We start from the raw sequence: 142,449 nt of genomic DNA on the forward strand, positions 1-142,449 counted from the left end.
CCATACATCTCTTTGCATGCCCTTCATTTGATAAGTCATTCGATAGATTGGGAACTCATATGAAGGGGTAAAGAAGTGTTTTTATCTTCACTTACAGCAGATTTGGTCAGGATAGCTTGAGCTTTTTCTGGGGTGTTGGGATGATTGAGGTTAGATAGGAGTTGTATGCATGTGTTTACACGCGGATGTGTCTGTGCATTTGTGTCCGTGCTGTAGCATGGCATGGAGGGAGGTCCTGTGATCAGGAATGCATAAGTTGTTTTGGTGGAGGAAGTCTTCAGAATCCTCACGTGGGAGCTTTGTCATGCTGAATCTGGTTCTTTCTGTTCATCGTGAAGATAGAAAGAGGGTGAGCCACCGGGGACTGATGGCTCACGCCTGTAATCTTAGCTACTCAGGAGGCTGAGATCTGAGGATCGTGGTTCAAAGCCAGCCCGGGCAGGAAAGTCCGTGAGACTCTTTATCTCCAATAAACCACTAGAAAGCCAGAAGTGGCGCTGGGGCTCAAGCGGTAGAGTGCTCACCTTGAGCTGAAGAGCGCAAGGACAGCGCCCAAGCCCAGAGTTCAAGCCCCATGACCAACAACAAAGAAAAAGAGGGTGAGCCAACCTTGCAGCAAGCAGAGACAGTGGTCCAGTAGAAATCATGGAGGACTGTGATGGGGGACTGTGATTGGAGGAGTGTGATAGAAGACTTGGATGGAGGACCACGATGGAGAACTGTGATACCTACTTGTCTCCTTTGCTGAGTGGCCTGGGTTGATTAAGTCATGCTTGTTTCTTATTGCCCGTTTTTTTTTTTTTTTTGCCTTCTTTATTTCCTGTTTCCCAACCTCTTGTAATCCTTACATCTGTATGAATATGCTCATCTTTCAATAGCTGTGGTGGATTAGCTACCAAAACTTGAAGCTGCTCAGATCCCTTTATAGAATGTTGTAGTGATTGCATTTAATGCATACACATCCTTCCATGTACTTTCGGTCAGTTCTAGATTACAAAAGCAATGCCAAATGCCATGTAAATACTGTGTAAATACTGCATTACTCAGGGAAGACCAACAGGAAAAAAGCCTATATGTGATGGTAAAGATGCTATCTATGTATACATATCTGTATATACATGTACATGTATATTCATATAGCACATATTACACACAGCCTGTATGTACATATATATATATATATATATATATATATATATATATACACACCCATATATGTATATTTTTAGAGTCCATGATTGGGATGAAGGCATGATACAGGACCCACAGTTATGGAGAGCTGGCCATATTTGTCCGTGCAGTTACATTATTTCCTTGTGGTACAGCTCTTCCTGTGTTGCTGGTACCACTGAACATGTGCTAGTAAGCATGTGACTTTTTTTTTTCTAGTCCTTATTATTTTTTTTATTATCTTTAAGTAGTTGTACAAAGGGATTTCAAGTCCTCATGTCACTTTTATGAGTGCAGCTGTGAAGGAACCATAAACGAATGGAACCATCTTGAGGTGTGGAACAGCTGCCCAGACTCCTGCCAAGCCCTGAGTACCTGAGGAGCCGACAGGGCATCCTCACAGGGACCAGGGAGGCTCCACAGTGTACCGTCTTTGAGATGAACGTCATAGTAGAGACCCTCCTGCCTCTGCCGCTTGAGTAGCTGAATTTCTCAGCATGTACTGCTGTACTTTACCAGGGCATAAGTCTTATTTGGGACAGGGGTTGCTTAGTTGTACATTCCCTATAAGGGAATAAGTTGTTGCTAATAAGTTGTTCCTTCTTTTCAGCTTAAACCCTCGGCACTGACCTTGGAAGTGTGAGAGCACGTGTCAATCTGCTAGGTGAGAAGGCCCAGAGAAGGCCAGCCCAGGCAGAAAGGAAGGGGACACCAGCTTCTGGCCATTGGCTGTTCTCCAAAACAGGTGAACTTTGTGTTCACAAAGGGACACATTTAATCTTTTGGCTCTAAGAGAAGTTATTTGTGTATATATTTTTTTGTTCCTCTATTTTCCCTCTTCTTTCTCCTTCATACCCCTCCCTCCTCCCCCCCCCCCCCCGCCCGCCTCTAAAGAATTTAATCTGCTGGACAACAAACAATACTGTTATAAAACTTGGAAAACAAGAGGGCGAGGTCTCCTGACAAGGAGAAGGGCATTCTGGGTAACGGCTCCAGGGAGCGTGCCAGGCCTGAGATGGAGCCGGGCGAGAGCCCAGTTGGCTGGATACCTGAGTGCCTGCCCCTGCACAGCCCTCTTGCTGTACTATCCCGGGTCCAGAGGGGAAAGGACCAAACTGAAACCCTTACAAAGGAGAAGTTGTGCTCTGATCTGATGGGAATACACTAGACTGTGAAGCCTCCTGCATCCCTCCCCTTCCCTTCCCTCCTCCTTGTCTCTCTTCTTCCTCCTCCTCGTCTCTCCTCCTTCCTTTTCCCTCTTAACCTCTCCCTCCTCATTTCTTCTCCCTCCTCCTTCCTTTCCTCCCTCTTCTCTCCTTCTTTCTTCTCCTTCTTCCTCCTTCTTTGTTCCCTTTCCTCCTCCCCTCCCTTCTCCTTCCTCCTTTCCTCCCTCTTCCCTCCTTCTCTTCCTTTCTTCCCCTTTCTCCTCCCTTCTCCCTCCTCCCTTTCTTCCCTCTTCCCTCCTTCCTCCTTCTCTTCCTTCTCCTTCCTCCTTTCTTCCCCTTCCTCCTATTCCCTTCTCTGCCTCCCTCCTCCCTCCTTTTTTCTCCCTCTTCTTCCCTCCCTCCTCCCTCCTCTTCCTCTTTCTCCTCCTGCTCTTCCTTCCTTCTGCTCTTCCTTCCTCCTCTTTCCTTTTCCCTCTGTCTTTTCCTCCTGCTACTCACTGCTCTTGAGACTGGCAGGCCCAGGGGTTCTGCTAGCAGTGAGACTGCAGTAGCAGTGGAGGTACAACTCCTAGCAGGCCAGCAAGAGGGAAAGCTGGCAAGACAAAGCGATTGGATTGGCTCTGGACTCAAATCTACCTCTGGCCTGCCCGTCCTCCCTCCCCCAGGTGGGGACGTGGAGTCATTTCTCGTCACAGGGTGTGCCCCAGTCCTTGTGCTCCACTAGGTGTGCACCCGACACTGGGTAGAGGCTGGAGGATCTGCTCTTGCTTCCTGGTGCTGGCCTGGGGCCATGCTTCAGTCAGGATATCTGATTGTTGAATGCCCTCTTCTGGGGGGGCGGGAGCTCTCTTCCTGGGAGAGCATGGAAGGCTCTAGAGGGAGCTCCTGGGGAGCCAGCATGCAGGCCTGTGGCATCCGGTAGGCTATTGTGTGTTATTGTTTGGCATCTTCAGGAGGGGATATCAGCTCTGCTGGGGGAAGTGGGAGAGCTGGGCGGTTGGGGCGTCTTTGCCACAGCTTACAGTGTCAGGTCTCACCTGCGGCCGAGGTTTCCCATCCCTGTCCAGGTTCACTGAGCCAAGTAGATGATGAGGGAGTGGCACTGGTGTTTTTCCTTTGGGCCACGTTGGCTTGGGTCTGGGCACTGGTGCTTTTCCTTTAGGCCACGTTGGCTTGGGTCTGTGAACTCTGTAGTAGACATTATGATTGTGTAATAGACCATAGACATGCTCACTTTCCCTCTAGTGAACAGCCATGGCTTCTGTGCCTACCCTCCCTGGGAGAGCAAAGCCCTCTGCCAGGAGAGCATGGAAACTTCTGACCTTCACTCTGTCTCTCTTTCTTGTCACCAGCTACTCCCATGTCCATCTGGCCCTGAGGGCAGAGCTGCTGTGGTGTACTCTCCCAGCTAGCTGGTGGTCCTAAACCAGGGCCTTGGTGCCTCATACTGAGTCTGGGAGCTTTTGAGTCCGGGTTTGGCTGGTAGTGTCGGGGAAGGGGCAGAAAATCGAAGATCCCCTTCCTCTAATCTGAGGGCAGCCAGGAGAGCTGATACTGGGCCTGCTTTGCTCCAGAGGACCCTTGAGGCCCATGCATCAGAAGGATACTGTCCCCCTCCTCCTCCCCCCCCAGGGTTCAGGGTCTCAGTTGTATAGTGGCCCAGAATCCTGAGCCCTCCTTTTGGGATTTTGGGGCAGCCAGCTCCACATTCCCCTCACCCATTCCCTTCATTTTGTCACCCTTTCCTTGGATTCATTAACCACAGCCTGTTGGCATGAGGCCCTGCCCTGCCAGCTAAAGACAAAATGTCCAGGATGCTGGGCCTGGACTGAGAGTGACAGGAAGCGGGCAGCTTGTTCAGTTCATAGACACAATGGTCTGGGGCTATCTTGAAGGCAGGATGTCCTTGCCCCCCACACCCTTCCCCCTCCCAATATTGTCCCTATATCCCTTTCACTAAGATGAGTACTTCCGCATTGCTAGGAACCCCAGGGCCAGCCTTTCTAGAGGAGAGAAGATGGCCGATGGGCTTGGCTTCTGGTGCCCCCCCCTCCCCCGCTCCTGGCTGGAGCTTACATCAGTCACGTAAGTAGCTGTGACTCAGCACCCAGCTCTAGGTCAGGAGGGAGCTGCTGCTGCCCAGGCAGGAACCTTCCCACGTTCTGCGTGGATGCGTGGGGGCAGCACAGGCCGGGCGAGCAGGATGGGCTTCCTGGGGAGAGCACCCCTCAGTGCAGCAGGGCTCAGAAACAAGGAAGTCCTACTCCTTCCCATTTTCTTCCTGGGTTATTTTTTGGGGCACTATTCTGGGCCACCTCGTTTGTAGAAGAAAACGGTCTTTGCGATCTTTGTTTCTAACCAGCAGTCCATGAAGCGTGTTTAACCCTTAGCTGTGTTGTCTTTGGCCTGTGTGTTTGTTTTTTTGCTATCTGGTTCTGTGTCCCTTCTGGGTTGTTGTGTCTCTGTTGAGCACTATGGCTAACTCCTGTCTCTCAGCTTTCTGCCCAAGTCCTCTGAGCATTCGTGTGGTGACTAGTCTATCCCAGCCTCAGTCTTGACAGATAAAAGACACTGGGGCCCATTCTGGGCAAGTGGCAGGGGCCTGTTCCCAGTGTTTAGGCCAAGCAGGAAGTCTGAGGAGTCTGGGAGTGACCTTGCCTCCATCTTGGGGCCCTACCTGGGCAAAGTGTCCTGACATGGGAGGGTGGGAAAGCTCCTGGATAGAATGTGGGCAGAGCAAACGGTCTGGGATGGAATGTGGTCCCCCAGACCTCTTCCTTACACAGCGGCACTTCTGGGGACTGACTTCCCCAGCCCTGGCTGGGTGGGGTTCCCTCCTAGGCAGTCCTAGCAAGTCCTTCAACATGGCCCGTTTCCTTGTGGCCAAACCAGAGGTAAAGCTGGGAGAATTCCACTGCAGAACCCTCATCACAGATCTAGGTGGCCCTCAGGCTCCAGGCCAGTGAAAACCCTAATCAAATCACCTGTCTACCCCCAGCGAGTGAAGACAGTCAGCTTGTCAGGAAAAGAGTCATTGCTCAGTTGACTCTGAGAGGAAACCCGCTTCTGTTGGGAGGGCTAACACCAGAATGACCCTTTCCTTTTACCCAGTAGCACAGGAAGGACAGAGGGTCCGGATACCAGGTTTACATTCCTCCCTCTTCTAGTGATGTTTACAGCAATGCATTGTCAATGATTCCTTACTTCTTCTTCCAGAGAACTAAGAGTAAAGGTTTTAGACCCAAGGTTGGGACCCTGGAAACAATTGCTGCCTGCTTGTTCCCTCCATGATAGTTGCTCCCTTGTGAGATACAGCCCTTCCCCTGGACATGGGCGGGGGAGTCACTTCTTGGGTAGCAGGAAAGACACATTATTAGTTCAATATCACACTGACCATACAAAATAGGTACAGTCAGCAGGAGAGCAAACCAGACTAGTCTTCGGTGTGGCAGGTACTGGGGGTGGCTGAGAGTAGATGGAGGAACAGCACAGGTCCGGCCTCGTGAGAGGAAGGGTGTCTCCTGCAGGACACCTGTGTGTGTCACAGAGGATACCAGTGATGGGAAATTGCTTAAGGAAGGGATTGGCTGAAAGGAAAATCAGAAGGATCGAATGTCTGATGCATCCCCCTTATATGGGATGTGGATCCTTGGAAATAAAGGTCATGGGTAATGCTTGCTTCAGGGACCCTAAGGTCCCTGCTGTCACCTGCTTCACAGGGCCCTGGTGTTAGTTGCAGTGCATCTTTCAGAGCCCCGGGGTGTAGATCTGCTTTTACTCTCTTGTGCCTGTTACGGAGGCCTTAGGAAGTCCTGTGGTGGGCTGCAGTCTGGTGCTGGTGTCCAAACTGGAAGAGTAGGACCACTTCTGGTATCTTCCTCATTGCCTAGGGAGGACTACACAGAGGCACCAAAGGTGCAGGAGAGGAAAAGTAGGTTTCTCCAGTCCAGCTGACCCCTTATAGAGCCCAAATCAAGCCCTGATTTCCACGCAGGTGTGCTGTGTAGTGCTCTAGTAGTATTATCACTTCATGCAAGTATCTTGACTAAGCTAAGGTCCGTGTCCCCCACCCTGTGCTCTTGATAGTTATAAGCTATAGAGCTGACAGCAGAAGGAAGAGTGGGAACATAGATTTGGGAATAAGAGACCTGGAATCTGTTCTCTGTTGGTCATGGGATACATTTGTCTGTATTGAAGGATTCATTTCTTCTGCAAAATTTGGGACAGTACCAGCTCTGTGCGACTGTGGTAAGGAATAAATCGTGAAGATCTTGATGTCCAGCTTTTATTTCCTTTTCCCCCTGTAGCTAGCAACACACAGTGTTACTGCCAGGAGCCATAAAAGAAATAAGCTCTCTCTGGGAGCCCAAAAGAATTTGTTAGGGAATTTAAACCCCACAGCCCACCACTTCCATTCCACTCTGCCTCTTCTTTCTCTGGCTTGTGACATCATAGGAAGCGCGCCCATCTCTTCTAAGCATCAAATAGCAAAAGAAAAAAATCAAAAAACAAAAAAAAAGAAGAGAGAGGAAAGGACATCTGATTTATAATCTTGCTTGTAAATTTCATTTTCAGGCTGATTTTAAAAACAAAACTCATGATGTGCTAAGAAGTGTGTCTTTGTAATGCAAGGATAGGGTGCCAGCTTTTGAAGTCATCCAAAAGGTCTGATCAGATCGCCAGTGAAGCAGGGGTCAGTTGAATGTTCTGAATGTTTTGTACAGGGTGGGGAGGAGGAGCCCATGCCCTCTCTGGAAAGGCTACCCTAGCCCACGTGAAACTCGATTGCTTTCACCAGCCTCAGACGCTGGTCTGCTGCCTGTGCCCTGAGGCAGTGAGACCGTACACCTGCAGACATGTTGCATGTTGGGAAATACTGCAAAGATGGAGGGTCTTGTAAGTGTGCATATTAACATACTTAAATGTTTTGTGTGAATGTTTATGATAAGGTAGTAACTGTTCATAAACTTTAGTAGAATTAATGGGTATTGTATTGCACACGCATGGCTGAGGCATTGGCCAGGACTTTGATGCTGCTTTGAGGAGCACTGTGTGACTCGCCTTTTAAGTCTTCAGGGATCACCCTGTCATGTCAACACAAGGAAGTTTTGCTCCTGGGAGGAATGAGTCTTCTGATCGATTACATCTCTGCGTTTTCTTCAGTGAGATCCTCTTCTTCTGGAAGCTGGTTTCACATGGTGGCTTAGATTTTTCCATCTTTGTATCTAGCACCATTTGAAATCAGTGTTTTAGGAGTAAGAATCGCAGCGTGGCCAAGATTGGATTAAGGAGGAACTGCTCACCAGACTGGCTCCTCTCCTTTCACCTTGAGCTTGGGGTGGGTGGTAGGGGGCGGGGAGGGAGAGATTTGAATAGCAACACTCACTCTTGAGTATGTTGGGATTTGGAAGGGCGAAGTGAGGGAGGGTTGTGTTGAAAATAATGGCTTGAGGAGGGGAGTAGGTGGTATTATCTGTGGATTGCTAGCAGCCATGCTGAGCATTAGCATGTCTGGAGGGCCTTGGAGCAGTTGGGTAGTGATTGCAAGAAAGGGGTGGGGGTTGAGGAGAAGGCTGTGTACCTGGAGTTCTGGCTCACCCACATCAGCACCGCCCACCTGCTTCTGGAGGAGGTTCTGAGCACGCAGCCATTGATGCAGTGCAGTTGACATCAGCCTTGCCAGCTGCGCTGAGGTGCCAACCGGAGCAATACCACGGGCCCATCTCTTACACAGGCTGACCGATTTCTCCTGGTGTTCAGAGTCTGTTTTTGTCTAGCACCATTTGAAATCGGTTATGATGTAGGGGGAAAAGCAGCAACCTCGAAGCCTCGTGCCAAGTCTTGGTCCGCTGCAGCCCGTGGTGTCCTGGAAGTGGATGAGCCAAGAGTGGGCAAGGAAGATGGCACTTGCCCTGCTAACTTTATTAAGTGCACGTGCAGTGTGTTCTTGCAGAGCTAAGCGGGGAGAGCTCAGTTGGTTTTTAGAAAGAAATTGCTGTCATTTCCCACATGTCCTCAGTGGTATTTTCTGAAACGGAAATGCTGTTGTAAATTGTATAAACCGGTTGTGTAATTGTTGGGCTACTTTCTGTTAAGATGAGTCTGCTCGTGCATCCTGACCTTAATAAATAACTATATTCAATTTATCCTGTCCGTGTTTTTTCCAGCTAGTATTTTCCATTCATAGTTCTATGGCGATGAGAAGTGGGTCCTGAAAAATTAATTTGCTGTGCAGATTCTACGTACTTCGACAAGGAATTTGAAGTAGGTTACAGCAGAGACATTGGAAAAAAAAAAAGGTTATTAAGGCAAGAATTAAGCCAAGAAATAAAGTGAGAGAAAAGATCAGGAAGGGGAGGGGAAAAAAGGTTGAAGATCTAGCCTAAGGGATGTCACTTATCAAAGGGGAAAGCAGTTCTTGGGTCCATAGGAGCAGCCCCCTGTGAAGAAACCATTCCAAACACTGTCACAGGGCCCTTAAGAGCGAGCAAGCAGCACTAATTGCAGTTGCATTATAACAGACGGAGTTCTACTTTTGGCTGGTAGTTTATTTCAACCCTCGAAGACAGGGCAAGCCAGTTTTGTCAAGCTATTCAGAGATTCACCAGATTTGACTATTTTTTATAGGAAATGGTGTTTGGAGAATCTTTAGGAAAAGAGGGCTGTTGACCTCCTGGATCATATCCCCTCACCCCGGGAGTTCCATGAAGTTATTTCAAACCAGTGGTTCTCTGTAAATGATGGCAAATCAGCCGCCTAGGAAAACTTTCCTGAGCTTATATCTCACCAGTCTTCCCCCAGATGGCTGCCCTGCCGAGTAGGCTGGGGGTGGGAGGCGGATGAAGCATTTGCTGGGAAGACTTCCCAGTGAATATGATGCAGCTTGCAGCTGCAGAGCTATTTCAGGCTCTTGGTAGAAGAATCCATGTTCTAATCCCCAGGATGTGGTGGTGGAGATAGTTAGGACTCTCGGTTGCATCGTTCTAGTCGCCTCCCCACTGAAGTAGGTTCAGACAGCATCCTCCAATATGGAAGTATTGGGTCTGTGGTATTAAGTACACGTTAAACTACCCTGCCCCATGACTTCATTTACTATTGAAAATACAGGATGCTACTGGGTGCTGGTGGCTCATGCCTGTAATCCTACCTACTCAGGAAGCTGAGATCTGAGGATCGAACTTCCCAAAGCCAGGCAGGGAAGTCAGTAGGACTCATGTCCAATGAACCACCAGAAGAGCTAGAAGTGGAGTTGTGGTTCAAGTGGTAGACCAACCTTGAACAAAAAAAAAAAAAGAAAAAAAAAGCTAAGGGCTAAGGGACATTTGCCAGACCCTGAGTTCAAGCCCTAGTACCAGCACAAAAAATAAAAATGAAGAAAAGACTTTTCTAACTTAAAATGTGGTCTGAGGACTACCAGCATTAGTGTACTAGTTCCCAAGGCTGCTGTAACAAATGACCACAAATTTGATGTCTTAAAAACACATTTATTCTTAATAGTTCTACAGGTCCATAGACTGAAACCAGTTTTCCTGGACTGAAATGAAGGTATTGGCAGGGACACAAACCCTAAACCCTTCACCCTTCAGAAGTGCTAAGAGGAAATAGACTTTTCTTGCCTTTTTTTTTTTGCATCTTGAGTAGGATGTTAGGCTTATAACTTTTCATCCATCTTTAAAGCCAGCAGTGTTACATTTTGCTGCAATGGGCACATTGTCTTCTGCCCAACCCAAATATGAGGCCCTTCTGTGAGGATCCATGTGATTAAATTTAGAGTCCTATCTGGATAGTCTCCCTATTTCAAGATCTTTAAATAGGATTTTGGAAGAAAAGCCTCTTTTACCTCCTAAAGTAATATTCACAGGCTGCAGGCATGATGAGGGCCATCATACAGCATGCCACCAACAGCAATGCCTGAGAGCTTACTAGAAATGCAGAATCTCTGTGAGGCTAGGGAGGCTGAAACAGGAGGATCAAGTACTTGAGGCCAGCCTGCACTATATGGTGAGAAAAAGATGTAGAACCTCAGGGCTTATTTGAGACCTGTTGAATTTTACTGTTTTTTTTTCTTCTTAAAAGATAACTATATGATTTACCTGAACACTAAAATTTGAGAAATGCAGTGCTATGGAATCCTAATTGAGGATTACGTCAATTACAAAAATAAGAGTGCTAATCCCTGAGTCTTTGCAAGTGAGGGTGGGTAATGGGGTGATATAGTTTTTCCAAACACTGAACCTATGTGCTCATCTAAGCAAGAAGAGTTTCCTGAATTCTCAGTGAAGTCCCAAGTCCTAAATACCAGCATGCCAGAGTGCTTGCTTATTTGCAAGAGTCTGGCACAGGGTTTGCCATTGCAACATACAATAATCTTTTATTTATTTTTTAAGCTAAAGGGCGGTGGATTTTATCAGCTTACGTGGCTTCTTGCATCCGTTTTGCGACCTCTGACACAGGTTTTCTTGGGCTTTGTATGGTAAAATCAGATTGGGGAGTGGGGTGTTTCCACCTGTGGCAAATTAGTAAGAAGTAAGGAAAATTGACCATAGGATCTAGAGCCTCCTACCCCAAAATCTCCCCCAGTATTGATCCCTTTTCCCCTAGTATCTCCCACATATTTATATAAACACAAGGGATTAAGCTTAACCCCTTAAACATTAATTTTACAGGAGCAGAAGCGATCTAGTGTTATACCAGATCCAAAGAGAATTTTTAAAATGGCTTCTGGTTACCACAGCAAGCTACAATCTAAATAACGCCAGTGAATGGATGTGGAGCAATTTCCAGTACTCTTAAGAGGCCACAAGAGGGCAGCAGTGCTGCAGTCGCAAAAACCTGCTTCTTGTCTAATCTTTTCTGTCAGCCTGGAAACTCGGACAGCAGCCTAGTTTTTAAGAAAAGCCTAGTTTTTGAAGAAAAGACTCTTGTACCGCATAGAGTAGCATTCACAGGCTGCAAGTATTATTAGGGCCATTATACATTGAAAATTCACTCAAACTGCACTATTTCTGCAAGCCAGCCTGTTAAGTTCTGCTCTTTAAACAATCTATATGCTGTTTTAACTATGCAAAACTCAATCTTGGTTTAAATGATAAGTTGGCAGACAGGACCAAGCTTCAGAATACCAGAATTACCTATTTCTTTTAAACTCTAAAACTCTTGAGGTACAAGTTCAAATTCCTTCCAAGCCCAACTCTATTTCAGAAGATTCTGTTACCTTAGAAGTTCTCCCTATTTGATGAGATTTCTTTTTAATGGCACGATGAACTAAAAATTTTTAAATGCTTCAGTCAATTCACCCAGTGTTAGGTTTTTTATCTATATTTTTGAGCCACAGCCTTTGCTTACGCAGGCAACAGAACTTGCAGGCAACAGAACTTAAGTCTTTGAAGGGTGTGTGTGCGTGTGTGTGTGCGCGTGTGTGTGTGTAGAACTTGCAGGCAACAGAACTTGTCTTTGAAGGGTGTGTGTGTGTGTGTGTGTGGGCGCGTGCGTGCAGGTCCTGGGTCTTAGACTCAGAGTCTGGGTGCTATCCTTGAGCTTTTTTGCATAAAGCTAGTGCTCTACCACTTGAGCCACAGCTCCACCTACTATTTTGTGTAAGTTCCTTGGAGATGAGAGTCTCATGCGCAGTTCTTTCAACTGCAACCCTCAGATCCCAACCTCCTCCTAGGAGGATTACAGGTCCGAGCCACCAGCGACTCAGCAGTTTTCTGGTTTCTTTAATAGGAAGAATTAAACTATGATTTTCTTTTGTGAACAATAGCTTTGACCTTCCAAGTTTACGTGGAGAAATTGACTTGGCTTGAGAATCCCCCGTGGGGAGATTCACTGTCTCAGGTGTACATTGGAAGCACCTGGGCCACAAAAACCTCTGCCCAGGCTGTGCCCTAGATCCAGTATAGAAGATGCCTCTGGGGTGGGGCCCAGGTGTCACCAAAGCTCCCCAGGCAATCCCCATGTGCAGCCAGGGGTGAGAAACACTGGTCTGATTGGAGAGTTAGCAAGTCAGATTTAATTAACATCTGCAAAGACTGCAAGCTCTTTGCATAAACAAAACCAAATCCTATTCTTATGCACAACTCAAATTTTATGTTTTATTTCCTGGGATTTTTTTCCCCCCTTAGTCCAAGGTATTAAGGTGATACAGGATCGTATCTTCTGTTTAGATACACTGTGTGTACATGCTTAACTTTAACAGCTTTCCCAAGGGGAAAAAATGCACTAGGAATGTAGAAGAAAGCAAGGACAAATGGTTGGAGTTCCAGGTGGATTTTCTAAAGAAGCTACTAGGATTTTAAACTATATTGCTAAGAAAACTAGACTCCCTCCCCCCAGTCAGGGTGTCACTGAAGCCCTCTGAGCTGAACAGGGACAAGGAGCGGGGCAGGGAGATGCTTAGGAACAGGTGGAATGGTTAGCGATAGGCTGCAATTAGAAGCAAACGCAGCTTTAATACAAACACGTGAAACTCCTGCACATCATACGTCTTTAGTTTTTGTCAGGCTTGAACCAGTTTTCAAAAACCCAATAAAAGTTCTTGAGACATTTCTGCAAATTCATTTATGTAGCTGACAAAAGTATTTTAAGTTCAAATATGCCTCTTTCCCTGGCAAACAAACTTTGAAACAAAACTTTTCCTCATATTTAAATAGCTTGACAAATTTATATATATATATATATATATATATATATATATATATATATATATATATATATATAAATCTCATTGAAAAAATAAATTTGGAGCTGAACTTCTATAAATTAAATGTATTTATTTATTTATTTATTTATTTTGGGTCCGGTCGTGGGGCCTGAACTCAGGGCCTGGGCGCTGTCCCTCAACTCTTCAGCTCAAGGCTAGTGCTCTACCACTTGAGCCACAGCACCACTTCCGGCTTTTTTTTTTCCTGCTTATGTGGTGCTGAGGAATCAAACTCAGGGCCTCAAGCATGCAAGGCAAGTGCTCTACCACTGAGCCACCTTCCCAGCCCTGAATTTATTTAAGTATAAAATATCTGGTGAAAATATATTAAGTAGGTTTAAAAAATATTATACTACTTGCTTGCTTCTAAGCAATTCCTGCTTTTTTTTTTTTTGGTGCCTCACAGGGGCTTGAACTCATGGCCTTGCACACTCACTTTTTCCTCTTATATGTTTTTCCACTTGAGCCCTGCCTCCAGTTCTGGCTTTTTGCTGGTTTAACTGGTGATAAAAGAGTCTCACAGATTTGTATGCCTAGCCTGGCTTTGAACCACAATCCTCAAATCTCAGCCTCCTCCGTAGCTAAGATTACAGGTGTGAGTCATTAGTACTTGGCTTTTAAAATATTTTTTTTCCTGCTCAAACTTTTCTTCCCAAGTATCCAAGCCAAGGGCAGATTACAGAGGGCAGTCTCCCTGTGTTAAACACATGCCTTCACAGTAAGACAGGATTCTCACCTAGCATTGTTATTAGGGGAGACAGTCTTATAGCTAAAAAGCCTCCAGAGGTTGTGATATCTTACTGTTTCTGAGACTGGTTCATTGATGTCACAGACAGAAAAGAAAAAAAAAGTCATGCATAAAATTTCCAGTTTCTTCAAATCAAACATGTCTCCAAAAAATTGAATTCTATCTTACCAACTTTTACTTTATTTTACAATAATATTCTCAGTTAAGGCAATCAAACGCCCAAATTCCCAATTTTCAATGTTGTTCTTTACAAGCAAAACCATTCCCCCCCACCCCCCCTTGGTTTGGTTGCACTGCACTGGGTGAACTCAGGGCCTTGTGTTTGCTAGGCAGGAGCTCTACCACGTGAGCCATGCCCCTCAATACCTTCTGCATTCGTTATTTTTCAAATAGGTTCTTGTATTTTTGTCTAGGCTGGCCTGGACTTTGATCCTCTTATGCTTTCTGCTTAGCTGAGATGACAATTGTACACCATTGTGCCCAGATATTGGTTGATATGGAGGTCTCACCAATTTTTTGCCCTGGCTGTTCTCAAACTTTGGTCTTCCTGATTTCTGCCTCCCAAGTAGCTAGGATTATAGGTGTGAGCCACTACACCCAACGTTTTTTTTTTTTTTTTTAGAAAGGGTTTCAGCCTCAGAACTGCTGGGATTACAGGGACCATAACGATACTGTGAACTGTATTTCTTTGATTATAAATCTCCTGCTTCAAGATGGACTCACCCTTACATAAAGTGTTATTTAAGGGAAATCAGGCTCTATTGCTTGTTTACATTAAATTTGTACACATTTCAAGGCATCCAAGTCAGGTGACTACATTCAAGCCACATTAAAATGTGAGCATTATGACTTAAGAGCTGCATTTCTCATGGTAGAAACAGTAACCTTGTAGATAAGAAGACTACAAAGATAAACAGAGCGGGGCACTGGTGGCTCACGCCTGTAATCCTAGCTACTCAGGAGGCTGAGATCTGAGGATCTCAGTTCTAAGCTAGCCCAAGCAGGAAAGTCCATGAGTCTTGTATCTCCAATAAACCACCAGAACACTGGAAGTGGTGCTGTAGCTCAAGTGGTAGAGTGGTAGCCTTGAGCTGAACAGCTGAGGGACAGCGCCTAGGCCCAGAGTTCAAACCCATGACCGACAACAACAACAACAAAAATGGAAACACATGTTTGTGGTCATCGTGCAGTTGGCTTGGCTGGAGCAGTTGACTTTCTCTGGTAGGTGGTATACTGAACTCTAAACCTGTTTTCCTACAAAGATATCATTAAAGAAAAATACTAAGTAAGCATAGAAATAAAATTCAAGAATTAAATTCCAGAAAAACAGACCTGGTCTCTTCCTCAAAGCACTGTGGATTTAAACCCCAGACCCTTATGCATGCCAGATAACTGGTCTGCCACCGAGCATAGATTTCCCCTAGCGTGAAGGGGACAATTGCAGAAAGAGACTTGATAATATTCTCAGTGTTTAAACTAGCCAACAAATGAGCCTTGAAAAATTAATTTCAAGTGTCTCAATGTGTCTCTAAAAGCCCTCTTCTCCTATATTTTTAATTTCCTCTGAAAGGATTGACTTGTTTTAGTGTTTTGTCAGTCAGTGGGAAAGACCTGAGAGAAACATGTCTTTCCCTAATATTACAAATTTGAATGTGCAGCTCTGATTTGAAATAGAAAATGCAGTGCCCCCAAGAGGAGCTCAAGTATAGGAACGTTGCACATAACGCCTCCTGGTCAGGATCAGATATTTGAAGTTCAAGTTTATGTCATACATTCTTACCGTGCATGTCTTCATAAAACCTGTTTCAGTGTAATTCTGTCCCATGAAATAAAATGCTAGTTGCATATGTAATTTGAACTTTTCTCGGGAAGAAACAGGCGTAATAATTTTATTTATTCTTCCCTTCTCCACCTGTCCCAACCCTCACCCCCTAGTATTGAACTCAAAGGCTTCATACTTCGAGCTAGGCTTGCCTGCTCAAGTCTGGTGCTATACCACTTGAGTCCCCTCCAAGTAAGGTTTTCTGCTGGTTAATTGGAGGTGAGAGTCATAGGGACTTCTCTGCCTAGAATGGCTTTAAACTGATCCTCAGATCTCAGCCTCCTGAGTAACTAGGATTACAGGCAGGAGCCACCAGTGCCTAAGCCAATCACTACCCTTGACTATAAACTTAGGTAGTTTTTTTAATCATAAAAAAGCAGGGGGCCTAGTTCCCTCTTCCCAGCCATGAAGATATATATTCTAGCACAAAGAAAGGAACTCTTAATTTGTTTCAGTTGGAAAACAGAATGATGAGGGTTTCGCTTGAGAAGATGCAAGCCTCAACTGTTCAATATTGAAAAATTATACTATGTATTATATAATTGTATAATAAAGGATAGATTACATAATTAAGTCAGAATATATTATAACTATACTAAACTAAATATATACTACACAGTATACATATAGTGTATATACTACATATTAATATAAATTATGTATGATTATATAATTACAGTAAATATACTAAAATAATATGTATTATAGTATGTTAAAAACATATAATGTATATTAGACTATACACTCTAATACAGAGAAACAACTTGTCAAGTTGGAATTGGCTATATTCACCAAATTAAAGCAGTTTTGGTTTCTCTGAAAGCATATTTTCCTTCTCTGTGTTCTTGAGATGAACTGGTTGTGCTCATTGCTCCCCTCTGGGATCAAAAGCACAGTTAGGTTTGGATTTGTAGCTGCTCTAGAAGCAGAAGCAACCAGATGCAAGGATGGAGGGAACAGAACTAGTTAAGCCTCCATCCAAGCCAATACCTGTCAGTACACGTTACATTTTTACAAAGGAATGATAGAAGAAAACATCAGTAAGTTAGCAAGGGGAACGGGAGGGATCTTTTGAGTTCCCTCTTTGATCCTCACTGCTGACATATTTTAGCTCAGGTATTGAGATCTAAAACCCACAGAATATTTTCCAGAACAAAGCCATTGTTGCAAAGAAACAAAACAGAAAGCTAATATACCTTTTCATGATAAAAGCAAATCTTTCTCTCCTCTCTTCTTCTTAGAGAGAAACAAAGTTTACTTCTCTGTAGCTCTCCTCTGTTAGGTATGTGCTGGAGGAAGAGAAAGAGCTAAATAATAAGTAGTAAATATTGCATCAAAAAGAAGCCAGACAGTTGAGTACCTGGGATAAAAATCAATGACAGGAAGGAATGGAAGGAAACATAAGCCTTAGGCTCATAAAGTACCATGTTGTGATTCTCACTGAGGGACCGGACAAATGAATTTGTACAAGAACTTAACTCTGAAGTCATATGTCATCTAGCTGATGAATAGATAATTTCTGTTCAAAGAAATTCAATTTTTGCACATAGCAAATCTTAGAAAAAATTCATTGAATAACACTGTGAAAGGAGAAATGGGTCTAGACTTTAAAGTACCTTTGATTTTTGAGGGAATATATATTAAATCAATGCCATCCTGTCTTCGGCATTTTCAGATGAATCCTGTCTTTCTGCACTGGCATCCAGTGTGGTTTTATGGCACTTTATTTCAACTTGAGGGAAGATACATTTATTTATGTGCCCTTCCAAATTCCTGGGACAGTTCTGATTTCATTATTTCATATGCTTTCTAAACTATGAACAGTATTTTTTTTCAATGTTTTAGAAAGGTTTGCTGGATGCTTACAACATTGGAGAGCCAACTAGAAAACCCTGCTCAATGTTAATTTGACTGTTTTGCTCTGTGTTCTTGAAAACTGAGCTGACTGCAAATTTCAAGCTCTCTCTGCTTGATGAAATGTTGCCTTCAGCACAGACAGCTTGAAACACTGACAAAAATCAGTCTGGCGGGCTTCTGTGATCTGAAACAAGAAATAGCATGAATGGAGAAATCCATGATAACATATTGCCTCAGATAATACAAACTATGAATGGTATCAGCAATTATCATTAATTTCTTAACTCTCACCTACCCAGGGCCGATTTATCTAGCACAAACAAAATCAGGAGAAAACCATCACAAGGAAATAAAGACATCTGTAGTTTGGGATCACATGGACTTGCAAGATGAGAGTTAAACAATTGCCAGGCTGGGCTACAAAGGATGATAGGATTGGCTAGGTAGAAGCTGATTCAGACCAATGGTCATATTTTTAGTCTTGCACTTGCCAGGCAAGTGCTCGTCCACTGAGCTAAATCCCAACCAAAAGTAAGATCTTATCCATCTGTTTTTGTGCTTTGAAAAGAAGACTAGAAAGGTAGTTGTGTTCCCAAACCATTACTATGCCAGTTTATACCAAACCCATGTGTGGGCTGGGAAGGTGGCTCAGTGGTAGAGCGCTTGCCTTGCATGCATGAGGCCCTGGGTTCAATTCCTCAGCACCACATAAGCAAAAATAAAAAAGCTCAAGTGGTAGAGCGCTAGCCTTGAGCTGAAGAGCTGAGGGACAGCGCCCAGGCCCAAAGTTCAGGCCCCATGACCGGAACAAAAAAACAAAACCAAACCCATGTGTGTACTACTAAGTTTTAACAGCACCTCAAGAATGTTCATGGCTGCTACCCTATTTTAGCTGCCCATAAGAAAGACAGAAGTAGCTCTGTACATTTTATAATCTTGTATAAATGAGTTTCCAAAGACAATCTGATTTGATGAAAAATACATTTTGTCTTCATCACCGCACCCTGGCGCATTAGCTCTTAAAATCTTTGAACTCTTCGAAGTGATGTTTCTATATATATCACTTGAGAGTGGCGAGTTTTTGACTTGACTGTTTATTGAGAATCCTGGAACTTTTAGCTTCCTGGGCAATAGTACCGCTTTTACTTTGCTTCGATCTAGAAAATGAGGAGAACATAACAGAAATCAAATAGTGCTGTTCTTAATCCCCGTTAATGGAAGTAACAAAATGAAATTAAATGGATTATCTGAGACATCTGATACATAGCTAACTGATACAGATAAATGGAAAATTTCATCATAAATACTCCAGTGACTACAACTGTCAGTGTGTCTATTTTGGCCATTGGTTCCCCTTTAGGAAGTTGTCTATCTAGGGTAGGGAGGGGCTTGTAATGGCCTGTGGTTCACCTAGGAACTTAAACTTCCACTCTCACAAGAAACCTTTTCTTACAGTTACCTGCTGAAGAAATACATAGGTTCCCTATATTGCCATGATGTTGAAAGTAGATGAAAATACTTTTAGCAAAAAAAAAAACATTTTGTATGACACATGAATGCATAATTTAAAAACAGTGACTTCTGTTGGGAGTATAGCAAGCATGAGGCCCTGGGTTCAACCCCCAGTAAGGGGGAGAAGGATGGTACAATACAGGGAACAAACATAAAGCTGGATGAAAGCATGCTGAGACTACGAAGGCCAAATAAATGAGAAGAAATGCTTTCACTTACCCTTTCTTTCTGGGGCCAAGAATCCTGTATAGGCAGAGACAAATGATAGCAATGGAAACAACTGCAAGATACCAGGAAAGAAAGAAAAAAAACTGTGAGTCTGAAACCTCCTTACCAGGACTGAATTTAAGCAGGAGAAACAAATGCTGGTGGGGAAAGGGTATTTTATTTACACACATTTATCGTCTATTTGGTTTCTTCATTATCTAACTCCTTGGCATCACACAGTCCCATGGCAAGGCAGAGAGGAATCATAGCTTAAATTAGAAAAGTATCGAAAGTACATTTAGAGACGGGTGTCAGTGGTTACTAGGAAGTTGAGATTTTAAGGTTGAAGTTTAAAGTCAGCCTCGGCAGCAAAGTCTATGAAACTCTTTTCTCCAATTAGCCACCAAAAAAGGCCGGTAAGGTAGATCTGCAGCAGAGCACCAGCACTGAGCAAAAAACAAAAGGGTAGTTCCCAGCTTGAGTTCAAGCCTCAGTACTGGCGCGCGCGCGCGCGCGCACACACACACACACACACACACACAAACACACACACACACACACACACACACACACACCACATTTGACAGAAATAGTGTACTATTATAACTTAAGAAGGCATATGTTATTTCTGTTTGTATATGTATGTGTACATATATATATATAATAGTATATGTTATATACACTAAACTGTAGTAAATATAATTGAACACATATTATATAATATAAAATTACCAATGAGAATATATCATATATAAAAGATTAGGGTTTTATTAAGATGGTTTACTTAATCTTAAGTTTCAATAAAAACTACCAAAACTGAAAAACTTCTTAAAATGAACTTTACAGTATTATTTTGACTTAAGCAATGTTAAATTGGGGATACTTACTGAAAATAAGAATAATCAGAGCAATGATCCATGCATCTAAGCAAGAATAAGAACAGAAGATGGTGAACATATCTTGGTCTCTAGATGGGGTCTCCAGATGGGGGTTAAAGTACTTAGTTGAAATTATCTAAATACTAAAGTTTCTCTAATTTTAACATGATTCCTAATATATCCCAGTCTGGTCATGAAATCCTAAGCCAGTTTCCACAGTTAAGGGTAAGATTTGTGACTTTCAGTTTTCAGGTCTTTGTTCTGTAGTTACCCTAAACTGTATAGTAAAGCTTATCATAGAACAATTAGAATTATTACTAATTTTGAGGACAGTCATTTAAAAATATATTTCTCTTATAGTTAGTTCAGTTCAGTTACCTGTTTGGATTTGTATGTGTGACAGAATGAGAACTCTTCCTTGTACTCTTGCTTAGCTTTTTACTCAAGGTGGGTGCTCTACCATTTGAGCCACACTACTACTTCCACCTTTGGCTATTTAATTGGAGATAAAAGTCTCATGAGCTTTTCTGCCTGTGCTGGCTTTGAATTGTGATCTTCAGATCTCATCTTCCTCAATAGTTGGGATTATAGGTGTGAGCCACAGACGCCCAGCTTTGGTTATTATTTATTTTTAACGATATTCTAAGAAATTAAAAATTTCTGTTTCCTTATAAGTGGATATGTGGAATAAGTCATACATGTTTTATTAACTGATCATATAGATGCTATTTATAGCCTTCACAATTAATACTTAATCTTAACATAAACCCCTTTTCTTATCTTCCTTCCATCTTTGTAGACACACCCCCAAATAGAGACATGCCCTAGCTGCCCAGGAGACACCAGGGCACAGGAATAACACACACATGCAGAGAAATCTGAATGTGCAAGTTTGGCTATCCAGAGGACACTAAATAATTCTACAGAAGCTAAACTTTTACAAGTGCATCTGTTAGTAGTATCTCTGCTTGTAAGCTACCACTATATTTACTGGATTGCTGTTAGTCCATATGGCAAGTGTTATGCTTACCTTTGCTCTCATTTCATAGACGGATGTCCAACAGTCTATGAAAGCATTGGACTTACTGGCATAATGGTAGTCTGACCACAGAATTTGAAGTTAAAACATAGACAGTCCTCAACTTGAGATGGTTTGACTTTTAAGATTTTTCTGCCTTTACAGTGGTGTGTCAGTGATGCATATTCAGTAGAAACTATTCTGAGCTCTGAGTTTGTATTTTTCCTGGGTTAGCAATAAGATAGGGTCTCAAGATGCCCAGCAGTGGCAGAGAGCCATGGTTCCCAGTGAGCCAAAACCAGGAACTCTGCCCGGTGTGGCTAAGCTATACTGCTTCATAGGGGTTAGGTGTCAAAGGGATTTCACCTTTGGAGATTATATATATATATGTGTGTGTGTGTGTGTGTGTGTGTGTGTGTGTGTGTGTGTGTGTTTGGGTGAGTGCACGTGTCTGTGTATGTGCATGCACTCCAGTACTGGGGCTTGAACTCAGGGTCAGAGCAGTTACCACTTGAGTCACACTTCCATTTCCTGGAGTTTGCTGGTTAATTAGAGATAAGGGTCTCACAGACTTTCCTACCCAGGATGGCTTTGAACTGTGACACTCAGATCTCAGCCTCTGAGTAGCTAGGATTACAGGGTGAGTCATCAGTTTGTGGTGGGTTTATCAGGATTTAAGTTTCCAGCTGTGCAGTCAGCCATCTGGATGGTTCTGAATCCATGGATTCCACCAATTGCAAATCAAAAATATTTGGGGGGTAGAAAACTTATCAGTACTAAACGTGTTTTCTTGTTAGTCCCTAAATAAATATAACAACCATGTAGACAGCATTTGCACTGTATTATATATATTAAGTGCACTCTGGAGCTGACTTAGGGAAGGCATTTCCATATTATATTAAATACTATATAGATCATTTCATAAAAGGAACTTGAGACCATCCACAGATTTTTGGATACTGGGGTGTGGGGTATGGAACAAATCTCTAATGAATACCAGAAAATACTAAGAAAAAAATAAGCTGAAGTAAGTTTTTAAAAACAGTTAACTTTTATGAAGCTAGTCTTAAGTCAATGAAAAGAAATAGGTTTATATCTTCTTTTACTCACTAGGAAATCTTTTTATTTCCCTTAAAGGGAAATATATATTTAATATATAATGTGTGAACTGTGTAAACCTACATAAAGGTACATGAAGCCAACTTTTCCCAAATGAAATATAAGTCAATTTATAGAACTTTAAGGTTCATGTACAAAAATATATAAATAGAAAACAAATTTATATGCAGATTTTCTTTTTTCTTTTTGAGTACGGTTGTGAGCCTGAACTCTGGGCCTGGGCGCTGTCCCTCAGCTCTTCAGCTCTAGGCTAGCGCTCTACCACTTGAGCCACAGCTCCACTTCCGGCTTTTTTTTTCTGCTTATGTGGTGCTGAGGAATAGAACCCAGGGCCTCTTGCATGCAAGGCAAGCACTCTACCACTGAGCCACCTTCCCAGCCCAATATATGCAGATTTTCTTAACAAAATAACACTATCCTGTGGAAAGCAAGCTGCATTTTATGTATTTTAACCTATAAATAATACCACTAGCCAGGTTCTGGTGACTCATGCTTGGCTACTCAGGATGCTAAGATCTGGAAGACCATGGTTTAAAGCCAGCCTGAGCAGAAAAGTCTATGAGACTCCATTTCCAGTTAACCAGTTATCCTTACCTAGATTTTCCTACACACACTATTTATATTTGTCCTGGTATCTGCACAAAGTAACCATAAATGTCAGTCATCACTAATGATTTATGACATGTGGTTTCTTTCTTAACTGCTGATACTTGGAAGACAAAATATTTCCATGTAAAATATAAATAAGGTCTCAAAATGCAGGGTTATAAGCAACCAAAATAAGAACCTAGTTCTTGGTCAAAGAGTCCTTGTTTTGGCTCAGGATATCCTAGAAAAAAAAGAAGAAATATTGGTTTAGTAAAAAAAAAATTCTAAAAGAAAACCAAAAAATAAAGCCTTTAAAATCCTTTAAATTCATGGTTGATTTCTGACTTTGGTATAAAACACCTTAAAGTTTCACTCTCTTTTTAAACTTGTATTAATGTTTCTCATTTAAAGTAGCATCATAAATTCAATAAACTCGTATTCAAGATTATGGGCTTCCTTCTTCCTGTCCACTAAGGTTTCCCCATGCTAGTACTGTATAAGCCTAGCGAATTTCTTTTTAGTATATTCTCAAAATCAGTCTTTGAATTCAATATGATACTAATTACAACTGAAAGATAAAAAGCAGCTAGATAAAGGCTTCAGTTGTGAATCTAGCATGGAAGAAAAACTTCTTCAACCAATAAAGGCTTCATGTAAATACCTCCAGCTGATGTTATACTCTTAAGGCATTAAACATAGTGAAGAATAAAATTCCTAGGAACAAACTTAGCTCAGGAAGCAAAAGACTAGTGCAGACACAAGGACAGAACACTGCTGATAAACACATGGAAAGACGTGGTGGTGTGCATGTGAATTCATACCCAAAAGGCCTCATGTGTTGAAGTCTTGGTCCCCACATAATAGCTCCAAACTTTGAGAGGTGATTGGATCTTGAGGGTGCTGGCTTAGTCAGTGGATTCATTCATTGATGGAGTGAGCCACAATTTTAGGAGGTTGGTCTTAGTTGAGAACCATGATTATGTCTTTGAAGTGTGTATGTATATTATTCCTGTCTGTCTATTCATACTTCTTCCCTCCCCTTTACCCTCTCCTCCTCTCCTCCTTTCCCACTTCTTTCTGGCCACCATGAGATGAACAGCCTCTTCTGTCACAAGCAACTGCCACCATGATGGTTTCCCTCCCCATTTCAGCCCCATGACAGTGGAGTCAGCTAATTATGAACTGAAACTTCTGAAACCATAGGTCAAAATAAACCTTTCTTCCTTTTTTATTTTGTCACGGCAGTGAAAAACTGATTAACATGGACAGCATGTATTCATCGGTACATACATACATATATTCTTCAGTAAGAGAAAGGAATAGACAGTTGTTTAGGAGGTGAAGTTTCAATGATACAAGACCTTAAGAACATCATGTTAAGTGAAATAAGAAAGTCACAAATATATGAATTAACTTACATGAAGTACCTAAAATAGGCAAAGTTATAGAGATAGAATAATAGTAGGCTAGAGAGAGAGAGGAAGGGATAGAGAAAGAGAAGAATAGACAGTTGTTTAGGAGGTGAAGTTTCAATCAGAGATGAAGTTCTTGAAATACAGAGTGTGATGGTCTCACCATCATGTCAGTTAACAGTGCCACTTAATTGTATTGTTAAAGTGGGAAACAAAAAGAAAACAGCTGGGTGCCAGAGAGTCATGCCTGTAATCCTAGCTACTCAGGAGGCTGAGATCGAAGGATCTCAATTCAAAGTCAGCCTAGGCAGAAAAGTCTGTGAAGTTTTTTTTTGGGGGGGGATGGTGGTGGGGTGGTCATGGGGCTTGAACTCTGGGCCTGGGCACTGTCCCTCAGCTCTTCAGCTCAAGGCTAGCACACTACCTCTTGAGCCACATCACCACTTCTGGTTTTTCTGAGTGTTTTGTTGGAGATAAGAATCTTACAGACTTTCCTGCCAGGCTGGCTTGGAACTGCGATCCTCCGATCTCAGCCTCCTGAGTAGCTAGGATTACAGGCGTGAGCCACCGGTGCCCAGCTCTGTGAAGCTTTTAACTCCAATTAACTACCAAAAAAGCTGGAAGTGGAGGTGTGGCTCATGTGGGTAGGGTGCTAGCCTTGGATGAGAAAGCTGAAGAGCAGCACTCGGATCTTAAGTTCAAGCCACAGTACTAATACATACACCAAAAATAAAAAAATAAAAATAAAAAGCCAAAGTACATGTACAACCTATGCATAATAAAAGTGTTCTAATGTACAGAAATAGAAACCTTAAGCTATTGATAGTAATTAATTTAGTTAATGGACTAGAAAGTTTTCTTTTTCCTCTATATTTTTGTAATATTTGAAATTTTACAAAAATGTTTGCATATTGCTCTTAGGAAAAGATAAAAAAGTATATCCTAGCCAGGCGCTGGTGGTTCACGCCTGTAATCCTAGCTACTCAGGAGGCTGAGATCTGAGGATCGCGGTTCAAAGCCAGCCTGGGCAGGAGAGACCGTGAACTCCTATCTCCAATAAACCACCAGAAAACCGGAAGTGGCGCTGTAGCTCAAGTGGTAGAGCACTCGCCTTGAGCTGAAGAGTTGAGGGACAGCGCCCAGGCCCAGAGTTCAAGCCCCACGGCCGACAAAAAAAAAAAAAAAAAGTATATCCTAAATAGTATAAAACACTTAAAACTGACAAGTTCATCAAAGATGCACTGTACTCATAATGGTAACCCCTTTTTACCACTGAATATAATAAAATATAATAATAAAATGACAAATGCAAAACAATGTTCATTTTATACTAGAAGAGCTTTAGTTTATGAAAGTTCTCATAAATCAATAAAAATACTTTAAAATACCTAGTAGAAAAATAGGCAACAGATATGAATATACATAATGAGTATATGATTATTCTCTAATATATTTGTTAGATATGAGTAAGTAATTGAATGTACATAGATAAATGGGTACAGTGGTATATACTTGTAGTGAAGGATGACTGTAGCCCGAATTTGAAAATAGTACCGGTAATGTTGTGAAATTGTCTCAAAAAAAGGCATTTAAAAACTGTAGATTAAAAATATCATTTAATCTTATTAAAAATTAAAGAAACCGGCTCTGGTGGCTCACGCCTGTAATCCTAGCTATTCAGGAGGCTGAGATCTGAGAATAGCAGTTCAAAGCCAACCCAGGCAGGAAAATCCATGAGCCTCTTATCTCCAATTAACCGCCAGAAAACCGGAAGTGGCACTGTGGCTCAAAGAGCTCAGGGACAGCACCCTGGCCCTGAGTTCAAGCCCTACTATCAAAAAGAAAACACCTAAAGAAATGAAGAAAATAGACTATCATTATTCATCTATCATTTATGGAGTTCTTTTATCAGTAAGATAAAGAATGACCAAACCTGGATATGCATACACGGCAGGCTTCCTGGGATGAGTAGGTCTAGGACCTGGAAAAACAAATTTGAAGTCTTATCATTTCCCTATCCCTTATCAATATAAGATTACAGAAAGGATGGCTTATCCAAGTAAAATAGCTGTACTTTCTGGTCATAGGGATTCTACGTCTGAGTATATCTGGCACACACAAGAATGGTCACTAAAACCCTATTATATTAGAAAGCCTAGAAGTTAACTACTAATAAATCCAAAAAAATAATGTGTTAGGGGTAAACATATGTTTCTTTGTAAGAAAACCAGCAGTAACACACTACACCATTAACAGCTGAATTATTTCCAGTTAGCATTTCTTGGTCATTTTTCATATTAGCACATTTAGATCAACCTTAACACAGATCTATGTTGTTCATACTTGTGATATATATTCTTTCTCACTGGATAAAAAATTATTGACAACCTTTTGTCAGGAATTTGGATGTTTTTTTCCCTCCACAATTAGTTCTCTCTATCCCTAAGCTAAATCATTGTTTTGCAAATCCTTTATGAAATACTTATTGTCAATTCTTTCAAAGAGCCTATCGACAAACTTACTATACCACATTAGGTATACCCTTCTTGGAGTATATGTGCGGATACAAATGGACCAATGTATATACATTTCAAATGCCGTCTTACTTTTGCTCACATATCAGCCCTCCAAAAATCATCTCCCTCTGCCTCACAATGCTTGGCTGAGGCAGGCAAAGAAGTTCCCTTGTAATTCCTGCCCACCCTTTAAAATATTAAGGAGTGGCCAGATATAAGGGTGCATGCCTATAATTGGAGATCTTGGTCCAAGGCCAGCTTAGGGCAAAGAGCAAAATTCTATCTGAAAAATGAGCTGAAGCTAAATAAGTAAATAAATAAATAAAAATAGGCTACAGAGTGGCTCATCTGAGAGAATGCTTGCCTAGAAAGCACAAGGCCCGGAGCTTAAACCTTACTTATATATATTAAGAGTAAATAATGTTCCCTCCCAAACCTAACAAACCAATTACTAAATGGGCAAGGGAACTAAAGAGGGACTTCTCAAATGAAGAGATAAAAATGGCAAAGAAACACATGAGGAAATGTTCATCATCCCTGGTGGTGAAGGAAATGCAAATAAAGACAACCCTGAGATACCACCTTACCCCAGTCAGAATGTCCCACATCCACAAATCAGCCAACGACAAATGCTGGAGGGGATGTGGAGAACGAGGAACCCTATTACACTGCTGGTGGGAATGTACACTTATACAACCACTTTGGAAAGCTGTCTGGAGGGTCCTTAGAAAGCTAAAGATTGACCTCCCTTACGACCCAGTCATACCACTTCTAGGCATCTACCCTGAACAACAGGAACCAATATACAAGGACACATGCACCTCCATGTTTATTGCAGCACTGTTCGCAATAGCTAGGATATGGAAACAACCTAGATGCCCCACCACAGATGAATGGATCCAAAAATTGTGGTATCTATACACAATGGAATATTATGCAGCCATTAGAAATGACAAAATAATGGCATTTGCAGGGAAATGGATAGAGCTAGAAGGAATCATGTTGAGCGAGGTAAGCCAAGAACGAAGAGACAAACAGTACATGGTCTCCCTGATAAGTGGATGCTAAATCCAAAATGTTAGGTGATATGACAAAACTAACAGGACTTAAGAAACAAAGAACTCCCACTCATCTGGTTGAACCACTACCAAATATCCCCATGCTGCTGATCACATATATGGTATATAACATGTGAGCACGTTATATATTACAGACTGTGATAGACAATTTGCTCCAGGAAAGTTAGAATGAACTTGTGACTTTAAATGAGCATCATTATTCCACAATACTGTGAATTTCTGGAAATTATGTAATCACTTAATCACAATAAAAAAAAAAAAGAACCTCGGGGAAGGGAGGGAGGGGATGGTAGGGGGAAAACAATGGAGGGGGTAACAATGTTCAAGAGGAAGTGTACTCATTACCTCACTCATGTAACTGTAACCCTCTGTATAGTATCTTTACAATAAAAAAATTAAAAAAAAAAGAGTAAATAATGTATGTGGAGGGGGGGGGAGGGATGGGAAAGGGGAACAAAGGAGGAGGCTACAATGCTTGATAAGAAATGTACTCATTATCTTGCCCATGTAATTGTAACCCCTCTGTACAGTATTTTCACAATAAAAAAATTTCATTTCAAAAAAAGAATAATGTAAGCCCTAATATTTATACAAGGAGAATAGGAAATATTTGACCAAATTAGGACCTGTAATTTGTTTTCAGCTAAAACATCCGTATTAAACCAAAGGGACACTGAAGCCCATAGGAACAATAGCTGAATTAGTGAATACCCTTTTCACTATTCCTGTCATCTCTTGCTTCTAAGAAACCAAGTAATAACAGCCCCGAATCCAGACAACAGTTCCTTTCTCTATATCAAGACGGCCTTGATGCAGTCTTGAATACAGCAGCTGATCACTGGTTCCTTGAAGAAGCCATCCTATTTCAGTAGATAAGGCTTATCTGTGCCCTTCAGTTAATACGAAATCTAGTTTCTACTGCCTAATAAAACTGCCTAGTAAAAGACAAAGAAAGAATAATTTTTTTAGGTGGGGAAGGGAAGTGAGGAAGAAGTAAAAATATAGCCACGTTTTGGCAATGGCAGAGGTCTCCCAGTTACATATAAAGAACTGGCGGGGAAGCACATGGAAGCACAGCTTTCCACTAGAAAGGCAACCAACGAGGGTGTCAACAGATCACTCACTCACACACACACACACACACACACACGTAAAAGAGCAAAGTTGGTGACACAAAACACATTTATAAACAGAAATCATGATCTTTCCTCTTCATGAATATTAAGTAATGATACACTTTAGAGAGCTTCTTATATAAGCTTCCTAACCTGCTAAGTGCTTTCAACATACCTTATACAAGTCTTATACCTAGTAAAAAAAGATACTAAGTCATTTTATATAGGTGTTAGACACATTTTAAATTTACACAGTGTTCCCAAGGAATGTGCACAGCCATGTATGTGGACTATGCAAATAAGATATCAGAATCACTATAGATAACCAATAAGATGGCTGTAAACAGTCTTCTTCCCTATAGATAACCAATAAGGTGGCTGTAAACATAGTATTCCTCCTCTTACTACCAAGAAAATGATGAATGAATTAGATTCTACATGAAATATATAGGATATCTCACAAAATCACCAGGAATTTAAAGGATTTTTGAAAAGTATGAGCAGGAAAGTACTCAACCTGAGACAGTGGTGGTGGTTAGGTTTGGTACAGGGTTGGGACTGACCCTGTAAAAAAAGTGAACAATATATATTGGGTCAAACTCTTGGAAGTTTTCTGTATTTTCACCAGAAATTTGAAATATTCTTGGGAAAATATAAGCAGGAAGTGATTAAACCTCCGTAAATCCAAGTTGGAAGTTTGGGACTGGGTGAAGGCCGCCCTGGAAAACAAGACAATGGTATTTAGATGAAGCATTTTACTTACACAAGTCATGCCTTTCATTCTGGATGTAATTAGATAGGAATATCTATTTAATTAGATATCTAATTATTAATCTAATCAGATTAGATTGATGTCTATTTCGTTAGAAATATTATGCTTTGATCAACTCTGAAAATTTCCTACCATCCATAGTCTATGCATAATAAAACTGAACAAGTAAAACTCAGAGACACACCAGTGAGCTAAACAACACAAATAAAAATTCTAAAACTCAAACTGTAACAGCAGAATTCCATGAGAATATAATGGCAGACCTAAAATTTATGTTTACAACATAAAAATAAATATAACATGGAGTTTATATTGAGATATTCAAGAAATAAAACCTAAACCATTAAGCAAGAAGGAAAAACAGAGCACATTTGTACCTTTAAGGCAGGGTGATATCGGGGGATCCCAAGCACTGTTTCCGTTACAGACAAATTTGTCAGTGCCATTTCGGTAAAAACCTTCTTTGCACTCAATTGTAATGGCTGCCTGGTAGGAAAAAATTTTTGCCAATCCTGAGGTAATTTCTCCATTTACAAGTACCGGAAACGGACATTTGACCACTGAAAAGAAGAGAAATCGAAGTATTCATTTCCAGTAGGAATGAAGAGACAAGAAATGGAATGCAAGATACTGTGTGTGTGTGTGTGTGTGTTTTACATATTCAAATACATTTTCATTCTAGGTAAGAGATTCAGAAAAACCTTATGATCCATCTTACCCTTTAAGGAACAGAATCTCATAATTTATTCCTTGTTTGAGAAAGGTCCCACTGTAAGACAAATTCAAGTTCTACCACAACTTTGGAAAACTGATGAACGATAGGGGTCTTTAAAAGCAGCAATATGCTGCTTTTTAAAAAAGGTAATGAAGACTTCTTGGAGAAGGTGACACTCAAAACTTTAAAACCTGAAAAGAAGCTAGCTAGTCACACAATGACACATAGGCGTGTTGTTTCTTGGGCAGAAACAACACACACAGACTGGGATATTCCAGGGCAGTGGAGTTAGAGTGTTCTAAATCTTGTGTCTGAATGAAACCTAGAGATGATGAAACACATTTTATGTTCCAAATGAATACACAAGCATAAAAGGTCCCAAATAAAAGTTAACCACCAATGCTTAGACCCCATACTAGTACACAAGAAATGCTCACAATGAAGGATTGGCGGGTGACAGATTACCTCAGATTTGGTTTATCTGAAAATAGTTTCCAGCTGTACAACCTTCCATTTTAGAAGATTTCTCCTTGATGCACTCCAGATAAGTGTTTTTAAGTTCTCTTTTGACTATCTTAACCCACACCAATGTCTTCTAGCTTTTTGGGGGTAATCTGGTTTTGTTGTTGTTGGACTCTTACTGGCAATTTTTTTTCTTAATTTGTTGTTAGTTTTATCAAACTAATACTACTGAACCGCTAAGGATAGAGGTAAAGTTTAATAATTTATTCACTTTGCCTCAAAGTCACTGAATTTCCTAGATCTGAAGTGATTGTTTGCAGTTTTTTTGGAATTAAATTTGGATAACTTTTGGCTAACATTTACTCAAAATAATGCTTCTGTTTTAGAACGTCCAATTATATACACCGTTGACTAGCTGACTCTCCCTCATAGGTAGGTCTGTAAGACTGTTTCTTAAAGTTTTCTTCTCAAATCATGTTGGATTTCTACAGGCCTGTCTCAGTTCATTTGCTGTGTTCAGCTATACCAATGAGGATCCTGTTTGAAGTGAGCCCAGGCAGAAATGTCTGTGAGCCTCTTACCTGCAATTAACCAGCATAAAGTCAAAAGTGGAGCTGAGGCTCAAGTGGTAGAGTACCAGCCCTGAGCAAAAAAGCCAAGCCAGGGCATAAGGCTCTGAGTTCAAGCCCCAGTGCTGGCACAAAATAAACAGACCAAAGATAACTTTTTTTTTTTTTGGGTCCGGTCGTGGGGCCTGAACTCTGGGCCTGGGCGCTGTCCCTCAGGTCTTCAGCTCAAGGCTAGCGCTCTACCACTTGAGCCACAGCGCCACTTCCGGCTTTTTTTTTTTTGCTTATGTGGTGCTGAGGAATCGAACCCAGGGCCTTGAGCATGCAAGGCAAGCGCTCTACCACTGAGCCACCTTCCCAGCCCCCAAAGATAACTTTTTAAAAATATTTTTCTTGCAAGATTTTTCTCCAGTTTTTAGTATCACGACAATGTTGTCCTTATAAAATGATTTGAGGAGAATTTCTTTTTCGTGCATTTTCTTGAAAAGCTTGTGTAGAATCATTGATTCCTTTAATGTTTGCTAGAATTACTTAATGAAACTATACACTGTCTAGGCCTATGGTTCTCTATATGGGAAGGCTATTAACTACAAATTGTAGTTTTTTCTTTTTTTTTGGGGGGGGGGTCCGGTTGTGGGGCCTGAACTCTGGGCCTGGGCGCTGTCCCTCAGCTCTTCAGCTCAAGGCTAGCGCTCTACCACTTGAGCCACAGCACCACTTCCGGCTTTTTTTTTCCTTTTTGCTCATGTGGTGCTGAGGAATCTAACCCAGGGCCTCAGGCATACAAGGCAAACGCATTACCACTGAGCCACCTTCCCAGCCCCCAAATTGTATTTCTTTAATAGATACTTTATGTCTTCCAAGAAGTAGGTAAGTTTTGTACCAGAGGCATATAGAGTACCTGTCTAGTAAATGTAGGGCTTGAGTTCAAATGCCAGTCGTAATTTGACTAGCAAATACAAGGCCCTGAGTACCCTTGTACTACTGAAAAAGAAAGAAAAAGTGTATTGTAATCATCTCATCATCTTTTAGATGTCAGAATGCTATTTAATGGTATGTTCATTTTCATTACTTTTGGGGGGGGTGATTAATGGAGATAAGAGTCTTACTGCTCAGGCTGGCTTTGAACTGTGATCCTCAGATCTCAGCCTCCTGAGTACGTAGGATTCTAGGTGAGAAACAGGTGCCTGGCTCTTGTTTTCATTCTTGATAATTTGTGTCTTTATTTTTGGTCAGTCTGGCTATGGACTTACACTTTATCCTAAGATTAAGCTGTTTGCTTCACTGATTTCTCTGTGTGTGTGTAAATTTTTTTTTTATCATTTCCTTCCATTTGCTTGTTTTAGGCTTAATTTGCTCTTCTTTAATGTTTTGAGGAGATGCATAGGTCATTTGACTGCTGACTTTTTTTTTCCTAACACAAGCATTTCACACATTTCTCTCTAAGCAATGCTTTAGCTGCTCCCACAAATTTGAATATTTTCATATGTTGTGTTTTGGTCTTTACTCAATTCTAAACACCTACTAATTCCAATTTCTTTTTTTTTTAAATCAATGGGTGATTTAGAAGCATCTTGTGAAGTTGGAGGCATGACTCAGTTGGTAAAGCACTAGCAAATGAATGAAAGCATCAGGTACTGAATTTGAGATCTGGTTTTGGATCAAAATAAGAAAAAAAGCAGAAGCATCTTGCATAATTTTCAGTTGTTTGGGCATTCCTTTGATGTTTTTGTTATTCTACTTCCTGAGAGTGTAAGATTTCAGTTTTTTGGGGTTTTTTTTGACAGCTCTTCTTGCTCAAGGCTAGTGTTCTTTGCCACTTTCAGCCAACAGTACCATTTCCAGTTTTCTGGTGGTTAATTGGAGATAAAAGTCATATGGACTTTCCTGCCTGGCCTGGCTTCAAACCCCAATCCTTAGATCTCAAGCCTCCTGAGTATCTAGGATTTTAGGTATGAGCCACTGGTACCTGGCTTGAAATTTTGATATTTATTAAAAATTACCTTCTTGCCTAGACACTCTCCTACCTTAGAGAGCTTCCATATGTCTCTGAAAATAGTGTTTATTTGTTTATTTTGCTAGGATGCAGTGGTGGCTCTTTTTCAAGGGGCAGATTGAAAGTGTCTCCGTGCTGTTCGTCATTAGTCAACCTTCAAAATCTAAAGACTTAAAAAAATTTTGTCCAGGGCTTCTTATTCTTGTCAAGTAAGAGGGTCAGTGCAATCTGCTCTACCATTAACTGTTGCAAAACCTCTGCAAGCCATTATCCTATTTTTTAAGCAGTGTGTATTGAGCTTGTTCTTTCAAATAAAAGCACCCTAACTCATGTACATCCATAGTAGTTCTAAACACATAAGGTGAAATGCCAAACCATATTATGGTAAGGGATAAGGCACATATACGTAGGTACAATTATGTTTTGCTTGAACTTGAAATTATGACTATGAAATTATGACTATGAAATTAAATCAGATAACTGTTGTACAAAAGGAGGAAGCTCAAATGCTCATTTTGTTTATGTGTAGGTAAAACTCTACAGAATGCTTCCACAGGAAGCACAGGTAAAGAAGGGAAAAGTCTCTGTTACCTTTGCACTCAGGAGGATCACTGCTCCAAACTCCATTGCCTGCACAATACAGAATTTTCTGGCCAACAAGTGAAAGCTGATCTGGTCCGGGGATCTGATCGCAGCTGTAAGTGACAGCTTCGCGGAAGTTAAATACCTCTATATCAGTAAAAGTGTGTGTTCCATTTTTAATTTTTGGAGGTGGTGTACAAAGGATCTCTTTTAAAAAAAAGTTGGGGGGGGGCGGAGACAGGAAAGGCATGAAAAAAGCAAGGTAAGAAATGAAAGATAACGTTAGCAAAGTTCTAAACTGCTATCCGGAAGTTCATCAATATAGGTTTTCTATAAGCTAGTTGTGAACTCAGTATTTATTAGGTGGTTTCTGATATCCCAAATCCATACCATTCATGTAGAAATTAGTGTTCAGAAAACAACCGTTTATTTTCTTAAGGAATAAAATGTCTATATTTATTTGCAAGGCCATGCTCTGCCTTACCCTCGTCATCATAAGAGAAGTGGAAAATTGAGGAGAAATTAATTTTTGCAACTAAAAAGAAAACTGAGTGCTAAGTGCAAATTTTTTTTATGATTTCTACCTTCTCTAAATGGGTATTTCATAATCATACTAACAGATGTCTTTTATTACCACTATCTTCACAATGCTGAAATTTTTGGTAGAGGCTACAAACCCTGATAATACAGTAGACCAACTGCAGATGTCTTTTCATTAAAAACTCATCTTAAACAAAAACTTTTCCTTCAAAATAGGATACAGATAGGCTGAGTGCTAGCAGTTTATGCCTCTAATCCTAGCTACTTGGGAAACTGAGATCTTTTTTGTTTTTGGAGGGGGAGAGGGGGTCAGGTTGTGGGCCTGAACTCTGGGCCTGGGCGCTGTCCATCAGCTCTTAAGCTCAAGGCTAGCGCTCTACCACTTGAGCCACAGGGCCACTTCTGGCTTTTTTTTTTTTCTGCTTATGTGGTGCTGAGGAATGGAACCCAGGGCCTCATGCATGCAAGGCAAGTACTCTACCACTGAGCCACCTTCCCAGACCGGAAACTGAGATCTTAAAATCCCAGTTCAGTGTCAGCATGGATAGGAAGTCTGTGAGACCATAATCTCCAATTAACCAGCAAGAAATGAAAGTGGAGAGGTGGCTCAAGTGGTAGCGTGGCAGCCCTGAGCAAAAAAGCTAAGTGAGATTGCGAGGCTCTGAGTTGAAGCCCAAATACTGGCATAATAACTAACTAACTAACTAGTTAATGTATGTTACATCCATTTGAATTCATTATCCTTAAAAATGAGTTAGTAATTACTTTAAAATTCTAGCACATGTGCACATGTATACACACACACACACACACACACACACACACACACACACACACACACACACACACACACACACAGACTTACTTTCACATTGTGGGGGAGTTCCGGTCCAAACGGCCTCAGCATCTTTATTAAGCACACAGTGTAGAATTTCTTGACCAATTAAGTAATATCTAAATGAGCCAAGAAAAAGTTACTGTTTTGTTCAGCAATGAACCGGCTGCACATAATAAGGCAGGCAATTTTTAGAGGCAGTGGTTTGAGGGAGAGGCTTCCTAAGCAGCACATATTGGAAGTGTGTTATTAAACTGTGATTTTTAATCAAATGAGCTTTTAGTCTACGTGAATAAACAGTGTTCAGGAATTACAGTATTGCTGTTGCTCATAAATCTGGACCTGTGAGCACAACTTCAATTCTATTGGTAGTAGAATGCACTTAGCATTCTTAATGCTTTAGGCTTTGCTGGGGTAGCTGTGAAACCCTTACCTATTTTTATTCAGGGTTACAATTAGTAGTGGTGCAGTTGGGTGTAGCAAGTTGGCTTGTTACTTGATATAGCAAGTACTCTTTTAACTTAGGTCTTAAAAAAACATTAAAGGAAAGTGTAACTTCTGTAGTTATACTTTCATCCTGTCTCCAAAAAGCAGCAAAGGTTGTTTAGCTAGAAGTACAACTTGTCACAGAAGAAAAAAAACAAACAAGTTTTACATGAATGTTTAAGGGAAACACAGAGAATCAGCAAGATAGTTACCTTATTTTTCCAAAGGAACAACTTACCCCTCCTGGCAAGCAAAGTGCGCCTTATTACCCCATGCCCAAGACCCAGTGGGATAGTATACCCAGCCAAATGCAGGATTTTGGAGAGTGTTACAAAGATCTCCTAACAGAAAGCAAAATGGTGGAATTTTAAACACATACATTTAAAGCAAAAAAAAAATCTGCATTGCATTTTATTACATTTTATGGTGTATTGTTTTCTTTGTATTTATGAGGACAAATGTAAGATGTACAATCACTCAGGCAAGCAATGGCCAAAAAAAAAAAATCCCTAGAAATTTCTCAAAGCCTGATTTAAAAAAACAAAACAGAACTCCACAAAAATAGGCAACAAAACAAAACCCACAGGAATCTCAAATCTCCCTGAATGTGAGAAAATCATGATTGCTCTCATAGCATATATAGCCTGAGATTCTGAGTGAAAGCATCCTAGAACAAGCAAAAGGAAGTAACAGTAATATGTTGTGTTTACTTACTACCACAAACGATATCTCTAACCGGTGTCCACGTCAGATTCTTGTCACAGGTGGTAGTCATGGATAACAGAAGCACAATCGAGTACCCTCTTTTACACTTGTATAGCACTTGTTCCCCAACGCTGTAAAAAGGTTTAAGTTTATGAACAGGCTCCATCGCTTCAAAAGGTGGTGGTGGTTCACAGGTATCTAGGGACAAGGGGACAAAAACATAAAGGATATGCCTACTACTTTCACCAACCAGGGACTATTAGGCAGCAGGTAAGTTAGACCACAAAAAAAGAAAAGAGTGAAGGCCTTTGGCAAGATTGTAAATGATTGCTCTCTATTTTCATGCAAGTGGTAATATTAGCAAAAACAAATTAAAAAACTCCTGGATTATAGTATAAATATACCGTCATGTAAAAATCACTTCTTGTTTTATTTCAGAATAAACTGAACTGCTGTTCAATAAGAAACTATCAACATTTTGGGTCTGAGAAAATATGCACTACAGGCTGGGTGAAGATGGCTTATGCCTATACTCCTATCTTCTTAGGACGCTGAGCTCTGAGGATCACCATTCAAAGCCAACCCTGACAGTTTCATTCCTCATTCCTACTCACTGCTCTGGAAGCTATTCAATAGCCTCCTCCTGTTAAATTCAGAATACCAATCTCCTTCTCTGGAGGCTCCTTTTCCTCTATAGGACACCCAGAGGTGTTCTGATGCCTATCGCCTGTATCTCCCTTTCCATGTCCTTGTCTTCCTGTTACACACCACCTTGGTCATCCGCTTGTCATCTGGTTCTCTGAGCAGATCTGAGATGTAGATCGGTTGAAGGACCTCTTCATTCTACAGGTTCCTTTTCAGTGACTTTGTTGCCAGTGACAACCAGCTGCCTTCTAAGTCCCCCTGTCTGTCCTGAGTCTCTAGTGACAGGTGACAAATCTACATACAAGGAAGTCTGCCTTTTGTGGATGTATTAACACTAAGTTTTTAATAAGTGTGGTTAAAAAATAATATTTAAAAAAATTTAAAATAATGCAGAAACAAAAATTTTAAGCCAGGCACAGTGGTTCATACCTGCAATCCCAGCTACAGGAGGGGGGCTGAGATTGGGAAGACTGTGGTTTAAGGCCAACCTAGGTAAAAAGTTGGTGGTACCTCCATCTCAATAGAATAGCTGGGTGTGGTTTCACACACCTATTATGCTAGCTGTGGTAGCAAGAGTAGATAAGAGGCTCTTAGCCCAGGCTGACCGTCAGCAAAAAGTGAGACGCTATCTCAAAAACAACCCAAGCAAAAAAGGCTCAAGCACTGGCGAGTATAAAATCCTGAGTTATCGCTACACAATTTAAAAAAATTCTCCTATATGTATTATATCACGCAGCTGCAAGGAAGAAGTATTCACAAGAGTGAGCTGCTCCAAAAATGAAATATTTTACCTACCTATTGCCTAATATATAGCACATTTTCATTTGGTTTTTCCTAGGTTTCAAAACTATGCTGATTTTTACGTTTCAATTTAGCCTTGTTTTTCTTCTTCATGTTTCATTGATTACCATCCACATTGTAGCACTCCATTCCTCTTTATTTCCCTCCACATCAAAGACCTTTCATAGCGTTTGCTCATCGTCTTAAGCTTATATTTTGACATCTACCCTAAACATTTTTCTAAATGCCTTTTGTTTGTCTTATCACAATTGCTGTCCTCTCCGTCCTCCACTCCATGCAAAATGCATCCTTGAGGAATCAGGAAGAAATCAGATGAGAGTACTAGCAGCCCTCCCTGGAGAGGTGGCCCAGTCAACTCTCCCTGCCTCAGCACCAGAGAAAGACTTTTCTAACCATGGCTCTTCAAAGAGCTTTCTCCCTGGACACAAGAAGACTGTCTTCTCCTTCTCTAAGCCCTGGCCAGATAGGATATTTAACTTTCTGCTAAAAAGTTACATGAGAGTACTGATATTGAGATTATAAACAACAACAACGTAACACTCTGACATCCTAGTTCATAGTCAGCCTGGGCAAGAAAGTCTGTGAAACTCTTTAAACAAGCCTTAAGAAGAGGTTTGACTCAAGTGGTAGAGTGCCAGCCTAGAGCAAAAAAAGCCAAGCAAAAATGTGAGGCCCTGAGTTCAAGCCTTGTACTTGTTCAGTACTGGCTCAAAACCAAACAAAACACAAAAACAAAAGACACTCTGGATATTTAGGACCGCAAGTATGTCAGTGTTGTATCTGACAGGTAGACCTCTGTGTGCTTATGGTGAAGAAGAGAAAAGATAGTTTTAGAAGGGTGAATGTGTTTCCTAGACACAGGATGATGGTCAGAGAAAGTCAGAGTTGGTAGATTAGACAGAACCAATGAGAACACAGAGTCAGAAGATGTATGTTCTAAGAGGGGTGGGGGCAGCCATATACCAGGTATGTAACAGTGTCCTAGATATAACAAAACACATGAGAAACAAAACACATGAGAAAACAAGAATGAGATATAAAAATGATTTTCTTTTGTGTGGTAGGTTTTATAACGGTGTACAGTATATGTAGTATTTGTGCCTGATAGGTTCTGGTGGCTCACTCCTATAATCCTAGCTACTCAAGGAGGCTGAGATAGGAGGTTTGTGGTTGGAAGCCAATCCAGGCAGAAAAGTCTGTGAGACTTATCTCCAATTCACCAATAAAAAGCTGGATGTAAAGCTGTGGCTTAAGTGGTAGAGTGCCAGCCTTGGGCAAAAAAAGCTAAGGGACAGTGTCCAGGCATTGAGTTCAAGTTCTAGGACTGGCACAAACAGGCACACACACACACACACACACACACACACACACACACAGCCTCATTCAGTGAAATATAACATCAATTTAGTGGGATGGGCCTCTGGTCTTATTTTCTGAGCTATAGATGATATGCCATATTGATATTTATGGTTTCTTAGGATACTAATTTCTCACTACTGGGGCTTTTAGGTTGCTCCTTTCAACTGTGACTCTACCTATTGTGTGGACTGGTCTGAAAAGGGACGATAAATCCCTGGATGGAAACAAAACAAAACTCCAACAACAACGAAAGCAATTGTTAACCAAGACCGATTCTATCTCACGCAACAAGTAGATCCCACTAAGTTGTTTGTTTTAAGGCTTACAAAGTGGCCCCTTCCCATTCCACTAAATCCAGGCCCAGAACCTACTTAGGGATAGATAACCCTAGCACAAGCCAGGCAAACCTGTCCTCCCGAACTCCTGCCCACCCAGCAGGTGTCTCTCCCCACCCCCCCACCCCCGCCAGAAATCAGTGAGTCCATTTGATCCAGGCACCCCACCTAAACTCAGGACAGTCTACAACACGATCTGAGAAGCTCCAAGCCCTGGAGGCATCCATAGATACATGGTGACGATTTCCATGTGTACCACCCCCCCCCCCCCGCTCCCCCAAGGCACCCCGCCCTTCTGCCCAGGGAACCCAAGGGAAAACACTCTCCACGGGTCCCCCCAGTACCTCCGCGCACCAAAGCGCTCCAAGCAGCGCTCGCCCGCCTGGGGCTGAGGGGCGGGCACGCCATCCGGTTGGGGGCACAATCCGGGGAAACACCCACAAGCTGTCACGGGGCCGCAGCTGGGGTGAGCGCCCTCCACACCCACCCGCTCCCCGCCCGCCCCTCCCCTGCGTCCCGTCGCGCTCCGCGAGGCGCGCGCGCTGGGAACCGCGCTCCGCACCACCCAGCCGGCGAGCCCCGGCCCGGGCGGCGCGTGTCCCTCCACCCCGGGGAAGGAAGGCCCCGCCCCGCCGCCGAACCTGGCTGCTCGCAGAGGCCTCCACCCGAGAGCAGGGACAGCAGGAGGGCCACCGCCACCCAGACCCTTCCGAGGTCGCGCCGCCGGAGAGCCCCCGGGGTGGCGCCGCAGCTGGCAGGCCCCGTGCCCCGCACCGCGGACCCCGTCATCTCTGCGGAGATGGACGGGGATAACTGAGCGCCCGCCGGGTAGGGGAGCCACTTTTGAGCCCCCGTGGGCACACGCAATAATCCTCCAAACTCACAAAGTGTGCTGGGCTGCACAGGTGGGCGTGGCCGGCGCCCGCGCCCCGGGACAGAAGTGACTGCAGGCTGAGCCAATCAGAGGGGAGCAAGGCGGGGCCTCGGCGCAGCACCCGGCGGGCCGGGGAAGGGCAGCGCCTGGCCCAGGCAGGGGCTGCGGGGGTTCCGCTGGCGGGGCACCCCCCCACCCCTCCCCTCCCACCCCCCAGGCCTGCACGCGCAGTGGCGATGCTCCCTCTACAGCCTCCTAGGCTCCGCAGTGGCTGGCGGGCATTGACAAGCAGGGCTGCCGTTCGGGCCCCGGGAAGGGTGGATTGTAAACAGCTGGTCTTTGTCATCATTTCCTGGAACTCTGGCTTGGAAAATAAAACCGGGCGAGCTAAAAATAGATAAGCCCTGAGTTTCAGCAGCGGGCCATCTTAGACTCGGGACCCCTTGGGAGCCTTCCAGGCGGCTCTGCTGGATTATCTGGGCCTTGGAATTAGGCATTAGGAAAGGTTAGTACTTTGCCTGACATTTTTCTTGCCCCAGTGTCTGCTGCTGGGCCCCCTCCTGGCGGTCTCCCTCCCCCCCCCCCCCCCCCGACAGCTGTCAGAATCTCAGGTTTCACCGCTGCACCCCAACCCCTAAGGTCTTGTGTTCCTCCTCTTCCTCCTCGAGACACCCTCAGGGAGAGAAACGATTAAGCATCACCAAACATTACATACTGGGACTCTATGGAACCCTTGCTCTTGAACTACTTGATGTTACTGAAGATGAACACACATGTATGAAAGATAAAAAAGACAAACGGGTGGCAGGATCTGGGAGGGGGTATGAATTTGTTGGGTGAAGTTGGGAGGGTGGATTCTTTTCTGGAGAAATCAAATGTTGGGAAATGAAGAATGAGCAAAACTGTTCTGCGTTGGTGGCTCAAGGCTGTAATCCTACTCAAGAGGCTGATGATCACAGTTTGAAGTGAGCATGGGCAAGAAATCCCCGACCCCCAAAACTACCAAAAAGCTGGAAGTAGAGCTGTGTCTCAAGTGGCAGAGTGCCAGCCTTGAGTGAAAAAGCATAGGGACAGGGCACTAGAAATAACTATGAAGTTCTAGCAATAGCTATGCAGTTAGAATTCCAGCTTCTGCCTTTCAGTTGTAAAAATTATAACTAGGGGTTAGTAGAATTGTTTAATAATACATTTTAAGTTGGGAAGCATAGGATTTTATTCATAGTATATATAGTATTTTCCATGGTCACTAATAGAAAAAAAACTATCATGGTTTCATAGTAATTAAAGTCACAGGTCTCAATAGTATCTATCAATTGCTCACTCAATTGCCCCTCTACATTATGGAAAAGAATACAGAGGTGTTTGTTTTGTGTGAAAAAGCCAGTTCTTGAGCATTTAATTTCTAGTTATTTAAAAGTCAACTTAAGGGCTGGGAAGGTAGCTCAGTGATAGAGTGCTCACCTTGAGCTGAAGAGCTGAGGGACAGCGCTTAGGCCCCAAATTCAGGCCCATAACCAACCCCCCCCCCAAAAAAAAAAGTCAACTTAAAAATTCCCATGACATATTATTTGCTAAATATCCAGTTTAACAAAACTCTTGTCACTGTCATATCACATCACCAGGCTTCTTAGGCTTCTTTCTAGATGATATGACAGCATTATCTAGAAAACTCTGAATAATAAGACTCACTTTGGGATTCAAGTTGTTGTTGTTTTTCTTTATGTCACTGGACTTACACTTTTTTTCCTGTTTTGCATAACTTTAAATTGAAATTTAAATCAATGCCTAGCTTACTTCTTTCTTGGTGTCAAAGTAAATGGGAAGAATAGACCAGTAAAAAAAAAGCTATTAAAATACAACTGCCAAGAGCTTGAGATCTGAGGATCCCAGTTCAGAGCCAGCCCAGGCAGGAAAATCTTATCTCCAGTTAACCACCAAAAATCTGTTAGTAGAGCTGTGGCTTAAGTGGTCGAGCACTTGGCCTTAAGCAAAAAAACCCAAAAAACAAAAAACCAAAAAACTCAGGACAGTGCCCAGGCAGAGTTCAAGTCCTAGGATTGGCAAAACAAACAAACAAACAAAAAACAAAACAAAAAACCTACCCCCACCAAAAAAATCAATTCCACAGAAATGAGCAGTAGTTGTGTATAAAGCTAACTTTTATTTAGGGAGGGAGAGGACAGAGGAATGAGTGATGGAGTGGGTGGGTCTGAACAAGGTTCACTGTATGTATATCTGAATGTCAAAATGAAACCCTGCTGTACAGCTAATCAATAGTATGGATAAAGTATTAAAAATATTAATATCGCAAAAGCGTCAGATTTTCTAGAGATCATTAGTATGTCCCAGAATACCATAATGTTTTCATTATTATTATTTTTTGTTAAGGAGTGGTACAAAGGGGTTTCAGTTTCACACGTCAGGTTGTGAGTACAATACAACTTGACCAGTTTTGCCTTTCCATCCTTCTCCCCATCTCTCCTCATCCCATCTCTAACTGCAAGTTACTGAGATCAATTTTATACAATGTATATTGCATATAACTGTATTTGTGTACTTTCTCCCTTCATTTGTGTGCATTATCAGTGTTTGACTCTAAATATTTGAATAGCTTAAGACTATACAGCCACTCATTTTAAGTGTCAATATATGATTTAGTATACCTTTTTGAAATTGATATGAAATAATATGTACAAAACATTATGTGATGTTTATGTAGATAAACATTGTATATAGATGTATAACATTCAAATCTCTTCTCTCAAATATTTATTATTTCTTTGTGTGGTAAAAACATTCTAAATATTTTCTTCAAGCTTTTTTTGTTTAATATGCAATGCATCATTATTTTTTTTTTTTTGTCGGTCGTGGGGCTTGAACTCTGGGCCTGGGCGCTGTCCCTCAGCTCTTCAGCTCAAGGCGAGCGCTCTACCACTTGAGCTACAGCGCCACTTCCGGTTTTCTGGTGGTTTATTGGAGATAGGAGTCTCACGGTCTCTCCTGCCCGGGCTGGCTTTGAACCGCGATCCTCAGATCTCAGCCTCCTGAGTAGCTAGGATTACAGGCATGAGCCACCAGCGCCCGGCTTGCATCATTATTTTTATCTACAGTTATCTTGCCAATCTGGATGTAACTTAATTCCTGTGAACTGATACATTCTTTTTTTTTTTTTTTTGGTCGTGGGGCAACTTGAACTCTGCTTGGGCGCTGTCCCTGCACTCTTCAGCTCAAGGCAAGTGCTCTACCGCTTCAGCCACAGCGCCACTTCTGGTTTTTAGTGGTTTATTGGAGATAAGTCTCCTGGACTTTTCTGCCTGGGCTGGCTTTGAACAAGATCCTCAGACCTCAGCCTTTGAGTAGCTAGGATTACAGGAGTGAGCCACTGGTTCCCAGCAACTGATACATTCTTAAAAGCAGTGCTGTTTTAGTTGATCTAGTGTATTCTGAAGCTATACCAAAGTTATCTAGGTGTTTTTACAGGAGTGAGCCACTGGTTCCCAGCAACTGATACATTCTTTATATCTTTTTTTTTTTTTTTTTTTGGGATCCGGTCGTGGGGCCTGAACTCTTGGGCCTGGGCACTGTCCCTCAGCTCTTCAGCTCCAGGCTAGCACTCTACCACTTGAGCCACAGCACCACTTCCGGCTTTTTGCTTATGTGGTGCTGAGGAATCAAACCCAGGGCCTCAGGCATGCAAGGCAAGCGCTCTACCACTGAGCCACCTTCCCAGCCCCAACTGATACATTCTTAAAAGCGGTGCTGTTTTAGTTGATCTAGTGTATTCTGAAGCTATACCAAAGTTATCTAGGTGTTTTTTTTTTAACAGTAACAATTATTCTTTTATTTCACTTTTCATGTTTTTTAAAGTATAAAACATAGTAATATTTGTAAAAATATTTGTAAAACAAAATATCCAGTGATTGACATTTTAGTCTTTACCATTCTCCCCACAATCGCTTAATATCTCTATAGTAAACAAAAATCCTCATCCATAAAGTAGAAATGGCTATAAAATATTTTTTCTACAAACTTATTTGAACGAGTGGGTTCTGCTCTATAAAATAAAGCAACTATTGAAGCAAGAAAAGTGTGTGTGTGTGTGTGTGTATAAAGACAAAAATATGAGAAGTTACTGGCAAAAAGGAAATTAAGTAATTACTGCTTATCGCTGCATAATAGAATTCTGTACATCTTATTTTCATATCTCAGTGCATGTTCCAGCTGTTCCTTTTCCAGTGTATGTTATAAACATTTTGAAATAAGGGAAATGATTGACTTATAAACCACTACTCTTAGACAACACACTTCTTTAAGTCCCTGAACTATTTTTCTCGAGCTTAATAAGGATCTGATCCTCCAACAAGAGGATGGAAGAGCCTGAGGGAGTGACCGAGGGCAGACTGAGAAGGGAGGCCTGGAAAGCTTCAGATCTTCATGAGTCCAGATCTTCTTCCGTTGCAATGAATTGGCTCCTGTCTAGTCAACATGTAATTGAGGTATGCTCCAGCTTTATAGTATGTTGTCAAGGAAGGCTGCTGAAATAACAGGATATGTTTATTTAGATGACAGCATGACGGATAACAGAAACTACCAAGACTCTATATGTTTAAATGCTAATGATTTTGAGGCTGATGTCAGGTAGAAAATACAAATTCATCAGATGTGTTTATCGCCATTGGATGTGGTTATTAACTAGGTAGGTCGCAAGAAGCTGGATGTAAAATGAGACGGAGTAGATAAGAGAGAGATTAATGAGTTATTTGACCTAGCCAAGAAAATGTGAGCAAATAAGTGAACAGAACCTCGTTCAAGAAAACATACAGGTCAGTCACAATGCAGGAAGTATTTCCTCGGGTCTTTTCAGAAGGGCTGTGGGTAGTGGCTGTTGGAAGAGGATCATCTTCAGAAAGCATGTCCTCCTACTCTTCCTACAGTTAAGAGGGAGCTCATGTAGTATACTGAGTACAAGAGAAATGCTTTTCTTGCTGTGCTAAAGCTTCTCCTCTGTTCAGGAAGGCTGTCCTTCCCCCAAGGGACCCAGCCCCTGATGAGGCTCAATAGTCACAGACTCCATTATTTCTGTCACCTGATTCCTCACCATCATCCCCTGCCCTAACTCCCCTCCAAACATTTCGTGACCTTCAACTCACAGTTGTGTCCTTAGCATCTGTCTCTTTCCCTGTGTCATCCACTCTCTCCCCGCACCTGGTTTGGGTGCACAAGTCTCATGAATAGAACAGTCTCTAACTCACCCCTTGCTTCCTGCCTCTTGCCATACATGATTAACCTGGCTCCTGTGGAACGCTGGTCCAGAGTTTAATCCTCTAAAGGAACTATGGAAGTGATTCAGGATTTCCTTTATGGTTTGACTGCGAAGTGTCTTCCCTGAGAGCTCATGTGTGTGAAGGCCTGGACCCCAGCTGCTGGACCCAGTTACTGAGAGGTGATTGTACTGTAAGGGCTCTGTGGTCACTGGTGGATTAGTCCCTGGGTGGATAAATATGATGGCATTATAGGGAAAGAGTGGAAAACGAAGGAAGTAGGACCTAGGTAGAGGTTGTGATCGCTGCAGGTGTGCCTGCCAAGATAAGCCCTGTCCCTGGCCCACTCACCACAGAATGGGCACAGCCAATCCTGGACTAACGTCTCTGAACTATGAGGTAAAACAAATCTTTGCTCTTTAAAGAAATTTTGTGTGTGTATGACAGTACTGGGCTTAAACTCAAGGCCTGGGTGTTGTCCCTGAGCTTTCTTCATGCCAGGCTGGTGCTCTATCACTTCAGTCACAACTCCACGTCTACCTTTTTAGGGGTTAATTAGACATAAGAATCTCATGGACTTTCCTGCCTGATCTGGCTTTGAACTGCCATCCTCAGATTTCAGCCTCCTGAATAGCTAGGATTTTGGGCATCAGCCACCAGCGCCCAGAAATGACGGTCACTGGTAAGAAAAGGTAGAATTAAATACTGTACCATTAATATAAAGTTGAGGTGCAGCTCTTCACATGTAAAATGTGCAAAACAAAGCTCAAAAATACTACTACCAGGTAGGATTTACTGCAGATATACTCTCTTTCTCATTTGTCTATCCATCTATGTCTATCTGTCCTATCTCTCTCTTTCTCTCTGTCTGTCTATCTATCTAATAATGAAAATATAGTACTTTTAAAGGAAAACAGCTTGTTTTAAAAATGATCAGGGAGAATGTTGAAAGGGGCAATGCTGATCAAGATGTACTATATTCACAATCTGCTTTGTTGAATGGAAACGTCTTTGCACAACTACTTAAAGATAATACAGAAAATGCTGCTTCAAAGATGGACATCATTTTGGACTAGAGTTGTTTGGAAGAGCGTTTTGGTCAAGAGAACTCCAAGCTAAGTTCGTAGAACTTAGGCAAGAAGAAAGGTGGGAACGTGTTTTAGGCAGGTAATGTGGCAAGACTGTTTTCTAAAATAAACTTCTGTAAAAGTGATTTCAGTGCTCAGTCTCAGCACAATTGGACTCTAATCAATTTTTCACAACTTCCCATACTAACATGATAGAGGGAAGTGAAAGCATCACCTCTGGACCTTGGAGGCATAAGTTAGACACCTGTAGAGATTCTCTACTCTCTCTCTTCATCTCTAAATCTCTTGCACTATAAGATGTTCACTCACTTACATGTGTATCTGTGCTAATTTTGTCTTTATCAGAGTAAAACAGTATGAAAAGGCATTTTTCTAAGATTATATGACATCTCAAGACTTTCATAACCTTTTGGTTACCTAGCCCTATGCACCCCAAGGCACAGGCAGACAACCATCTGGAAAGTATCTGAGTGGAAGACCATTAAAAATTCAGAAAAATAAAATATCAACTCTGAGGTACTTTTTAAAAAAAACAATGCATATTTCATTTGCCATCATAAATAATAAGGAAAAATAAGATGTAAGACAGAAGGAAAGTCACTAGGAAGCCAAAGAACACACAGGGCATTACCAATTCACTTCTGTCATAGAAGAAATGAAGACACAGCCTGTTGTTTTATTTGTTTAGGAAAACAAATAGAGTTTCTCTATCTTGGTTAATTATGAAATGCCTACCTTGTGCCCTTACCTTTCCCTGGGGCTCCCTTGTTAAATTTAGGATTCTTGATGGGTGTAGCTAGAGAAGACCAGGCTTAGATGAATGCAGACCAGGGTCAGAAAGAGGTAGTACTGAGAGAAAGGAAATTTTTTTTTTTAATGAATGTGATTTTTTTTTTTTTTTGCTACTGCATTCTGGATGACAGAGCCTAATTCTTTTCTAGGGTACTGTGCAATTCTTTCTGACAGTGCCCTGAGGATTTGTGGGTAAAAAATTATTACAGTGCCCAGGAACAGCTGGAGAAAGCAAGGAGCAAATGAATTTCTCTGCATGATACAGCAAAGTAGAAGTTTGAATTCGCAAGTAACCTGAGAGTTGAAAATTGGGTAAGTTGAATAGGCAGTAAAGATCTGAGCAAAAAGGGAGAGCATATAATGATAGAAAGAAAGAGGGAAGGAAGAGATGGGGAGAGGGAGAAGAATGAAGAGTTAGGGATGGTCTCAGGAGAGAGAAATTAGTTACAGGAGGCGAGTGGGATAGTGAAAGCAAAGAATCGGGGAAAAGGGAAAGTGAGGGTCCAGAGGATTCGAAAGAGATTCTATACATTAATGGAAACTGACAGACTTGAGGATACACTCCTAAATGCTACTTCTGAAAGGTTCACAGCAGCTGGGCGCCAGTGGCTCACACCTATAATCCTAGCTCCAGGAAAGGCTGAGATCTGAGGATTGCAGGTCAAAGCCAGCCCTGAGCAAACAACTACATGACAGTCTTGTGTGTAAGTTAACTACTAAAGAGCGGGAAGTGGAAGTATGGCTCAAGGGGTAGAATGCTAGCCTTGATTAAAAATACGAAGCAAGAGTGTAAGACTACCAGTTCAAACCTTGGTATGGGCAGGCACATAGACACAGACACAGACACACACACCACAGACACACACACCACAGAATTCACAGTATACACCACAAAACTATAGGAATACTCTGAAGAAGAAAAACCACATAGTGCCTGGTCACAGTACTGACAGTCATTATGCAAAATCATTGGAAAAGGCAATATTCCAGGAAAATGAATGAGTGAATGAATGAATGAGTAAACAGAGGTGTTTCCAGTGAATGAGGTAGTTTCTAAATTGTTTGGTATCATGACCTATCTAGTACAGTATACTATTCCAATTCTACTTCCATGGGCAATATTTGAATTGTTACATTTTGACTTTACCACAAGCACAAATACCTGCTGTTTTCTTTACTTGATAGCAGACTTTGGGGCTGGGCATGGTCGCTTTCTGGAGAGTATAGATTGATATTCACTTCTTTAGACTTTCCATGCGTAATATTGCTAGTTGGTGGGGGGAGGGGAAGGAAACAGAAAAGCCAACTTAGTCATCTCAGTTTCAGTTTTGAAAGAAATTAATAACTTGCATTTTGAGGTTAAAGTTATAATTTGTTTCAAATTCCTGTTTTCTCTTCGCAAGATGTAGAAAACAAAAATGATAACCATATCTCATCTCGCACACAAAGTGAAAACTTGGATTAGGACATAATAGTAAAACCATCCTATATATTGTGGCAGGACACCCTAAATTATTTATAGATAGGTAATCTTGCTTTAAATCATTTCCTTATTTCTAAAGGAATTTTTATTAGTAACAGAGTTACCAGAAGGTTCTGACAGATTTCATGATACAAATGGCTTGCACTGCAATCCTTTTGCACAAAGTTCCTTTTTGTCAGTAGCTAATGAATGAGTGGTACTGGAAAGTTCTATTTTACATAAAAGCACCGCCCACAGTAAGCAGAGTAGCAGTAACTGTCCTGAGATAAGGCTATCTCTCTCAGCTACACACTATACATACAAGCAACCTTAGATTACACATACTAAAGACAGTTATGACTCCACTCAACACAGACTTTTTTCTTGCCATTCTTCAGTGAATAATACAGTATGACAGTTACTTACATGGCATTTCCATTGTATTATGGGTCTCATAAGTAATCTTGAGATAAATTATGGCATATAATATAAGGAGATTGTACATAAGGATAGGGAAATAGTATACCATCATATAGAAAGGATTTGAGCATCTGCACGAGGATCCTACAATCTATGAGGATCCTACAATCAGCAGCCGTGGTCCTGAGAGATAACTGGGCATAAGCCTGTAATCCTAGCTATGGTGGAGGCAGGAGTCTGGGCCTCAATGTTTGAGAGACTCCATCGTAACCAAGAGCTGTGCATGGCGTCCACCTGTTATCCCAGCTACGGGAGAAGCACAAGAACTGAGTGTGGCATCTGTCTCAGTGATGCAGGGAAGCACTAGCAGGAGGATCAGGGCCCAGGCATAAGGTAAGACCAGACTTTGAAAATAACCAACACAAAGAAGGACTGGTCATGTGGTTTTAGTAATATCATACCTTCCCAGAAAGCACAAAACACTGAGTTTAATCTCCAGTACAGCCAAAAATGAAGAAAAAAAAAAGTAGTAGAATGGCCACTTGCTAGTGACTATGATTCTAGCTGTTCAGGTGGCAGAAATAGGAGGAACACGGTTCCAGGCCAGGCTAAACAAATGTTTATAGACCTTCATAGCAACATAAAAAAGCTGAGCATGGTAGGATGTACCTGTTGTCCAGCTAGGGTGGGAAGCGTAAAGAGGGTAAAAAAAAAATCAAGGTGGTATCTAAAATATAGCAGAGCATAAAGGGTTGAAGGCATAGCTCAAGGGCTAGAGTACCTACCTAGCAAGTGCAAAGCCCTGAGTTCAAATGCCAGTACTTGCCAAAAAAATGAAGAAAGCATTTACAGTAAGGGGAAATATGTAATCACATTAACATCAGTATTAATCATGTCCACCTAACATTTTCTGACATTCAGTATGGGAGGAGCTGTGTTTGGGAAGATAGGAATGATTATCTATATTTAACAGGCAACGAAATGAAATTGAGAGGGTTGTGTTTTTCTTCTCTACTAGAAACTGAATACAAGACCTCACATATACTAAGCAAGTGCTGTACCACTTGAACCATGCCCTCAACCCTTTTATTTTATATTTTGTTTTTTGAGATAGGGCCTGGCTAACTTTACCTGAGGCTGGCCTCAAACTCAAGATCCTCCTGCCTCTCAAGAAGCTGGGAGTATAGTCATGTATCACCACGCACGCCTAGGAAGGATTGTGTCTTGTCTAGGATTTCAGAGTTGGATGTGCTGTGAAGTCAGGTTTCTCTGGCTACAAAGCTCATGCTTTCACCTGGAATGCTAAAGGGCCTCTTCCAGGGTTGCTTGACAAGCACTTTGTTTTATAAAGGAAGCAGATCAACTGTAGATTTGTATGTATGAATTGACATTTAAGATTTAAGAATGAAGACACAAAGCTAATTCATTTCTAAGTTCTCATCACTTAGTTCCTCTTTACTATCTCATAGAACTGGGGACAAGAAGACCATGTGTCAGGGGCCAGCCAGGGGGACAAGAATGGGCTCTGTGGTTGAGAGAGCATAGAGGGCTTGGTGATTCAGCTGTGCGGGTATGGCAGGTGCACCCACATTCTGCGCCATGTTTGAAAGAAGGTGGGACTATTTCTCTCTCTCTCTCTCTGTGTGTGTGTGTGTGTGTGTGTGTGTGTGTGTGTGTGTGTGTGTGTCTTCTTTCTACTTTTGTCTCACTTTAATTTCTTAGTGAATCTTCAGATGGCTTATGCATCTTCTGATAGTGTCCTATGTCAGAGGCAGACCTAGTTTGTATGGTTCCAGGTCTGGTCTCTCTTAGCATAGGCCTTCTTCTATACTCTCCCCCTCAATCCACATTTTTAGTTCCCAGTTAAGCTGCTCTTCTGGCAGGATGACCCAAATGAAGCCCATGGTCACTGACCCTATGAGGCAGGTGAGCCCACTAATATTGTATCTCTACTATGTCTCTTCTATGACTTGTTCCTTCTTTACTGCTAGCACCTGCAGATGAAGAACAAGCAGTCACCTCCTACACAGCTGCACCAACTTAGCCCCCGGCCTTACTCACGGGAGAAGATGGTGATGGATCAGTTCAATGGATTCTAGGAGAAAGACTTCTATATCCTGAGAATCTAAGTTTAAATGGTAACTACTTTCCCCCACAGTTAGTTATGGATTATTTCTAACATGAAGACAAATGGAAGTGTGCAGTCATTAGCCCAGGCAGTATAATGGGCCAAAGAGGAAAGCTTAGAAAGTGTTTAGGAAATATTTACAGATGCCACAGACGTACCGGTTTTGACTGTAAGATGCTCTGATGCATGAGGGGCTGACCTCCCTGACTTTTGAGGATAAAGAGGACTGGTATCCTTTGCCCTGCCACATCTCTGGTTCTATGATGACCTTGATGGTTCTAATGAATGTGGAAGAAATAGAAGCAGGAGGCAGAATTTCATTTTGTTTTGTTTTTTTGCTGAAACTAGGGCTTGAACTCAAGGCTTTTTCATTCCCGTAGCTTTTTCACTCAAGGCTAGTGCTTTACCACTTGAACCACACCTCACTTCTGGCTTTTTGCTGGCTAATTGGAGAGGAGAGGCTCATGGACTTTCCTGCCCAGACTAGCTTTGAATCACAATCCTCAGATCTCAGTCTCCTGTATAGCTAGGATTACAAGTGTGAGTCACCAGCACCCCCGCTTCATTAATGTCTTAAAACAACAACAAAGCCCTCTTACTGCTCATTTTCTCAATTCCTTCTGAAATGTTTCATTTATTTATTTATTTTGCTGATCTTGAGGCTTGAACTCTGGGCCTGAGCACTGTCCCTGGGTTCCTTTTTTACTCCCCTAGTACTCTGCCACTTGAACTACAGCACAGCTTTTAGCTTTTTCTGTGATTAATTGGAGATAAGACTCTCATGGACTTTCCTGCCCTAGCTGGCTTTGAGCTGTAATCCTCACAGCTTCCTGAGTAGCCTAGGATTACAGGCATGAGCCACCAGCCAACTTGAAAATGTTATTTAAAAAAAAAGTTATCATGTGCATTTCTTTAGTTCTAAATACTTGCTTTCCCTATTTTATGTCAAGGGCTTGCCTTATAAGAATGACCACATTTGTCTATGTTATAGTGGGTTTTGTTTGAGAATTTCTTTTACTTCCCTTTGACCTATAAAAGGACATAAATACAACAGTGTGCATTTATTTGAGAATGTGGCTGTACTTACCGTTTTTTGTACCTGGGAATTACCCAACATAGCACAATGATGAGTAAGATAAGGAAGATCATACCTAAGACGATGCCTAGAGAAGAAAACAAAATAGTTAAATGCAGGGGGAAAATTTCACCCAGATGTTTTAAATTCTACCTTGATACCTAATTCCCCTAAAGGTTGCCAAGCAACTTTTATATGCAACTGTAAGTTCTATCTCAGGGTTACATGTTGACCTTCAGGAAGTAGACGGAAAACATCACAGGGCTGTAGTTCTTGCGGCCTGGCCATGTCTCTTCTGTAAGACATAAGACACAGGCTACTCCAAGCAACAGGAATTTCATCTGGAGCAAACACTACTATAAAAGTTTTCCTTCCAGACTCTGGTGGCTCATGCCTGCAATTCTAGCTACTCAAGGGGCTTAGATCTGAAGATTGTAGTTTGAAACCAATCTGGGCACAAAACTCCATGAGACTCTTATCTCCAATTAACCGGTGTAAAGCCAGACATAGAGCTGTCTTCAATGGAAAAAGCTAAGTGGGAGTGTGAGGCCCTCATTTAGAGCCCCTGTATGAGCACCAAAAACAAACAAAATAAAACACCTATTCTTATATAGACAAACCATAGAAATGAACTCAGCAAACCAGTCCTGCTGCTTTCAGTTTGTGCAAGATTACCATCTGGAAGCAAAGAGGAAGTTGCTGTCTCTACTCACATTGAAATATTTCTCTTTCTCCTTCCTCTCTCTATCTATACATCTCTCTATATATGTAAGTATACACACATACACACCTATGTATATATTTTTTTCCATAATAGGGTTTGAACTTAGGGCCTTTGTCTTGCTAGACAGGTACTCTACCACTTGAGCCGTGTCTCTGGCCCCCAAATAATGATTTTTTTTTACACGAAAGGATGATTTTTTCATTTGTAATGGTTCAAAGTAGTAAAAAAAAATCCTTTGATGAAAAATACACTGATTTTCATTTTAATTGAACTTTATGATGGTCTCTTTTTACATTATATTCATTATAAGTAGCTAAGTAAGGTAAAAAGTTAAACAAGTAGATACTTACTGTCAAAGATACCACAACCCCTTCACAAAACTTACCAATTATGAGAGTAGTACGTGAGCCTAAAAAGGAAGACAAGAATCACAACATCAATCCGGCCTACAACATAATCCAACAGCCTCTTGTGTGCAGGACAATCTTTAGTACTCAATTAATTATTTTCTTGTCCTGGGTTTGAACTCAGGGCTTGTGCTTGCCAAGCAGGCACTGTACCACCTGAGCCATGCCTCCAGCTCATTTTGCCTTCTAGTTATTTTCCCAATAGTCTGGTCTGGACTGCTATTCCTGCAACCTACAGCATTGAGAATGGAGGGCCTGAGCTCTGCTGCATGGAAAGTACTCCCTGACCCATGCTGGTAAGTTTTCTTGAAGGCCTTCTTTCCCACTGAAGTATGCCTAGCTTTTACGGCTCCCAGTCTATAAAGAAATCATGTGATACGTGCAACTCTGAAGTGATATACACAGACAACACAGAGGACTCCTTGAGGAGAGTGAGGAGAGAAAGGCTGGTCCTCTTCTCATTGCCATAAGCTTCCTGGGAAGAGCTAATAGCTGGATATCAAGAAGTGTGGTGCCAGGCACCAGCACTGGTGGTTCACACCTATAATCCTAGCTACTCAAGATGCTGAGATCTGAGGACTGCAGTTCGAATTCAGCCTAGGCAGGAATGTCTGTGAGACTCTTCTCTCTAATGAACCACCAGAAAACTTGAAGTGGCATTGTGGATCACAAAGTGGTAGAGCCCTCACTTTGAGCAAAAGAGCTCAGGGACAGTGCCCAGGCCCCGAGATCAAGCCCAGTGATTGCCAGAAAGAAACAAAGAAGTGTGAGAAAGAAGAGATCTCCTCTGTCACTCCTTAGTTTATAGATGAAGCTAGGAACCAAGTTAATAACAGGCTGATTAACAAAATTAAACAAGTTTTATTTGACTTATATGTACATGGGGTGTCTGAAGGAATGACCTAAGCAGATGGTTTTTTTTTTTTTTAGACTTTTTAGAAGAAAAATCCTGAACTGGCAAAGGAATGATGGGCTAGTTTTAGGAACATCATTAAGAAACATGCCAGGTGCTGGTGGCTCACCCCTGTAATTCTCAGAATACTGAGATCTGAGGTTCAAGGTTCAAAGCCAGACTGAGAAAAAAAAGTCCATGACAGTCTTATCTCCAATTAACTAGCCAAAAGCTGAAAGTGGAGGTGTGCCTCAGGAGGTAGAGCACCAGCGTTAAAGAAAAAAGCAAAGTGAGAATGTGAGGCCCTGAATTCAAGCCCAGTGTCAGCAAACAGAAGGAGGAAGAAGAGGAGGAGGAGGAGGAAGGGACACCGATCAATTTACTTATTCTAGTAAATTACAGCTTCAATGTCTAGTTACTGACGATTAAAGTTCTCTTCCTGCCTTGACAAGGGGCGGATGTCCCTCCGGAACACATTTTTTTTTCTTTGCAGTGTTGAGGATCCAACCTGGAGCCAACTGCATTAAAGTAGATGATAGCACTACCACTGAGCAATACTCCTAGTCCCAGCAAAACAGTCAAAGGAAGGCACAGGCTAAATGTCCCTTCCTGCAGTTACAATTCCTCAGGTAATCTCATCATGAGACAGTTGCTATTCCAATTTGTAATTCTTTTCTTGAGATGGAGTATCTTTGATTTCTTCATTAGTCAATACCATAAATATCACATTATACTTGGTGCAAGATGTGTGAATGAAAAGTCACCACAGCTAGGAAGGGCTACATTCATTGCCCTTGTACTTACTAGATGTACATACAGCCAATTGAGGGTGCCATCCATCCGCTTGGCATTGGCTCCAGGGGCTGCCTTCCAATGTATACCCATGTTTGCACTCTAGAGTTATGTTTTCCTGATAATGATATTCTTCTTTAATTTCCATCTCCTTCCGGATTCCATCCATAAATGGTGGGAGGCTACATTTTATTTCTGAAACCAGAAAAATCAGAACCAAGCTATTATTGTTAGCTCCAATCATCCCAATAGAAATACATGGAATCCTACACTTACTTGGCATTTGGCAAAGAGGAGACATGTTTTCAATCAAGAGTTGATTGAAAGGTCAGTTGACCTTTGACTCTTCCAAACATCCTATGATTTAACAATCCCCTACTTCTATTTCTGCTATACAGTGAAGGAACATGGAATACTTTTGATTATTTACTCTGCAACTGGAAAGTTCCAGAAGGCTGAGGAGTTAGGACAGTCACATTCTACCTTTGGATTCACTTGGGTCCTGCCATAAGGCAACAGCAATGTCATTTAATTCTTCCAAGATATCTAACATATACTGGTATTTTTTGGTCAGCTACATGCATGTCTCTGGCCCATTTCCACACATAAAGAAGTTAGTCATGAGTTTGAATTTTAAGTATGATTTTTTCCCACTTGATTTACTTTATCTTAGTTAACCGTTCCTTTTGTTTGTTTTTCCTACCTACCCATCATTACTTTCTTCAGCTTCAAGAGAAATGTCTGTCTTATAAGAGCCTCAAAATTAGCCTAAAGTATTATTTTTCCTTTATAGGTATCATGTGATCTTCCTGTATGAAAATAGTAGATGGATTTAAAACAACAGACCCCTTCGGTAAACAGTAAGTCCATGGAATGAAGCAGAAGAACCTGTTCTTTTACCAAAGTTCCTAGCTGATTTTTGCTCATGCTCTGGGTGAAAAATCACTAGTATAAAGCATGCTTGAAGAGGACAGTTAAGACAAAATGAATTATAAATATTCAATACTTGTCATATTTGAATAAATACATAAATGAGAAGAAAGCAGTTCCCAGCAAAGGGCATATTGCCCTTTTATTTTTAGAAGAACTTTCCCAGAGTCTCAACCCTCACTGCTGAAATATTTTTTGAATTTTCAAACATTTTATATGACAGAAGCACATGATCTTCTGGTTTGTGTGTTGTGTGTGTTGTGTGTATGTGTGTATGTGTGTGTGTGTGCCAGTACTGGAGCTTAACCTGGAGCCTTGTACTTGCCTGTGGTTTATTTTTTCACTCAAGGTTGGCACTCTACCACTTGAAACCATGCTTCCACTTCCAACACATGAACTTCTAGACGTGAGCAGAGCCACAGAACTGTGTGTTATGTGCAACCTATTCTTGCTATGATTAGCCCAGAAGCATCACTGTTCTTACTGTGATGGGCTGCTTTTTCTCTGTCTCTAGAATGAGAGGGCTGGCAACACTGAGAAGGGTTTCTGAGACTCTGTGGAGAGACAGGACTCAATGTTCCTGCAGCTGGGTGGACCACAGAACTCTGGGGCATGTCTGAACGTGACCCTCTGCCTACCCTGCCCTCAGCCTAATAGGTCTAAAAAGAAAGAATACAGGGCTGGGAAGGTGGCTCAGTGGTAGAGCGCTTGCCTTGCATGTCTGGGGCCTGGGTTCGATTCCTCAGCACCACATAAGCAGAAAAAGCCAGAAGTGGCGCTGTGGCTCAAATGGCAGAGCGCTAGCCTTGAGCTGAATACAGGGACAGCGCCCAGGCCCAGAGTTCAGGCCCCACAACTGGCACACACACACAAAAAGAATACATGAAATAAAAATACTACAAAGCAAAAACACTTAGCTTACAGGCTTCTAAATTAAAACTACCCCATTTTTTTAATATAAAGGAAACAACATATGGCATAGTGTACAGCCAGGATACAGGATTCTGGGGTCCAACCTTGGACCCTCTCACACACTCATAAGCTGGGTAACAAGGACTAGTGATTGGGTCTCTCTGGCCTTAATCTTTTCCTCTGTGGGACTGCAAGAATAAGAACCTCGTTTCTTCAGATTTTTTTGAAGTTTAACACAAGTAACTTCTGGAAAGATCTCAGAATCCTGTGGAGTCACGGGATATCTTTCTCTTTCTTCTTTTATTGTTTGCTTTTTGTTAGTCCTGGCTTGAATCCAGGGTTTGGGCACTGTCTCTGAGCTTTTTTCAGCTCAAGGCTAGTACTCTACTACTTGAGCTACAGCTCTACTTCTGGATTTCTTGGTGTGTTATTGGAAATAGGGGTTTTATTGAGTAGTAGAATTAATCCTTGGAAGGTCTTGGGAGTGTGCCTTCCTATGGTTTTTTCCCTTTTCCATCAATACTCATTCATCAGCTAGGTGTTGGTGGTTCACGCCTGTAATCCTGGCTACTCACAAGGCTGAGATCTGAGCATCAAGGTTTGAAGCCAGCCTGGAAGGAAAGTCCAGGAGACTCTGATCTCCAGTTAATCCCCCAAAGCTGGAAGCAGAGGTGCAGCTCAAATGGTAAAGCACCAGCCTTGAATGAAAGACCTAAGGAACAGCTCCCAGGCCCTGAGTTCAAGCCCCAGTACCAGTACTATCCTCCCAATCTTGCTAAATCATCATGTCAATGAAAGCTCAATCTCACTAGCCTTGTGGTAAATTTTCTGTAAGAACACAGAATAAGAAATATCAAGAAATGAGATACCTTTGCAATAATGATCAAATTTGCTCCAGGTTCTCTGATGTGTACAAAAAATGAAGCCCCTTCCCACCAACAGGTAGCCGGGGTCACAGATGTAGTTGACTTTCATCCCAGGAAGATATGACGTTGTGTAGTCACCAATGTGGTGCCCGTTCTGGATTGTGGGTGGATGTGGGCAAGCTAAGACCAAGTTCACACACAAACCAAGAAAAGACACCAAGTTCAGCTGAGAAGTGCAAATACAGCAACACAGGTATCTCAGGCTGCATGAAGACCCGAGGCAGGCAGGTCATGAACCACCCACTGTTAGCTAATAAGTAGAAGACTGATTCTTTCCACCCAGACTCAGTACTTAGACACAGTCCTCTGTATTCTCTCCTTGCAAACTATATCAGATAGAAGGACCACAGATGTCCATCAGTTCTATGCTGTTCCATTCTTACTGGAGAATGGAGAGCTCATAATAACCAGCAGAGCCTCAAATGAGCCTAAGATCATCAGGGACTGTCCTTTAAAGCCAGATGAACTTGTTTTTAAAAAATGAACTACAGAGACTAAGAGCACATCCTACACCTTCATTGATCCAGGTTATCCCAAGCTGCTTTTGTTAATGGTGAGATAAAAGGCTAACCAAATGTGGGCAGCAGCTTGAACAAAGCACTTGGGAAATCATAGAATATGAATACTTATATCTGCATTTCATTAATTATTCAAAGCATTATCCATTCTGAAGTAAACTGTGGATGACTATCTAGTATAGTAAACCACATTGATCTCAGATATATAGAATATATCTTTTTTTTTTTCCTTTTTTTTGGTCATGGTACCTGAACTCTGGGCCTGGGCGCTGTCCCTCAGCTCTTCAGCTCAAGGCTAGTGCTCAACCACTTGAGCCATAGCGCCACTTCTGGCTTTTTCTGCTTATGTGGTGCTGAGGAATCGAACCCAGGGCCTCATGCATTCAAGGCAAGCGCTCTACCACTGAGCCACCTTCCCAGCCCCTCAGATATATAGAATATATCGTTTTTTCTCTTGTGTATATCTGTCTAGTAAAAGACAACTAACAGTAATATGCCATGAAAGAACATTTGTTTTGACACTTTTCAGTGTTGTTAAACTATTCTCCATAAAATCTGGATTTTACCAATTCTCTTCACTTCCCAACTCTTCACTTTCAACTCATAGAAAAGGCCATTAGAAGACCAACAAATTGGTTTTACATGAAGCTTTGTTTTGTTTTGTTTTTTTTTTGATGGAATTTCATCATATTGCCGGGTTGACATTGAACTACTGGGCTCAATCTTCCTAGCTCAAGCTCCTAAGTAGCTGGAACTACAGGTATGCACTATTGGGCTTAGCTAGACTATTACCAGCATGTCACATCTAGAACCCATCTTCCATTCACCTAGGGGACAGTTTTGTCTCTACCATTCCTAACGAAGCCAGGTTCACAAGCAAAACTGACTGCCACTGAAGGAATAAGGAGATTCTTGCATAGATTGTCAACCCATTTAGGATATGTAGAAATGGATACTAACTAGAGGGAACATAAAGGTCACAGCGAGGGGGAGGACCACTCCAAACCCCATTCCCTTGACTGTCATTGGTGCAGCGGATGGTGCTCTGCCCTGTGAGGTTGAAGGTCATCCTTCTGTCTGGGTGGGGGTCACAAGTATAAGACACTTCTTGTCCATAGGGAATATCTCCCAGAAGCGTGCTTGTGTGTCTTCCATTAAGGATAGTTGGAGGGTTTGGGCAAAATATTTCTAGAAAAAAGATAAGTGGTTAAGTCCTATTAGAGTTCAAATCCAGAGAACTAATACGCTAAGAAGGGTACCCTGTGAATGGATTATTGGCTTTTTTTTTTTTCCTTTTAGAAAGGATATACCTTACGTGAGTGGAACTCGAAGCTGTTATTTTTTTTTTTTTTTTTTGCTAAGAAAGAACTGACATATGGTCTAAAATTGTCTTTGGCACAAGTCCAAAAGACAGATGCCTGGACCACTTAGCTGTTGTTAATGAATTTGGAAAGTGGTTAATTTGTTTTGCCAATAATCACTTGGTTGCATACTTTACACCAGGCAAAACAAAAGTCCTGGGTTGACAATGAAAAGACAGATGAAGATTTATTTGGTCCTTAAAGTCCAGGGAAATCTTTGTGAAGCTATTCCTATCATCTTTAGAAGATATCAATTTTGAAATGTAAGGCACCTCATTACTTCAAAGATGTGGCTCAGCACCTCAGCACCCTGCACAATGCTAGCCTCTCAGGAAAACCTGTTTTATTCTCTTTCTCACATATCACTGTTTAATGTGCTATTTTATATAGCCTTGAATTTCTGTTTTTACAGAACTAGAGATTGAACTCAGGGCCTCATATTTGCCAGGGAAACAAGTGCTTTACCACTGAACTACATTCTTTTATTTTGTTATTATTATTATGATACTGAGGAATCGAACCCAGGGCCTCATGAATGCTAGGCAAGTACTCTGCCACTAAGCCACATTCTCAGCCCCTTGAGCCACATTCTTTTTTTTTTTAATTATAGGTTTTATTAATCCATGTTGCAGATGAAGATTAAATCACTTTCTTTTTTTTGGGGGGGGGGTCTGGTCGTGGGGCCTGAACTCTGGGCCTGGGCGCTGTCCCTCAGCTCTTCAGCTCAAGGCTAGTGCTCTACCACTTGAGCCACAGCGCCACTTCTGGCTTTTTTCTTTTTCTTATGTGGTGCTGAGGAATCGAACCCAGGGTCTCATGCATGCAAGGCAAGCGCTCTACCACTGAGCCACCTTCCCAGCCCTTGAGCCACATTCTTAACCTCTATAGTCTATAGTGTTTTTTTTTTAATTAAAAAGAATTTCCTTCTCATCTGTTTCCCAACTAGAAAATGATCTCCATGAAAACAGAAGTTTTTCCTACTCTTTACTTTTTCTACATATGAGAAATCCTCTGCTGGTAAACAATACAGACTGAAGGACAGGATGAATAAAAAGCTTAGATAACTTGGGATAAAAGAGCATAAAGAGTACAGAGAGATCACTTCTTGATGACAAAACTGAAAAATAATAAAATCTGACATACCTTTATATAACTTAATCTCTTATAACATCTCTTTCCCATGAGGCTCAACATTATTAAGCTATTTATGTACAGGTTAATGCAATAATGTATGATATATAAGACCAACAAGACCTCTCTTGAAATTCTTCCAATAAAGAAGTATTTGTTTTAGCAGTAATGAGCCAGGCAACTGATCATACATGAGGCAAAATACACCAGAAAATAAATAAGTGGAACTACACAGGCGGCTTTCTACTCACGTTCACATACAGGAACACTGCTGTTCCACTGGGTTTTTATTCCAGCCAAGACACAATAACTAGCTGAGTTGCCTTTTAATCGGAACCTAAGAAAGAAATCAGAATCAGGCTGAATAATTCCCACTCTCCTTTATATGAACAGATGTTCAGATTCTTCACTTGGGCCTAAAGAGAATCTGGTTCTTAGGCTTAGGCCTAGATAAAAGCCTCATTTCATTAGGGATCTGAATTCATTAGTACATCTCAATACTCTGTTGACTGTCAAAGTGCTTAGAGATGGTATGCTTAGTCATCATACAGATTCCACTGCCCACCATCCGCTAGGGAAGGCACTGAACATAGAACCAGACGTCCTTATAAGCACAGATCATGATCAGAGCCTATCTTTGGCTGGTGGCCTGCCAACACCCTACTTGTCCCCATCAGTGGGTCAGGAGGGAAAGAGCTCTTGATTTGGGTGAACAAATAAGCAAGGGGATAGAAAGAGAATAGGCCCTGTTCTCTTTGCTGCTATCATTGCTTGTGTGTGTGTGTGCACGTGCGTGCGTGCATGCGTGTGTGTGTGCGTGCGTGCATGCGTGTGTGTGCGTGTGTGTGTGTCTGCTATTCTGGAGCTTGAACTCAGGCATCAGCACTCTCCCTGAGCTTTTTTGCTAGCACTCTACCACTGGAGCACAGCTCCACTTTGGTTATTAACTGGAGATAAGAGCCTCATGGACTTTCCTGTTCAGGCTGGCTTTGAACCACGATCCTCAGAGTAGCTAGGATTATTAGGCATGAGACACTAGCACCAATGGGCAAGAAGGAAGATCACAGAAGCATACTGAAGCAAATGTTCTGAATGGGGAGGGAGAGGGGGGGAGCAGAGGAGTCAGTCACACTAAAATGCCCAGCTAATTACAGGATCCTTCTGACACCTACACCTTCTAAAACTGGAGATCATTATTGGGCAGTAGACTTTGTAAATGGCAAAGATTTCTGAGGAAGTATTAAAAAAATAATCATTTTATTGCTCAATCTTCTTAACTTCCCATAGACCAATAGTATCCACTACCACCAAGAGTGTTGGATTTATTCAAGCAACTAATAATACCGCCTGAAGCACCAACATTGGCCATTATGGTCCCAATATCAAAGACAGCACTGACATGAAGAAAAATGATTAGATCAAAGCACCCTTATCCATTTACTAATATAAATTCCACTACTAATTAGTTTTAAGTATCCTGAAGCAACTCTTGGATAACTCGTTATTGGGTGAACAATTTTCTCTTATTCTTAGAACTTTTTTCCCCTACCAAATTTTTTATGGAAGTATGCATTTAACTTTCAAGTAATCACTTATCTAGACACTTCAAATGCCAGCTAACACACCAAGATCAGCTACTGTCTCTGCGTGTACTTTCACTTTCTCTCCTACTGTTGGCAACACTAAGTTCATACCTTATGTTACAACTACCCTTCCATGTCAGGCACCAGTGACTCACTCCTGTAATCCTAGCTACTCAGGAGGCTGAGATCTGAGGATTGTGGTTCAAAGCCAGCCCAGGCAGGGAAAGTCCATGAGACTCTTACCTCCAATTAACCACCAGAAAATTGGAAGTGGAGCTGTGGCCTAAAGGGGTAGAGTGCAAGCCTTGAACAAAAAAGCTCAGGGCCAGTGCCCAGGCCCTGAATTCAAGCCCCATGACCGACAACAAAACAAATAAAAAACTATCTTTCCACCAGAAGTTGATGGCCTTCTACTAAGTCAATCTGTATGTGTACTCTTGAATTCGACATAGTCACTATCCAGTAACAGAGTCTCTGGGTCTCTCTCTTCCAAGTCAAACTCACCCTTCATCACAACTGAAGGTCACTTTTGCCCCAAATTGTAGACTTAGTGGAAGTTCCACATGACCATGAAGGAGTTGGCTGGTGAAGTCATCACATAATTTCACTATAAGGGGAAAAAGAAAAGAGGAATTAAGTCTGACATGGGAGAGGCAGAGTGATGTGAAAGCCAGTTGCGAGTCTAGACACCTGCACACGTTGGGGTTTCGGGGCTCCAGTCTCCCTGGGGTGTGCACTGCAGAGACGCAGCCCCGCTGAGGTCATAGCCGGGGTCACAGCTGTAGAATACTTCCTGCCCTACTGAAAAGATGTCCACGCTTGGGGTATACTGGCCATGCAGGATTCCTGGAGGAGGATGGCATCCTGGAGAAAGAGAACCAAAGCACCGTTCATTCCATAAAACAGTTTTTTCCCTTCAATGGTGAACTGCCTAAAAATATGGGTATTACTATGGGTATTACAGTTTGTGTGTACACACACACACACACACACACACACACACACACACACACACACACACACACACACACACACACACACACACACACACACACACACACACACACACACACACACACACACACACACACACACACACACACACCTATTAACGGCTCATGCCTATAATCCTAGCTACTCAAGAGACAAAGATCTGAGAATCATGGTTCCAAGCCAGCCCAGGCAGGAAACTTCATGACCCTCCTATCTCCAATAAACTACTTAGAAAAAGTTGGAAGTGGAGCTGTGGCTCAAGTGATAAGAGCGCTAGCCTTGAGGCTCAGACATAGTGCTCAGACCCTAAGTTCAAGCCCTAGGACTGGAAAAAAAAAAACTATTAATGGACCTACAAAGTCATGAAACTGATCCACTAAAAAATGATCCATTAGTCAGGCGCTGGTGGCTCACACGTGTAATCCTAGCTACCTAGGAGGCTGAGATCTGAGGATCATAGTTCAAAGCCAGCCTGGGCAGGAAACTCCAAGAGACTCTTATCTCCAATAAACCACTAGAAAACTGGAAGTGGTGCTATGGCTTAAGAGGTAGAGCACTAGTCTTGAGCGGAAAAACTGAGCGACAGCGCCCAGGCCCAGAGTTCAAGCCTGGTGACAGACAAAAAAAAAAAAAGAAAAAGAAAAGAAAAATGATCCATTGAAGAACAGAAGATGCCTTAGTTCTTTGTTTATTCTGTAACACCCATGATTAAGAATACATCTATGCTTAAGGAATCCTAGTTCCTGGTAGAATTCGTCCAAATTCTGTTCACATGGAGTAAAATTACTAAGGTTGGTGGGTTGCTTCACCTCCATGTATACTAAATGAAAAGAAAGTGACAGAATGCCTTCTCTTTCTAGAGGTAGCTGCTGCAGTGGCAGCCTTCAGAGTTTTCACCCTAGCAGCAGCAACTTTAATCAGAGCAATTTGGGTTCCCCCGAGACCAGCTGCATGCTGGCAGCAGAGGCAGGGCCTGCAGCATTAGCAGGGCCTGCTGTGTGGGCACTGAGCACTGGCTCTGTGTTCTAGTCTTGGGGTAATAGCTGCTCCCTGGCCCTCTGGTGATACTGCCTTCCTCCTGCTCTTCTTGCCTTTCCAACCTCTTCATAACCCATTCCTTGCATTAAATACCTCCATTAATTGAAGAATTTGGCAGAGCATAGGCTCTGGAGAAAGACAGGTAGACATGGCTTCTACCTTTTGATCTATACGTTAGTATCTGCTTTATCTTGGAAAAACAAACCTTTCAAACATTGTCTGTGTAAACCAAGGACAGAGTGGTAACTGCCTTCTGGATCTATTTTCAGAATGAAATGTGCAAATTGCCTGTGACCAGGGTGGCTGCCTGATTAGATGAATCATTCATCAGGCCTTAGCAATTATTGATAGATGTGTAATGGATAGGTGATGGAGGCTGGAGCTAGTGTCACATGTAGAGAACTCCTTTCTATGAGAATCAAAAGGACACATGCATTCTTAGATTCAGTTTTGCTTCTTAACTTGAATGCATGTGTTTATATAAATGTTTGTAGAGCACCCGTGTGCGCACGTGTGTGCGCACACGCACACACACGCGCTCACACACACATACAAACACACACACACACACTTTCTACCTCCCAAGACAACTGACAGCCAACTGTGCTTATCACACAGCCCTCCTCTAGAATCAGTGCTGATGTTCTGGTCCTCCAACCACTCATGTCACCACAGGGCTCTGCAGGCCTCAGACTCACCCCTAGAGCAGCTTGGTAATTCCGGCTCCCATTTGCCCAGGGCCCCACACTGCACACTGGTGGGTCCTTTCATGACGAAGCCAAGTTGACATTGAAACTGTACTGTATCATGTAAGGAAAATAAGCTCCTGTTGCCAGACACCATGACTGCGTCTTTCACACTTGGAGGAGCGCAGGTATTGACTGTGATGCACTGAGGGGGTGGGCCACTCCACATGCCATTATTATCTGTATCATTGGTGCAGTATATGGATGGCTCCCCCACCAGGTTAAACTGCTTCTTCCCTCTCGGTCCAGGTGTGCAGCGATAGGTCACCACCATGCCATACTGAAAATCTTCACTGCTGCTCAGGATCTCTCCATTGGGAATGGCTGGCGGAGGCTCACAGAGAATTCCTGGGCAATTTAAATGATACAGGAGAGAAACTAGGTGACTCCCCAAATGAATGATTTTTACATGCACTGTCTGCTTTTAATCTTGGTTTAATGCATAGGTACGTTTTACAATATTGTAACGGGTTATAATTATGATAACCTTGTGAGAGCAGAAGGCCCTGTGTTTGAGCCCCAGTACTCACAAAACAAACAAACAAACAAACTTACAAGCTTTTTTCTTTCTGGAATTTTCCATTGAATCATTTTTGGATTGTAGTTGACCTTGGGTAACTGAAACCAGGGAAAATAACAGTGTGGCTCAGGGTGGATGGAGGCGGGGAGGGTTATGATATTCAAATGGAAGCAGAGGCAAAATATAATTAGAAGGTTTTACCCTACACCCTATGGTAAATGTAAAATAAGTGCTGGGTGTGTGTGTGTGTGTGTGTGTGTGTATGTGTGTGTGTGTGTGTATGCGCACTGGTCCTGGTCTTGAACTCAGGGCCTGTGCACTGTCTGAGCTATTTTGCTCAAGGCTAATGGCTGTACCACTTGAACCATAGCTCTACTTTCAGCTTGCAGGAAGTTAATTAGTGATAATTCCTGTCCAGGCTGGCTTGGAACTGCAATCCTCAGATACCAGCCTCCTGAGTAGTTAGGATTATAGGCATGAGTCACTAGTAACCTTATTCTAGGTTCTTTTAGTGCCTTGTGGAGGGAGTAGGAGGGATGGAAGTGTGGAACACTAGCACCCAGCTAAGTGCTACTTTTGAATAATAGCAATATCTTGTGGAATAGAAGAATGACAGCACTAAGAAAAGGCCAGGAAGGTAAAAATGGAGCTAGCCTGCTATCTGGGTTCTTCCTGTGCTGTTGGAGATGTGGTAAAAGCAGAAGTTAAATTCCAGTCTAGAAAATCAAGGATGTAGGCTGCCACCTTTGGGTCACTCTTTGAGAGTAAGAATATTAAAAAAAAAAAAAAAAAGACATAGTTTAATAGGTGTTGAGGAAAAATGTGGTATAATAAAAAATACTTGATTAATTAAAAAGTGTAAGAAATGGGACTGGGAAGGTGGCTCAGTGGTAGAGTGCTTGCCTTGCATGCATGAGGCCCTGGGTTCCTCAGGACCACCTAAGCAGAAAAAGCCAGAAGTGGTAGAGTGCTCACTTTGAGCTGAAGAGCTCAGAGACAGCACCCAGAGTTCAAGCCCCATGACCGGAAAAAACAAAACACAAAACAAAACAAAAAAAAGTGTGAGAAGCAAAACTGGGTACTGGTGGCTACTCAGCAGCAGGCTAAGATCTGGAGGATCAAGGTTTTAAGCTAGCTCAGGAAGAAAAGTTTCTAAGCCATCACCTCCAATTAAGCAGCAAAAAGCCACACTGGAGTTGTGGCTCAATTACTAGAGCACTAGCCAAGAGTAAGCAAGCCAAGTAAGAGCAAGAGGCTCTGAGTTCAAACCCAGGTACTGGCACAAAGAAATAAACATGAAATAATCAGATGTTAGACTTATACTTAACTACATTAGTAACCTTATCAAATTTAAATGTTCTAAACACTCCAATGGAAAACTTCAATTTAGATAGGAAAAATGAAGCCTGACTAGATGATACTTACCAAACAAAGAATGTCTGGAAGTAAAAGAGTTGAAACATAAATGATGCAAAAATGAAGAACAAAAAAGCTGGTATAGTTATAGTAGAATTATAGTAATTGGACAGTAATGGCATAGTTATAGTAATTACATACAAAGTACCCTTTGAGGAAAAAATATGACCAGAGATATGTTTCCTTATAATAAAAAAAAAACCATTCAGCAGAAAGATACAAACAAACCCAAACGTTCATGCATGTCGTAAGGCAGTCTTAAAATGAACACATTAAAACTATTAGAACTTACAAGAGAAAGGATAAACTCATAGACATAGAGATTCCTAGCAATGGAAAGAATATATCATTCCAGAGGGAAATCAATTCATTAGTAAAAATGGTAGAAAGGGAAATTCAAACTCACTCTCACAATCAGGCGCTTCATTATCCCAAACCACAGTGTTTCCTGAGAGGATGCATAGGGCAGAGGAAGGTCCCAGGAGCCGGAATCTAGAAGCAGAGAGGAAGGGACATTAGAAGCTAAGTACACAGGTGTTTATATTGCTATTTGTTTTAATATTCCCTTGTTTTTGAGCGTTCTTCTTTTCTTAGTATCGCTAATGTTTTTTTTTTTTTGGGGTCCAGTCGGGTCTGAACTCTGGGCCTTGGCGCTGTCCCTCAGCTCTTCAGCTCAAGGCTAGCGCTCTACCACTTGAGCCACAGCACCACTTCTGGCTTTTTTCTTTTTGCTTATGTGGTGCTGAGGAATCGAACCCAGGGCCTCAGGCATGCAAGGCAAGTGCTCTACCACTGAGCCACCTTCCCAGCCCTGGTTTTTGTTTTCATCTTTCAAAAACACCAATATTTAGTTTTATTGTTCTTCTATATTTTTATAGTCACAGTCTCCATTTCATTTATTTCTGTCTGCTAGTTATTATTTCTTTCTTTCTGCTGACTTAGGACTTAGTTTGTTCTTTTTGGGGGAGGGGGGTTCATTGAGGTTTTGTCTTTGTGGTTTATCGTAAGTGTACCTAAAGGGACTTATAATGAATGAGCTACATTAAAGCTGGTTACATCTTCACTTGGACTAGACATGAAAATTTAACTTTGCCTTATACTTTCCTTCACCAGGCCTTTATAACAATTTGAAGAGCTCCTTTCAACATTTCTTCTAAAGCAGATGTCGTGGTTATGAACTCTGTACGTTATTGTCTAAGGAAAGTTTCTGAGTGGACAGTCTAACAGAACAGGAGGGTGGGCTTGCTGCTGCAATCTTCAGACAGGCAGGGCTAGTGCCTCATTCAGAATCTGCAAGCCATTCGGTGTAGGAGGACTTTAATTTCTTTACAGGCTCATTAACCCTTATTATAGTCTACCTTTTAGAATAGTACAATCTTCATTAGTATAAGGTGGGTTTAATTTGTATTTCTCTATTCACTAGAGATACTGGATTATAGATGTGACTGGAAGGTAATACTAGCACTTTTGAACTAAGAGCTATTGAGTCTAACTCACCCTTGGTTACAGGTGTAAGTGATTGTAGATCCAAACAGCGTATCTGTTGGTACATGCACCCTGCCATTCAGAGGATCTGGAGGAGTGTTACATGGTTTACCTATGGGAAAGAAACAGAATTTTGAAGCCAGGTAAAGTCATCTGAAACTGTTTTTTTTAGTAGTACAAGAAGTATTAACCCAAGTATAACTTACTGTAGAGCATGTGTGATTGTGATAATGTCACAGATATTGTAACTCTGAGGAAGCTAATCAGACCACTTTAGAATCAGCCACTAGGAAAGGCCTTCCTTTCCAAAAGACTAGCCCTCATTTCTTTCTCATCTCTCACACTATGACTCCCAGAAACATACACAGTTCATTTATTATCAGAGTCTTATCCAGGTATTCTAATTCACAGGTCTCAAACACATTCTGGTATTTTCTTATTTTTTAGTTATTTAATGTATTATACTTTCCTTCTCACTCATTCATTACATAGTTGTAAAAATGGAAAACCCCTCAATTGTGCAATGCAATGGTTTTTTCTTATAAAGTAAACTCATATCAGAGGTGCCAGGAACTCACTGTAAAAATATAGGATCTGTAAGACATGTCACATATACTGTAAGTTATTTGCTCCTGTGTGTCTTAACTTCTAACTCCTGAACAAAGTGTGTGGACAGATACAAAAGATTTCCCAGATTAGAGTTACTCACGTATACATTTATCTGAAACATCTGTCCACTCGGAGTTTGGGAGGCAGGTAATCAAGAACTGTCTCCGTATGAACCCAGGGCGACATTCATACTTCAAAGATGTTCCGATGGGAAACTCAGACTCATCAATTGGAGTTGTAGGCTTGGCAGAGGAGAATTGTTCTGGAGCCTTGCACTGTCCTGGAGATCAAGACCACAGTGATAGCAACATTAACAGAAAGTTAGTTACTTTTCTTTTTATTTCCCCTATACCGTGTGATCGAAAAAGAGAAAAATCTATGTTTACAATAGTAAATGATTTTTATTCCTTTAGTCAAGATCTTAAAGAATGAACTTCTAAAATATTTTGGTTACTATCTCCCCATTAAGAAGTTTCAGCTCCTTTGACTTAAGCAGTAGTGTATAGTCTTTTATTAAAAAGGAAGTCCAATCTGGGCACTGATGGCTCACACGTGTAATCCTAGCTACTCAGGAGGCCAAGATGAGGTCTGAGGATTGCGATTTAAAGCCATCCAGGGCAGAAAAGTCCCTGTGAGTCTCTTTTCTCTAATTAACCACTCAAAAACCAGAAGTGGCCCTGTGGCTCAAGTTGTACAACTCTAGCCTTGAGCACAGAGAGGCTCAAGCCAGCACCCAGGTCCTGAGTTCAAGCCCCACAGTCAACCAAAAGAAAAAAGAAAGTGTGTGTGGGGGGCGGGGGAGGGTAATTCCAGCACTGGGCACCGATGGCTCATGCCTATAATCCTAGCTACTCAAGAAGCTGAGATCTGAGAATTGCAGTTCAAAGCCAGACCCATTAGGAAAGTCCATGAGACATTTATCTCCAACCAAACCACCAAAAAAGGCTGAAGTAGAGCTGTGGCTCAAGTGGTAGGGTGCTAGCCTTGAGCAAAAAAAGCTCAGGGACAGTGCCCAGAGCTGAGTTTAAGTCTCAGGACCAGCACCAAAAAAAAAAAAAAAAAAAAAAAAGGAAACCTCCAGTTCCAAGTTTCAAAATTTAGCTCAGCAGAAGTGCCTGTCTGGGCTTATTCCACTCGAGTCCACTTATCACTTCTCCCTCTCTGGAGCAACAAGATGCACTCAGGCATGTTGTCTCTTGGTGATTCACCAAGGTTGAGTGGACCATGAACCTCTCTTTGGCCCTTAGGAATGGCCGTCACTCTTTGAGAGTCTGTTATCAAGGAGAAAAGAGACAAAACTCAACTTCTAAAGTTTGTACTTCTCTTTCTGAAAGCATTTATTCGTTTTTCCTGATACCTGTTTTGAATTAAATAACTGACTTAGCTACCTTCCACTAGGACCTAGCAGACTTAAATTAAAAAATGTCATTTAGAGTCAAAACATGCAATTGGGAAGAAATATCATCATTTTAGCTTAGCTTTGGACATCTTCTTTTTCTCCCCTCTCTCAAGATTAATTGATCTGAAGTATGAAGGGCAGGGTGAAGCCTATCCCCCACTTTTTTTTTTCGGTATTGTTCGTTATGCTGTGATTTTGATTTTAGCGTTATTGTTATTTTGAGGTGTCTCAGCCTAGGTCCTGGTGTCTGCACTCCACGGCGCCTATCATGGGCTTCATGGGACCACTGACCTAGGAGAATTTCTAAAGCTGCTTTTTGTCCTATTGACGGAGCATTAGACGGAACTGGGGATAATCTTTGCACTCATTATTTAGGCAAAGAATTCTGCTTCTTTTCAAAGAAACCTCACATTCAGTTCTTCTGAAAAGAATCTCTTCATTAAGTCCACTGCTGTCTAGCAGGCCACCCTGGGCTATGATTCTTCTTCCATCTTGTCCCATTCTGTCTTCTCACTGAGATATAGCCCTTTTGTTTTCTCTTCGTTTCTTATACACATACACCCTTTTCCCTGTCTCTGGCTTTTCCACTTGTCCTTCACTCTTCTAGAAATCGAAAACTTCAACCAGTTCTCTTTACCCTACCTTGCAAGACTTTCCACTGACCCATCCTTTTCTTTTCCTATTATATAAATAATATGTCATGATTATAATATGCTTTTGAAAACTTGGTAGGCTTAAAAAAAATATCTATTTCTCTCAGTAGATACTGAAGATGGTTTATGTAAGGGTGAGAGACCACATATCTTTTGTTCCCTTAAATTAATACGGTCCAAGTACTTAGCCCCCAGCAAGAAAAATTCAATGAGTGTTTATTACAATAAACAAATAACTAATGAATTTCCCATAAAATTTAGAGAGCAAGCGTGTAGGCAAACCAGGTGCTGATGGCTCCCACCTGTAATCCTAGCTACTCAGAAGGCTGAGATCTGAGGCTCACAGTTCAAAGCCAGCCTGGGCAGGAAACTCTGTGAGGCTCTTATCTCCAATAAACTGCTAGAAAACTGGAAGTGGTGCTTGGCTCAAGCGGTAGAGCGCTTACCTTGAGCTGAAGAGCACAGGGACAGCGCCCAAGCCAGAGTACAAGCCCCACCACCACCACTACCACCACCAACAACAAAAAAGAAAAAGAAAAAAAGAAAAAGAAAAAGAGTGTAGGCAGGCTATACCCCCAAGAGTTCCGATTCACTGGGTCTAAGTTAGGACCCAGCCATCTCTATCTTTAAAAAGCTTCACAGGTGACTTGATAGATAATAACACTTAAAAACCACTGTGAAAATTAGTTCCTGCATTCTCAAGTACTATGCCTCACTGTTTTCTAATGGACAGGGTGGGGTGAATAATACAATGCTGGGGTTTGTCTCATCTACTGAAGCTTGAACAAAGTGCTGATTCTGGTGCTAAAACTGGTGAGAGAGGCCAACTATCTCAGGAGGGCTACCCTGGGCAAGCCACATGGCCACATGGCCACATGCAGGGACTATTTTTGTAATGACATTTCTGTCCTTTATTTACCTAATCTTCTTAACCTGAGCTCTAGTATTTGAGTACTATACATAATAATAAAAATGTGGTAACAGCGCAGGAAAAGGTGCTCATGAGCTTTCACTAGAGAAAGCTCGATCTAGTTTCTTTTTCCTCTTACCAGTCCTTCAAATGATGACTGCTCCTATGACAAATATAATAACATGCACTCCATCAACTCAAGATATACGGTATACAACATGCAATTGTTGATAAGTACTTATGCTCTACAAGTTGATGACATATGTATCCAACATGAAATCAAAACACTTCCCTCACACTCCCTACCACAGAGAGTTCTCCCTTGGCTATCCATCCATCCTCCCATTTCCTTCTCTGATTTGGGAATAAAGACAACTTCCATCCTGATTTGCCTTTCTAGGACCACCGCTCAGTTTTTGCTCTTTTTGATTTAGCTACCACACAGTATTATTATTTTGAGATTCATTCAAGTTGTTACATATATAAACATGGTTGTTTTTGTGGTTGAGAAATATAGTCATATTAAAGATACTTCAATTTACCCATTCTTCTGTTTGACACACATTCTCGATTGTTTCCGCTTTTAGGAAAATTAACAATATGAAAAGTTGACTATAAAAATTAATGTGGATATAAGCTTTCATTTCTTTGGTATAAAAACCTAGGAACAAAATTTACAGTCATATGTTAAATGTATGGGTATGAGCCTAATCTTTTAAGAAACTGTCCAGCTATTTTCAGAATTTACATTGCTTTATGTGTGATCATTCCAGTTAATACATTCCATAATGCATTCCAAAATGCTTTGCTAGTCATCATGACTTAATGTGACCATGAAATAAAACTCAAAAGTGGACAAAATACAGTCACGGTTTCCATTGACAATAGCGTATATGCAGCTGTAGTTCAACTGGTCTTCTTGATGCTTTCTAGATTATTTTTTTTGGGGGGGGGGAGAAGAGGAGTCAATTTTTATCACTTGTTGTAAACTCAACAAGTGTTTCCCTCTCTCAATGCCTCTCACATCAAGCCTGTGTTGGCCTGTCTTCTGGGGAGGGATAGAAGGAGGGTTGGCTCTTCCATTTTGTTTGTTGGTCTTAGAATTATCTTTGTTTGGTATTTTGTGCAGGACATTTTTGAAATTCCTTGCCCAAATATGAAGGTCATTTTTAGATAAATCTAGGTTAATCTAAAACATAAATCTACCAATTGGAGGTACAAAAACTGGAATGGTATTTTTTTTTTGTGCAAGACATTCTTGAAATTCTTTGCCAAAATATGAAGGTCATTTTTAGATAAAAGTAGGCTAACCTAAAACATAAGCCTACCCTTTGGAGATATGAAAATTGAAATGCCCCACCAAGCACAAATGGGAACTCCTTTCTACACTGCTTGTTTTCATAGCAGAAATAACACATTATGAGTTACAGGAGGACCAGAAGAGGGTGCTAGAGTCTGTGTTAAACTTCTTGCCAGTAAACAATGTTTAATGTTGTCAAACACTTAAACATTATGCCATTTTTTTTGTGAGTCTAGATGTGGTTTATCTTGGTAAATTAGCTACAGGAACATGAGAAGAACAGACATTCTGCTGTTGATGGGTGAAGCAGTTTATACCGGCCATCTATACTCCCTATACTGATGGACTGCTAAGCTCAACTAGCTCCTTATTGAGTCTCTGCTAGAGGAGTGTCAATGTCATCAATCATCATATTGGATCTATTTATTTCTGCCCACAGTTCTATTAAGGTATGGCTTCACATATCTTGATTCTCTGTCATTAAGCACATACTTATCAAGGATTGCATACATTCATTGAGGGAGGACTGTCTCCTTTATCAGTCTGGAATGCGTCTCTTTAATTTTCCTTCCTCTGGAGTCTATTTGGTTTGAAATTAACATAGTGAATGCCTTATAATAATAAAATAATCCCAATCCTCTGACATTTTATTCAAAATAAATACCCCTGAGAAGCATATTATACAACCTGAGTTTTGATTCACTCTGTAAGCACTAATGTTTAAGCCATGCTCCTTTCATTCAGTCTTTTCTCAAAAGTGGGTTGCTTAAAAGTTCCTGCTTCGGCTCAGTGGCTTGGCTCTTACTGCTTATTCTGCTAAGATAATATCAGCAAGTAAAGAAAGGAAAGAGGAAGCCTGGCGCTGGTGGCAAACGCCTGTAATCCTAGCTACTCGGGTGGCTGCGATCTGAGGATCGAAGTTCAAAGCCAGCCCACGCAGGAAAGTCTGTAAAACTATTTTTTGGGGGTTGGGGGGTCCAGTCATGGGGCTTGAGCTCTGGGCCTGGGCGCTGTCCCTCAGCGCTTCAGCTCAAGGCTAGTGGTCTACCACTTGAGCCACAGTGCCACTTCTGGCTTTTTTCTTTTTCTTTTTCTTTTTTTTTTTGGGTCCGGTCATGGGGCCTGAACTCTGGGCCTGGGTGCTGTCCCTCAGCTCTTCAGCTCAAGGCGAGCGCTCTACCACTTGAGCCATAGTGCCACTTTCGGCTTTTTTCTTTTTGCTTATGTGGTGCTGGGGAATCGAACCCAGGGCCTCAGGCATGCAAGGCAAGCGCTCTACCACTGAGCCACCTTCCCAGCCCCTGGCTTTTTTCTTTTTGCTATGTGGTGCTGAAGAATCGAACCTAGGGCCTCATGCATGCAAGGCAAGCGCTCTACCACTGAGCCACCTTCCCAGCCCAGTCAGTAAAACTCTTATCTCCAATCAACCACCAGAAAACCAGAAGTGGTAGAGTGCTAGCCTTGAGCTGAAGAGCTGAGGGACAGTGCTGAGGCCCAGAGTTCAAGCCTCACGACCGACAAAAAAAAAAAAAAAAGGAAAGAGGAAATCCTTTGGGCTAAGAAAGGATTTTTGAAACGTAAGGTTTGTTTTGGAAGCTTGTTCCAAAGTGGAAATAAGCCACCTTAGATTATTCAAGAAAGTAGTATTGGATGTGAGGGAGGCACACTTCAGATTGCTTTATAGCAGAGGGTGTTGGGTACATTTCAAGACTGCTTGTGTACTGTTAATTTTATCTCAATGTCTTATAATGGTCACTTTATGCAAATACATCCCACCCTCTTCAAGCTAGCCAATCACAAGCATATTGTGGACCTAAGCTCAGCCAATCAAGCAGAGAGGCAGAGCCTGGTGTTTTAGGGATCAAATGGCAGTAGCCTGCCAGCTTAGTGAGGCTGCTTGCCAATGGTGCAACCCTTCCGCACAGAAGTTAAGTTCTGCCTTGCTGAGACAATTCTGTTTTGGTGTCTTCAGCTGTGACGCCAGCGGTCCTTGGAGAACATATTTATAAGAGTTCACATTGCTCCCTTATTAAGTCATCCTGCAGCACTTAGTCTCTCTTGAGTGACTTTCTCAGGTCTGCAAGAGTTGTGTAGTTACAAAACACTGTCCTGGTACTACCTCACCTGGTTTTCACAACCGGCCTCTCAAAGTTCAAGATGTCAATGACGTCCATTTTGTACATATGGACAACTGATGATCGAGTTGCTAACTGACTTGCCTGGAGTCCAGGGCTCTCCGGCAGTGAGTAGGAGAGGCTGGAAACCCCAAACCAATTTCCATAGACACAGAGCTTGGAGGCAATTAGCTAACTCTCTTTTAAATTCCAAATTGGCTATGCTCAGGGGGAGGCATTCATTCCATCTACCTTCGATTCATTTAAGTTACTTTGACAGCCAAATGACTAAGATTTTAATCTGTGTTGCATTTGGAGGTTACTGTGATAGCCTCAACAAATGTTTGTTGTTGCTCGCAATTAATAGAGTAATAGTAACTTAATAAACACAGGCAAACTACAGCTACATTCCAGTAAGAAGTGGGCAGATAGTGATACAAGGACCACCTTAGTCTGTAAGCATTGACAACACATTCCTTAACTTACTTGGTATACTCAAGTTTTGATCCTATCTCTGCCCGACAGGCTACTTTCTGATACCTAGAGAGACAAAATATTCATAGCAACTGTGGTGGAAATTTGGTTTTCTATTTTCCTTGCTCTCTCAAAAGAGAAGAAACGATCAATGAATGTAAGTATTTCTAGAGCACCCCCGAACTGTCAGGAAGAGGTTGAACAATGCAATACTCACTTCAACCCACATGTTGCCAGTGAGTGTAAGCAACCAAGAAAAAGGAGGAATGGATAGGGTGCGAGAAGGATTTTAATGAAAATGTTTACCTACTTGAAGGCAGGAGGAAGGAAGGGCAGATGTGGCCTCAAAATCTCCCTAGTAGGTAACGGTAGGCTTTATTTTGTGCCAACCACACTACCAAAATGCAAACTATATACACCCTTCCACTTCCCTTCTCAGACATCAGTTCCACTGTGGTGAGAGCTCTCTGGTTTTTCTAAACTCCAAGTATCGTCAGGAGAGCATCTCCCTTAAAGTAGGGGCTCAATTAAATGCTATTAAGGTAGATGGTGATTAGAGATGGACAGCAAAGGTATTAAATGCACCCTCAAATGCAGGGCAGTTTTCAGATGTACCCCTACGATTATTTGTCTAAACACCCTTGGGAACCAAGGCCAGAGATGATGGTTGGAGGAAGGGACAGAAGGGCATTAAGTGACAAGTGTGTTGGTTGGCTCTTTGTATGCATCCAAAACACTGTAGCAATGCAGCCAGGATGGACAGATCATAAAGCACTGTAGAGATGAGGAATCAGACCGGCACTGTCACTTCCCTCTAGGTGAAAGGGCTAGGTTAGAATCCAGGTTTCTGGGACCTGTAAAACCCTTAGTTTTACTTGGGCCAGTGCCACACCCTACTACCTAGCCAATCCACACTGTGAATATGAGGAAGGATATGGCAGCCATGAATTTAGAAACAGAGTATTTAAAAACAAAGCGCTGCCTTCTTTGTTTTAACCCTTGCACTCCTTCATAAGCTGCAGTATTAATATAAGCTATCTCCATCTGACCTTCCCTGATGGCCCCAAACAATTGGTGTGCTCTAAAAACTGAGAGAGGACATTAAAAAAAAAAAAAAGAACATGTATCCTAGAGAAGCAAATACTTAGAAAAAATGGCTCCTCCTGGTACAGAGCACTTACCTCAAAGGATAAACATTTTTGGCAGGATGCATTTCATCTCAGGGATAAACACCAGTTTTAAAACATATGGCAGACTGTATTGTTGGAAATAAACTATACAACGTGGGGGGGGGGAGGGGGAGAAAAACCCGGAGAAAAATGAAGAATGGGGTGACATTGTCTAAAACAAAATAAATGTACTCATTACCTGATTTATGCAACTGCAACCCCTCTGTACATCACCTTTATAATAGACAAATAATATTGACTGTAGGGCAGAATGCATTCCCTCCTAAAAGCGGTGCCCAAACATAATGGTCATACAGGTAAAGTCCTGGCCAGTCTCAGAGCCCTTGAGCCCAAGTGGTAAAAAGTGTAACACCACCAACCTGCACAACTAGAAGCCAGGCCCGGCCTCTATCACATGAATTCGCCTGATACCAAAGAGCCCAGGGTGTCTTTCCCTTTGACAGCACCACACCCGGTTAGAGGGTGTGTCTGCGGGTCTGCGGGTGGGCTTGCTGGCTTGCTTACTCAACAAAGAGCCGCCAAGTTTTCTTATTATTGTGACTAATCCTGAAATTCTTATTCGGTGATCAAAGTCGAGGACCTGGCGTGGAGTCCCCATTTTTAAAGGGAAACTTCACAAACCTTCACCGCATCCAGTGACGCACACAGACAGGCTAGGGGGAGGTTTGGTGCAGTCGGTGGCGCAGGGATGGGGACCTGGGTGGGAGGGGTGGGGACCTGGGTGGGTGGGGGGACCTGGGGTTGGGGGGAGCTACACTCGTCCCCCGAGGCAAAGCACACCGGGGGACCCCGGACCCTCGCGGCCAGAGCCCACTGAGGCGGTGCCTTCGGAGACCCTCCCGCCCCAGCCGCGCCCCCTCCCCACGCCGGTCCCGCGTCTCACCCCAGGCCGTGGGCAGCGCGAGCAGCATCAGGATCGCCAGCAAGGCTCCTCCGCAGCAGAGGGAGAGCGGGGGCGCCGGGGTCCCCCCCGGCTCCAGGGTTCTCGGAGAAGAGGCCCCCAGCATCCCCGAGCCGAGCTAGAAACCAAGGTGTCCGCAAAGCGAGCGGCAGGGGCGGAGGGGCGCGCGTCGGAGGCCCGGGCTCGGCGACCCCCGGGGCTGGGCTCTGAGTCCCGGGGCTGCGCTCGGAGCCCGGGCTCCGGCGAGGGCTCCGGCTCCGGGACCGAAAGCTTCCGATCGCGGCCGCTTCCGGGTTGCGCTTCCCGCACCAGTGGGGAGACCCGGGTGCCGAGCGAGACTCCGGCCGGCCACGCTGCGGCGGCGCGCCGGCTCGCCCCCGAGCCCGGGGACAAAGGTTGTCCTCGCGGGCGGGGCGCTGCCACATCCGTATCCACCCCTTCCCAGAACCCCGCGAGGGCGGCGGGGCCCAGGCGCCGCCCGCGGCCGCGGGGAGGATCGCAGGCCACGTGTGACGTCCGGGGCGTGCGCACGGGCGGCCTCCCCGCGGGGAGGTCGGGCTCCGCGCGCAGCGTCCCTCGGGCTCGCTGCCGGGTGCGGGGCCGGGGCCCGGGGCTGGCGTTCGACGCCTCTCCGAGGCAGTGGGAGGCGTTGGCCTCGGCCCCGCCACACGGTCGGTGATGGGTGGTTAAGAGCAGGAGATGCTAGAGACAGCGAGCGCACCGGACTCGCTCCTACGGCGGGAGCTTTGGCTTCATCCTTTGCTTAAAATTGGCGGCAAGAGAATAAAAAAGGGGATTATATATCCATACTGGCACTACTTCATACAATGGAAAAATATGGCTCTCTCTCTCTCTCTCTCTCTCTCTCTCACACACACACACACACACACACACACACACACACACACACACACACACGAGAAATAGGGTCAGGTGCTGGTGAATCACATCTGTAATCTTCACTACTTAGGAGGCTGAAGTCTGAGGTGTGTTGTAGGAAGCCAGCATCCTCCCCCCCCTCCGCCCCGGGCAAATCATCTCCCATTCTCTAGCAAAAAGACAGAAGCTAAGATGTGACTCAAGTGGTAGAGCACCATCCTTGAACAGAAGAGCTAAACCGGAGAGTGAGGCCTGGAGTTGGAATTCCGGCAACCAGCAGGGATGGGGGTGGGGGGAGTCAAAAACAAAATTATATTAGGCACTGGATTAAGGATTCAAGGGTGAGACCTGGGCTGTGGGCTGAATAAAGTCACTGCCACCCTCCTAAGGTCACTACATCTCAATCTGTGTCACACTACCAGGTAAAAGGGCTTTGCAGAAGTGATCAAATCAAGGATGTTGAGTTGAGTACAGCGTCCAGAGTTACCCAGGTGTGGCTGATGTAATCACAGGGAGGGGAAGGAAGGGAGAGAGGGAAGGAGGTCACCAAGAAAGCCAAGGCCAGAGCTGCATTAGGAGCCAGGGAATGCTTGCTGCTTCTAGAAGCTGGAAGAGACTGCAAGAAACGTTTTCTCGTGGAGCTTTCGGAAACAATTTGTCTTACCAACACCATTCTGGGACACTTGAGTCCTAGAAAACTCATTAACTCGTTTTCACTGCTGACCTCCACAATTCTGAAGAATCAATTTGTGTGGCTTTCAATCACAGAACACTAATGGATAGGGGGGACAAGGGGGGGTTGCTCTACAGAGCTAGAGAGCTAGCACACTTCAATTTCTGTAAAGCAGTGCTAATGTCTTAACACCTGTAATCCTAACTACTCAAGAGGCTGGGATCTGAGGAGTGTGGTTCAAAACCAAGCCAGGCAGGAAGGGCCATGAAAGTCTTATTTCCAGTTAACAACAAAAACCAGAATTGCAGCTGTGGCTCAAGTGGGAGAGTACTAGCCTTGAGCCCAAGTCCAGGACTCGCCCAATTTCTTTTCTTTAAAAAAATGCATACACACATATTACACATTGTAATTGTCTATCGTATTTGTCTATCTATTTATTTTGGTGTGGCATCTGTGGCTCATGCCTGTAATCCTAGCTACACAGAAGGCTGAGATTTGAGAATCACAGTTGGAAACCAGCCTGGGAAGTGAAGTCTGAGAGATTCTTATCTCCAATTAATCACAGCAAAAAGCAGGAAGTGGTGCTGTGGCTGAAGTGGAATAGTTTAGCCTTGAGCAAAAAGGAGCACCATGTAATTTGCTTCCTTTTAATTTTTTTTTTTTTTTTTGAGGAGAAAGGAGGAGGCTCAGATTCTAATTCCTTTTAATCTTGAGAGAATGGCTCTTTTGAAGCAAAGCATTCCTGATTTGGCCAGGTTGCCTGACCCTTGTTTATATTTTAGTTACATAACTCTGTTCCTGAGCACTTTAATTAAGACATCCTGTTAGAAGGTCCTTTAATTATATCCTGTTAATTAAGCCACCTCTTTTTGCAGATTGTGAACGTGAGCTCAACCAATCTGAGCTGAGGGCCAGGGCCTTCAGGGTGAGGGATTAAAAGGGAGCAGCCTGCCTGCTCTGTGTGCTTGCTTGCCAGGTTTTTGGCTGATGGTGCGTTCTTCTGCAGAAGTAAACTTTGCCTTGCCAAGTTCTTTTCAAGTTGGTGTCCTTATTCTGATGCAGCACCCCAACATCCAGAGCTATTTCTAACCATGAGACAGAAGGACTTGGGAGTGAATAGATGAGCGTTAGTGAAGGTCAGGAGGTGTAAGTTTATTAGGCAGAGGGTAGGCTTCCAATGCTCCTTATTTCTCACCAGTTTCCATTGGGCTCTGTCTTAAGACTCTACCATAAGAAACACCAGCATTGGTCATAGACTTATGACACTTCCTTTACCATTTATTCAAAGATCTGCAGCTGGGTGCTGGTGGCTCACACCTGTAATCCTAGCTACTCAGGAGGCTGAGATCTGAGGATTGGGGTTCAAAGCCAGCATGGGTAGAAAAGTCCACGAAACTCCTATCTCCAATAAACTACTCAGAAAAAGTCAGAAGTGATGTTGTGGCTCAAGTGGTAGAGTATTAGCCTTGAGCACAGAGAAGCTCAGGGACCTAGAAACACACACTCACACACACACACACACACACACACACACACACACACACACACACACACACACACACACACACACACTTCTGCTGTTATCTTTCCAAGTTCTCAAAAGTCATGGACTGAGCCAGATTACAATAAGGTATGTTCAGGGAATAGGATTATGTTTGCCTCTGATAGCTTTATAACCCACTCTATCAGAACAGGTGGTTTTGCACACTTGGTTTTGCAGTCATCTTGTCCCTCTGCTTTCTCCTCCCAATCTTAGAAGGACTAAGTTCCTTACTCTCATTTTAGTTTCTCCACGGCTACTTCCATCCTGATCCTCAGTGACTTCAATTTGGTATTTTCCAAATAGTTGGCTTTTGGAGTGCCTGGAGTCTGTCCTGTGCTCCGTCATGAATACCCTTGTCCATGCTCTTGTCACTGAAACTGCATCCTCCAAACTGCAACCATCTCACTTCTCCAGATACCAATCCTATACCCCTACTACCCCGACACTCACAATCTCTGGATCTCTTGGTACCTACAGCAATGGCTGGCCTTACTTTAGTCACGACTCACTTCAAGTGGCCCATTGTAATTCCACCAAGGATTTCCACCATTATATAATCCATTGGTCTTCCATTCTAAATGACAGTTTCAGGTGTTTTTAATCTTGCTATTGAACACTAACACCTCCTTCATCATCCATCATCTCTATTTATAGCTTTGCTTCCTTCATCACTGAGGAAATAGAACCCTCTCAAAGAGAACTTCAACATGTTCTAACATCACTCCACCCCAACACTTACATTTGGCTTCAAAAGTCTTATTTCCTGCTACTATTGTTACAGAAAATACTCTGGGAAGAAGCAAGCCACACTGGGAGAACTGGGGCCTAGAGGAGTTTCCAAACTGAACCCCAGTGGTGAGGAGTACAATCTATTATTGGGTAGAGCACAAATGTTTTGACTTTGGGTGTAGCCCAATGGTAAAGTTCCTGGAAAATTACTTGTAAGCTGGTTCTGGCAGTAGTAGATTTAGTTCTGATAATGGCTGACTTTCCTCATCAGTATGTTCAGTAATGTTCACTCCTTTATGTGAGGATAAGCTGTGTAAACTCAGTTATTATACTTGCTCAAGGGTAACACTCAAGGATTTTTTCTTTCTATACCACTCCATTTTTCTTCTCTCCCTGCCTCCCTTCCTCCCCAACTCATTTCTACTAGGTTTTCCCACCTGCAGGGTAATGAGTCATTCCCAAACCACAGCAAGAGTATCGCCTCTTCATTATGTTCCCATTCAATGTTCCTTTTGCTCAGAATGTTCTTTTCCTAGGAATCTGTCTTCTGTTCTCTTGAGTTCTTTTTCTCAGATTTGACTGCCTTAACGGAGTCTTTCTTGGAACATTCATTCTGAGCATATACTTTCCTAGTTCCCTGCTTTGTAATTTTTAAGTGTTTTTTCCCTCATTGCCATCTGACAATTTATTATTTGGCTCTCCCTTACCAATAAGGGTTTCATGAGACCACATCAGTTTATCACTGTCATATCCCATGACCTGGAATTATTTATTGAATGAATGACTGAAATGACTGGTTGAAACAGTTAACGTCAACAAGTCGTTCAGAAAATATGGTGGTTAAAAAGCAAAGAAGAGAAGGGAAAGAGAAATATTAGAAGAGAAACATGGATAGTTTCAGGAGTACTTACTTTCAGATTGGGGATATGGCTAATGGTTATTTATTTACTTTTGTTGGTCATGGGGCCTGAATTCTGGGTCTGGGCGCTGTCCCTCAGCTCTTCAGCTCAAGGCTAGTGCTACACCACTTGAACCACTGCACTACTTCCAGCTTTTTCTGCTTATGTAGTGCTGAGGAATCGAACCTAGGGCCTCATGCGTGCAAGGCAAGCACTCTACCACTGAGCCACTTTCCCAGCCCTATTGGTTACTTTAAATGAGTCCTTTCCTTTGGAATCCCCTTCCCCAGCTTTTCGACTGGGAATCCATGTTTTCTTCCAGTTCTGCATGCTTCTGGTAGACTGTGGGACCGCCTTCTGATGTTTTGTAGCAGATAATTCTCTGTTGTGGAGATCATTCTGCATGTAAGGTATTTAGTATGTCTGTCTGGCCTTTACCCATTAGATGCCAGTAGCATCCTCTCCCTCCCATTGTAGCCACAAAAACTGACTCTAAACACTACCCAGTAATACCACTTGGGGGCAGAATCACCCCACATGAGAACCATTGAGATAAAGCAATTCTACCTAAACCTCCACAGCGGAACAAACTATTCAGCTCTTACCTTCTGCTTATTTGATTACCCTGACCCCACTAATTGGTTTATTTGGCGGCATGTATCCCTATTTGGACAAATCAGAGCTATCAAGTAGAGTTATTGAATAGAACTATTGAAGTTGATGATGAGAGAAGCTCTTTGTACTGGAATGTGAAATTAATGGCATGTGGATTGGACGTTGTCAACAATAGGTTGCCAGTGGTTAGGGAGTATCTGCCACAGAGAGAAGTCAAGGAAAAGCAGTGTGGGAGGGAAGATCTATTCCTGAGGATGCATTGGGTGTCTTGAATTCCTGTTTTGGCAGAGCAAGTGACATGTGTGGCCTTTCTGTCATGTGACAGTGTACTGATTTTGGCCTGCATTGGTCTGAGATGGATGACGGTCACTTGCAGAATGTGTCTGGGCTTGGTGAGGCTTGGAGGTGGGAAGGAGCCATCTGAGCTTGGAGAGGGTATCGTTAATGGAACAATGTTCTAGAAGAAACAGAAAGGGATGAGAATAAAATGATGTGGTCTGTGGAAGCAGAGGCTGGAGATAAGTTTGAGTGAGTGGGTGTAGCTAGGCATGGAAGTAGAGGGAAGAGAAGCTCACACAATTACCCTCTGGCGATGAGAAGGGAAGGAGGGATACCGGTGGAATTGATGGTTTGATGTGAGTAAAGAGATAATATGAGGAAATTAAAATGACACCAATGGTGAATGCATAGGAGAGGCTAATAACACTCCTCTTCTGAGTATATATCCCAAAGTCTAGGAAGCAGTATCTGAAGTGAAACGTGTACACCCATGTTTATAACAGCATTATTCACTATAGCCAAGAGGTAGGAAACAAACCATGCTCCTAACTGGAGGAAAGGACAAGCAAGGCATGGTCTGTGCATGTACTGTGGTTACAAGTGTTACCCACACACCCCTGTGGTGAAGGCTACATTCCCAGTTGGTCATCATGATTGGAAGGCAGCAGAACTTTAAGAAGGAGTAACCTCCTCAGAGGAAGTTAGGTCATGCAGGCGTATCCTGGAAGTGGATACTGGAATGTTCCATACTCTAAGCTATTTAAAGCAGTCAGTGTCACAGCAACAGGAAGCGGTAATGGAAGACCAGGAGAAATAAATTTGTTTAGTAGACACGAAGTCTCAGCTTCACAAACATTAAAATAAAAGTTCCTGAGATCTGCTTCATAACAACATAACAAATCTCAGGATGCACCATGAGCTGTGTACTTAAAAATGATTATGATGGTAAATTCCAAGTTAAATATCTTGTATTTTTGAAACCACATTAAAAAAAAAACAAATCAGCTACGTAGCTATGGTGGCTCAGGCTGCAATTCTAGCTAATTGAGAGGTGGAGATCAGGAGGATTACAGCTCAGTGCTGGACAGCACAAAGAAGTTTACTGAGACCTTCATCTCAACCAGTAAAAGCTGGGCACTGTGGCATGTACCTGTCATCCCAGCTGTGTTGGAGATAGAAATTTGAGGTTCACGGTCCAGGCTGGTCCTGGCATAAATGTACAACTCCATTAAAAAATAACTAAAACAACCAAAGATGTAGAAAAGCACTCCATTTCTGAGAATATATCTGAAAATCATGAAAGCAGTATCTGAAGTGATTTTGTAAATGTAGTTTAAATGGCAGAGTGCCCATCTAGCAAGCTCAAGGCCATGATTTCAAACCTCAGTAACACCCAAAATAAAAATGAAAACAAAAGATGTGGATTGGGAGCATATCTCATCTAGGAGAAGATGAACAGAGGAAATCATCAGTGAGGAGAGTTTTGTTTCTCAATAGTTTAACTAATTGAATAAAAGGAAATCAGCAGCGACAACTAGTATCTAGTGGGAAAGAATGGATGGATTGGAGGAAGGTGTTGGCTGGAAAATAAGGATGAGTCTTGGGGGTGTAGGTTGAATTTGTGAATTGGAGTTTGGCAAGAATGGTCAGGTGTTTATATCCAGAACGAATAACTATTAAACATGAGCTCTAGAAACTCTAAGATTATGCTTATCATTCAAGAGTTCATTGACTCCAGAAAGACCAAGTCACATAAGGCAAATCTGTTTTTAAGCAAATATAATTTATTTTAACAGCTTATGTACACTTTATGAAATTACATCCTACCAGCTACTGAAGCTCATGAGAAAACTATGAAGTATCTAACACTCTAATTGTACACTAAATGTTTATTTATTATTTTTTTTGTCAGTTGTGGGGCTTGAACTCTGGGCCTGGGTGCTGTCCCTGAATTCTCCAGCTCAAGGCGAGTGTTCTACCATTTGAGCCACAGCGCCACTTCCAACACTAAATATTTATAAGTATAACTTTACAACAACTTCAAAACCATGTGCAAATTGAGATTACCAAGTGACTATGATAAAGAATATTCAGTGTCCTGAGAAATATTCCAACCAAATGGGACTAATTAATCATATCAGAGAAGAGAGCTACTATTAAAAATAAAGCCAGTGTTCCCAATAAGGTGTGTCCATCATAACCATACTTTGTCATAAGGCTTCCGGTGGATCTCAAGTTCAGCTTCAGAAATTCTTGTACCATACCCAGTAGAAAGGTGGGCTCCATCTGTACCATCTAGCAAGGTTTCTTTGTTTTGGAGAATAAGTGCAAAGGGAAAGTTTTAGCTTATGAAATCATTTCACTGATGTGGAGACCACAGAAAGAGACTTGCTGATATTTGAAGTTCTTGAGTTCATGTGCAGTTGGATCCCAGTCCAGGAGGCACTGAAATAGATCATTTCTGTTCAGCATGAATAGCAGCAGTGAAAGTTAAAGTGTAAATAAGGAAGGCATTAACGTTCAACCTACAAGTCAGCTAGAATGTTTGTAAAGCTTCAAGAAACTATCATTCTGTTAAGAAGTACTTCTCACTTGACATGATCTAGAACAAATATATAATGCTAGATGAGGGAGAAATGGAAGAAATACTCTATTTCTCACGTGTATATTAATTCTATAGATGTTTATGCAATAGCTTTACTACGAGGCCTCACAGGTTTGTATTTAGGGACCCCTGTGCCACGATGTTCCTCTGTTTCCCTCTTCCTTTTTCTACAATTCCCTGGCAGCGAGCAACTCTTTCTTCCTTAATGGCCACAAGGGGTTTTTTTGTACCTTGCTATGGTACTTAATCTTTCATTAGGACACACACAAGTCTTAATTGTCTTAGTGAAATAAGGGGCAGAGGTGGTTGTGTAGGAGAAAGCAGTCTGAACTTGAATTCTTGACTTTGTTGCAGAGAAAGTTTTCAACCTTAGTTTTTCTCATCTTGCAAATGAATCCTGTGTTATCTGGAGATAACAGCCATCTTTTCAAAGCGGTGGTAAGGGCCAAATGAGGCAAGGATGAAAGACCCACAGCATAACTTATGCCTGCCAAGGTAACCTTCCAATGAATAATCCCCAGTTTTTCCATGGAACTTCTGGCAGACCGGTCACAGGGTCTGTCTCCTTGTTCACTAGCAACATAATCCCTAACATCTTTCCCAACTCAGCTCCGTTCTGGAAACAGAACCACTGGAAGAGAACTTCACCATGTGCATTTCCCATCCCCCTTCCCACCCATCTTTGTCTATGCCCTGTGTTCTGACTTCTCTTCTGTGACTCAGTCCTTGACCATTTCAGGGCAGTGACTCAGTCTTGACCATTTCAGGGTAACTCCTCTGTTTAAGAAGCAGGTCTTAATGCAGCCAGATGTTGCCCCAGCATGTTTCCTTCTCCCCTGCCTTCTATTATATTCATTAAATGATTAGATCATTCATTACAATCATTAGATCATTCCCTTCAGCCTATAAAAACCACACTATATTTAATCATTCTTCAGAATTCTTTCCCTTGACTTCTTATTTATTTTTTCCCCACTTAAGTCATGCTATTGCTCTATTTATCTGGTCCTCCTGATGGGAAAACAGGGGAGGGAGGTGTCTATAGTTAATATGTACAATTTCCCTTCCTTCACTTCCCTCCCCCCTCCTCTCTCTTGGTTAGACATGGGGCTTGAAATCTGGGCCTGCACGCTGTACCTAAGCTTTTCAGCTCAAGGTGAGGGCTCTACCACTTGAGCCACAGTGCCATTTCTGGCTTTTTTGAGCAGTTTATTGGAGATAAGAGTCTCTTGGAGTTTCCTGCCTGGGCTGGCTTTGAGCCACATGGAGGCTGAGATCTGAAGATCTCAGGTGTGAGTCACTGGCACCCAGCTATCTTTTTTGACTAATTGGTAACACTTGACCAAGTTGGTTGTTCCTTCCTCTATAAACTTCTCTCTGCACTTGACTTTAGCATATCCTACTTTGCAGCTTTGGCTCAAGCTGCTGCTTCCATTCTTTATTGGTCTCTTCTCTATGACTTTAATATTGCAAGATCCAAGGCTCAGGGCTTAGATTTTTTTCCCTCCTTGTTACCTCCTAGATGATCTTCAGATCTTATTTAGTTTATCCATATGCTTACAAGGTCCAAATGTGTATGTCCAGCCTGGCCTATTGTTCACAGCGCAGCGCTAGCTGTGCATCATTGGCCTTCTCGACACTGAGCTGGATGTCCATGAGACATCTCACGCTTAGCATCTCCAAAGTCTTAAGTCCCGATTTCTCTTCCTAGCCTCACTCTTCACACTCAGTTATCTTAATGCCAACTCTATCCTTCTAGATGCGTAAGCCAAAAATGATGCCGCCAGGGCAGCTTCACGGATGCCTCTCTTTCTCCCTTATATTCTGGTAAACACCGTCTGCAACTCTTATTATTATTATCTCTAAAAGAAAATGTGTGTAGAACCTGCCAGTTTCTTCCCCGAATTATTGTAATTGATTCCCCATCACGCACCCTTGCTCTCCTAAAGTCTCTTTCTCACACAGCAGTTGAAGTGATTATGTAGCACTTGAGCTCAAAGCGCCAAGGGTTCCCATGTCAGCATCCAAAGTTATTAGGACAATGTAGCATTCTCTCTACAATCATTACCCTTTCTCTCAATCATTCCCTCTTCTCTCTCTGATTGGATTTCTACCATTCTCCTCCTTGTCTATGATATGCTTACTGGCCACCTGAGGGGTGCTTCCAACACATCAGGCACCCACCACCTTCTGGCTATTCTTTCTTTTTGGAGTGCTCCTTCTCAACGGAGTCACACAGCTGGCCCTTTGCTTCCCTGAAGTCTTTATACAACGCACACTTTCTCAGTGAGGTCTCCCTTGCAACTGTCTTTTTCTCTGTCCCCTTTGGCCTATTTCTCTTCATAACAGTTCTTATTTTCTTTGTTTTGCTCTTAGTCATTTTATTAGTATTTGTTGAATGGACAAATGGGTTTAAAAACTAAGAACACGAGTTGACAATAGTAAGTATGCAAATGATTAATGCTCTGGCATGATGATTGACACCTGTGAGATACAACCATATATATTTTTAGTAGTTATTGATTAAAAATGAAGGCAGTCTGGACATAGGCATTAATAAAAATATTTCAGGGGCATTAGATACCAATTTGTCTTCTTTCAGCTTGCTGGGTTGTACGGATCAACAGAATAACCGTCTCGTGTTTCTAAGTGAAGCACTCCTTCTTTAGGCTTTGCATTTGTATAATAATGGCTAAATGGAAGAAATAAGAAAAAAGGATAAAATAATCAGCTTTATTCCTTGATCATGATTACGATAAAGATGTATCAATTGTTTGCTTGTCATTTTCCCAACTTTTAGTACTTTGCACAGATGATTTCATCTTACTGTCTTTAATATCTTATGAAGTAAATACTATAACTTCCTTTTATTTAATGGCACATGAGAATAATTTGTGACTTTGCTAACTGCCCATGTCAGAAGCAGGTGGTAGATAGTTTTATTCCATGTCTAGGATGACTCTCAAAGCTAACAGCGATGATCCTCAAATTGAAAGAAGAAAAATTGAAAAAAGCAATTTTTATTTTATCATGTGGGATCAGTTTTATATTACAATTTAAAAAGAAACTTGCATATTTGATGTTCAAGTTGAAATTCTCACATACTGATGCAGCACTGAAAACTTAAGACACATGACAGTGTTTTAATTTGATTCTTTGAAAGCACATGTGTGTGTGTGTGTGTGTGTCCATCAGTCTATCTCTGTTTGTCTGTGTGCATTGATGGGAATTAAGCCCAGGCTTTCAGTCATGCTAAGAAAACACTCTACTATTGATCTCCATCCATAGACTGGCTATACTTCTAAAACCACTTTAGCAGAATTAGTGAAGGACAATAAAATGTGATTATATTATCATATAAGGCTTTGAAAAAACCAGTGGGGAAAGAAAACTACTGCTGAGGCAACCTTACACCATGTCTCATACTAGCATATTTAAGAAATCAGTTTATAGGAGACACATTAGGAATAATACAGAAGGAAAATTTTAGGCCCCTGTGAGATTTAGGCTTTGTTAAAGTACCTTAGATAGCCTAGAAAAGAATAACATAATCTTTTCCAAATGTTTGTTTTAAAAATACTTAATTTTTACAATATTGATTCTAATATTTAATTAAAATTAAATATTTTAATTTTAAACATTTAAACTTTTAGTTAAATATTTAATTATTTAAATCAAAGCATTTAAATATATTTTTAAATATTGATTTTTAAGTGTTTATTACTCCTCTATTAAAAGGATTCTAGAGAGCTCAAGTGTCAAATATTATGTCAATTATTAGAAAATAAACTAAAGCTAGGCTCTGGTGGCTCACACCTATAATCCACTACTTAAAAGGCGGAGATCTGAGGAATACAGTTCAAAACTAGCCCAAGCAGGAAAGTCTGTGAGATTCTTATCTCCAATTAACTACCAAAAAGCCAGAAGTGTAGGTGTTGCTCAAGTGGTAGAGCACTAGCTTTGAGCCCCAAAACTCAGGGATAGCACTTAGGCCCTGAATTCAAGCCCCAGGACCAGCACACACACACACACACACACACACACACACACACACACACACACACACACACACACACACACACACACACACACACACACACACACACACACACACACACACACACACACCACCACCACCACCACCACCACCACCACCACCACCACCACCACCACCACCACCACCACCACCACCACCACCACCACCACCAAAAACAACAATTACAACATAAATTATTAATTAATAAAGTAAAATAAGTTAGAAAATGTAAACAAGAGAACAAGACAGGAATTTACTATCACATATATGCTCTGTTCATATCAGGGCATTTAAAGACAGTATATGGATAACAAATGAGCAAACGATAATAAACATACTGGAGCTCTATGAAGTGTTTGCATTGTAAGCATTTCTAAACTTTCAGTGTTCCCCACACATGCAGTGGTCTGATAGCAAAGTTAGTAGTAGCATGAAGGAAAGAGATAGAGACCACAGTTTCTATTTATTTAAACTTTTAATTACTTTTAGCCAAAATTAATCTTCTAGCTTCCTGTGGGGAAAGTCATGCAAATAACAGACTTTTTTTTTTTTGAGACCCTTCTTTTTCTTGAATTCTATGGAACAGAGTGGTTTTTTTCCTGCTCAGTCTGGTCTCATCCATCTTTTTTACTTTGTTACTTTTTCTGTTCTTCTTAGTGTCAAGGCTTTCAGTGTGATACTGGTGACACCTGCCTGATCCCACGCCCTTCCCCCAAGCCCTCCATCCCCATGCTCAGAATATAGGCTAGATTGAGCTGGTTATGTTTCTCCATGAGCTGCTCCTCTCTTCTCTTGGTGAGACACTGGATCACAATCATAGGAGTTGTTCTGTGTACCCCTAGCTCCCCACATCCAGCGAATCACTAAGTCCTGGAAATCCTAATCAGGTCAATAGCAAAGATACCTCTTATCTGTGTGCCTCCTCCTAATTCCTGCCACTGCTCCCTTAGTGGAGAGCTGGATCCTACTCCGGCATTGGAAAATGCCAATCTGAAGACTTCCCTGCCTGAGATCCTGAAGGACCAACTCAGCTCCCTGTCATGACATGCAAGTGTATGGAAGATCTGCCTCATGACCTGTGATCACCTTCCTGTCAGAGTGCATATCCTACTACTAGGCTTTGTGAGTGAGTCTAATGTGGGGGTAGTCACAGTAGGTACAGTTCAGTAGCTACAGAACAAAAGAAGACTAAATAGACACAGTCACCATCTCTCTTCAGATCCCTATTTCCCTAGCAACACACACAAGGCTTCTGAACTTACCGTCCTCTGTATTTTATTATCATGAATAAGGCGATGACAGCCAAGATAATAAGCAGTGCTGAACCGGCACAAATACCTGGAGTGGGAGGAGGGGGGGGGGAAAGCAGTGAATTTCAAATGTCACAAGAATATGACCTATTATGAAGCGATTGTGAAGGCTATACCTTTTCTCAACCAGAAATGCTGAATTCCTGGAGGATTACAATTGAACTTAAGATTTTTTTCTTCCTGATTTGATCCAGTTCATTTAATTGCTAAAGTACCAAGCACTTGACCACAGATTTTCAGTCAAATTTCCATTGAGCTTCTCTGTTCCTTTCCATTTTACTTGTAATATTCTTATCACTAGGTTGAAATTAGGCACATAGGATGCCAGGATCTTGTGATTTTGTCTAACAACACTTGACTCTCGGTGACAAATTTATTTTGCTACAACATCGTAAGGCTGCTGAATTCTAATTCTGCTGCACTAAATCATGCAGCAGGGATTTAAATACCAAAAGCTAATGAAAATCAACCTTTTAACTTAGGAACCAGTACTAGATGGCGGTTTAAGTCAGTCTTCCAGTGCTATCCTAAAGAAGTATTTTGTAACATGCATGTTCATTACAATATACTTAAAATACCAAAGAAGATCATATACAGTGGGTTAAAGTGAAAAAAATATTAACAGGAAAAATATGGGGTGTCTAATTGTATATGTATTTATGAAACATTGTAATAACAGCTTTTGTCCAAGTGCTTAGGGAAACTTACCACCAAGAATCGGAATCAATGATCCTAAGGAGAATATAAAATAAAAACATCAGTTGTAGTATCACTATCCATTGTCCCCCAAGTTCCTTTATCTTCTGATTATGTGCTGTGAAAACACTCAGCTCCCTTCCCAGTTTGCTTATAAACTATTAAATCATTGAGTTATAACAACTTTTTTTTGATTGGTCGTGGGGCTTTAACTCTGGGCCTGGGTGCTGTCGCTCAGCTCTTCAGCTCAAGGTGAGCACTCTACCACTTGAGCCACAGCGCCACTTCCGGTTTTCTGGTAGTTTACTGGAGATAAGCATCTCAAAGACTTTCCTGCCTGGGCTGGCTTTGAACTGCAATTCTCAGAACTCAGCCTCCTGAATAGCTAGGATTACAGGCGTGAGCCACCAGTGCCTGGCTATAACAACTTTAAAAAAAAATTATGTAATAACTCATTGATTTGTTTTTCACTTTAGTTAAGTAAGTTGGGGGAGTTCTCTATGGGTAAAAAGCCAACATATTCAGCTTTATAATTAGTGATTTTTCAGGATAGAATGCAACAAGATGGGAAATCTCTGCTACAGCTCTTTACAAAATGGAAGAATGTTAATTTTGTTTGCATTGTTTACTTTTCTTAACTGAGCTCCCCTCTTTTGATTTCCTTTTATTTTTGTCCCTCACTCTCAGAAAGATATACTTTTTCTAGAATAGATACCTAGCTTCAAGATAATTGGTTATAATTGCACTGGTCAAAGACCTGTACCAATTGAAGTCTTGGGAGTCTCAAACATTGTACTTGACTGAGACAAACATCCGTGAAGTACCCTGTACTTACTTGATCTGCAGACCGCTAGGGGAGGGTTCCACTGGTGGTCACCCTGGCACTGGCTCTGGGGGCTGCCGTCCAGGGTGTACCCATCTTCACACTCCACGGTTACAATAGCTCCATACTGATACACTCTCCCTGGCTCCAGTCCCTTCTGAATTCCATTGATCTCTTCAGGAAAGCTACAGTTTACCTCTGCAATGAAAGGTATCTAGTTGAAGCAGATTATAGTTGGTTCTCCTAATGGAAAGCTTCCTGAGATCAATTTATTTCATTCTCAGTATGCAAAGTGGCTTTCAGCCACCTGTTTCAACCACTTGAAGATAATTTAAGCTGGATTGGTTTCTTTTTTTTGGTGCCTTTATGTCTATGCTAACAGTTTTGGATATTTTGAATGTCTTCTTAGAATGGGAAGTATCATAATTACTGTTGCTCTGCACTTCTAGTCTTACTCTGTGATTATTCGTGTGCATACATGCTTTGTTATTTCTTCTTTCATTTGTTCAGCGTAGAGGTCAATAGTATAAGATCGTTGATTGGAATACTGACTACCTCCTGAGCAAGTTAGAAATCTCTCTATGCCACAAGGACCCCACCCATGAGAAAGAAATAATAATGGAACCATCTTCCATGGAACTTATCAAGGTTAAGGTAAGGCCTGTGCATAATATCTAGTATTTTGTAAAAAGTACTCTAGAATATTAGATGTTAACTTACTGCTTGTATTTCCTATACTTTGTTGGGAAAATGAAAATCACTTTCTGAGATTTTTATACACATTTTACCCACACTGCCTATAAGAGCAAATGAACTCAAAATGCTTGTAATGTTCTTGTAACGGTGTTTTGTCATATGCACTCATAGCAACAGTCACTATAACGTGAATACAGTCTGTGCTTTAGTTCAGTTTATAAAGCCACTTTAACTTTCTATATCTGAAATGACTCCATAAGGGTCAGTAGCTGGGCAGAATATAACGAAAGGCTTTTTGTGTATGTGTGTGCTGATCCTGGAGCTGAACTCAATTGCTGGGTGCTGTCCCGAGCTTTTTTTTTTCTTTTTTTTTTTTTTTTTTGCTAAAAGCTAGCATTCTACCCTGTAAGCCACAGCTCTACTTCTGGCTTTTTGGTGGTTAATTGGAGATAAGAATCTCATGGACTTTCCTGAGTAGGCTGGCTTTGAACTGTAATACTCAAATCTCAGCCTCCTGAGTAGCTAGGATTACAGGAGTAAGCCACCAATGCCTGGCCAAGTCATTTTATCTTATTTTTTAAAGATGCTTGAATGTGTTAATGTATTGATTTAGTTCTATGCATTTGATAAAGTGAGCCATTACTTTGATGATTTTAAGTTGGAAGTGTCTAAATGAACGTATCTATTTTGGAACAAATTAGTGCACTAGGAAGAACAGCAGCAACAGAATTAGATGAAGGACCTTTACAGTAAGGGGCAGGCTGGCTCCAGATTCCCTCATGAGTGCAAACACGGAGTGCTTCTCCCACCAGCAGGTAGCCTTGGTCACAGCTGTACCGGATGGACATCCCGGGAGAAAACTGCGCTATATTTCCACCAGTGTGATTCCCCTTGAAGATTGTAGAGGGAGACTGACAGCCTAAGAAAGCTTAGAGTGCAAAAAGAAAAGATCTTTAGGTCAGCACAAGGGCATACTTATGCCTATTGGCTAATTAATTGTTAACCAGACATTCATTCCAACTACAGCAAGCAACGCTGGGCAAACAGGCATTTCTTGTGTGCCATGTATAATCCGATGAAAAGTATCAAAATGAAGTTAAAACATCAGTGGCTGTGGACCCCACCCAGTGTAATGTTTTTCCATTTAAATAGAGATCAGGATGCAATCCAGGCTTCATTCAATGCCCCCAAGAAGCAGGAAGTAAAACAACCCAATGTAACAAATTAGAAAAGTTTGATCCTAAGTTCTAGCCACTGGAAACCTCACTGCAAGTTCACTGTAAAATCCTGGAATGTAGAAATAGATTTCCGTTCATATAAGACCACTGTGCTGATTAAAGGGAGTGGTTCTGGGAACTGAAATCAGTTGAATTCTCAAATGGCAGCCTCAGCTCTAGAGAACCACCGACAGGATCAAAGATGTCCCCGATGTTAATGGACACTACAAGAAATACAGTTCAGTAGCTTTGAAGGTGAATTCATTTTCCAGATTATTCACAGGTCTTTTCACTGATACAGTAGCTTTAAATATCAAAATATCAAGCAATGTTATTGTCAGACATGCGCCTAAAAATTGAGATTTTTTTCCCCTCCAAAATCTCAATTCATAGGAATAGTAAAATTGGAGGCCCCATCAATTTGGAAGCTAACAACATCGTCCTTTCATGTGCTGTTGCTAAATATAATGAGAAAGGAATGGGGGAAAACATGATCCAGATAGAAGTGAGAAGAAGGAAAAAGGCATCTGACATAACATTATAACTGCTTTGGCTTCGGGATGATTTTCATTAGGCTGAATACAAGTGCATATTCAACACCCTTCTTGACTTCATCCCTTCAAGGACTTACCCATTTTGATACATGTTGGTATGCCTGGTACCCATGTGTTATCTGTGTGACATCTTATCAAGTGACTACCATTCATGAGGAAGCCAGGATTGCAGGCCACATGCACTATATCGTTGTGGGCATAGGTAGCACGTGTCTTATTGAGTTTGTATCCGTGTTTGACTTCTGGGTTAGGGCAGTGAGTTACAGGAGAGCGTAAACACTGTGGGAGAGGCCCACTCCAGGATCCTTGTCCTTTAGAATCTTTGCTGCACTGTAGATTTTTCTCTCCCAGAAGATAGAATCCCGGGTCACATTCATAAAAGACTTTACTTCCATATAGGAATGGCTCTTCCATTGTGCTTCTGTACTTCCCATTGGCAATCATGGGAGGAGGCTGACAGTGAATAACTGCAGAAGAGATATTAGGAGATTCAACTTCATCTAGTACATCCAAATGTCTGCATTCAGGCACAGATATCACCATGCAACTGCATCATTACATTACACAATTGTCTGTACTTTGGAGCCTGGATTATAATTGTGTTGAAAGACTCCATTAAATGTGATTGTGTGAGCAATGCACACTCATAAAACACTCCAATAATACATACTCATACTTGATTTTTTAATACAAAAAATTCAGAAAATATGATAAAGTCTTAGCAGGTAAGAAAGACAATGATGTTTTGCTATCCTGAAAGTATAGGCTACAATTTTTCCACATAGTAGAATGAGCAGATATATAACATATATCCATTCTTACTAAACAATGTTTCCCAATATTAGTGTTAGCCACACACTTGCCAATTAGCTCTTCAGTGTCTTGCCCTCTCTAACATGTCAGGTGTATGGAGAGTTCCCTCCCCCCACACCCTGGTTTACCTGTACAAACAGGAATCTTTTGAAACCAAACCCCATTCTTAGTATCTTGACACTTCTCATAAGCATAGCCCGTCATTTGGTACCTACAGAGAGACAGATTATAATGTGCTTCCTCTTCCCCAGATGACATTTCTACCACCTAGCCTCTTCAAACCCCAAGTACAGAGGTACTTCTACGTAAGAACGTTGACAGAGACAGACTAAAACCCATGTTCTTGTAAGTCAGTCACTCACATCAAAGCCTTTCCAATATCAAAAAGACATGAAGGAGTCAGAGTTGGAACCTAAGGTGGCTGCTGGCTGTGTGTGCTGAGGAGGGACCCCTGGAGGGGCTGCCTGACACAAGCTTTGGTGGAGTTAATACACCATCCATAGTGACTCCTTTCTCGGCATGCAGTTTCACACTTACCCATCTTGACAGGGCGTATTCACTAGTTTCACAGGTGAACCACCTGGAAGCTGCACAGGTTCACATCCTTCTGGAAGAGCAAAGTTGGAGTTACTTATAGATGCATCTCAGCAGAAAGAAAGACAACGCTGGAGCCAAAAGTACCTTCGCATCGTGGGGCCGGACTCCACTGTCCTGAAGGCATACAGTGGATGGATTTGTTTCCCACAAGCATGTAGCCAGGGTCACAAGTATAGTCTACCGACATCCCAGACACAAAGAGGATCATATTTCCACCTGTATGCCGACCGTGATGAATCTCGGAAGGAACTTGGCAGCCTGGAGAGAAAACTCCCCACGTAAACACAGAGGGATTTCAGCCTTAGAACTGCCAGGGCACAACATAATCTAAAACTCTGAAGCCAAGGCTAGGGTAGCTTTCATCCACCATGGAATGCTTTCTTCTCTTGTGAAGAAATAAGTATAAGTCCCTTTAGAAAGCTTATCTCATTACCCATCCTGCGTATATCCCACATCCCAGGGGGTGGGCATTTATGTAAGGAACACACACTGTGTACAAGGGAACAATGGGAAGGTAGGAAAGTAGCCCAAGCTCCTCTTCCATGGCCTTTTGGTATGAGCCTAGCTTTGGGTGGAGATAACAAACAAGTATTAATAAATAAATACTTTGAAAGAAACTCTCATTGCATTTTTTTTTACCTTTTTCACAAGTTGGTATTTGAGGATCCCAGGTGTTATTGGCTTTGCAACGAATTTGGCTGCTGCCATTCAAAATGTAGCCATGATTGCACTTGATTGTTATACTGTCATTGTAGACATACGAGGTGCTCTTGACAGGTGTCGAGTACCCATTGTCAATGATCACCTTTGAGCACTGGACCACAGGGAGCCTGAGTCTGCAGAGGGGAGCTGGACTGCTCCAGCTGCCTCTCACTCCGTCCTTGCTTGTGCATCGGATGGTACGCTCCCCGATGAGGTCGAAGTGCACTCCTTTCTCTGGCCCAGGGTTACATGTATACGTGACTGTTGTCCCATAGGGAACATCTTCTGAAGTACTTCCTGTGTGTATCCCATTATAGATAACAGGGGGTGGTGAGCAGGTGATTTCTAGAGAGACAAAAAGATACTGTAGAAGTTTGTTCACATGAAAGAAGAGAAGAGAAGCTTGTTATGATCCAGGGCACGAATGAATTTTCCTGATGGGAGTCATATCCAAGTTCATTAGGTATATAAAACACAATGTAAGCAGATTCCAGAGGAGAGAAACATCTTCATTAAAAGTGAATACGCTGATCAAGTTCATATTACATGAGGCAGTAAGGCCTAGGAATCAATTGCTACTGAAAAAAAGAATTCTTTTAAATAAACAATAGGGAAATGAAATGTCCTTTTTTTTTTAGTATAATCTCTTTGCTGTATGATAATCTATATGGTTAGCAAGGAATATTTGTTGTTGAATGAACATCCAGTTAGCAACAGGCAGCTTCATCATTCAGAAAGTAGGGACAGTACCATTTAATTGCAAGAATTTTGGTTCCTGTAGATGTACAGTTGAGTGACTAGAATTCTAGAGACTCTATGTGAGTTGCTTAAGGTCAAACAGCTATGAAGCAGTAGGAGAAGAATCTGAATCCAGATCCTTCCTTAATCACTAAAACTCCAATGTATCCCAAATGAAGAATAGTGGGTGAACACATATTCATCATCATCATTAATATCACCCTAAACCATATGAGGTATTCCTTTAGCTGGTGAGAATAAAGGGGTGAAAATAAAAACACAGCTCAGCTATGCAACCATAGCTGCTGACAAAGTTAACAGAACAGTATCAAATGCATGTATCCCCAAAGCCTGGCTTAACACAGACAATTCCCAGGGAGCACACAGTTCTCAACCATTGCACATCCTGTCATTTTTTGCTACTCACCTTTACAAAGGCGAATCTCTACAAACCAAGGAACTGTACCTTGACACAGTTGGTAAGCACTCCCACTGAATCGGGACCTAGAGATAAAGAGTCAGGTCATTCAGCAATGTGGGTCACAGGAAGCTAAGCAAAAGCTATTGGCTTCCAAGCAGACTGAACATTTTCAGGACAAGGTGAAATAGGCAAAGCAACATCATCATCAACAACAGAAGGTAGCCAGCTTCCATACCATCCATCCATTATCTAGTTTCCATGCTTGGAGAACTAGTGGGATCCATAGTCCATGAGTGAAAGAAACCCTTACATAAGAGATCGCAGTGAGCACTGATAAGCCCATTCTGACTGATGTTCAGTCTTCACTCACCCTTCACCACAAGAAGCATTAACAGCTGGTCTAATAAACTGGTAGTTGGGTTTTGTAAAGAGATGTGGTCCTATGGGTTTACACTCTGCCACTAAGAAAAGAGACAAGGATGAGAAAACCAACTCAAGGTAATCTTAAAGCCAGAATATCAAGTGTACTTGAGGTCTGGTACCTTTGCATTGGGGGACAGCAGGGGACCACGTCCCCTCAGGGGTGCAATGTATGTATTCTTCTCCCACCAACACATAGCCAGGGTCACAGCTGTAGTTTATAGATGTTCCTGGGTCAAAGCGGACCATGTGTTTCCCTTCTTTTTGCCCATTGAGAATTTCAGGAGGGGCCTGGCATGCTAAAGCAAAGGAAAAACACAAAAATCCTCTTTTAATGTAAACCACAGAAACCAGGCAAGGTAGATAGATCATGCCTATAAGCCAAGCTACTCTTGGAGCTGCTCATTCTCAAGCTGAGATCAGGATAGACAGACGTGAAAGATTCTTAGCTCCAACAAACAACAACAACAACAAAGATGGAGCCAGGCAAGAATACAAGGCCCCAAGTTCAAGTACACACACACACACACACACACACACACACACACACACACACACACACACACACACACACACACACACACACGGGTGCACAACAGAAAGAAACCCAAAATAATTGGCATGAATGTTAGAATTCCATGCTGGTGGCAGTTGCCTGGCACAGAGGGGCATCTCGCAGTAATTTTCGAACGTGGCTTTCCCCTCTATCTGGTTTTCCTTTTTGTGCTGAAGCAGTTTCAGATCTTATTCAGTTTCCTGTTGAGTGTAACTCCTCTCCTGTCACCTTCGTTCTTAAAGTGCCATCTCAGATGCTTTGAAGGGGGCTTCTGACATAGCCCTGGGTGAGGCTTTGATGACTTGGCTTTTAAGAAATCAATGTTTAGCACAAACAAGTGGTCTCCCTGATTCTTTTTGTCTTTCCTAAAGAAATAGACAACTTAGTGATCTCTAACATTTTTCCCTCTGAGCATTGAAACAACAGTGGAGATGGTATGAAGAAAGCACGCCGTAGACATTAGTGTGACTGAGCATACTGGAGCTGGAAAAGGCCCTGTTTAAAGTCCCTCAGCTCTGCCTTTTAGCTCTTTCAATGCCAGGCTTCCGTAGCACCTTTGCTGAGTACTGGAGCACCTACCCTTTTCACACACCGGGGCTGGTGGCTCCCATATTCCTTGGGCATTGCACCGGACTTTGCTGCTGCCCTTCATGGTGAAGTCAGACTCACAGGCGAACACCACAGTCTCATTATAGGAATATTGCTCTTTCTGCACAGATAATGTTAGGCCTCTGAGAATCTGGGGATGTGAACACTGAATGGCTGAAGTGGAGAGTTCACAGCGTGGGGCAGGGGCGCTCCAGCTCCCAGACATCAGGCTCCCCGTGGTACAGTGGATAGTGCTCTCCCCTACAAGGACAAACTCGATTCCTCCCTCTGGGCCTGGGTCACATGTGTAAGTGACTCTGCTTCCATAGGGAAAACGCACTGAAGAGCTGCCTGTATGTCTTCCATTGAGAATAGCGGAAGGCGCTGGGCAAAGGATTTCTAGAGAAATAGCAGAGAGATACAAATGATCACAGACTGCAGATAAGAAGGCCCTAAGTGCTGCTGGGAACTTCCTCACATCCTAGGTTCAAAGGCAATGATATTTTGAATCTGGAATGAGTCCAGCCAAGCAGCTAGCTGGGATGATAACTTGGAACTTCCTTTCTGAGTTTACCTAGTCTGACTCCATCCATTTCTAAGATCTGCTTTGTGTGAGTAACCTGGCTGTGTACTTAGCATGTCTATGTAGTTGTGTTTTGCTTTTTGCAGGCCCTGGGACTTTAACTCTGGGCCTGAGTGCTATCCCTGAGCTTCTTTTGCTCAGGGTTAGTGCTCTATCACTTGAGCCACAGCATTACTTCTAGCTTTTTTGAGTAGTTTATTGGAGGTAAGAGTTGCATAGACTTTCCTGTCCAGGCTGGCTTCGAACCATGATCCTCACATCTCCGCCTCCTGAGTTGCTAGGCTTACTGATGCCCAGCTCTATGTAGTTTTTTTTTTTTTTTTTTTTTTTTGTCCAGTCGTGGGGCCTGAACTCTGGGCCTGGGCACTGTCCCTCAGCTCTTCAGCTCAAGGCTAGCGCTCTACCACTTGAGCCAGAGAGCCACTTCCGGCTTTTTTTCTTTTTTTGCTTATGTGGTGCTGAGGAATCGAACCCAGGGCATCGAGCATGCAAGGCGAGCGCTCTACCACTGAGCCACCTTCCCAGCCCCTCTATGTAGTTTTGAGGGAAGGAAAAGCTTAGAAACTCTTCCTGGACTGAAGGAAGCCAGAGAATAATGAGGTCTTGTAGGCTGATACCATGCAGGCTGTCAGTGATATCATAATCCCTTAAGATTTTAGTTCTTTGTTGTGAGCCTGTATGATCATGAATGTATGTGGTGTCCTGTTGAGCCTCTGAGATTCCTTAGAAACCAGTGAGTTACCTCACCTACCTTCACAGACAGGCTGTTTGGTCCAAACAGCTTTTTGTCCAACAATCACACACTGACTAGAAGGTTGGCCTTTTAACCAATACCTGCAAAGAGAGGGTTGTCGTTTTGGAACTGTTGATAGCTTGTGCTGAAGAACAACAGCCTTTACTTAAAAATCAAAGACAAGGTCACTTAATCTCTGAGCACCTACTCTTTCTATCAGCGCCCCCCCTCTCTCCTCCCCCTCCCCGTCTGGGCCTCCCTCTGTCTTACTCCCCTTCCCCTCCCTCTCTCCCACAACCCCACTCCAGGCTGTTCTTACAGAGATCCCTTCTTTCTGCAGGCTTCATGGTTTATACTGTGTGTGTAATCCAAATGAATGAAATCTCACTCCTCCCCTCCACTCACCCTTCATTACAGGTGAAGCTCGCAGTTACACCAAACCGAGGACTCGCAGGTGCCTTTACCTTCCCGTTGGGAAATGGTCCTAGAGGGTCACACTGAGCCTCTAGAAAACATCCACACATAAGAAAGCATACCAAATAACAGAACAACAACCCAATTTCTTCAACTAGATTGTGATTTTAGGGTACCTTTGCAAGTGGGACTCTCTGAGCTCCAGTCTCCTGAGGATAAACACTCAATAGTCTTCTGTCCATCAAGCAAGTAACCGGGCTGGCAGCTATAAGTCACAGATGACCCTGGGGCATAGTGGCCAGCCTTTTGCCCTGTGTGATTCCCATGACGGATCTCAGCAAGTGGCGGACACTCAAGCGGGAAATCTTTATACACATCAGAAAAAGAAGCCATCAGATAATACAGCCTTCACAGGCTAAATACTGACATAAAACTAAGAGTTAAATAAATGGCATGTGGTCTATGTATAGCTGTTCATCATTAACTTTCAACTCAGCCTTTAAAAAATTCTCTTGGCAGTACCAGGGGATTGAACTCAGGATCTAATACCTGAGTGTTCTACTACTTGAACCATACCACCAGCCCTTGGTTATTTTTGAGGTAGAGTCTCACTTGCTGCCCAGGGACCTGGACTGTAATCCTACTTGTTCTTGCCTGTGCCTCTGGGGATGACGGGCCTGTACCACTGCACCCAGCCACTAGGTTACACTGTAGTAACAGATACATGCCATTCCACCTCATGGGTGGTGGGGATGAGAGCTCATGAACATTTATGCTCCGGCTGGCCTCTCAGTGTGATTCTCTAATCTCCACATTTCAAATGACTAGGTTTACAGGCTTAAGCCATCATGCTCAGCTCTGAATTGGGCCTTTAAAGGTCAAACAGACATTGTATCCATTTCCTGTCATGACTATTGTAACGTTCTTATCTTTGATTACACTATACTTTGGCTTGAGAAAAAGATTAATTGTTAAAAAGGCTATTTTCACCTCAGATTTAAAATTGTTCTCTGGTCCAAAAGGTACATGTTATCATTTAGAGAGTTATATTATCAAACATTAGAATATTGTTTATTGGCTTTTTATATCTGGTGTATATGCATATGTAGATATACGAGGCATACATGGATATCATATATATTACTTTAGTCTTGCTTCCTTTATTTAATGATACAGTGTATTTGATGTCTGTAACATCTTTTTTATGTCAATACATAAGTCTTATTTAGTTATTTGTTTGTGCTGGTGTACTAAGGCTTAAATTCAAGGCCTCAGTGCTCTCCATAGTTATTTTGGTTAAGGCTGGCATTCCACAACTTCAGCCACAACTCCACTTCTGTTTGTTTGTTTTTGTTTTTTCGGGCTAATTGGAGAAAACAGTCTCACAGACTTATCTACCCAAGCTGGCTTCATCTTAGCTTTCTGAGTGGCTATGATTATAGGCATGAGCTATGACACCTGGCTCTAAGTCTGTATAAAGGCTTGTTTTTCCATACAAGCCAATTTGTGACTACTTTAAGATCCCCTTCCTCCCAGATTATCCATTCCTCTCTCTATTGATTGATCAACTCATTGACACATAGATGGGATCCTGTTTTTGAACAAGTTAATAGTTTCTTAGATCTTTAATCTACTTAAAATTTGTCAGCATTGTGCTTTATTAAGAAAATTAAAATACCTCATTGTGTTGGTATAACTTGTACCAAACATTGCCTGTATCTATGGCATTAAATGTAGATTTGGATTTAGAGTTTTTGTTAGCCATACAACCCACATCAAATGAGAAGGAAATGGAGATACACAATGACTGTACTTTCAAAGTTATTTGGTTTGACATATGGCAGCCCGGGAGATGACGTGGGGGAAGACCAGATCTCTTGAGGACATGTTTGCTAAGGCCACAGTGAGCACAGCCCTGCCTGGGCCAGACTATATTAACAGATAAACATAGATGAACGGTATTTCCCTTGGTTGTCTTTTGGTAGTAGATCCCATATTTCTTCTTATTTTAACACTTAGATATATAGTTTAAAGATCACCCGGTTAACTGCTCCCATACTTGGGAAACTTTTCCCACTCAATTATGAGGTAAATTCAATTAAATTTTCTTATACTCAAACTCCTTTTCTCATTTGATCTTTGTTGATGATTTTTTCTGTTGTTGTTTGATTCAGGGCAGTCGCCCCTGTCTCTGAGCTTTTGTGCTCAACGCTAGCTCTTTACCACTTGAGCCACAGCTCCACTGTGGGCTTTTTTGATGCTTAATAGGAGTTAAGAGTCTCATGGACTTTCCTGCCTGGGCTGGCTTCGGACCACATTCCTTAGATCTCAGTCTTGATGCTTTTTGTTTTTGTTTTGTTTTGTTTGGAGGGGCAGTTCTATTCCTCTACACTGAAGAAAAACCAGGAAGCTATAATGTCCACTGTTCCTCTTGCTTCCCCCTTCTGCCCGTACCATTCATATGTGTAGACGGTTCTCTTAGAGGAATGGAAAGCACGCTCGCCACAAAGGCAGGAGCCCCATCTCTTGAATGGGTTTTTCTTTTTCATGTGAGTCATACTTACCACTCTCACAGGTTGGCACTGGTGTGGGTCCCCATGTGCTATTTGCTCGGCACCAGATAGTTTTGTTTCCTTTCATGGTAAAGTTGGCGTGACAGGCAAATGTCACAGAACGGCCATGTGTATATGATGTCCTAGATCCTTCCTTCTTGTACCCTCCAGGCACTTTGGGCTCGGTGCACCTAGCATTTCTATTGAAATATTCACATGTAGGAGCAGCTTTGTCCCAAACTCCAGTCACGTTGTCTTTACTTATGCAAAAAAGCGCCTTTTCTCCGATGAGGCGAAAGCCATTTGAGCAAGAGTATATTACAACAGTACCCAGAGATGGGGTATCAGAGACAAGGCTTTTCCAACCATTTTTGATAGGAGGAGGAGGGTCACAAGAAATCCCTGGAAAGTAGGAAAAGGATTATATAGGGGTACTGATCATTGCAACAAAAAGACTCACATTTAAACAAAAGATCCACATCACTCTTTTCAGAAGCAGAAATCTGTGTGATTTATTTCTTACTCATAAAGACCGTTCATTCCCAATCTCCTAAATTCTTACCTTCATGTAAACTGTCTTCATCCAACAATGATAACAAACTGGTGGTCAATTTGAACAATGAACAAAAGATAAACTTGGCACATGAGAATAATAAATTCATGGAATGTTAATGAATTTCAAATTCCCACTGTCGTTCAATAGCTGTATGACCTTAGGCAAGTCGTACCCTCAAGTGTGGTAAGCAGCCAGTAGGACAAAAGAATGTGACGGGCACCATTACAAAATCTGGAACATATCTTAAATTCAGTGCCTATTTTAAACACACAACAGGACTACAGGTAGCTTGACCACTTTTAGTCCTTCCCATAAAGACACACTGCAGGTGATTTTGTCATCTCTTAACACCAGGCCCCTTTGAGAAAGAAAGCTATAGAAAATGAATAGAAAATTTGAATCATGACCTCATATCCTTTATTTACCTATCCTGAAGGGGCATGAAGGATATTAGTTACGAATAGCTACTTTGGTGTGTGCACACCTTTCCTGGGTAAGTTTCAGAATGAAGGGAAGCTTGCCAACTTCCACATTTCCTAGTTATCCTCCATTTGGCCCTGAGAGGAGCTCTTCGGTAGAAAAATGGCATATGAAGACACAGCAAACTTTTCAAACACATTAGTACTAGGCTCAGATTCAGTATGGGTCACCTTCAAGAGTCCTTACTGTTATATATATGAAATCCACAATACAATATGCCATTTAATGTGCAACCCATGAAATGCTTTCAACCTGCATTCTAAAACACAGAAGAGAATGGCTTCTGTGTGTTCAAAGTATACACATGGATGGTAGGATATAGTCAACACACGTATGGAAGCACTCACAAAAACCAAGAGGCACGATTTATATTTGATGAGTTTTGTTTTCTACTCACATTCACAGACAGGAAACTTATTATTCCAGATTACTGTCACTCCTTCTGCGACACACTGACTAGAAGATTTGCCATTTAACCGGAACCTTAAACAATAAGGGTAGCAAATCATCACAAGGTTGAATCGAATCTACATTTTAAAGCATTTCCAGCTGAAGGGAAAACGTTACTTGTGACTCTGCTCAGCAACAGGACGAATTCAGACTAGGTAAAAGCACAAGGAAAACAAATCCTAGGAGCTGTATTCTTTTTTTTTTCCCCTTTAAGTTATCTTTTACATCTGTGACATCCAAATCTCAATACACTCTTGACTAACTTGACACAAACATCCTTAGTTCCTGGAGAAGAAAACATCAAAGATCTTGTTTCACAAGTTCACCCCAAGGAGTTTATCTTACTGAACCCCAACCACAACTTGTTCTCCTTAAAGGAGCCATCACTTCTGATCCAAAGTTTTCCCTTCCAGATGATGAACACACTATTCCCAGTCTGGCTGGGAAAAAGCAGAGAAGATTTGATTAATTGACAGGCTTCTGAGTCATAAAGGATGAAGAAAAGGACAGAAAACAAATGAAACCATTGGCTGTCTTTCGAGTTCATACTTGGCAGTGTGTAGTTACGGGTGGGCATTCAGGCTCTATCCTCACACTCACCCTGAGTCACAGACAAAGGAAACCTCTGCCCCAAGCTGAAAATTGGGAGGGAGCAGCACACGGCCATTGGGAAGTTGGTTGGGAATGGCATCACATGATTTCACTAGGAAAGAAAAGACAAGGCTAGCATGGGAAGAATGGGAAACGGTTGAGTTTCCTTTGGATGGAACAGAGCTGTAGGCACCTTCACATCTGGGGGCGGTAGAATTCCAAGTTCCCAAGGATGTGCACTGAACAAGGTTAGTTCCCACGAGAGTGTAGCCAGGCTCACAGCTGTAGGATGCTTCCTGTCCAACTGAAAAGAACTCCTTATCCTTTGTATTAGAAGTACCATGATGGATACTCGGAGGTGGCAGACACCCTGAGAAAAGAACAGGACCAGAACGAGTCCTTTTACTTCTGAAATGAAACGTTCTTCTCTACAGCTCCTAGACTGCTTGGGGTTGGCAGGATGAGGTAACCAGCTTGAGTAGGGCTCATGTACATGACACTGCTCAGTCCTGCTGAACCACAAAGCTGTCTTTTCCCTGCCTTGATCTAAATCAGGAAACATCACGCCTGCCAATCATCCTTCATCTCATGCATCTCAAGGGCCCGAGATATTGTTTCAATAATATAGCCAAGGGAACCAAACTTGTGTAACACATCTTCTCCACCTAAATCTAGCTTTACCTTTCTGCTCCCCAAACAAAGTGAAGGAGATTTCTGAGCCTTGTGAAAGGCGTTCCCGATACTGCCAGGTTTTTAGAAAGTCAAAAATTATACAGTAAGAGGAGAGAGGGGGTAAATGGGGGCATAGATTTCATCTGACTACTCGCCTTCTTCCATAAGGGTTACATTATCTTTGATATGAGAATGTTTAATGTGTAAACTATTTTGAATAAAATTCTTATTTCAGTTTCTCCCATTGAGATGGCCAATAGGATTGAGAATTCATTATATCCTCATTTAATCTAGTTGAGTCATTTTTTATATCTAATACTAGCTTTGGCACTTATTTATATTTTCTAATGGATATAAACATACATACTTAAATAATACCTAGTACTCTACAAACACATGAATACATTGTATCATATTCTACTTAGGATAAATTCATCTATCTTCTCAAACTTCTATCATTTCTTTGTTGTAAAACCTTAATTTTTTTGTCTAGCCTTTTTTTTCCTCGTTATTGGTCACGGGGCCTGAATTTGGGGCCTGGGCACTGTCTCTGAGCTCTACTGTTCAAGGGTAGCGCTCTACCACTTGAGCCACAGTGCCACTTACGGCTTTTTTCTTTTTGCTTATGTGGTGCTGAGGAATTGAACCCAGGGCCTCATGCATACAAGGCAAGCGCTCTACCACTGAGCCACCTTCCCAGCCCAGTCTGGTGGTTAATTGGAAGTAAGACTCTCACAGCCTTTCTTCCCCAAGCTGGCTTTGAACCATAATCCTCAGATCTCAGCCTCCTGAGTAGCTAGGATTGCAGGTCTGAGTCACCAGTGCCCAGCTCTTCTGGCCTTTTTGAAGTACACAGATTCATTATCATGAATCACAGCTGTGCTACTGTGCAAGACAGCACACGAACTTATTTCTCAATTTGACTATAACATAATGCTTGTTCATCAAGATCTTTCCTACTGCTCTCCCCAGCTTCTGTTCTTCTATGAGACCACCTTTTTTAGATTCTACATGCAAGTTGTAATGCATGGTCTTATTTCCTGTGCCTGTCTTATTTCCCTTAATATAATAAGCTACAGCTCCTTCCATGTTGTAGTCAGTGCCGGACTTTCACTCCTTTTCATGGCTGCCTGCCATCCCATTGTGTGTATATATGACATTGTCCTTGATTGATAGACACTTGGTTGTTTGTCTTTCATGGCTACTATGAACCATACTTCGGTGTACAAGAAAGTGCAGTGATCTCTACAGTGTACTGATCACATTTCACTTGACATCTATCCAGAAGGAGCTCTGCCAGGTCATGAGGCGGCTCTCTTTATGTTTAACTTTTGGAGGAGCCCTCATACTGTTGTTCATAGCATCTGTACCAATTTACATGGTCACCCACTGTGTGTAAGATTCCCTCTGCTCCGAATCCTCCATTGTCCTGGCCGTACTTTGTCTTTCTGATTAGCAGCCATTCTAATCAGGTGAGAAGATCTCATTATGGTTTTGATTTGCTTTTATCCTCATGACTCATGCTGTCGAGAATTCTTAGATAGCTCTTGGCTATTCCTTTGGTTTCTACTCATATGTTTTAAAATGAGGTTATTTAAGTTTCTTTGCTACTGAGTTTTTTGAGTTCCTTATGTTTTCTGGATAGCCACCCCTTGCTATGTAGCTTGCAGATACTTTGTTCCATTCTATATGTTCCCTCTTTATTCTATCATTCCTTCTGTTGTGCAGAATTTAGGACCTCATATCTACTAGGGCAGTGCTCTTAACTGGTGTGATGAGCCATCTCCCTAGCTCTCTTTGTTTTAGTATACTTTCCAGGTAAGACCTCACAGCTTTTATCCCTTACTCTGTCTGTCTGTATCCTCACATTTAGCTTATTTTTTGAGATAAGGTTTTACTAACTCTTTTGACCTGGCTACTCTCAAGCCACAATCCTCCCCTCTCTGCCTTCCACACATAGCTGGGATTACAGGTGTGCGTCACAATGCCTGTCCCCTGTGGAAGCCTTTTGGTTTGATGTACCCCTATTTTCCCATGTTTACTTTCATTTCCTATGTTTTGGGGAGTTGTTTTCTAAAACCTTGTAACTGATCCCAATGACCTGAAACGGTTCACCTATGTTTTTTCTAGCCATTTTGTATATTACATCTTTGAGCCTTCAAGTTATTTTGACAGCTTTGTAAAAAAAAAAAAACCCCAAAAGCTTTACTAATTTCCCTTACAACAACACAGATGCAATACTGTTCCACAACAATAAAATTTCTTATCTCTTCAACACTTAGATATTACTTCCCAAATTCATTTTCAAATTTGTTAGCCACAAAATTCAGCCGTACATAACTCTCACGATCCTACTACGCCTATCAGCACCTGTCCCTATTCTGCCAAAAGCCTAATTTTATTTTAAGAAACCTGGAGTATCAGCTCAACTTACCCTCGAAGCAAGTTGGCAGTGGAGGGTCCCATTTGCCATTTGGTTGGCACCATGCAATGCTGCTGCCTTTCATAGTAAAGCCAGGCTTGCACGCAAACATCACTGAATCGTTTAAGAAAAATTGCCATCTAAATCCAGATTGCATCTGTCCGTTTTTAATTTCTGGCCTTGGGCACTTGACTAAATCAATGCACTGTGGGGGTGGGCTGCTCCAGATGCCAACTTGATTGTCTTTGCTGGTGCAATGTATCGATTTCTCACCCACCAGATCAAACAGCTTTTCCCCATTTCGTCCAACGCGGCAATGATATGCTACCACACTTCCAAAGGGAAAGACTTCTCTACTGATGCTGGAGAAGGTCCCGTTGGAGATGGATGGGGGTGGCTCACACAGAATAGCTTAGGTGGGGGCAGGTAGGAAAAGAGAAGGCATTTAGATGTTATAATTCCTGAGAACTTTCTCTGCACAGGCTCCCGCTGAGCCTACAATTGATCGATTTTATTGAACTTTTGTATCCTGAGCTAAAAGGTGATCCTAAATGGAAAGGATCCAGGTAGGAAAATGCATGGGACTCTGAACGATGAAGGCTCTAAAGGCAGTAGATAAGCTGGTCACTAGTCCCCAGCCAGCGGACGGATAAACGCCTACGGGAAACAGTGAGGCTGACTTAGTTTGTGCATGGTAATGAGGCTGTGTGTGATCTCGCGATCTATTTTAGAGTTAGGAATTTATTCCTTATGCAGTCACTTTTCATCACAGGTCAGCAGGGAGAGGGAAGTGTGGTGAGATGAGGAAGCCACAGAGGAAAATAAGTCACTGCGCTGTGCCAAAACTAGGGAAGCCCTCCTAGGGGACTCAGGTTGATGCAGATGCCCAGCGACTCTCTAGGAGTGCAAGAGGAATTGAATAGAGTGCCATAAAGAAATCGTTTTACTCACGTTCACAAGAAGGCATATCCGCATCCCAGACTACAGTATTATCTGAGACAATGCATGTAGCAGAAGAGTCACCAATGAGTTGATATCTAGGGATAGAGAAATGTGTGATCACCTCTGAGCTACACTTGCGTCTTATTTTATTTGTTTTTTATTTGGTGCCAGTAATGGAGCTTGAACTCAGGCCCTCACACTTTCCTTTGACTTTTTTAGTCGAGTCTGTTGCTCTACCACGTGAGCCACCTCTACATTCTGCTTTTAGTTGAAGAGAAGAGTCATGTAGACTTGCTTGCTTGGGCTGGCTTCAAACCACAATCCTCAGGTCTCAACCTCCCGAGTAGCTAGGATTACAGGCATGAGCCACCAATGCCTGACATCATTTACATTTTAGAAAGGCCTCAATTTTTCTTTCACAAATAAGATACAACAGAATAGAATGTGTAACAGGTAGTGGTGAAAAAAAATCAAAGACTCAATAATTTAGAGCCAAAGGACATTTGACATCATCAATAGCATTGGACAGTTAAAACTAAAGAGGAGCCCCCTCTCCTTTCTCTGTAGGGACTTTCTTGAGCTGTCTTCTGGAGCAGATTAGGGTGATAACACCATATTTTGCTTATTTAACTTTAAAGGGTAGGAAGTAAGGACCTGAGTCTCTTTTGGATTGATGGATAGCATTGACTCTCAGGAATGGATAGTTTCTGGTTAGAATTAATATTCTACTTTGCATATATCCTGGAGATGTCTACTGCCAACTCACCCTTTGTTACAAGAATATGTAATGGTTGACCCAAACTCGATCCCCATGGGTGTATGCACAGAGCCATGGAGCAGGTCTTGGGGCCTCCTACATGATTTGCCTATAAGGGGAAACAAGACAAAACAAAATAGAATTGGGGACTAGAATCCAGAAGACCTTGTGTTTTGTATTAAATCCTAATGAGGTGGGAATTCGATTCTCCAACAGTTGAATCTACTTGTTTGATATATATATATATATATATGTATATGTATATATACATGCATATATATGTTTATATGCATGTATATATATATATATATATATATATATATATATATATATATATATATATATATATATATATATATATATATATATATATATATATATATAGGTTGGTCATGGGGCCTGAACTCTGGGCCTGGGCGCTGTCCCTCAGCTCTTCAGCTCAAGGCTAGCACTCTACCGCTTGAGCTACAGCGCCACTTCCAGCTTTTTCTGTGTATGTGGAACTGAGGGATTGCACCCAGGGCTTCATACATGCTAGGCAAGCGCTCTACCACTAAGCCACCTTCCCAGCCCTCAAATATATATTTTTTAATATTTAAAGAATTCATACCTTTTATGGATCAGTCGGTTCTAGAATCCTCTTTGTTTTAAGCGTATGTTTCTGTAGCTGGATGCACAACTGTACTTGAGGTTGATTATAACTTAGAATCTCCATTTTTCCCTCTTTCTTATTATGTCCATGGATGGCATCGCCTAACAAATCTCCTGGATCAAAGCAACCTCGCAGTCATCCTTTCCTTTCTGACACTCACCCTTGACCCCTGGCCCTTATTCACTCACCACATTGACTGACAGGAATCTGGTTATTCTGCCACTGCTGTAGTCTCTCATTTGGATTATTGAGTGATATAATTCTACACATGTAAAACTCAGGTTGCCCTTATGTGAGTACACCCTCCACAGAATGTACGCAAATGAGGTCACATTATACCCACATTGGAACACATACAATGGTTCACAACTGTTTCTAGGAAATATATACCGCCTATTATATAGTTTAATGCTAGTATACTTAACTTATCACTCTTCCTCACCAAGTAGACTCTACCATACTGATTTTTTTGATCTATTTTCTTTAGACATCATATTCCTTCCCACCTATAAGCTTTTGTGTACACAAAAAGTGTCCTCTGCCCACAACTAGATTTCCCTAATGTTTCTAGATAACTACTTACTTTTCTATGATCTTAGGCCATGTTCCTCTAAAAATAAATGATATGTACAGCATGTATTTAAAAATCAGTCATTACTGATTGCAGGAAATTCCTACAAGGTGAAACTACCCAACTATTTGGTTTTCCCAAACCCTATTGTTTCATTTCATGTATCATACCTACTACTCATTCAAAACTATTTATTGAATTGAGTGGTACAAGAATGAGCTGAATTAACACTTTTCTTTTTCTTTTTCTTCCCCCCCCCCTTCCTTTTTTAGGTCATAAGGCTTGAACTCAGGGCCTGGGTGTTGTTTTTGAGCTTTTTTTTTTTTTTGAAAGCTGAAGGCTAGCACTCTTATCACTTGAGCCACAGCTCTACTTCTGGCTTTTTGGTGGTTAATTGGAGATAAGAGTCTTATGGACATTGCTGACTGGGTTGGCTTTGAACAGTGATCCTCAGATCTCAACCTCCTGTGTAGCTAGGATTATAGGCATGAGGAGCCACCAGTGTCCAGCTGACATTTTGTAGACTATCTTTTTTTACCTCATCCTAAGACATTGCAGAATGAAGAGATGATCAGAAAGAAGTCATGGAGAAAATAGGACATACAGCGTTGGCCAGTGGTAATGACTAACCCAATTAATAGCGCACTCTGAAATAAACGGAAACATGGAGACCCTGGGAGCACCCTTTACTTGCCATGAGCTACTAGTGTGTCAGTCTTTTATCTGGAATAGATCCTCTAGGACACGAGATGGAGCGTGACAAGGATTACTCACGTTTACAGAACTGTTGAGCATCTGACCACTTGTAATTCTCTAGGCAGGTGATAAAGAATGACTTCTTGGTAAAGCCAGGGAGGCATTTGTATTCCCAAGTTGTGCCAACAGCAAACTCAGACTGATCACTCCCAATATTAGGCTTAGCAAAAGGGTACCTTGGCAGGAACTTACACTGACCTAGAGACAGAGATTATAGGGATATCAAAACTAAGAGAAGGGCTGAGGGCGTGGCTCCAGAGGTGAAGTGCTTGTTTGAAACTTACTTTGTACTTTAAAGCAAAGTACAAAGTGAAGTGTGCTTTTTGTCTGCTTTAGTTTTGTCACCCATTGTTCTAACAACATTCAGTTTTTAGAACAGACCTCAGAGGAAGAACTAGAGAAAATAAAATTTCATAATATCCTAGAAAGACTCTGTGGTTACTTCATTGTGTTACAAATTTTAAATGAAAACAAGTGAGTTTTTGTTTGTTGTTGTAGTTTTTCTTTTTGTTTGCTCTGGTTCTGGGACTTGAACTCTGGGCCTGGGTGCTGTCCCTTAGCTTCTTTTGCTCAAGGCTAGTGCTCTACCATTTGAGCCACAGTGCCTCTTCCATTTTTTCCCCCATTGTTTGCCTTTCACAGTAAGGTCAGAGTCTGGGGAAAATGGAAAAAGCCTGTGGTGAAGGCCTTCAGCGATGAGCACACATGCTTTGCTTTGCGTTGGTTTTAGATCTATTTGAGGGAGAGCAGATATTCATATTTTTTCCTGCCTGTAATGAAGCATACTTGGCATACTTAAAACAGCACATAATTAATGTGTATGATGTGTTGAGTTTGGAGCAAAAAAAAAAATCCCCACTTTTTTTTTTTGTCAGTCATGGGGTTTGAACTCTGGGCCTGGGTGCTGTCCCTGAGCTCTTCATCTCAAGGTGAGTACTCTACCACTTGAACCACAGCACCACTTCTGGTTTTCTGGCAGTTCATTGGAGATGAAAGTCTCACAGACTTTTCTGCCCTGACTGGCTTTGAACTGAAATCCTCAGATCTCAGCCTCCTGAGTAGCTAGAATTATAAGCATGAGCCACTGGTGCCCGGCTCCCCACATTTTTTTAATATAAGTAAAAATAGAACCTTACAATAAAAAAAATCTTAGAGTAAAAACTTTTAGGGGATAGCACAGGAAAGTAAAATACATCCTAAGTTATGCATATTTAATATTGTGTGTGTGACTACTGGTACTTCAGCTTTTCTCCAGGCCTCACATTTTCATTTAGCTTTTTCCACTCACAACTGGTGCTTGATCATGCCTCAATTCTGGCTTTTTGCTGGTCAGTTGGAGGTATGAATCTCCCACATTTGTCTTCCCAGGTGGCTTTGAAGCTCAATTCTCAGATCTCAGCCTTCTTCTTGAGAGGCTAGGATTAGAGGCATGAGCTTCTGATGCCAGCAATCCTTTAATATTCCTTTAATAAACCGAAATAATTATCCCAGCCTTTAGTGTCTTCAGAAAAATATGCTTATTCTCCATTATTTTATTTTCACCAACCATAGTAAAATAACCCCAGAGAGAACTTTGGAAAATACTCTCTGATGGTTACTAGGTAAAAGGAACTAAAAATTTCCAGACAGTTTCCTCTGACTTAAAACAATCATATTTAATAATTAAATAATTGGTATCCTAGTAGATGGGCAAGAAACGGTAACAATCATGTAAAGGATGTTTTCAGAAGTCATTTTCCTAGGTTATGAGAGAAGATTCGAGTTTCAACTCCTTAAATTCATATACAGAGAGCAAAAAGTTCACTTTCCTTTCAGATCTGATAGTCATCATATAGAAATGTGCCTAGCTGCAAAGCCTGCCCAGAGAAGAAGGATATTTGAATGCTAACTTTGTGAGTCTTCTTCAAGCAAGTCAGAGACAGGTAAAAAAAACAAACAGTAAACCAGGGGCGTTCCTAAGGCGCTTTACACCTCTGCTAAGTTGTAACCAGACTTAGCCTTTCTGTGGCTTCATGCCTCTAGTGGAGAATGAATGTAAGACTGCCCACTGTTAGGACCTAGTTGTCACTGGAGAATCCCCATCCATGAATTTACTCCCTCAACTCCTTTAGTTTCCTTCATCAACGTCTACAAGTGCATATCCTGCAGATCAGAGGGTCTTCACTGAGAATCGGACCTCCCTGAAGACAGACTTTTGTACCAGTTATTCTATGCAAGTGGTTTTACTTGTAATTATCAAAAGCAAATAAGAACCATGGCAAATTATCTTTTACAATCTGAAAAAACAAACAATTTAAACTCTTAAGACTTAACACCAATACAGATTAAAAACTCAAGATCTAAAAATGGCAAAAACATAGGATACATTACAGCTAACACTCCACAATAAAAGCAGATGAGAGTCACACTTGTTGGATAGGGAGCAATGGAAAAGACTCATCTCTAATAAGACCACATGGGACGCTCTTTCTCTGTCTCTCTGTGTCTCTGTCTCTGTGTCTGTCTCTGTCTGTCTGTCTGTCTGTCTGTCTGTCTGTCGAACGTGGCCTTCTTCCTAATGAAATTACCCCCAAATCCCAGGATGCAAGATAGAATTCCAGAGTGAGATAAGAATTGCTTAGTTAGATGACTTGTCCTGAGACCCACTGTGCCCTTTCCACATCTTTCTACAATCAGGTGTAAAGACCAGAGTAGATCACAACTTACCTAAAATGGAAGACAGGATATTCACACATGCACACATACACACACTTCAAACCATATTTAAAACTAACTAGGCAAAACATTTTCTGGAGAATAGGATATAGTTAACTCATTATTTGGTTGTAAGGAGCTTTTCCTGAATGGCTTGGATCATTTGAAATGAGCGAACGATGTGTGCGAGTGTGTGTGCAGGTGTCTGGCTGTGTGTGTATGTGTATGTGTGTGTGTGTACCCACACACATATCCATCATTATATATAAGATATATATGATTGTTATATTCTATAACAATACGTTAGTATATTATTATAGAGGCTGGTCAGGAAACATGTTAAAAGGCAAATAATGATATTTGAGAATGAGCATTATAATTAAATGCTTTAATACTAGGACCTTGCTATTTCATAAGTAATTTGTGTGTGTGTGTGTGTGTGTGTGTGTGTGTGTGTGTGCCAATCCTGGGGCTTGAGCTCTGGGCTTAGGTGCTGTTCCTGAGATTTTTGTTTCTCAAGGCTAGCGCTCTACTACTTGATCCACATCTCTGCTTCTAGTTTTTTGGTGGTTAATTGGAGATAAGAGTCTTATGAACATTGCTGCCTGGGCTGGCTTTGAACTGTGATCCTCAGATCTCAGCCTCTTGAGCAGCCTGGCTTGATGGGTAATCTTTTGAATGATAGTTACATATATTCCTTAAACATTTCCCTAAGGTTCAGTCCTAGTCATGGGGCATCCATCTGTGAACACTAGAGACAAAGTTCCCTTCCCCACATAATCTATATTCCAATCAAAGGAGACAAACCATGAATAAATACCAGGAAATAAGTAAGATGGTACTGAGAAGGAAATGGAGTGGAGTGACAATTCAATGCACTTGAAAGAGGAAGGAACATGTCATGTCCCCTCCACATGGCATTTAGGTTGCATGTTGGCACAGAGAGAGAGAGAGAGAGAGAGAGAGAGAGAGAGAGAGAGAGAGAGAGAGAGAGAGAGAGAGAGAGAGAGAGAGAGAGAGAGAGAAAGAGAGAGAGAGAGAGAGAGAGAGAGAGAGAGAGAGAGAGAGAGAGACCTATGGAGAATAGACTGGAATAGTAACTGCAGGATGAGAAGGATCCAGCCAAGCACCTGAGGCAGAGGCCTGGTAGTCGCACTGGAGTCAGTAGGCTTCAGGGAGAGGCAGAAGGCAACGGCAATCAGGCTGTAAAGCAGGTATGAGATAGGCTAGAAGAATAGGAGGGATGGTACAGGATTACTTCAGCTACCATAAGAAATTTGGAGGGTTCCCTGAGTGGAAGTCATTGGGGAGTTCATGCAAGACAGCCATGGGACATTATTTGCTCTTTTAAAAGAATGCTCTGGCAGTTGGGCGAATTACACAATTCTGGGTAAAAATGACACTTGGTTCCAAAAGAGGCAGTGATAAATAGATGCACTTGAAATACATTTTAGGAGAATTGATAAGCTATTGTATTGGATGTAGGATTAAAGAAATGGAAGGAGCCAGTAATTACTTCTAAGCTTTTCACTTGAGTTACCTGATTGAGAGAATTACCATGCAGTAAGAGGGAAGGCCTGGGGAAGAAATGGGCCATGTGTGCGTATGTGTGCACACACGTGTGCATTAAAGCTTCCATGTGTACTTGTGTGTGTGTGGTAAGGAAAGTGTGTGCTATGTCAGACCTGGTGTAAATACATCGTTACGCACAGATTTGCTGCTCAGAAGAGAAGTCAGGACAACTGATAATAAATTTAAATAGTATTTAAAGCCATGAGACTACATGAGATCTTTTAGGAAGAAGATAGGGAGAAAAAATAGAAGAGGTCTAGGGTGGAGCCTGAATACCCACTGATATTTAGACATAGGGTCATAGAACTGAGCATAAGTAGACACCCGTGGAAAACAAAGATCAGAGAATCTGTTGTGGAAGATGAGAATGGCCACTGTTTTGTGAAGGAGGAAGTAGTCAGCTTTGGACGAAAGCGTGGGCACAAGGATGCGCAATACTCAGACAGGCGAGGCCCAGTCACAAGGACCTCGTTGACCCATTGGAGTAGATTCCCCCCCCCCCCCCCCCCCCCCCCCCCCCCCCCCCCGCCACACACACACTGGCATTTAAGAGCCCATTTAGATTTTCTTAAAGCCAGGGAGTGGAAAATGAATATGTATATAGGTAGCATACATATGCAGATGATAGGTAGATTGATTGATCGATAGATTGATTTGTGTTTTTCATCGTCGGAAAGTTTAACAAGACTGGAGACAGCGTGGCTTGTACATGAGTAATTGGATTGCTCAGGATTGCAATACTGGTATGAGAAAGATTTAACAAAGGCTGTCTTAGCATGGTGAACACATCTGTGTACTCAGGAGGCTGAGGTGGAATGATCTCAAGTATAAGTCACTCTGGGCTACTTAAAAAGACCTAGGAGCGGGCTGGGAAGGTGGCTCAGTGGTAGAGCGCTTGCCTTGCACACATGAGGCCCTAAGTTCGATTCCTCAGCACCACATAAGCAGAAAAAGCCAGAAGTGGCACTGTGGCTCAAGTGGTCGAGGGCTCACTTTGAGCTGAAGAGCTCAGGGACAGCGCCCAGGCCCAGAGTTCAGGCCCACAACTGACAAAACTCCCTCCCCCCCACCCCCCGCAAAAAAAAAAAAAAAAAAAAAAAAGACCTAGGAGCAAGAAAAGGGGAGGAAGATGGAGGGAGACAGGGGGAGGGAGAAAAGGAGGAAGAGAGAGTAAAAGAGAGAAGAAGTAAGGAGAGAAGAAGTGGGAGGGAAAAAGGGGAGGGGAGGGAGAAAGAAAGAGGGAGGGAGGGGAAGGATAAGGAAAAGGAAAAAGAAAAAGGATGGGGAGGGGATATGGGAGAGAGAGAGAGAGAGAGAGAGAGAGAGAGAGAGAGAGAGAGAGAGAGATATGAACATGGGAACAGGGAAGACCTGCCTCTCTCTTATTAGGGGACCTGGATGGTGCTCTTGCTCTAGCACTGGGTTTTCTACTTGGAAGGGATGGTGAGGTGAAGAATTTGCTTTTCCACTGATAATATCCTTCTGAACTGAACTGTAGACATAGGAATGATTGGGAGGTGGGAGGTAGGTTTGATGCTGTACAGCATGCAGGTGTGTGGCTGTCTGTGATGGCGTCCTTGCTCTCATGGAGATGATAGGAAGAAAGAGGTGAGATGAAGACAGTGATTTTTTTTTTGTCAGCTATAGGGTTTGAACTTGGCCTGGGTGCTGTCACTGAGCCTCTTTGTGCTCAAGGCTAGCACTCTACCACTTGAACCACGGTGCCACTTCTGTCTTTTAAGTGGTTAATTGGAGATAAAAGTCTCATGAGAACTTTTCTGCCCAGGCTGGCTTCCAACCGGGATCCTCAGATCTCAGCCTCCGGAGTAGCTAGGATGACAGGTGTGAGCCACTGGTGCCAGGCAAAGTGAGTTTTGACAAGTGTTCCATTAAGGGTCAGGAGGGGGTGAAATGTCAGTAAGAAAATGGTATGTTGGCATAGAGTGGACCATGTCTGTGATCAGACACCTGAACAGGCTGGCAGGGGTTTAAATGCTGGCTGCACAAAACAGGGCCCCACACAGCACACTTGTTACTGATGTGGAGGAGTAACATTTGCCTGATTTCCTCTGCCTTCTGGAGCATCCCTGTGACATAACCGATCAGTGTGTGGCTAATTTCAAGATGCAGAAACTGAGGATCAGGGCACTTAAATGACTTGCCAAAAGTCACCCAGTTATTGAGGCCGGCAGGCGGCAAATGCCTTAGCGACTTGAACTATACCCGAGGAGCACTTCATAGACATCATCTAGCCAAGAGTTTCCAATCAGAACACATGATACTTCTTTAAAATCAAGCCAAGTTGGAAAAAAATAAAAAAGGTGGAAATACAATGAAGCAAGATCTTGTGGTCGTGTAGTCCCCACCATGAAGGGAAATAATAATAATTTTAAAAAAAAACAAGAAGAAAAAACACAGTTTTAATTCGTGTCTCCACTCTTCCCACTATCCCATCAGAAGAATAAGAAGTCCGTGAGACCCCCTGCTGGAGAACCAGAGGTTACTCTGTAGGGAAAAGGCCGCTCAGGCTCTGCTGGGACTGGAGTGGAGATAGTTTGTCACAGAACCACCTGTGTGCGCTAGGATCCTGGCGCAGCGCACATGCGCGTATGTGCCTGCTGAGTCTGGGTAGGTTTCTGATTAAAAAACAAAACAAAACCAAAAGCCCACTTTGGGCCATTGGCTATGAGTCCCTGCTACATCCAGGGGGCAGATGGGGTGCCCCAGCCAGGGGAGACATTCTCCTGGGGCTCAACATCCATGTCCTGTGGTCCTTGCTTCAGAGGAAGGGCCTGGGGACGCGCAGGACGCAGGAGCTTGCAGGGAAGGGTTCCCCAAACCAGCAGGGATGGGGCGAGCGAGCACCCGGCATTGCCCGCCCTCTCCTACTTTCTGGCTCCTGTTTTGCATAGCCCCCCTCCCTCCCCCGACGTTTGAGCTCCCCCATCCCATCCCAGCTCACCGAGGACCCCTGGCGCGAAGACAGTCAAGGAAACCCAGAGCAGGGTGGTGGCGCCCATGCCAGGGCGGCCGCGCCGGCGGGCGGGCGGGCGGGCGCGCGGGATGCGGTCCGGACCCCGGGAGCTTCCAGCAGCTCCGCAAGTGCGCGTGTGCGCGGGGGCCGGGACGGCGGGCATCTGCCCGCGCCTGGGGAGGCGGCCGCTTAAATGGGGTCTGACAGCTCGGGCGGGGGGGGGGGGGTGTCGGGAGGAGGGCAGGGCGAGGGGGCTGGAGAGCTCACCTACAGGTGGCTTGGGGCGGGAGGCGGGGTAGGGGTGGAGATCAGACAGGGAGGGACGGCCCCCGACACCAGGCGGTGGGAAGGAGACTTGGGGTTCCCCCCCAGTCTTTGGGTACCCAGTCTGGAGGCTCAGTGCGGTGACTCACACACTTTTTTGGCTAAGCAATCCCGTATAGTCATTTCCTTCCCGCTGTCTTTCTAGACCTGACTGGCAACTTCCATCCTTACTAATGGACGAATCTGCAATGCTTGCGTCTGTGCTGTTCTACACTATGGTATTTCTATTTATTTGTGTATGTATTTATTACTGATGTATTATGTATGCATGCATGCATGTATGTGTGTATGCATGCATGTATGTACGTATGCATGTATGTGTGTATGCATGTATGTATGTGTGTATGCATGCATGTATTTTTCACTTTTGTGTGTGCCCTGACTGAGGACTGCACTCTTCACTTGAGCCACAGCCGCATTTCGAGATTGTCGGTGCTTAATTGGAGATGAGAGTCTCACAGGACTTGGGATCTCATGAAATGAAAAGACACCGGACACCAGCCATCTGAGGGTTGACTAGGATTGGAGGAGTCCAACTGAGGATGGTCCACTCAATGGTTGATGATTGGCTGCCTCACATCTTCACTGTTGGGGGTCTACTGTGGGGGGGCTACCAGAGTATTATATGGTCTCAGGACAAGGCAAAAGCTAGAATCTCTCTCTCTCTCCCTCTCTCCCTCCCTCCCTCCCTTCTTCCCTCCCTCCCTCCCTCCCTTCCTCCCTCCCTCCCTCTCCCTACCCACCCCTGGTGCTGAGACTTGAACTCAGGTTCTGGGCCCTCTCCCTGAGCTTTTCTACTCAAGGCTAGCCATTCTACCACTTCGGTCCACACCTCCACTTCCAGCTGTTTTATTAGTTAATTGGAGGAAAGAATCTCATGGACTTTCCTGCCTGGGCTGGCTTCAAACCTCCATCCTCATATCTTAGCCTCCCGAGTAGCTAAAATTATAGGCATAAGCTACTACCGGTGCCAGTCTTAGAATGCCTTTTATGACCTGTCCTCAGAAGTCACATTACATCACGTTCAGAATATCCTACAGAGCATACAGATCATCTATCTGTTTAGTGATGGGAGATACTCTGTGTATGAGAATACACTAGACCCTCGATGTCAGCCTGTATATGGAGCCACAGCCACCACTGAAGAAAAGCCAAGCATGCCGAAGATCCACACAGTTCACTACTCTAAAATCACTCAGATTATCTACACCACATGTGCAATAGGTCTGGGCATCCATACTTTGAAAACATATGGAGCAAGCTACCTACTGTCATAAAATTACTGTGGTACCGATTAATACTGCTCATCAAAAGTAGACCTTCGTCCAGGCAGGCTCTTTGTCTCAAATACCATGGCTGTTTGATTTGTCTGTCACACAATACTACCCACCTTCTACTAAGGCCATGCACCTTTCCACAGATCGAAACTTCTGATTTCATCACTTACATTGAATGCATTAAGCTTTAATCTCACTTTTAGGAGCTGAACACTCAGCAGATCACACAGAAATGTTAATGCACCTGACAATTCCACGGGACTGAGAGTTTCATGTCCACCGAGCAGTCTAGTGCATGTGCTAGAATTAAAACCTTTTTGTGGTTGAGATTTCTTTCAATTTTTAAATGTATTACTATTTTTGGACCATGCTTGGTCAAAGTAGAGTGTAATAAATCTGTGAATTAGAGGAGATTGCTGTACTAAGCATTGTGTAATTATTACAGAGACCATCCTGGAGGTTGGCTACCAACATCACTCAATTTGAGTTTGCCTGTTGTTTCTTCATGGTGCGTTTAAGTTATGCCTGATAGACAGGAATGCCAGAGAAGGGATAGTAGATCCTTCTATTGTTGATTGGGCCAATTACTGGTGGTGGTAATTTCCATCATTTTAGTGGGTTTGCCAGGTTTCTCTAGTGTAGAGTTACTATTCTTCCTTTGGTAATTCATAAGTATTTTATGGGGATATACTCTAAAACTCTTCAAATACTTAACTTAAGAAACTTTGTTGTTATTATAAATGTGATGTACAGCAGGGTTACAGTTACATAAATCAGGTAAAGAGTACATTTCTTTTTGGACAATGTCACCCCTTCCCTTGCTCTCTCCCAATTTTTCCCTTCTATCCGTAGTTTATTTTTTTAAATCAAAATTTCACCCATTGATTTTTTTTTTTTGGTCAGTTGTGGGGCTTGAACTCTGGGCTTGGTGCTGTCCCTGAGCTCTTTAGCTCAAGGTGAGAGCTCTACTGCTTGAGCCACAGCACCACTTCAGGTTTTTCTGGTGGTTAATTGGAGATAAGAGTCTCATGGACCTTCGTGCCCAGGCTGGCTTTGAACTGCGATCCTCAGATCTCAACCTCCTGAATAGCTAAGATTACAGGCATGAGCCACCAGCGCCCGGCCTCACCCATTGATTTTTTAGCACCATTAATAATAAATAATAGTTGCCAAATTCAGTTTTTCCTATTACAGTCACAGTGGTATTTTTCCTTTGTAAGTCACCTTTCACTCTCTATTCATCAATTGGCATTCTATTGTAGACAAAAGACTTCCTTCCTTCCCTGTCTATTCATTTATTTCTATTCTCATAGACGGTATCCATATCAATATAAATTTAATTATTTGATAGGTTATAGTATGTTATTACTGTTAAGTAAATTATCATTTTTTCTCATTTGGTTAATAGAAGAAAAGTAGTGTCTATGTCATTTTTTGACCTAGTAAAATTTTTTTAGCAGTACTTCTTTACTTCTTGTTCCAAATTCTCTTTGTACCTTCCAGACCTGGCATTGGAATTTTCTATTTCTCCAGTGAATGCTGCCTCTTGTTGGTTTGGAACAGTGTTTAGAAAACAAGATTTAATGCTGTGTTGGTTACCACTGGAGAATCGTTGCTTTATTGTTTTCTTTTTGTTCTGGTCCTAGGTCTTGACTTCAGGACCTGGCCTTTGTCCTAGAGCTTTTATGCTCAAGGATAGCACTCTAGCACTTAGAGCCACAGCTCTTCTTTGGTGGTTAACTGAAGACAAGAGTCTCATGTACTTTCCTGACCTCGCTGGCTTCAAACCCTGATCCTTAGATCTCAGCCTCCTGATAACCACAAGCATTAGTCTTGGAACATGGCTTTACTACCATCTCCACACAGAGCAAGAAAAGATACATGTGTATCCTATCCTTTTTCTATTCTTATTTAAATACCATAAGAATTCGTAGTACTAATCTTTCCAGTTCCAGTCTATCACCATAGATTTTTCATGTCAGTCATTTTTTTTCAATACGTTTTAACTCCTTCCTCTGACAGTGAAACATCACACTTCTAGAGTCTATGTGCTTCTCTCAGTCCTAAAATATGGAGGAAAGAAAGTGTGAAGGTCATTAACTCCATACTATCATAGAAACCAACCTCACTCATTTAACGCTTGATTCTGTTAGAGCCTAAGAGTACAAAAAACATTTTCAAAAGCTATTTCGATGAAGTATCCTTCCTCTTTAGTATGCTATTCACTTGACATGCAGTTAGATTCATTGGTTTCACTTTGTATGAGATTTTAGTTTTTACCTCACTTTTTTTTCTTTTCTTTTTTTTTTTTTTGGGTCCGGTCATGGGGCCTGAACTCTGGGCCTGGGCGCTGTCCCTTAGCTCTTCAGCTCAAGGCTAGCGCTCTACCACTTGAGCCACAGCGCCACTTCTGGCTTTTTCTTTTTGCTTATGTGGTGCTGAGGAATCGAAACCAGGGCCTCAGGCATGCAAGGCAAGTGCTCTACCACTGAGCCACCTTCCCAGCCCACCTCTTTTTTTTTTTTTTTTTAACAGAGCACCAAGTCCTTCACCCAGAGGGTCTTACTTGTGTTGCTTGTAATGCTCCTCCACCAAACCCCTGTCTGCTCCTTCATTTTTCACTAGTCTTCACTCAGAGACATTCTCAGTGAGACCTCTGTCTTCTTAACGTTTCATTTGTTTCCATTCACATCCCCTTCTTTGGCATAACAGCCCCCCTCCAGCTCCTCCTGCTTCTGCTGCTGCTGCTATTCCCTGCCCCTCCCTCCTCCTCCTTCTTGTTACCAACTGAGCTCTATTGAACACATTGTATGTTTTATAATTACCATCTCTTTGTCTCTCTGTCATGTAAGACCCACCAAACTAGGATTTTGTGACTCTTACTTAGGTTTACTATGGCCTAATCTCTTAGCTCCATAAATACTGCTTTTGTGGTAGACAAGTGAATTTGTGTGTGTGTGTGTGTGTGTGTGTGTGTGTGTGTGTGTGTGAGAGAGAGAGAGAGAGAGAGAGAGAGAGAGAGAGAGAGAGAGAGAGAGAGAGAGAGAGAGAGAGAGAGAGAGAGAGAGAGAGAGAGAGAGAGAGATTGTGATTTGAACTCAGAGCCTCATACTCTTGCTTGACCTGCTTAATCATGGCTGGATTAATTTGGTGGTTAATAAGGCTGGTGCTCCCCAGCCTGATTTTGTGCAAGTTAGTTGGAGATAGAATCTCTTGGACTTTTCTACCCAGCTGGCTTCAAATCAAGATCCTCCCAGATATCAGCCTCCTAAATGGTTAGGATTATAGACATGAGCTCCCTCTGTCTAGCAAATGAATTACAGTATACTATTTTTGATGTTGTTGAGGTACTGGAGTTTGAACTCAAGGCCTTGCACTTACCAGGTAGGTGCTTTGCCTCTATAAAATAGAAGTGTTATGAATAAATGAATACAAGAATTCCATGATGAGAATGGGGATTTGGGTATCATCTTGTACTACAATTTCCCATGTTACACAACTCCACTCATATGGAAGTTTACCTAGGGGACATTTATACAGATAGAAAATAGATGAGTGGTTGCTTAATAATGGATAGAGGATGAGCTTGGAGATGGAGGGTGATAATGAAGGGAATTGAAGGAAACAGTATTTCTTTGTGAGATGATAAAAATGTTATAAAATTGATTATGGTAGTTTTGCATGTATTCATAAACATTAAAAACTATTGAATTGTGGGCCTTAACTAGGTGAATTATGTGATATATGAATGACAGCTCAATAAAGTGTTTTTTCTTTTGAACTCAGGGCCGGGGTGCTGTCTCTGAGCTTATTTTTTGCTCTAGTTAGCATTCTACCACTTGAGCCACAGTTCTACTTCAGCTTTTTGGTGGTTAATTGGAGATAAGGATCTTATGAACCTTCCTGCTCAGGCTGGCTTTGGACTTTGATCCTCAGATCTCAGCTTCTTGAGTACCTAGGATTGCAGGTGTGAATCACCAGCACCTGACAAGCTAGGTTTTTGTTGTTGTTGTTGTTGTTGGGTTTTTTTTTTTTTTGCCTGTCATGGGGCCTGAACTCTGGGCCTGGACGCTGTTCCTCAGCTCTTCAGCATAAGGCTAGCGCTCCACCAGTTGATCCACAATGCCACTTCTGGCTTTTTCTGCTTATGTGGTGCTGAGGAATTGAACCCAGGGCCTCACGCATGCAAGGCAAGCGCTCTACCACTGAGCCACCTTCCCAGCCCCGACAAGCTAGTTTTAAATATAAGGGTTTAGAAAACTTAAAAATTGATAATGTATGAAATATATCATGTAAATATTAGTAAATATATCATATAAATACTGGTTACATCTGCTGTTGAATAAAAAGAATTTAAGTTTGAAAATGTTACTACAGAAGAAGAGGGCCAATTAATGATGAAAAAAGAAAAACTCTCATGTGGCATGATGATTTTAAGTCTACTTGCACATCAGAACATAGCTTGAAAGTATGTTGAGGCTAGTTTAACTAATCTACGAGAAGAAACACAACTTTATAGTTCAAGTAATTCACAGATAATATGTCAATATTTGACTTCACAAATAGACAGAAAATTAGCAAATTCATTGAAGTTTCAAATTTTGTACTACCTGATTAACACATAGGCCTTTAGCACCACATGCCTGACAGATGTGGAAGACAATTCTCTTTCTTTTTCTGGCACATAAGGTTTCATTTACAAAAATTGGTCACAGACTATATCCTAAGCAAATCTCAAAAAACTGCCAAGACCGAAAGTTTTCAGAATATGTTGTCTGGCCTCACTGTTATGGAGCTAGAAATTAGAAATTAAAAGATTAGTTTTTAAAAGCCTCTACTTTTGGGAATTAAGATGGGTAATTCTAAACAACACATGGGCTATGGGGGGAAATTATAAGAGAAAGGAGCAAGCTGGACATCAGTGACTCACACCTGTAATCCTAGCTACTCAGGAGGCTGAGATCTGAGGATCTCAGTTTGAAGCCAGCCCACACAGGAAAGTCCAGGAGATTCTTATTTTCAATTAAGAATAAAAAAGCCCAAAGTGAAGGTGTGACTTAAGTGGTAGTGTACCAGCCTTGAGTGAAAAAAGCTAAACAAAGATACACACGCTCTAAGTTCAAGCTCCAGTACTGGCACAGGAAGACAGACAGACAGACAGACAGACAGACACTCTCTCTCTCTCTCTCTCTCTCTCTCTCTCTCTCTCTCTCTCTCTCTCTCACACACACACACACACACACACACACACACACACACACACACATACAAGGAAAGGAACATACATTAGTATGTATTTCAAACCTAACCATAGCAATGGTGCTGCATATAAAAATTCATGAAATGCAGTTAATTCAGGGTTGAGGAGATCCTAAGTCTTGCGGATGTATTGAAAGGAAGAAAGTCTGAGAAGAGGAAATCCAAAGACAGTAAAAGGAAAGGCATACTAAAAGTAAGGGGGAGAAAAATATAAGTAAAAGAAAACAAGAGCCAAGCTAAATTCTTTTTAAAAAAATTTTCCTTATGAATGATTAGTGAAAGGGATAAAGAGTAGAGAGAAGGATAAAAATAAAAGTAATGATGCCTCTTAAACCTGTGCAAGAGAGAGACTGTTTAGTGCAGATGGATCAAGAAAACCTGCAGCTCTAAGCCAGAAGTTCCTAGCACAATGTCTCCCTGCCCGAGACTTATCCAAAGGTAGTGTCTATTATGATGATTTGCATTCAATCTTCTTAGCTTTTGATGAACTAAAAGAGGCTGATATTAAGTCCATGTAAGATATTTCTGTTCTCTCTTCTTTTATAGCCAAATTTATATTCATGCTCAGGCCTCGCTTACATCCTAAGTGATGGGATCTTTACCCTAGCACAAAGCAATTGCATGATATGAATAGATCTAACACAGCTGCAAGCTGTGGCTTTCAGAGCTCATGGAGCTCAGGAGCTACACCTTGAACCTGCTGGGGTCTGGTGAAGACCCTATATAGCTGGTAAGGGAAGGCCTTAACTAACAGCACAGAGATGGCTGCAAGAGAAAACTTTCATTCTTCTTGAAGATTATATTTTTTCCCCCAACTCAAATATTTTGAAAGCAAAGACATGATCACAACCTGAAAAACCAGAATGGAACTTAATCACAGCGGAAAGATTTCTACAATCAAATTCAACACATGCCTTGGGATGTAAGCCACATAGAACATAAATGTTGTATATTAAAAACAAACAAAAACCCATCCCTATTGATTCCCCTAGATTTCTTATCAAGGTATACTGGTGCATTCATTCAAGAGCAGAAGAGGAACTGTCCATTTTTGGGGATTTCCATTCTGGCTTGGGAGCTACAGGGATGCTCATACAAGGAAGTTCATTCAAGAGTCACATCAAGAAGGGTGTTCTTTTCCTTTGGAGAAGGAGAGTGAGTGGAGTAACAGATTGTGTGGAATCACTGTGTATGAAGCCGGGCACCGGTGGCTCACACCTGTAATCCTAGCTACTCAAGAGGCTGAGATTTGAGGATCACAGTTCGGAGCCAGCCCAGGCAGAATGTCCATGAGACTCTTGTCTCCAATTAACCACCAGAAAACTGGAAGTGGCCCTGTGGCTTAAGTGGTAACATACTCACCTTAAGCTAAAGAGCTCAGGGATAGCACCTAGGCCCTGAGTTCAAACCCCACAACCAACGAAAGAAAGAAAGGAAGGAAGAAAGAAAGACAGAAAGAAAGACAAAGAAAGAAAGAAGGAAAGAAAGGTGGAAAGAAAGATGGAAAGAAAGAAAGAAAGAAAGAAAGAAAGTAAGAAAGAAAGAAAGAAAAGAAAGAAAGAAAAAAAGGAAGAAAGAAAGATCACTGTGTGAAATCCTGCCCAGGATAATCCTTCTCCAATCCCAATTTATTTTATTCTTTGATTGAGCAGCTAGTTTAAAACCAGCATCCCTGCTCCCTGCAGTAAGTTACTCAGAATACTTACGCCCATAATGCCACTAAGAAGTGGACGGTGAAAATGGTCAAACATGGAGCTGATGGTGATAGGGTTGAGGGGTGGTCTGGAGAAATGAAGGGAGGATCCTCTGCAGGGACTCTCCAGCTAGCCTAACTTTTTGCAAGCATTTCATTATCTTTTTTAAAAAATTTCTTTGAGGTTGAGGCAAGAAGAGATTTTCCTACCATTTGGACCTGCCTTCCTGAAAAATGCACTGATTTTCATATTATATTTGTCCATATTTAACTTAGTCCTGTGTTTGTAGCCTATTGAAATAAAGATTTGAATAAAGTTTTCAGAGGTGCCACTGGGAATGGAGACTGATGGCTGCCGTGGCACATCCATTTCTGATGCCTGAGATCACCATGGCCCAGTGAGGACTGGTAAGGACAGCAAGAGAATGGACTGCACTCTCCTCCCAATTACCCACCCTTTCTCCTCCCTCCCTCCCTCCCTCCCTCCCTGCCTGCCTTTCTTCCTCCCTCCCTTCCTTCCTTCCTTCCTTCCTTCCTTCCTTCCTTCCTTCCTTCCTTCCTTCCTTCCTTCCTTCCTTCCTTCCTTCCTTCCTTCCGTATTTTTTTAGTCCCAGACCTGGACTCTAACCTGGTACCTGATGCTTTCATTCATTTTAGCCATGCTTGCAATCCCTCTCTACCTTTTTTTTTTTCCAATATCAAAATAGTATATTTTATTCTGGACCTCTTTCAGATTTGATTCAAATTACTGTTGTCAAAGCAACACAGTGCAAATGGAAACTGCAACAAAAACAACAACTACAATTGTGCCTAGAAAGGATAAAAGGTCACTGGGTCACATCATTACGAAGGAACCAAATACCTTTTAGTTGTAATTAACATGGTCCAGGACAGCATAGTACTAGGACTTGAACTCAGGACCACCGGAGTGTTCGCTCAAGGTTGGATGCTCTACCACTTGAGCCCGAGCTCCATTTCTGGCTATTTGCTGATTAATTGTAGATAAAAGTCTTCCAGATTTTTTTTGCCCCAGCTGGCTTTGAACCTGGATCTTCAGATCTCAGCTTCCTGAGTGGTTAGGATGACAGGCATGAGTCACTGACATCCAAACACATGGGTAATTCTTAAAAATATATTGGAGCATAGATAGAAAAAGTCAGGATACTACAAGTAGGCAAAACAATACTACTTCTGCATCCATTTTGATAAAGAGATAAAGCATGCATAGCAAGGTTGAAAGACACTTTAGGAAGAACGTTTCCTTTCAGCAGAGAAGGCAGGAAGTTGAATGGGATAAAAGACTTCCTGTTACCTTGCAAAAAAGAACCATGAAACAATCACTAAAGCAAGTCCAAAATGGTGAGATGATAAACTTTAATGTTAGTTCACAGTATTTTATTATATTCATTTTTCTGAGTGTTTGAAATATTTCATAATGAAAAATAAAGTATATTTCAATGTAAAAAAGAAGGTAGCTTACAACAGAAGCTAGAATACCTGTTATAAGAAAGTTGCCAGGATATATCTATGCATTCTTGTCCAGTAGGGCAGAGGCTGATTTTTTTTGTATTAGCACACATGGGTTGTATAGAAAGATTTCATCTTGCTTGGTATTTCTGCACAAGCACACAATGCATGATCAATATCTCTTCCCCATCACCCTCCTCCCATTTCCTGCTGCCCTTTTTGGAACAATTTCAGCAGGCACATCAATCGTACTCACTCTCTTTTACCTTCTCCATTCATCCTACCCCATCCCTTTGGGATCCACTCCCCAACAGTCTGTCTTATTTTTCAGTCATTCTTTTTTCAGTATCCTTATGCATAAATGTATGTGCACAAATGTATGTGTCCTTATACATACATATAATGCATGTGGCTATTATCCACAATCCATTATTCTTTTTTCATTTCCCCCTTCCCTCACCTTCTTAAGTAGTCTCATAAGTAGCATTATGCTCTCTCTCTCTATATATATATATATCTATATTCATTCCTGTGTGTATATGTGTGTATGTATACATTTGTGTGTACATATATATTTGTGTATATATATGTGCATGTCCATTAATATGTATATCTTTTAGGCCTAGATTTCACAATTGAGTACAAACATGTGATATTTGGCTTTTGAGGTTGGCTTATCTCACTCAGCCTTATTACCTCCAGTTCTATCCATTCTCCTTCAAATGGCATAATTTTGTTTTTCTTTATGTCTAAGTAATAGTTCATATCATGTACATACCATGTTTTCTTTTATTCTTTCATTTGTTCTTAAGCATTTTGGCTGATTCTTCAGTTTAGCTATTGTAAACGGAGCTGCGACCAACATGGATATACAAGTATCATTCTTATGTATCAGTTTACATTCCTTTGGACATATGCCCAGTGGTGGTGTGGAAGGGTCAGGAGGTTGAGTCTGCTTTTAGCTTTTTGAGGGAACTCCAAACTACTTCCACAGTGGTCGGAGGAGGAGGTCAGCTCCTCCCGTGGTATCTCATCTCCACAGTTGTGTTCTATACATCTGAATCTCTCTGCAGTATCATCTCCCACCAACCCCAGTCATGGGGCTTGGTCTTAGGGTCTGGGCACTGTTTCTGAGCCTTTTTGCTCAAAGCTAGCACTCTACCACTTTGAGCCACAGCGTCATTTCCAGTTTTCTGGTGGTTAATTGGGGATAAGAATCTCATGGACCTTCCTGCCCATGCTGGCTAGGAACTACGATGATCAGATCTCAGCCTTCTGAGTAGCTAGGATTGCAGGCATGAGCCACCTGTCCCTGGCAGTATTTTCTTAGTGCACTACATTTCTCTGTGTTTGATTGTTCTACTTAGCATCATTTCGGTAAATACTAATCCAGATATCAGATTCATCCCAATAACTTAAATTTATTATCTATCTCTTTAATGTTGCTCTTAAATGACCACAATCATAGGTTCTCCATTGTGAGCCTACTGACATGTTTCTACATGTGGAACAAATCACCATTCACTTCTTGTTGTTAGTATGAATTCTGTCAGCTATTACAACAACTTTCATCTTCACCTACCTCTATTACATGGGGGCCATAGAGTGGTGTCTAGGGTTGATGATCTTGGATTTTATTTCCTATGTGCCTACAAATGGAGACTCAGATTCTAGTCTACATTCTATTACTGCAAAGGAGGAAGGTTTTGATAAAGATGGACTCCTGTGTACATTGATTTTCTCATTTGCAAAAGAGATGCTACACTCTAACATCCTTAGGGGCTGCTTCTGCCCTTATGTTTTATGATTTTCAAGGTACTTTAAAAAATGATCTACTGAAAATTCAACGCAATACCTATCAAAATTCCACCCTCATTCTTCAAGGAAATAGAAGAGGCAATCCAAAAATTCATATGGAACAATAAAAGACCCCGAATAGCAAAAACGCTCCTCAACGGAAAGAACACTGCTGGAGGAATATCAATACCAAATTTCAAACTCTACTATAAAGCCATAGTAATCAAAACAGCTTGGTATTGGCATAAGAACAGACCTCAGGACCAATGGAATAGAATTGAAAACCCAGAAATGAACCTACAGACCTATAGCCATCTAATCTTCGATAAGGGAGCTAAAACAATAGAATGGAAGAAAGACAGCCTCTTCAGTAAATGGTGCTGGCAAAATTGGTTAACTACATGTAGAAAACTAAAGCTAGATCCTTATATATCACCCTGCACCATAATCAACTCCAAATGGATCAAAGACCTTGAACTCAAAGCAGACACTCTGAAAACATTACAGGATGGAATAGGAGAAACTCTAGGTCTCCTTGGCTCAGGCCGAAATTTTCTGAATAGAGACCCGGAAGCACAACAAATCAAAGAAAGGTTGGACAAATGGGATTGCATAAGGTTGCAGAGCTTCTGCAGGGCAAATGACATAGCTAGCAAGATCAATAGAAAGCCCACCGATTGGGAGAAGATCTTTACTAGCCATACAACGGACAAGGGTCTCATATCTAAAATATACTTGGAAGTCAAAAAATTAAACCACCCAACAACAAATCCTCAAAGAAACAACTGCCCAATAAATAAGTGGGCGAAAGACTTAAAGAGAAGCTTCTCTGAAGAAGAAAGAAGGATGGCCAATAGACACATGAAGAAATGTTCAACATCCCTAGCCATAAAAGAAATGCAAATCAAAACAACATTGAGATATCACCTCACTCCAGTTAGAACAGCAAAAATCAAGAACTCTAACAACAGCAGATGCTGGAGGGGATGTGGACAGAAAGGAACCTTACTTCATTGTTGGTGGGAATGTAAACTTGTTCAACCACTTTGGAAAGCAGTATGGAGGTTCCTCAAAAGACTTCACATAGAACTCCCCTATGACCCAGCAATCCCACTTTTGGGCATTTACCCAAATGTTTACAAACAAGACCACACTAAAGCTACCAGCACAACTATGTTTATTGCAGCATTATTTACCATAGCTAAGATATGGAACCAACCCAGATGCCCCTCAGTAGATGAATGGATCAAGAAAATGTGGTATATATACACAATGGAATTCTATGCCTCCATCAGAAAGAATGACATTTCCCCATTTGTTAGGAAATGGAAAGGTTTGGAAAAAATTATATTAAGTGAAGTAAGCCAGGCCCAAAGAAACATAGGTCCCATGGTTTCCCTTATTTGTAATATCTTGTATAGGTATGAGTCAAGCGGAAAAGGTCAGATAATGTGATGTTAGGAAAATGAACCCTTAAATATGTATTTTAATGTTTTTGTTTCTTTCATGCATGTGTTTCTAACGTATTTATAAGATTATTTCTTTGTTGCTTTGTATGTCCCTCCCCCACAGTGTAACCCCCGCTTTCACTATATTTGATGTCAGTATAACATGTGGAGGAGATGGGGACAAACAAGTCGTTTAAGGATTCAGGTGGACCTGTTGCAACAATGAGAAGTACAAAATGTCATGTCAAAACCAGCTTTACAATGTCGGTGTGTGGGGGGGAGGGGGGTATGATTGGGTGGGGGGGGGGAGGGGGGAGGCTGGGAAGGGAGGTGAAGGGTAAACAAAGGAGGAGGCTACAATGCTTGGTAAGAAATGTATGCATTATCCTGCCCATGTAATTGTAACCCCTCTGTACAGTATGTTCACAAATAAAATAAAATTAAATTAAAAAAAAATGATCTACTGAAAATGGGCTTACAGCTTCATTTATAGAAAGTTTGGTCTGATGCTGGCTTTTTCAGCAGTCCTAACTCTAAGGACAGAGAATGCTTGTTCTCCAGGGACCCAGGATATATGTAAGAATTGACACAGAAACTAGAAGTTGATAAGAGACAGGGAAAACACAATTCCTGAGTGTTACGATCTTCTGTCCATGCTGACCTAAGCACATTTGTGCCTTGTGCAACTTTTAATCACAAGCAACTTTATAATATGCTCTTAAAAAAAATTGGATATTTGGACAAAAGATCCTTTTCTCACTTTTGGGAATTCCCTCTATCAGACGAAGAAATCCCGGTTCTTTCTGCAGGAGAGCAAAGGGGTCTTCTACTTGACCCTGGAGCCATGACAACCAACAAACACCCACACTGTACACTAATGTAGCAGAAGGATCACACAATGAACAAACTAGCATTTGTTTCTGCTTCTTAATGCTTCCAGATTTCTCCTTTGGGTTACATTTTTATAATGTGCTTATGAATTAACTACTGACAAATTAATAAATATTAATTAAGCCTTACCTTCCTTGAAAATTCATTAGACAATTTGGGCCAGCAGTGTCATCTTTGGTAAGGATTTTGGTTTGCAGATTTGAGATCAAAATTTGGAAATAATGATTCCATGATTTCTGAACATGGCTGGTCACCTCAACTAGCCAAGAACATGTTAGAAGTACAGATTCTGGAAGCCTCAATTCAGTGCAACTAATTTAGAAGCCATGGGTGAAAGTGTATTTTAATGATCATCCAAGTATTATTTTAATTATCTGCTTGGTCCACTTGGAAAGCAAGCTTTGAAAAAATTTTGGGGCCATGAAATATTCCATTCCTCTTCCCTAGAAAAAACACTCGGCATTAATATCACTCACAATGGGCCTTCCAAGCTCTCTCTGATCTTGACGTTTGTTTAAGTATTCTCTTTACTTGGTTTGGGATTGATACATTTTGCTACAACTTCTCTTTTCTCTCTCTTTTTGTGTGTGCTGGCAATAGAACCCAGCACCTCATGCAGGCTTTGTATGAACTCTACTGTTGTGCTACACAGCTCCTCCAGCCTTCAGCAGCTCTTTTCAATCAGTGACTTTAGCAAGGCCTGTCAGTTGGAATTTCCCAGAATGAAAAAAAGATGCTTTGATACATATTCAACACCAGCTATCATCATCTCTTGCACTGAACATGATTTTTACTTCTTTAATTATTTACTTAGCAGATTTGAAGTTCTCGTATCATTTTCTTCATTCACTGTTGGATAAAACCCACGCTGCTCATGCTTCTTTCTAACGTGTGCTGGGTAAAACCTTCTTCAATGTTGCATAGTGTCATCAGCAAAGAGATGGATCCCAGGGTGCTCACCGCCCTTTTCCTGAGTATGCTACCTGAGCGAATGGGGCCCAAAGTAATGGAAGTGAATTAGTCAGTTCCATCACATTATGAACTCAGGTTGAATTAATTACCTCACAAAGTTATTTTTGCATATGCAGTCCTTAAGCCTTGTTAGTCAGTGGTCTGAACTTAGATATTCAGGCAATAGGAAGATTAAACATGTTAGCCAAGTACTGGCATTTGAAGTTATATTAGCCACATGTTTTCAAGTTAGAGTGATCTAAAGTTTTCCAAGGTTGGTACTATTTTGGATCTTCATCCTCCAACCATCTCAGACTATTTATCCCTACTTCATATCAAACACAAATGTCATTCACATACCCTAAACAATGACTCTTGAATCTGAAGATCAATTATTTTGAATGGATTGAAATGAAAATTCAAAAAGCTTATTGTAAGTGCCAACACATATGTCAAGCATATGTTTCACAGTAGTGTGGCGTAGTTGAACTGTTTTTCTGAACAAATATACTTTAAAATTCAATTTTCTTTTCACCTGGAGTTGATCTATCTTATTGCTATTTTAACCTCGCTATCTCTGGCTGATCTGACTTACATAATTAAATTCACTTCCTCTTTTCCCCCATGGGTTTTGCCTTAAACTCTCACAAGAAGTCCCATAGGAAATAGGAACCAAGGTACAATGAACTTCTTTTCAATTCTTCTTTTTCTGGTCCTGCCTAGGTGAGTGTGTGTGACAAAAGCAACTTTGAAAGTTAGTTTTAAGTTCCTCATTATGTCTTCGTTGCTGAGAAATACATGGTAAGAGTAATCATAGAATCTGAAACAATACTATTTAGTCTTATGCTGTTTTTGGTTATCCTTGCTTGGGATGAATCCAGGACCTCATATAAGCTAGGCAAATCTTCTACCACCTAGCTAATATCCATAGCAATAAATACATTGTTTCAAAACCAAAATTAAAGATTCTTTCAGGTATAATTGCTGTAGCAGAAAGTTATTCTTCAAAGTCCTATAGAAATGAAAGTATATGAATCTATTCCTAACTTTTTTCAATCCTATCTTAACACTTTCAACATTGTTTACCATTTGTGTATTTGTCTCCGGTTCCTCTCTAACCCAGGCTTCTACAGTACCTTCTGAAATTATTCCACTATTCTTATTTCCTGAAACTCAGATGTGGAAGAGGATATAGGGAAAGAAGAAAAGTTGGAAATGAACTTCACAATTATACAAGTTTGACTGACCTAAATTTTATAGTGAAATCTAACATGCAATTATAACAATGTTTTCATGGAATTATTATTGAGTGTTACTCTTATAATGGAGAGATCATGTATTTTCAAAAGACAACCATAAGATGACAAAAGAATAGAGTCATCTTAGTATTGAAAAATTATTCAAAATTAAATTAGCTCCACAAAATGTTTGGGCTGCATTTGCTTGTATGTAGTTTATGGTCTCCACTTTCCAGCCCTCCAACTGGCTTCTTTAAGATGTCCAGCTCCAGTAATCTGTATTGAGAAATTGAGAAGTCACCTGAGGAAGACTTCCCTATCTTTCAGAGTAGCGCTAATCATCCCTGACCAAATTTACAGAATCACATGAGAAGCTTCTTTAGTCTACAAATTCCCACGTCCCACTGAGAAAGAACTACTGAATCAGGTTGGCTGTGGTAGGTTGAGGTATTATGTAGGCCCTCCAGGTGACTCTGGTGACCAGTCAAGGCTGTGAGGAGCAGACTTAGGGAAATTCTGGTCATGGTTAAAAGAAATTTGAATGCTATTGAGAGGAAGTATGCCACTCTAAATATAAAAGTTTGCAGTTGCTACCAGTTGCAGACATGTAAATGAAGTCAGTGTGAGAATGGATTCTGAGACATCACCTGTAAACTTTTCCCTATTAGTTGCTTAAAAATAGGATCAACTCCAAAGCCATCATGGGATTATACTGATTTTGAAGAATAAGGTTCAAATGTAGTATGGTTTTAAAAAGATCCTTCCTTGATAATACCCTAGATCTGGATGGGTAGTAATATTGTAGAACTTCCAAAATCCTTAATGTGATCACCCTACTCTCTGTTTACAACCTCCTCCACATTCAGCCTCAAAAGTCAAACTACTAGACCCTCAGTTTTAGGCCATCGAACCTTTTCCCCCACCACTTTATGCCCCATTTCCCCCCATACCTGCCTACTCTTCTTCAGTTCCTCCTTTAATGGGTCTGAGAGTAGAACCGCAAAGTTCAATAATGTTCCTTTCTAGCATTCTCACCTTCTTCACTGAGAAGTCACTGGAGAAACATTCCCTGAATTTCCTGCTACCAGTCCTATGAGCCTCTGTGTTCGTGTATTCCTTTTCCCATCCAATCTCTCTTTCTATAGATGGATGATCCTTTCACATGAGATCTTAGATTCTACTCTTTTCTGATTCAGGAACATTTTATTACCAGTAGTTCCTCCATCTTGTTTGAATGCACAAGTGCAGAAAGCGTAAATGAATACCAGAACTCCTCTTATCAATGTATTTCTTAAATTCAGAAAGTAGAGTCTTCTAAATTCCATGGGATATTATTATGAGATCCTGGCTGGCTTAAACAGACCATCTCAGTATTCAAATATCCTCCAGCATTTGATACTTACTATAAGTGTTCTTCTTTCGTGGTTGTAGTTCAATATTTCCATCTAGTACTCTTCTTCTTCCCAAAGTATCTTCCTTTGGTGACAATCTTTTAATATAAAGTCTTCTGGAGATTGCACTACTTTTGGCATATCTGAAAAACTCATTATCTTGCTCTTGCTTCTCAAAAAGATTTTTATTGCAATTCTAGATAAACAGATTTTTTTCTTGTCTCAGTATTTTAGAGATATTTCTGTTTGTCATCTGGCTTCTATTAGCTGTCACCCCTATTATTACTCTTCTACAAGTAAGTGTCTATCTTGGACTGATTTTTAAAACTTCTTCTCTGTAGCTAGTTTTGAGCGATTTGATTACAGTGTGCTCTGGAGTAGCTGTTTTGTGTTTCATTTGCTTGTGGCTCATTTGATCTGTTCATGATGGCTTTTATACGATTATTAGGGCCACTGCTTCTCAGATCTTTTTGGTCTTCTTACCTGTCTCCTTATCCTTTAAGACTCTAGTTCCAGTGGTATCAGTGATTTTAAACAAGTGATTTGCATTCTGATTATAGGCTATATTTTCTTTCTCTTTGTTTGGCTGGTCATTTTTGAAAATCATTCCAGTGACTTTTGTTTGGAGTTGGAAAGCCTAATTCTACAAGATTTAGGATCACTTATTAGCGCCTTAAGCTGTAATATTTTCATTTGTGTTAGGTTAGTTTAGATTTAGGTTTTAGTTGGGCATTGAAGGGTTTTTAATCCAAGTTTGGAAGAAAGATTTATAACTAAATGAAAACCTTACTAAAGAAATTGTATTAATTTAACCACCTATCTTAAATTGTAGTAATATAGGTTGACTCTGTTTTGTCTTGTGTAGGATTCAATGGTCCCAGGTTACAGATTGGACTCAAGTATGTCCCATGTGTTTTTGTTCGGGGTGCCAGGCTGAAGTTCAGTGGCCACCCACAGTTTGCTCTTTGAAAAACAAAATCTCAAAGTGAAGAGGGTAGACACTTACGGTTCCTGATCTGATGGTGTCAAATATACTAAAATTCCATTGATCAGAGCAAGTCATTTGCCTAAGCCAACATCTCTTGGGAAGGGGAAGAATGGGTTTAAATTTGCCTACATTGAAAAAATGATAAATCGTCCAGAAACTAGTCTGGTTCAGATAATTCCACTTTTAGGAACCTATTCCAGAGAAGTAATCTAAATTATGTTCCAAAATAAGAACTCTTCCATTTGTGGTAAGATGCAAACAAACAAAACACTTCCATATCTAAAGGTAAAGGATTGATAAATAAAGATATATCTATGCATATTGTTATGGATGTTTCAAAAACAATGATGAAACAGTCCACAAAATATATGATCCTATAAGATAATGCTAAGTGAAATGAACCCCAAGATATGGACACAAGAGGTCTTTCTTTGTTGTTGTTTTTAATGTACTATGTGATTTTTTTGGCTTCTTTTTGTACCCCCTGTGGTATATTCCCTGTTGTCACAGTACTTGATTTTGCTACCCTGCATTTTTTATATACATTAGTCTATTTGGGGGAGGGGAAGGGGAATAACAAAATGCTGAAACAAGGACACCGGGTGACCCATTGCAACAACGATACCCACAAGACAATATATTGGAAATGAACTTTACAACCTTGGGAGACGGAGGAGTTAGGGAGGTGGGGGAGGGAAGGGATGGTAGGAGAACAACAAAGGAGGGGGTAACAATGCTGGACAAGAAATGTACTCATTACCTTAGTCATGTAACTGTAACCCCTCTGTAAAGCATCTTTACAAAAAAATAAAAAATTTAAAAATACTCAATTTAAAATGCTCCTTAGAATATCACAGGCTTATTACATTACACTGAAAATTCTGCATTTATCATAAAAATGTTTCATACTTCCATTGTTATGCAGATCTCAGAATCAGTCTACTGTTGTTGGATGCCTACCAAATGTCACTAAAAGATTCAGATATCCTATTTTTTTATTTTAAAGAGACTAAAGATATTTAAAAATAATCACAAAAATAAAATTATTAGTGAGAGGGGAAAAAAAGCAGCAGGGAGAAAAAGAAATACTGTTTTAAAAATACAAATTTCCCAGTGGCTGCCTCAGCATTTAAGAGAATGACAGGTGGTAAAACTCTTTTAGGGGAAAGAGCTGCTCTGTTTAGGGGAGTAGACAAAGGAGACTGCGGTTCTGCCAGGCAAAAGCGACAGGTCAGTCTGGATAGGGAAAGGTTAGAGACTTAGAAGCCGAGTTGTTTGGCAGACTAAAGTAACAAGAATTTTCAGGGTTGTTTTTTTTTCCCCCAGCAGTGACCTAAAAGAATATTAGAGGGCTTCTTCTAGAAAAAGAAGCAGCGGAAGTGGCAGCCAGTGAAGTGCCAGCCAGCTTGGAACTGAAGAAAGGTGGTTTTCATAATGAAGAGGATCTTCTCCTCTGCATGGAATCTTAACTTTGAGCTTTACATTATTTGTGTTATATTACATGATGCTTTTGATGAAAATAACATGATAGATAGTTGGGAATTCTATTCATTTTACAGAATTGAGGAACAATTGTGCTTTTTGTTCAGTGGAGGTTGGTAAACAAATACCAGTGAGACTTTTTATTTGTTTGAGGTTTCTTTCTTTCTTATCTTTTTTCTTTTCTTTCTTTTCTTTCTTTCTTCCTTTCTTTCTTCCTTTCTTTCTTTCTTTCTTTTCTTTCTTTCTTTCTTTCTTTCTTTCTTTCTTTCTTTCTTTCTTTCTTTCCGTCCTTCCTTCCTCCCTCCCTCCCCTTCCTCCCTCCCTTCCTCCCTCCCTCCCTCCTTCCTCCTTTATTTTCTCTCCCTCCTTCCCTCCCTCTCTTCATTCCTTCCTTCCTTCCTTCCTTCCTTCCTTCCTTCCTTCCTTCCTTCCTTTCTTGCTTCCTTTCTCCTTCCTTCCTTCCTTCCTTCCTTCCTTCCTTCCTTCCTTCCTTCCTTCCTTCCTTCCTTCTTTCCTTTCTTTCTTTGCTGAGGATTGAACCCAGGTCCACATATTCTGCCAATGAACTACAGCCCTGTTTGTGTTTGCATTTGCCTTTGCTTGTTTTACAGCAATATCCCTTTACCATTGTTAAACCTTTCTTTAAATTTTATTTAAAAAGAAAATCCACCCCCAGTACCATCAAGGGGGGGGGGAGAAAAAAAGCAAAGCAAAGCAACACAAAACAAAATAATAACAGCAAAACACA

General features: G+C 41.8%; 2 protein-coding genes across 7 annotated transcripts; both read right to left on the reverse strand.

Moving 5' to 3' along the window:
• Positions 1-9,831: 9,831 nt before the first annotated feature.
• Positions 9,832-40,595, reverse strand: Cd46 (CD46 molecule). Of its 6 annotated transcripts, XM_070041601.1 has the most exons (13): positions 40,353-40,595; positions 36,581-36,769; positions 36,105-36,207; positions 35,411-35,499; positions 34,015-34,212; positions 30,059-30,241; positions 26,133-26,180; positions 22,987-23,028; positions 20,072-20,107; positions 19,197-19,257; positions 17,225-18,622; positions 16,805-16,915; positions 13,939-15,040 (listed from the first exon to the last, which is right to left on the reverse strand). In XM_070041601.1, the coding sequence occupies exons 1-11, from the start codon at positions 40,498-40,500 to the stop codon at positions 18,526-18,528; spliced, it is 1,194 nt and encodes a 397-aa protein (XP_069897702.1). In that variant the 5' UTR covers positions 40,501-40,595; the 3' UTR covers positions 13,939-15,040; positions 16,805-16,915; positions 17,225-18,525. The 6 variants fall into 6 exon arrangements, with proteins under 6 accessions (XP_069897701.1, XP_069897702.1, XP_069897700.1 ...); XM_070041600.1 differs by lacking the exon at positions 13,939-15,040 and adding an exon at positions 9,832-10,842 and having other exon boundaries at positions 16,805-18,622; XM_070041599.1 differs by having other exon boundaries at positions 16,805-18,622.
• Positions 40,596-42,726: 2,131 nt separating this feature from the next.
• Positions 42,727-121,541, reverse strand: Cr2 (complement C3d receptor 2). Its single transcript, XM_070041422.1, has 44 exons — positions 121,484-121,541; positions 114,274-114,453; positions 112,286-112,385; positions 111,529-111,614; positions 110,590-110,988; positions 107,677-107,853; positions 107,493-107,595; positions 106,840-106,925; positions 105,419-105,808; positions 103,031-103,219; positions 102,846-102,945; positions 102,459-102,541; positions 101,116-101,523; positions 100,103-100,279; positions 99,931-100,021; positions 99,567-99,643; positions 98,339-98,746; positions 97,784-97,957; positions 97,640-97,709; positions 97,231-97,313; positions 96,367-96,756; positions 95,261-95,446; positions 93,835-94,020; positions 93,012-93,035; positions 92,256-92,331; positions 89,559-89,649; positions 78,919-79,437; positions 78,718-78,853; positions 69,895-70,074; positions 69,198-69,297; positions 68,107-68,192; positions 65,717-66,112; positions 63,678-63,851; positions 63,492-63,594; positions 61,656-61,741; positions 59,873-60,100; positions 58,338-58,514; positions 55,639-55,821; positions 53,921-53,944; positions 52,824-52,899; positions 51,895-52,014; positions 48,889-48,993; positions 47,683-47,783; positions 42,727-45,120 (listed from the first exon to the last, which is right to left on the reverse strand). Exons 1-43 carry the CDS (start codon positions 121,539-121,541, stop codon positions 47,768-47,770), a joined length of 7,101 nt encoding a protein of 2,366 aa, XP_069897523.1. The 3' UTR covers positions 42,727-45,120; positions 47,683-47,767.
• Positions 121,542-142,449: the final 20,908 nt, after the last annotated feature.

The sequence above is a fragment of the Dipodomys merriami genome, unplaced genomic scaffold, assembly GCF_024711535.1.
Source record: "Dipodomys merriami isolate MVZ:Mamm:240054 unplaced genomic scaffold, mDipMer1.0.p SCAF_31, whole genome shotgun sequence".
NCBI lineage: Eukaryota > Metazoa > Chordata > Mammalia > Rodentia > Heteromyidae > Dipodomys > Dipodomys merriami.

What these genes read in the sequence shown, in the direction of transcription:
- Cd46 (XM_070041600.1), bottom strand. Translation starts at nt 40,500, where the DNA reads ATGACGGGGTCCGCGGTGCGGGGCACGGGGCCTGCCAGCTGCGGCGCC. An exon ending in AGGCCTCTGCGAGCAGCCAG is followed by an intron (nt 36,770 to 40,352) that starts GTTCGGCGGCGG and finishes CCTTGTCCCTAG; the next exon opens with ATACCTGTGAACCACCACCA. An exon ending in GATATCACCCTGCCTTAAAG is followed by an intron (nt 26,181 to 30,058) that starts GTACAAATGTGC and finishes TTGTTTTTCCAG; the next exon opens with GTCCTAGACCTACTCATCCC.
- Cr2 (XM_070041422.1), bottom strand. Translation starts at nt 121,541, where the DNA reads ATGGGCGCCACCACCCTGCTCTGGGTTTCCTTGACTGTCTTCGCGCCA. An exon ending in TACCGCCCCCAGATGTGAAG is followed by an intron (nt 107,596 to 107,676) that starts GTGCCTACAGCT and finishes TTTCTTTCCTAG; the next exon opens with TGAAATCATGTGATGCCATT. An exon ending in TCCGGCCCCACGATGCGAAG is followed by an intron (nt 97,710 to 97,783) that starts GTACTTTTGGCT and finishes TTGCTCTTCCAG; the next exon opens with AAGGATGTGAACCTGTGCAG.